Source organism: Gopherus evgoodei, chromosome 20 (assembly GCF_007399415.2).
Source record: "Gopherus evgoodei ecotype Sinaloan lineage chromosome 20, rGopEvg1_v1.p, whole genome shotgun sequence".
NCBI lineage: Eukaryota > Metazoa > Chordata > Testudines > Testudinidae > Gopherus > Gopherus evgoodei.
In genome coordinates this window covers 10,124,426-10,246,321 of record NC_044341.1, presented here as the reverse complement: position 1 = coordinate 10,246,321, position 121,896 = coordinate 10,124,426, and the positions used below count along the sequence as shown (strand labels likewise).

The window sequence follows — 121,896 nt, the reverse complement described above, 5'->3', positions numbered from 1 at the left end:
CTTTCCCTAGGGACCTCTCTAGCCAACTCCTTTGTGACTCCACCTGTTCTCTATGATGCAGAAAGGGCTATGATGCCCAGGTGCTCCTACAGAAAGAGGAGCACACTAGGAAGGCTTCTCACTGCGAGCTAGAGGATGCTTCCTTGAGTTTCTCCACCACCTCAGAACCCCAATTTGTATTCTGCAGATAGACATGTCAACTATAATGTAACCTATAACCTTAAACAGGCCTATAACTCATTTCACTGGACAATTATTAATTATGGTAAAGACAGAAGACATAAGAATAAAAAGACAACCGCCACCCCAAAGAGTTTACAGATTAGATTTCAGCCATCATACGACCAGTAATGGTGAAAAATTGTAGGGGGGAGAATGGAATGAGGAAGGATGAGGCTTACAGCAATAAGAGCACAGAGTCATGTGCACATATTGGGGGCTCTGTATGTCATTGGAAATAAAAACAAAGATAGTAGCATCAATTCACTTCTGTCAAGTTTAAAAAAGAGTTTCTAGTCTGAGCAGTGATTCTGTTCCCATTAGCAGGTCCATCACAAACACATGTTCTCAAACTCTAACTATGTCCAAGGCAGGAAGTTGCAGTGTAGGATCAGCCCCAACAGCCAGTAAGACAGGAAGTATCCCAGAATGCATTTGGTGAGAGGGGAACTTATTCTCCAGTTCAGCAGTAATTTCACGATGGGGTTTTCAGAAATCCCTTTTCTGAACGCTCCAGGAAAAGAGCTGCCTACGTTGGGCTTCTCGGAGAGGGATGCTGCAGTCTGGATAGCAGCTCCTTCTTTCCACAGCAAAGGTTCATAGTCCTGGAGCAGATGAGCAGAGAACCAGTACAAGACTGGTGTAGATGAGCCTAGGAACCTGGTTACAACCTGAAAACAATAAGGGGGTGGGGAGAAAGCATATTAATTATGTGCCAGTGACTAAGTGACCCTGATTCTGAGGAATGAAAGGTGCAATCTATCTGCCTCAGACAAATTGGAGTGAAATACAGATCCACTTTATGGTGCTAGAAATTATTATAATAAAATAATATGAAATAAAAGCCTCTCAGCTCAGGGTTATGTTTATAACGATGTTGTGAAAGCAGGCAACTAACCTCCAGGTTACAGAAAAACACAGAAACAGTTTACTTGCCACAGCTCTGCAGAAATCTCTCTTAAAATCCCTAGAGGGCCCTATTCCTCAGCAGAGCTACGGCGAAGACTTGAATCTTGCTATCTTCCACAAGGAAAATGACAGCACCAAATCCTAAATAAGAAGACGACTATTTTACATTTATGAAGAGCCTTACACCTCAAAGGATCCCAAAGCACTTTACAAATGCTATGCATGCAGCATCACTAAAATGCAACCATCTCTGCGGATGACAGCAACAGCTAGCTGGTACACAGCACTCTGCAGAACAGTGTGGAGAGGGGAAACAATGGCCTAAAACAACTCCCTTTGCTCTTCTAGAAATAAGTTAGTGCAATATAAGATATTACCTCACCCACTCTCTAATATCCTGGGACCAACACGGCTACAACTACACACCAAACAACTTCTTGAAAGTGACAAGAACCCCGCCCCCACTCATATACTAAATTGAATGGCAGCAGTTTGTCTCCTGTGAAGAATAAAGGACTCAGTTAATCCTGTGGTTCCATGGCATCCTCTCTAGCATGTATGTCAGGGGTAGGCAAACTACAGCCCAGGGGCCACATCCAACCCTTCAGACGTTTTAATCCAGCCCTCGAGTTCCCACCAGGTAGCAGAGTCCAGAGCTTGCCCTGCTCCAGGGCTCCAGACAGGGAGCAGGGTCGGGCACTTACCCCGCTCTGCCCATGCCATGGCTTCACGCAGCTCCTGGAAGCATGTTCCTCCTCCAGCTCCTACACATAGGGGCAACCAGGGGGCTCCGCACACTGACCCTGCCCCAAGCGCCGCCTCCACGGCTCCCGTTAGCTGGGAACTGAGGCCAATGGGGCTGCGGACAGGGCAGCACGGGGAACTGCCTGGCCATGCCTCTGCATAGGAGACGGAGAAGAGACATGCTGCTGCTTCCAGGAGCTGCTTGAGGTAAGCACCACCTGGAGCCTGCACCTCTGACCCCTTCCCGCACCCTGACCTACTCCAACCATCTGAACCCCTAGGTCCCAGCCTGGAGCACCCTCCTGCACCCCCAACCCCTCATACCCAGCCCCACTCCAGAGCCCCCACTCCAGAGCCCTCACACACACACCCCTGCACCCCAATCCCGTCTCAGCCTGGACCCCCCTCCTGCACTCTGAACTCCTCATTTCTGGCCCCATGCCAGAGCCCACACCCCCAACCAGAGCCCTCACCCCATCCTGCACCCCAACCCCAAATTGTGTGTGCATTCATGGCTTGTCAAACAATTTCCATATCCAGATGCAGCCCTCAGGCCAAAAAGTTTGCCCAACACTAATGTATGTCCTGTAACCCTCCAGAACCCTGAAGGCTCTAGAGTAATTAGAGGGACAGACTACCAGCACATAGGAGGAATCCAGAGACATTCTCCACTAATCCCTGCCTGCTGAACACATGCAAACATTGACACCCATAGATCTGCTGGGGACCTGGCAGAACAATGTCAGAGACTGGAGAGGTTACTTAACAGGATTTCAAGTGAGAGGGGACAGGCTCCAGAAGGAGTCGTCCTGCTCATACATTGGGAGGCAGGGGAAAAGAGAGAGAGAGAGAGAGAACCTCCTCTACCTGAGTTTTTGTTTAATGCTTCATGACCTGCATCTGGGGGTTCTGGAATCCCCAACTTTCTACTGCCACTAGCCACGTTTTAAGTAGTCTTGAAACACTTCAAAGCGACTGGTACAAGGTTACAGAGCTTTTCACCTCCAGGTCACCAGTACAAGTCCAGCCCAACGCGGTAGTGACCCAAAGTCTTTACCCCCTGACAGCTGACTAGCAGCACTTTGCTGTCCAGGTGATAAGCATGTTAAAAATACCATCTATTAGATAAGTGGCCAAAGTGAAACACGCCGGTAGTTCCTACTGGACAAGTCTCCCCATCACACTTGACACCTAATGGGCCTCCTTTTGGGCAGTCTTAATGAAAGAAAAGGAACTAAATGGCCAGGGAAACTGAAGAATCATCCCTGACCTGGAAGTGGTTCCTACAGAGCAGGATGAGATGTGCTAAGAGAAGACTCTTGCACCGCCCCTATCCTTGTGCTGTGGCTAGACAACTTCCATCTCCATGGCTGTCAATCTACCACCTCACCCCCAGCATTAAATTCCTTTAAAGACACCACTGCCATATGCTGCTTCAAATGTCTCACCTGCACATGCATGCAGAGGATTCCGAAGGCCAGAAGAGCCATGGCATGGACCATGTAAACGAAGACACTGGAGCAGCAAAATCCATCCATTGGCTTATCAGAGTCCTCTCCTTTCCTTGCTTCCTTCTTTCTTCTCACTAGGCCAAGCATTAAGCAGTATTGGGGATTTGCAGTGAGGTAGAACCAGGTGGCCCAAGAGCCCAGCGCAGTAACCGGCACAGCTAGCAGGAAGTTGGGTACCTGTTTAAGCTCAAAGTACCTTAGAAAGCCCACATTCCAGTAAACATCTTGAATGTAAGAATAGACCACAGGGAGCCCCTGGGAGCACCACGCAGGTTTCATCTCATTCATGGCTGCTAGACGATACCCCTTATCCGCAGCCAGCTGCAATAGAGGCCTGGGAACTGCATGTTCAGAGCTGGCATCAGGATTGCAGAATCTCAAGTAGGCATAGGACTGAAACAAAGCAAAAGGGAAAAAGACCCCAGCAGATATCAGAACCACTGAAGCTGCAAAGCGGAGGAGTCGTCTCCAGACCTGAGGCAGCTTCATTACAGTCCAGGCACCTGCCTGGAGTTGGAGGGCAAGATCTTTACTCTGGGAATAGATGAGGAAGCCAGTGTTGATCACCCCGTTGGAGCGCACACCAGCAGCAAGGGAGAAGAGCAGTCCGCTGGTCCAGCTCTGCCCCTTCTCCAGCTGCAGCATGGCACTGAACACCAGGAAAGCAAACATGCTTTCTGAGTAAGCGGCTGTCATGAACACATTGGCGGGGGTGAGGCAGAAGAGGACAGCAGAGAGGAAGGCCATCCTGCGACACCGTAGCACCGCACACCCCAGCTCATAGAGGACAGCAGCTGCCAGGACTGAGAGGAGAGAATTTAAAAGCACTGCTGACAAGAGCAGGCGGCTCCGTAAACACAGCAGCCCTTGCAGGGGCCAAAGTGTGACCTCTGCCACGGCTCGCACACTGAGGGGGTACACTGGGAAGAAGGCAAAGTTGTGCTCATACAGGTAGCCATGCTCAGCTATGAACAGGAAGTGCTCTGCATCCCAGTGTGACAAGCCCCCCAACAGCCATTCTGACAACCAGTCACAGAGGCTGGGTTCTGACAGGCGGGGAGGAGAGAAGGCATCTGCTGCATGATCCGGGATCAAGAAGTTAAACAGGGCCTGGAAGAGAGAGGGAGAGAACTAAAATTAATCAAGCATCCTATGCGACTTCCCACACTGAAGACAGTCAAATGGAGTCCCAAGTAGGAGGAAGACTCCAGGGATTCCAAGTGTTAACTCCAAGAAGAAAGCATAAGTAGAAGCCAAGAAATGCAGGCTAAGGGTATGTTTACACTGCAAAGAAATCTGTTAGCAGCTCAAGTTCAATGCCAGGCTCCTCATGGGTTTCAGCTCGAGATTGTAATCTGAGCTGACATGTCTTCGCTGCTCTTTTAGCCCAAGTTAGTGAATGTTGGTTAGCTATCCTGATTTAAAATACACTTTTTTTTAGCAGCGTAGCATACCTTGAGTATCGGGAAAAGGTTCGAGATGGTAAGACCTATTAGACTACAACATATTTGGGTTTTCACGAGAGACTCACTTGTAACATTCAAATCTAGACCAGACAATGCTCTGGAAAATATGCAGGGAAAAATCCAAATCCTGCATTAACCTCTGTGGTGCAGGAGGTGGGAAATGGAGATGAATCAGCAGGTCTTTTCTTACTGTAATGGCTGTGATTCTGTAGCTAGCTGTGAAGCACAGTTTACTAATTTCTACTCCAGAACAGCTCTAACGCTGTATGTACTAGTGAATGTACTATGATAGCACCTTCCATCTAAACCTCTCAAACTGCTTTACAATGACGTGCATCTGACGAAGTTTGTATTCGCTCATGCTACAATACATCTGTTAGTCTATAAGGTGCCACAGGACTCTCTGTTGCTTTTACAGATCCAGACTAACACGGCTACCCCTCTGATATTTTACAACGATTGTTTCACAACCTCCCCCCCCACTGGTGAGATAGACATTTTGACCCCCACTTTATATATGGGGAAACTGAGGCACAGGGGGACGTCATACTTATGTCACACAGCAGGTTAATGCAGTGCCCAGGCCCCTTTTCCAGCCACTAGATCACATTCCCATTGTCTCTGCTGCTTAGCATGCTGCTGTTGGAACTGACACAAAGGAGTCCCCTGACCTTCATATTAGAAAGGTGAATGCGACTCCCAACAAACTCCCTTTGTGAGTCTGCGGCATGGACCATGTTTTAATAGATGAGAGAAAAACAGAAAGCTCAAGAGGCTATGGTCTAAATTTTAAAGCACTGTAATACCCAGCCAGATGAAAGTCATGCATCTGACTGAGAAGTCCTGAAGCTTCAAATGAGGAATTAGGGGTGTCCCTTGTACAATTATGTCAGTGTTGGCGCTGACAGGGGAAGGAGAACAGAAAAAAAAAAGAGGGGGAGCTGCATTTAAACTGTAATTAAAAAAAATAAATGTTGATGCTTTACAGAGAAACCTACATTACTAGGAAACTGGCTGGCTTGAGAGACCTTTTCATCTCACGTGGAGCCTTTCATCTCTCAGATGATTGTTCAAATCCAAACCAACCCAGTAGAGACCAAAAGTTGTTACTATCTGTTGGCTGTTTGGTGGTGCTAAATCTCTTTCGCAGTTAGACTGGTTTCACTTCACAAAAGCCAAAACTGCTGGGTTCCTTGTTGACAGTCTCAGCAGACACACTAAGGAATGAATGGGCCATGAGTAGGGCCCTACCAAATTCACGGTCATGAAAAATGCATCATGGACCATGAAATCTGGTCTCCCCCCAGAAAATCTGGTCTTTTGTGTACTTTTATCCTATACTACACAAATTTCACAGGGGAAACCAGCGTTTCTCAAACTGGGGGGACCCAACCCAAAAGAGGATCTTTTTTTTTTGCAAGGTTATTGTAGTGGAGTCACAGTATTGCCACCCTTCTGCACTGCCTTCAGAGCTGGGTGGCCGGTGAGCAGCAGCTGCTGGCCAGGTGCCCAGCTCTGAAGACAGTGCCCTGCAAGCAGCAGAAATGCAGAAATAAGGGTGGCAATACCATACCATGCCATCCTTACTTCTGCACTGCTGCCTTCACAGTTAGGTCAGGACCCCATCAGTTACAACCCCATGAAATTTCAAATTTAAATATCTGAAATCATGAAATTTATAATTTTTTAAATCCTATCACTATGAAATTGACCAAAATGGACCATAAATTTGATAGGGCCCTAGCCATGAGCACGGAGATGTCCTCATGTCTAGAGATAGTGCCTCTAGGCTTGAGACTTGGGAATTGTTTGCGTGGGAAGATTGATGTACCCGTTTTGTGGATAAACAGGAGACTTCAGTCTACAGAAGTGTCAATACAGCCCCTTGCAACAGCAGTGAATTCACACAACATTTTTAATTTAAAAATAAATTAACCCTGTCAAACTTCTATTTGACAGCAAGATGACTTCCCAGATGCCGCTTGTGGGCCTCTGCAGGAGAAGTCCAATTACAATCAGGAAGATCGTGATAGCTCACAACACATCCTGCAGTGCTGAAAAGGGAACTCTGAAGTAGTATATTACATTTAGGACAATGTCTTGTGTTCATTAGGAGACTTGCCTGGAGCACAAGTGTCAGGGCTCTGCAACACACTGCGAACCGGATGACCTCTCGAACATACGGGTCTCTTCTATTCATCAGCTTCATCGTGACTTTGGAAGTTGCCTCAGTGGGTCACTGCTGCTTTCGGCAGGGAAAATTCTCTCCCTGGCTTTTGAAACCTGAATTAAACACAGAGCTCAGGGACACAAAGAGGTATTGCAGGATTCAGCTATGTTTGTAAGTTACAGATCTTTACTTGCTGGCCAACAGTACTTCCTTCCTAAACCTCAGGCTGTAAACTTGAAGAATGTTCCTTCTGGAAGAGACCATGGTTCAGGGGACACCGTAGAAGGGGAGTGGGTAAACTATGGCCCATGGGCCACATCCAGCTCACCCGCTGATTTAATCTAGCTCTCAAGCTCCTACTGGGGAGCAGGGTCTGGGGCTTGCCCTGCTCCCACGCTCTAGCCGGGGAGTAGGATACGCTCTGCGGGCACGTGCTATGACTCCCGGAAACAGTGGCATGCCCCGCCTCCGGCTCCTACATTTAGGGGCAGCCAGGGCACTCCGCACACTGTCACCCCAAGCGCCGCCCCCGCAGCTCCCATTGGTCATCCTGTATTTGTTCTGGAGAAGCAGAAAACTTCAGCCTTCAGGTCTATGAAACCAACCCTTCCAACATCATTGAATTCACTGACCATTGCAAGGCGATGGCTAGCATCCCCTCTCAGTGTCTCACACCTGCCACTTAAGCCCTCCACAGAACAAAGAAATCATTGTCCTGACCTATTTACAGAGCTCTGTTCTCTCACTGCTCTTCTAATGCTCTGGACGGGGTTCCTGCTCACTAGAGTGAGGGCATCTGCTTGACTCAGGCAAATGACATATGCTAAGGGGACTCTTATCTCCCCGTACCTTAACTAGGGGATTTAAGCCAGTTTAACACACATCTTAGTATTCCGGGCTGACATTTCCGGAGCAGATATGACAGAGGTGGGCAAACTATGGCCTGGGGGACGCATCCGGCCCTTCAGACGTTTTAATCTGGCCCTCAACCTCCCGTCGGGGAGCAGGGTCCAGGGTTTGTCCCACTCCGGTGCTCCAGCCACAGAACGGGGTCAGGGGTTGGCCCCGCTCCACAAAGCTCCTGCAAACAGCGGCATGTCCCTCCTCCGGCTCCTACATGTAGGGGCAGCCAGGGGGCTCTGCATGTTGCCCCCACAGCTCCCATTGGCCAGGAACCATGGCCAATGGGAGCTGCAGGGGCGGCGCCTGCGGACAGGGCAATGCGCAGAGCTGCTTGGCCATGCCTCTGTGTAGGAGCCAGAAGGGGGACATGCCACTGCATCTGGGAGCTGCTCCAACCCTGTGCCCCAGCCCTGATCCCTCACCTGTCCTCCAAACTCCCCTCGGTCCCAGCCTGGAGCCCCCTCCTGTACCCCAAATCCCCTGCCCAGAGCCCCCTCCTGCACCCTAAACTCCTCATTTCTGGGCCCACTCGAGCCCGCACCCCCTCCCAAGCCCCAACCCAATTTCATGAGCATTCATGGCCCATCATACAATTTCCATACCCAGATGTGGCCCTTGGGCCACAAAGTCTGCCCACTCCTGAGATATGATCAAAACAGACTCATGGCCATGGAAGGCAGCTAAGCAATCCAGATCTGCTACGCTGTTCTCTAGGGAGCTTTAGGATAACATGCGTCTTTCCTCAGCCCTCATAGCCCTTAATGCATTCTTGCTTTGAGAAATGGTAGGTGCTAGGTTGCCTGTAGGTTCACACTCTGCTCTCCACTCTGTAATTTTACTGATTCAGCTTTCTATAATACACACAAAGAGTTCAAAGCACTTCACATACTTTCAGAAATTAGGTCTCAAAACACCTTGTGAGATAAAGTGGCATTATCTTCATTTCACAGATGGGCAGAATGGAGAAAGAGAGGTAAAGTGACTCGCTCAAGGACACAGAGCAGGCCAGTGGCCAAACCAAGAATAAGAACCTAAATATGCTGAGTCTGAGTTCTAGGCTTTAACCATTAGCCCATGCTTCCTGTTTTCTCACGCACAAAACTTTTGGTTTTGCTCATATGCCTTTGTCCCTGCCAAATATTTACAGCAGCAGACAAAGTAATAAACATGGGGAATATAATACCAAATCATGAAGTTATAATTTATTATGGAGGGGGATTTCAGCCTAGCTATACATTCTATTAAAGCACATTCTCAGCTGTAAATCCTATTAAAGAACATAAGATATTTTTTGCCCCTAATGTTTATCACCACTTTGGATATTTAAAAAATCCTAAAATGAATTTGCCAAGAAGGTTCAAATAAATCCATAAGAAAAGGCTGTTTCTGGCAGCACACAGCACACCCTCTATAAAAAGGCAGCAAAGCCTAGAAAAAGCTGCAATCCACAACCACCATATTGACAGAGAACACAGTGTTGCATGGGTTTGGATGTCTTTACACAAAAAGCACCATCAAGTGTTGCTCACAGGACCATAAGAACACCAGGGTGGACAGAAAAGGGACACAAGGGGCAAAGGTGAGTTAAAAAAAAAAATCTTCATAGAAGAAAAGTCAAATCTTATGCAAAATTAAAGGTGAATTTTGATCAGTGTTCAGTATTTCTAACCAGTTTCTTGGTTTTGTACAGGAAGCCCCTTTGCCTCACCCCATTATGCTATCAGTAAGGGTATGAACCTCAAACAGATGTTAGATAAATCATCAGGTAAATTAAAACAAATTATGAAAGGTCTATAAAATATGTAGTGATGACTGTCCACCACCAAGGGGCAGTACACTCTTACAACATTGGCACTTCCTCCCTCCACATACTATGGCAATCAGATTCTGGTTAGGTTATAAGATTCCTAATAGGAAATCCATTTCAGTGTACATATTGGAAACACTTTTAACACAATGATTTAGGCATCTCTCAGTATTTTTGCAATCTTCCTTCAGATTAAAGGGGCTCTTGAATTAAAAATGTATTTACAAGAAAGTGCTTCTCACCAACATCATAGATGAGTAAAACAATAGTAGAAATCCAATTTACTTTTCACCATTTATACTGCTTACTGTTTGCATTTATAATAGCTTGGATAATAGAGAGCCTAGTCATTTTCACATTTGCTTCTAGTCAGCTTCAGTTTCTGGTCCTCAGGCACAAGACTAAAATGTTTAGTTTTAGCCACTGTACAATTTATTTATTCAAAAAATATTTTCCATTCAAACACTTTTTTAAAAAAGGGAACATTTCTATTGATCATAGTTTTCCTAAAAGCTTATTTGTGCAAAATTTATGCACTGGGTCAAAAATTAACATGATGCTGTCCCTGTATAATTAATTTGAAAGAACTGGACCACACCCAGAGTTGATTTAAAGGGTACAAATTCACTGAAGTCAAGAGAGTTGCACCGGCTTACAGGAGGTCTGAAAATGGTCCAATTAATCTTGCACACGATGGTATACTCCAATTATTTTACCCTTTTCTAAAGGCACATTTTGAAGTTTGTCTGGAAATACCACAGTGCCTAACCACAATAAGAATTTAGACTCAAAAAAATCACTTCACAAGACTCACTTGTATCAAACCAAGTAACTTTTTTTTTTTGTTCGTGGACTCAAACTCATTGCTTTGCTGCTTCTTTCAGATGGCTAAAACTGACAAAGCCTGCAGCTGGCATTTAAATTAAAATGATAAAAATGAAACAAAATTATTCCTCCTTACTTTGGAGATAAGTAAGTCCTGCAATTTGCAAAAACTCCAGCAGAGGTTAGATCACTGTGGAAGCCTTAATAGGAACATTTTTCAAGGTTGGAAGAGAATTACTTAAATAGCTTGTGTGTTTATTAATGGATTAATATTAAACACCATAGACTCAAAAGGGCCTCAACCCCAAAACAGGACACTTCAAGTGTTTCCATTAAATATATTCACTTCTGTTGTTACAAGATTTCCTAGTAGGGCTGTAGACTAGAGACTGCTTCAGTATCTCATGATTTACTCCTAGGTCTCAGATGATGTGTTTGGGCAGGGAGAGCGCATCTTTTCACTCAACTTTTTTTTTTTTTTTTTGTAATTAACTGACCCCTTTTAAAAAAGAATCAATTCGAATGCTGCCAACCCCAAGAATAAAAAAAAAAATACCATGACACGCAACCCCAGCCCTTCCAAAATTAGTTTTGTTTAAATGTCAGAAGATTTTTTGTTAAAAGTTAATCTCAGGGTCTGAGTCTAACTTCTGAACTCCTACTGGAAAGCCCCTAGCACTCATGTGTGCGAGTTTCCAGATGACCTTCAACCTGGGATGAACTCCTATTGCACATGTTTCACTTTCATTGTCAGATCTCCCTGCAGCTACAGAACACTCTGGGCATCCTCTCCTTCTAGGACTGAGAAGGTGGGGGAATCAAGGAACTGGTTTCCATTTAATTCACTCTATATAATTCACAGGTTGTCAAAGAACTGAAAAGGGACAAAAAACAGCAAAGCATTTTTGCGCTTGAATTTTTAGCACATTGAGAAGATAGTTGTACAAATATTTGTACAAATATTTGTTGCGAGTTGTATTTAGGCTGCAGCCTAGGGTTAAAAACAAACATTTTTGTGCTGTGCCCACTAGAATTTACAGTCATGTTAGTTAAGATAACTAAAAATCCATGTGTGGCCATATTCTCAGAGGTGGCTACAGAACATGAAGTACTTCATATCCTGGAGGAAAAGGGTAGGACATTCCAAAGAGTGGAGCTGTAGTTGCTTTCAGGCCTCAGAGCTGGCCTTATCCCTTTTCTCCCCTCCCCCACAGACCCCACACTAAGTTTTATGGGAGCTGCTTTCCCACGTGTCCAGGCCCACTCATTTGGAAGAATAATTTTAAAACAGATGGTGAAGTGTCCCACCTTGCAGACACATTCCTATTACCAAGGGATAGGGCAATGTGTCTGCTCGCAGAGTTGGGGGGCACAAAGTTCCCTCATTCAAAATGTCCCTGGGTAGGAAAGTCCCTACAGGGCTCTCTCCTCCCCACACAAACCCAGTGCTGGAAATGCGGGGGGAAAACAAGGTCTGGAGACAAGGAGGGATTAAGAGGTCTCTAATGAAGGGGAAGGAGTTGGTATAGGGAGACACAGGGAAAGCAGCAAACTGTGGGGCTAGAGGCAATGGGGTTCTGGGAAGGGAGGGGCCACGGGGCGAGTCTCTCTGAGGCAGGGGTTGGGGGCTCTGGGTGGATAGGGGTCATGGGGTGAGTCTCTCTGGGGCAGGGGTTGGGAGCTCTGGATGGGGAGAGGCCATGGGGCGGGGGTTGGAGGCTCTGGGTGGGGAGGGGCCACGGGGCGAGTCTCTCTGGGGCAGGGGTTAGGAGCTCTGGATGGGGAGAGGCCATGGGGCGGGGGTTGGGGGCTCTGGGTGGATAGGGGCCATGGGGTGAGTCTCTCTGGGGCGGGGGTTGGAGGTGCTGGGTGGGGAGGGGCCACGGGGCGAGTCTCTCTGGGGCAGGGGTTGAGAGCTCTGGATGGGAAGGGGCCATGGGGCGGGGGTTGGAGGCTCTGGGTGGGGAGGGGCCACGGGGCGAGTCTCTCTGGGGCAGGGGTGAGAGGGGCCATGGGACAGGTCTCTCTGGGGCAGGGGCTATGGGGCGAGTCTCTCTGGGGCAGGGGTTGGGGGCTCTGGGTGGATAGGGGCCATGGGGTGAGTCTCTCTGGGGCAGGGGTGGGAGGGGCCATGGGGCAGGTCTCTCTGGGGCAGGGGTTGGGGGCTCTGGGTGGATAGGGGCCATGGGGTGAGTCTCTCTGGGGCAGGGGTTGGAGGCTCTGGGTGGGGAGGGGCCATGGGACAGGTCTCTCTGGGGCAGGGGCTATGGGGCGAGTCTCTCTGGGGCGGGGGTTGAAAGCTCTAGGTGGGGAGGGGACCGGGAGGCCCTAGGGGGGCGGGGGGCGGGAGGAGAGTCTGTGAGGCCCCCCCCGCAGTGAAAGGTCTGCGGGGCAGGGAGGGTCTCGGCGGGACAGGCCCCGCCCGGGGCTCCTGGCGCGAGGGGGTCGAGTCTAGGAGCTGCCCCCGCCCCCAGGGGCTGCCGAGCCCCGGCCCCTCCCCCACCTGAGCACTCAGCGCGGGGCTCCCACTCCGACTCCATCCCGCCGCCCCCTCGCTTCCGCCTCGCAGCGAGCACTTCCGGGGGCACGCGGCTTTTGCGCCTGCGCCGTAGGATTCCGTGAAGCCGCCCAGCCGGATCACGCACGCGGCGTCCGCGGGGAGGGCAGCCTCTCCTCAGAGCGCGTGCGCGGGGCTGCGCCACCTCCCCCACCCGCGGGGCCCCAGCGACCCCTCCACTGCCGCGCGCTGGGCGGGAGCGTCCGTGACTCAGCGCCAGCTCCGGGCCCGCCGCGAGCCGCCTCAGCTGCCCCCCCTCCCCCGGGAAAAGGAGCCTGCCCTGGATCCCGGCCGCCACAGGGACCGGGAGGGGCCGAGACAGGGCAGCAGAGGCCGTTTACACCCGTCTCACTGCCCCAAGCTGTTCCCCGCGTGGCAGAGCAACGGCTCGGCCGCCGCTGCGCGCGATGCGCTTAGAAGAGAACCAGATTCCCCTGCCAGCACCACTAGGACCGCGGCTCGATTCGTGACACACCTGTTGCGCGAGAGCTTCTGTCCAAACCGGCTGCTCTGGAGTGAAGCTTCACCCAGGTGGTGAGGAGAGAAAAAATAAAGTCACCCAACATCCCATTCTGATACTACAACTCTGGTACCTGCCCTTTATAGACTCTTAACTACCTAGCAGTTTTCTCCTGTAATAGGCAAACAAGAGGATTAGGGAACACTGCAAACAGCGGAGATAATCTAGGAAGAGTCGCTAAAGGATATGTTTTCACATGAGGAAAATATATTTTCTAGTTTCATGCCCTTGAGAGAAATAAAGCCAATAAACCCATAGACAGTGCTGATGCTCAAACACGCTCTCTACCAAAAAGGTGCAAGATGGAGGAATGAGAGAAGCACTTGCAAGAATTTTCTTCAACCTTTAGCTGAATGGCATCGATAGCAATCGTTCACCATTTGGTCTGTTCCTGTATGGCTGCCAGGGCTTGACAGGTCAAAAGTGCATGGTCAGTACAGCTTTGACTGCAAGAATACTCATGACAAAAAGTCATGAACAGCCTCTCAGCCTTTAAGAAAGTAATGAACCTGACTTGAGCAAGTAACCAGACACACTGTGGAAGTGACAGCTAGAATGCTGATTAAAAGGGGTCTAAAATTTAAGTACGCCCTCTGTTTGAAAAGTAACATGGAAAATTAAAATCTCCCATTAAGGAAATTCACTCCACAAAGCCAGCAGGAAGAGCCTGGTCGTGTGTGTGAATCACTCAGGTTAAACCTTTTAATGTACACCCACCTAGACAAATATTTCCTCCTTTCTCTTACTCCATACCTAATGCTTCCCCTTCCCACCCCCTAAATGGATAAACAGATTGAGGACAGAAGGTAACTGCAAATTATCCCCAGATAACAAAACTACAAGAGTGCTCCAGTTCTTAAGGTTAGTGGTACTCAGGTATCCTGCTCTCATTTAACAGATATAGCTACATAACAGATGCACCATAAAGTAGCATCTATAAAACCAAAATGCTTAAAGTCTTGGAAGTGGCCTCCATGGCTAGCTCAGTGTTTAAGACTTTGAGAAGCCGATACTGTGATACAAGTTGGCAGCCATCAGTGAAAACTGTGAACTACCTTCCTCTCAACAAAAAGCAACCTACAGAGCAGGCAGTGACAGTCGTTGATAAGTACCAGCTTGAGTCCACTATGATGTTCTTCCCCAGAGGGACATAAGGAACTAATACCTGAATATCACCATTGCAGTAAGTTCCACTGAAGCAATGCTGTTTGTTCTATCTGCTTTATGCCATTAGCTGTGCCACAGTCCGTACCTGAGGACAGATCTCCAACCCTCTAGTTATAAAGCCTCAGAACTCAGCCAAGGCAATTCTGTACAGGCCACAACTTTCCCCATCAATGATCATTACTGTCTGTCTTCTGCACTTAAACCCTGTCTACATTAAGGAATTTTGCATGATGTGATTATACCAGTACAGCTCCCCTAATGCAGATAGTAGATAATGTTTTCAACCCTCTTAGCCAGAAGTTAAGTCAGCAATTCAATTTAGGCCAGTAACATGCCAAAGTACATTATACAGTGTTACACGCTACAGTGCATTGGGTAACATACCATATGTTTACATTCAGTTATTAACATTACTAATAGTCAAAAAGGCTCCACTCAAAATCCTGCCCAGAGAGTGAATAGTGACTTCTCAGATTTTGCTTTTGCCAAGACCTCACGAAGTATTTCTTAATGATGTACACCTCTACCCCGATATAATACAAATTCGGATATAACGCAGTAAAGCAGTGCTCTGGAGGGGCGGGGCTGCACACTCCGGCAGATCAAAGCAAGTTCGATAGAATGCAGTTATCTATAACATGGTAAGATTTTTTGGCTCCTGAGGAGAGCATTGTATTGGGGTAGAGGTGTAGTTAAACTTAAATAAGGGCACCACAGTCCATCAAGGACATGTTAGTTTCTGTTTGTAATCTGGTTTAAAATATCTAGCAAACTATTGCAAAGGTATTATGGCATTTTCTTCTGTTAAATGATGTTCTAGGAATACATGAAACTGACAGTCATCTTCACTCATATCTTCAAAGGAAGTTCATGAAGATGCTTCAGTCCAGGCTCTGACCAGAAGATGAGAGAATCAGCTTTCTGTTTTCTCATGCTATTGGGAATGGTAAAAGGCTGCCTAAGCTCCCTGGGTCAAGAAAAGGAGTTAGGCTTCAAATTTTCACAGGCATTCCTTGCAACAGTAGAAGTCAGGTCAAAGCTTAAGACTTGCATTCTGCTGGGCTTAAAGTCAAGGACTTGTGTCCACAATTTGTAATTAGGTTTGACTCTGCTTGTTCTCACTGTACTTATTTTCCATATATGCTAATGTGTACTTTTTTTGTGTGTGTAAGACGACCACTGGAACATACATAAATTAATCTGCCTTGTGGGGAACATGCTAGGAGTTTCCCCTTGGCTCAGTTAGCAGATATCAGTGGAACTGGTAATTATTGGCAGCTTCATTCTTCTGTGCCTCTCCACATAGCATTAGCTGTGAAATACCTAAGTCCCCTTACAATGAAAGGCTGCAAGCCTGCAGACAAGCCCTTGGACACAAACTGTTGGCAGTACCTTGTGGACACTGCTGCTGAGGTTCTTTTAGTTTAAAATCTCTCACTGTCAATTCAGATTTCCTAGTTCACTAATGCCTACAACAGGGGTTGGCAACCTCTGGCACACAGCTCGCCAGGGTAAGCACTCCCACTGGCCACGGTTCGCCGTCCCAGGCCAACGGGGGTGGCAGAAAGTGACGCGGGTGAGGGATGTGCTGGCTGCAGCTTCCCGCCACCCGCATTGGCCTGTGACAGCAAACCATGGCCAGTGGGAGCCACGATCGGCCGAACCTGCCGATGCGGCAGGTAAACAAACTGGCCCGGCCCGCCAGAGTGCTTACCCTGGCAAGCCATGTGCCAGAGGTTGCTGACCCCTGGCCCACAAGAACCAGACATGAGATTCTCCATTTAAACAAAGCAGCTAGGAGGCAAGACAATCTACATACAAGAAATGAAGGGTTAAAGACACAGATCGTCTTTATACATACAGAAAACACAACTTTTTCCTGATGCAGTAATAGGCACTTGATACTTTAGTGGTCATCCCAGTAATTAGCACATTGCTAAAATTAAATTTAAATGGGCTGAAGTTCTGCACACACCTTTTTTAAGAACACAAAAATAAGACCAGAGATACTACTTTATTATGAGCTCACTTCCCCATTAACTCAATTTTCCAAGGAACTGGGGGTTTAAAGATTCCCCAGTTCCCACTAGCCAAGCAAGAAAAGTTATAAATGTAGTGTTTGGTTTTGAAGCCCCTGCCTATCACCAATAAACACCACCACGTTGAGGTGGAATAACTTCAGACTTCTAGAAGTAAAAGACTAATCACTGAAGGGCAGTGGGTTTCAAAGTTAGGAACTGGGACATGTCAGAGAGGAAGGCTGAATTAAAAAAGCAAAAACCACTACCAAAACATGAGAGGTGTTTCTGGTTTCTTGAACAGAAAAAGACGGTTACTCACCTTTGTAACTGTTGTTCTTCGAGATGTGTTGCTCACATCCATTCCAGTTAGGTGTGCGCGCCGCGCGTGCACGTTCGTCGGAAACTTTTTTACCCTAGCAACTCCAGTGGGCCGGCAGGTCGCCCCCTGGAGTGGCGCCGCCATGGCGCCCAATATATATCCCTGCCGGCCCGCCCGCTCCTCAGTTCCTTCTTGCCGGCTACTCCGACAGTGGGGAAGGAGGGCGGGTGCGGAATGGATGTGAGCAACACATCTCGAAGAACAACAGTTACAAAGGTGAGTAACCGTCTTTTCTTCTTCGAGTGATTGCTCACATCCATTCCAGTTAGGTGACTCCCAAGCCATACCTAGGCGGTGGGGTCGGAGTGAGAAGTCGCGGCATGGAGCACTGCAGTTCCGAAGGCCGCATCCTCTCTCGACTGCTGTACCAGGGCGTAGTGGGAAGCAAAGGTGTGGACCGATGACCAGGTCGCTGCCCGACAGATTTCCTGGATGGGCACACGGGCAAGGAAAGCCAGCGACGACGCCTGCGCCCTGGTAGAATGCGCAGTCACACGGCCCGTAGGGACATGGGCCAAGTCATAACAGGTCCTGATACAGGACGTAACCCACGAGGATAACCTCTGGGAGGAGATAGGAAGCCCTTTCATATGGTCCGCTACCGCCACGAAAAGCTGGGGGGATTTGCGGAAGGGTTTGGTCCTCTCTATGTAGAACGTGAGAGCTCTACGGACATCCAGCGAGTGGAGCTGCTGCTCCCTGCCTGAGGAGTGAGGTTTTGGGAAAAAAACCGGGAGGAAAATCTCTTGGTTGACGTGGAAGGCTGAGACCACCTTGGGTAGAAAGGCAGGGTGCGGTCTAAGCTGCACCTTGTCTTTGTGGAAGACCGTGTATGGGGGGTCTACCACAAGGGCTCGGAGTTCCGACACCCGTCTAGCTGAGGTGATAGCTACTAGAAAGGCAGCCTTCCAAGAGAGGTAAAGCAGGGAGCAAGTAGCTAACGGCTCAAAGGGGGGCCCCATGAGCCGGGACAACACCAGGTTAAGATCCCAGGTTGGAGCAGGGGGACAGACGTTAGGGAATAACCGTTCCAGCCCTTTAAGGAATCTCGACACCGTCGGGTGAGAAAAAACGGAGCGACCGTCCGCACCCGGGTGAAAGGTGGAGATAGCTGCTAGATGGACTCGCAACGACGATAAGGCCAGACCTTGCTCTTTGAGGGACCAAACATAGTCTAAGATTTCGGTTACCGAAACTTCCATAGGGCGGAGATTTCTCTCTACGCACCAACAGGAGAAGCGTTTCCATTTCGCCGAATATGTGGCTCTTGTGGACGGTTTCCTGCTGCTCAAGAGCACCTCTCTCACGGGCGTGGAGCAGCGCAGCTCGGAACCAGTTAGCCACGCAGGAGCCACGCCGCTAGGTGCAGCGACTGCAGGTCTGGGTGACAGAGAGACCCGTGGTCCTGGGTAATCAGGTCCGGATGAAGGGGCAGGGGAACTGGGTCGGCTACGGCCAAGTCCAGCAGCATGGTGTACCAGTGCTGTCTGGGCCATGCCGGGGCCACCATGATCACACGAGCCCTGTCTCTGCGCACCTTCAGGAGGACCTTGTGAACCAGAGGGAACGGAGGAAACGCATAGTACAGGTGGGTCGACCACTGGATGAGGAAGGCATCCGCTATCGACCCCGGCTCCCTGCCCTGAAAGGAGCAGAACGCTTGGCACTTCCTGTTCCCCTTGGACGCAAAGAGGTCCACCCGGGGATAACCCCACCTCCGGAAAATGGAAAGAGCGACGTCCGGGCGAAGGGACCACTCGTGTGACAGGAAGGATCTGCTCAATCGATCCGCCAGCGTGTTCCGTACTCCGGGAAGGAAGGAAGCCCTGAGGTGAATGGAGTGGGCTACGCAAAAGTCCCAGAGTCGTATCGCCTCGAGGCACAGGGAGGAGGACCTGGTGCCGCCCTGTTTGTTGATATAATACATGGTCGTCGTGTTGTCCGTGAACACGGCTACACAACGACCCTGAAGCTGATGACAAAACGTTTGGCAAGCAAGGCGGACCGCTCTCAACTCCCTCATGTTGATGTGTAGCCCCACCTCCTCCTGGGACCACAGGCCCTGCGTCCGCAGGGTCCCTAGGTGGGCCCCCCAGCCTAGATCTGAGGCATCCGTTGTCAGGGATACCGAGGGCTGAGACGGGTGAAAGGGAAGACCCGCACACAATACGGACTGGTCCAACCACCAGCCGAGGGAATCTAAGACCTTCTGGGGGATTGTGAGTAACATGTCTAACGGTTGCCTTGCCGGCCTGTAATGACTGATAAGCCACAGCTGGAGAGGCCTCATGCGGAGCCGAGCGTAGTCGGTCACAAAGGTGCACGCCGCCATGTGGCCTAACAGGGTTAGACATGTCCTCACTGACGTCAACGGGGCTGACCGCAAACGTTGAACGATCGCCGCCATGGTCTGGAACCGCTGCAGAGGCAGCGAGGCCCTGCCCACAGTGGCGTCCAGGACGGCCCCGATAAATTCCACCTTCTGAGTGGGCCTCAGGGTGGACTTGTCTGTGTTTATCAAGAGGCCCAGACTCGCAAACATGCCGGTGATCACGCGGACATGGCTGGTCACCTGCTGTTCCGACGTGCCCCGAATCAACCAATCGTCCAGATAAGGGAACACGTGGACACGGTTGCGCCGAAGATGCGCCACGACAACTGCCATGCATTTTGTAAACACCCTCGGGGCCGTGGACAGGCCGAACGGGAGGACTGCAAATTGATAATGAAGAGCCCCCACAACGAAGCGGAGAAAGCGTCTGTGGCGCGGCCAAATGGCAATGTGGAAATACGCGTCCTGCATGTCGAGGGCGGCGTACCAGTCTCCCGGATCCAGGGATGGAATAATGGTCCCCAGGGATACCATACGGAACTTCAACTTCACGAGGTATTTGTTGAGCTCTCGCAGGTCGAGGATAGGCCTGAGGCCCCCCTTGGCCTTGGGGATCAGAAAGTAGCGGGAATAAAACCCCTTGCCTTTCTCGTTTTCCGGAACCGCCTCTATAGCTCCTTTGCTGAGGAGCGTCTGCACCTCCTGCCGAAGGAATTGCTCGTGAGAGGGGTCCCTGAAGAGGGACGAGGAAGGAGGGCGGGAAGGAGGAAACGAAACAAACTGCAGGCGGTATCCCGTCTGCACCACGCTTAAGACCCAGCGGTCCGATGTTATTTGGGACCACGCCGGGAGGAAAAACGAAAGGCGGTTGGAAAACGGGGGGGAAGGATCCATAGGGGAAACTGTTACTGCGCCCTCGAGCGCACCTTCAAAATGAAGGCTTAGGACCAGGCGGGGGTTTTGAGGAGCCTTGGTTCTGCCCCCCTTGGTTCCCCGACTGCCTGCGCCTCCCGTTCCTGCCGCGGCGCCTGTAAAGGTCCTGCCGCTGGCGGAACTGGGAAAACGGCCTGCGTTGTTGTTGTTGTTGTTGCGGCCGGAAGGGTCTACGCTGCGTCACGGGAGTGTGCATCCCGAGGGACCGCATAACGACTCGGTTATCTTTCAGACTCTTGAGTCTGGGGTCTGTTTTGTCAGAAAATAGGCCCTGGCCTTCGAAAGGAAGGTCCTGTATGGTATGCTGGAGCTCCGGCGGAAGGCCGGAAACCTGCAGCCAGGAGATGCGACGCATCGTAACCCCTGACGCAAGGGTACGGGCAGCCGAGTCCGCAGCGTCCAAGGAGGCTTGCAAGGCCGTGCGTGCTACCTTCTTGCCTTCGTCCAAGATGGCCGTAAACTCTTGGCGAGCATCCTGTGGCAGCAGCTCCTTAAATTTGTCCACTGCCACCCAGGAATCAAAGGCATATATGCTCAGCAGGGCCTGCTGGTTGGAGACCCTGAGCTGCAGCGCCCCAGCCGAATACACCTTACGGCCAAGGAGGTCCATCCGCCTGGCCTCTCTTGATTTGGGGGCCGGAGCCTCCTGGCCATGACGCTCCCTATCGTTCACCGATTGAACCACCAGTGAACACGGGGTCGGGTGTACATGGAGATATTCATATCCCCTAGAAGGGGCCATGTACTTCCTCTCGACGCCTTTTGCTGTCGGAGGGATGGAGGCCGGAGACTGCCAGATGGTGTTGGCGTTGGCCTGGATGGTTCGTATAAAGGGCAGGGCGACCCTGGTGGGAGCATCAGAAGAGATGATGGTTACAATTGGATCCTCTATCTCCGAGACCTCCTCCGCCTGCAGACTCAGATTTTGAGCCAATCGCCTGAGGAGGTCCTGGTGCGCCCTGAGATCCAGCGGGGGGGGACTGTTGGAGGAGGTACCCGCCACCGCCTCATCCGGGGAGGAGGATGATGAGACCCCTGGCACGAGAGTGTCTAACTGAGGGTCTTCCTCAGCCCTCGCCTCTGCCTCCGGAGCCACAGCGGAGTCCTGCTGCTTGGACCCTTCCTCCCCTTCCGGGGAGGGAGGGGGGCGAGACAACGAGGCTTCCGGGGCCCTACGCTCCGCAGTCGCCGGCCTAGGAGGGAGCTGCTGGGGGCCCTGGGCCTGATGGTACGCCCAGGGTGTCCAGAATCCCCACTGTTGTGGGCCTTGGTCCTGCAGCGGCGGATCACCAAACAGCGCCGCCTGCCGGTCGGTGCCCAGCGCATAGCCGCTGTCCGTCTGGGAGGATACGGACGGCTGTCTCGAGGGCCACGGTGGGGCCGACCCCGGATGGTACGGGTCTGCGCGGGTCGGCACGGAGGATCGTCTCGGTGCCGGGGACCGGTACCGGGAGTCATATCGGTGCCGGGATCGGGACCGGGACCGGGATCTGTCACGGTGCCGTGATCCTGATCGGTGCCGGGCGCCGCTTCGGTGCCGGGCGCCGCTTCGGTGCCGGGACCTGCTACCAGCTCGGTGCCGGGAGGTCGACCGGGACCTGCCACCAGCTCGGTGCCGGGAGGTCGAGCGAGACCGGGACCGGGACCTGCCACCAGCTCGGTGCCGGGAGGTTGACCGGTGCGGCGAGTAGCGTCGGGACCTGCTCCTGGAGTCGCGGTGCCGGTGTCGACTGGAGCCTGACCGCGACCTTCTCGATGCCGACCGGTGCCGCGAGTGCGACCGGTACCGCTGAGGGGAGCGGTGCCGGGACTGCGAGCGGCGTCGGGATCTGGAGCGCCCAAGACGTCGGGACCTGGATCGGGAACGACTGTCTCTGGGCGGTGCCGACATCATGGGCTTGCCTCTGGACACGACCCGCACCGGAGGTACCGGGGGTGGCAGCCGAGTAGGCTCAGTCAGGGCAATAAGGTCCCGAGCCGAGGCGAAGGTCTCCGGTGTGGACGGGACCACTATCTCAACCCCAGATCTCATGGGGGAGCTCGGCGGCACCGGACTCAACGGACCCGCCGGGCCCGGAGTCAACGGTGCTGACGGTGCCGGCGGCGCCGCGGCCGATGTCGAGGCCGGGCGCTCTAGCCGGGTCTGCCTGGCCGGAGTATTAGACTTCGACGGCCTTGGCTCTGGCTCCAGTGCCGGAGAGGGTCGGTGCCGAGGAGTCTTCTCGGTGCCGGAGCAATCCGGTGCCGGTGCCGATACCACGGCCTGCGAAGCCGTCGGGTCAAGTGCCGCCTCCATTAGGAGAGTTCGGAGCCTTTGATCCCTCTCCTTCTTTGTCCTCGGCTTAAAGGCCTTACAGATGCGGCACTTGTCGGATCTGTGCGATTCCCCGAGGCACTTCAGGCACGCTTCGTGGGGATCGCTGGTAGGCATGGGCTTCTTGCAGGCCGCACACTGCTTGAAGCCCGGCGAACCAGGCATGAGCCCGGTGCCGGGTGCCGGGAAGGGCTAAGCCCCCGGCGAAGAAGTACTTTACAACTAATTAACTTAACTATCAACTTAACAAACTAATTAACAACTATAATGAAACTAGAGATAACGATAGATAACGATAGATAACTAGGAGAGCTAGGGACGTGGAGGACAGCTATGCCGCGCTCCACAGTTCCAACGACCGACACGGCGGTAAGAAGGAACTGAGGAGCGGGCGGGCCGGCAGGGATATATATTGGGCGCCATGGCGGCGCCACTCCAGGGGGCGACCTGCCGGCCCACTGGAGTTGCTAGGGTAAAAAAGTTTCCGACGAACGTGCGCGCACACCTAACTGGAATGGATGTGAGCAATCACTCGAAGAAGAAGATTATTTACATTAAAATAATTCACTTGTTTTCCTTGGCTGGGCTTTCTACTTACATGGCATTTCATTATTGACCCCAGCAATGTTTTATGAAATGTTTAAGTAAAATTTATACATTTACTAACTAACCAGAACCTATTAACTTCCAGATTGTCACATCCAGAACAAGGATTACTGGGCCACAGACTGAAATTTGGTTGCTGGCTGAAGGTTGTTAAAACCCTGCTTACTGGAAACCCCCCTTTTCTTTCAGGAAATCAGAGTCCGCATAACAAAGTTCCAAGAAAGCTCTCTCCATCTTTCTAAATAAAATTTTCTTCTTTCAAATACCCAAAGGCAACTGTTTCTCTGCCTCTAAATTGTACTTTTTTAACCTTACAATGAATGGATCCGCAAGTTTCCACTACAAAATTCAGATTTTCCCTGGAAGCAGGATTTCTATTTATGAAGCCAAACTACCATCATTATGACTAGTCTATGCCAACAGACAAGAACATGGCATTAGGGTCAGTGGATACACAGACAGTATCCATCTTTCTAATAAAAAATAAAAACCCTTACAAACATCTTACCAAGATTTAATGTACATTTATTCTTAACACGTGGAACATATAGTATAAAGATTTCATACTGAATAAATGATATTCATTAAGCCAAAAAAGGAAAAAAGGGAGGAATTTACATCAAGTTTTTAGCTACATCGTCTGAAATACAAATATGCAGAATTCATCACTGAAAAATCTCAATTGTGTTTCTTCATCAGGAACTTCAACTGAACCTAGAACTTTTTCACACCTCGATTAGAAAGAAAACAAAAACAGGAAAAATAAACTATAAGTTGATTGGCTGCTGAGACAGCAATGACTTTATACACAAAGACCTGTACAGCATCCTCCAGAGAGAGATGTCTGGCAAGAGATTAAATAATTGCGTCTCGCTTTTGCAGGTCATCAACTCGTTAACTCGTCATACTATAAAGGGGGGGGGAGGAGGGGGACAAAACTGCAAGGAATCTGAGGGTATGTGCAATGTACAACATCATATATATATACACACGTGGCAGCGTTCAGGCTGCAGCTAAAGGTTAAAACCAGTTCTAAGAGGTGATCTCAGGGTTATTCATACAATCAAGGAGGAAGAGAGAAAGAGGTCAGGGTGTTGTAGGTTCACACATGATACTTTGGGGGAAAAGCCTTTTTTTTCTCCTCAACATTAACTAAAAACATTTTTAAAAACTACAGCTTGCTGCTGATCCAGCGTTTTTTTCAATGTGAGACATTATTACAGTATGTTTACAGTTTAAGGTGTACAGTACATGAAGTTCTACACTCTACTGCACAGGCCTCCATTGGACAAGGTCTGTTCACAACTGGTAACTTCTTGGTTCCTGCAAGATTGTGAATGTACAACGATAAACCACACAGAGTTCAGCAGTCACTTTTGTCCTTCCGAGTTTACCATTAAAAACAGTTATGAAAGTGGCGCCTGTCGATGCGATAACACGGCAAGTCGTTTTCCCCAAATTCACTGTAAACGACAGTAACTTTGGTTAAAATAAAAAAAGTCTTCTACGTAGGCAGAACTTTTGTCTCCTGGAACTGGGGGTTCAGGACAGAGTTGAGGGTGGGGTAAGGGGAAAAGGGAAAGGGGACATTTTTCCCCAGGGAGAAGCAGGGCAGCGCAGGGCAGACAGTGGATTCTGAGGTGGTTTTGCATAAATAAAGGGCAACAGTCAGTTTCTAAGTTCTCCACTCACGCACACGCACACGGGGGTATAGGCATCCCACGGCTGTCATGACTGGCCAATTAAAAACAGTACATCACAAATAACTTGTGAAACCAACGAGTTCATCAAAGGCGACACGGAGATGTCCAACAGCCGCGACTCGTATAACGTGAACTCAGAGTGGTTCTCGTCCACTTTGGCCAGGGCAAGCAGTGCCCGAGCTGCCCGACGCATCATGTCCACACTTGTTGACTCAAAGGGAGGGTTTTGCATGTGCATCAAGCTGGCCTGACTCTGCTGGAACTGAGTGGTTGCCAGGCTGTCCTCCAAGAAGCCCAACAAGTTGCCAATGCTGCCCTTCTGCACTGCAATTGCTCTAGCTGCCAGGCTGTCGCCCTGTGCCAAGTTGGCCAGTAGTACCACAGCCATCTCTCGACACACTGGGTTCTTTCTGTCACTAAGGAAACGCACCATGGTGCTGTAGACCTTTTCCAAGCGACTAAAGGGGGGAGTTGCAAGAATCAAATCCACGTTGTTGTCCTGGATGCTGAGTTTGCTGAGAGTTTCCAAAACCAGTCTCTGAGGGGAGAGGACAGCATTAGGCCCCAGGGTTGGAAAAGGATCCTGGGCCTCTGCTGATGGACATACTGCCCAGTGAAGGAGTCCATCCAAGACAGGCAAACAGATGCTTTCCGGGTACGGGGAGAGGTCCAACTGACCAGAAATGTTGGCCAGTGTAACCAGAGTGTTTTCACGCAGCATCTCCAAGCAGTCCCACCACCACTCCACCTTGTTGCAGCTCACCCCTTGGTCCTGCTCCTCTTCCTTCTCGTAGGTCAGTGGTGCCTGTTTGCGTTCCGGATGCTTATGGTGCAGGAGAATCAGTTTCCCTAGAATCAGCAGCAGACCGGGGTGCTTAGACATTTCAAAGTCATTGCCCGGCACAAACGATAAACTCCTGATGATGTTAGATACACAGACGCAGCGTTTAGCTAGAGAGTCCTGCCAGTCTAGGAGGGTGCACAGGGGTGTCTCATCTTTACTGTGAGGTTCGTCCTCCAGAATTTTGATATTTCTGTGGCTCTGAGCTGGACTACAGCCAAATGGAAATTTGCTGCTTTCCTTTGTTGCTTCCGAGTTTTTGACCTCCTCTGCCAGCGAGCCTGGCCGTGCTGAAAGCATGTCATCCATAGTAGCGGTTATCCTTTTCTCCGGGGGACCATCAGATGGCAGATTCTCCCCCTCTCTAGTTCCTGGATTGCTCTCAGCTATGGAACGTTTTCTCAAGGCAGAGTTGCAGGAAGCTCGTTTGTGAGTTAACGGTAGCTCCATTTTGCTCTCAAAGTGGGTTTGAATGTGTTCAGTGGTGTCTCCACCACCAATCCGCCAGTGCAGCAATCCACTTTCAAACTCCTGTACTCGCCCCAGCTTGTCTGAGTAATCTACCACAAATGGGTCATTCTTCTGCACTATCTTGACTGGAAGTTTGTCAAATTTACTGACTAGTTTTTCCTCATTGCTCTCTAGGGGTGCTTTGTCTTTACTTGCAAATGCAGCCTCCTCTTCCTCCTCCTCTTCCTCATAGTTAGGGCTTTGTGGCTCCTCCTCTTCATCCTCCTCTTCAGGAGGGGGACTTGAAGACTTGCAGAATCTTTCAGGATCTAATAGTGTTTTTTGCCCCGGATCTCCCACCTCATATTCCTTTAGGATCCCAAAGATTTCAATCAGGCAACGCCGGAAATATTCCACCAGCAGTTCCAGCAACCCTGGCAGCTGCAATAGAAAGAATAAGCAGAGGGGGGGAAGAAAAAATAATCAGCGCTAGCTTGACCAATATAAGTGATTGGGGAGGTTGGTCAGAAGATAGTTAAGGGCTGAAGCATTATTTGCAATTAGTTTATTATGCTGGCTACACATTACAGTATTTGCTACTCCAAATAGACTTCCCATCTTCTGGGAAAGGGGGTGATGGAGGGGGAGGAAAAAAAGTCAGTATCTTTACTATCCATCACTGACTAAACATATGACACGCCCCTATGCCCCCTTCCTGGTCACCACCCCCTTCCTTCAAGCACAGAGTGGCAAAACACAGCAGCAAATGAAACAGTATTTACAATATTGTAGTTCATACTTTTTGCTATGGCTGGGGTGAGGAGGAAGGAAGTATAATGCCATATGCACAAGATACCCAGCCAGAATCAGTTCAGGAAGAAGGTTAGCTTCCTTGAACTAGCACCCAAACTTCAGGAAAAATAGGCCTGACAGACAGCTAGCGAAAACAAAATGGCATTGTAGATCAGAGAAGACAGTCAGCCTTCAGCATTTTGTGGTGCCCTTACTGTGAAGGTACGTTTGAACACCTCATCCCTGTTATTCCCTTCTTGTACCGCAGAGAACACATCCACCTTCCAGGCAAAACCTTGCATTTGCACACAATGCAAGTGGATAACTGTGCATACCGACAAAGCAGTGGGGCTTGCAATTACCCAGACTCGCTGCATGTATGTATTCAGGGTTGGCCTACACAACAGTTATGTTACATTTCTGCAAATGGGATGGCGGGAAGTTTGGCCCTAGATGGAGAAAACCTGTATTCTATCTTGTTCACAGCATTCTGAACATAGGTTAGTGCTTCAAAAGACCTGTATCTCACAGCATCTGCACCCACCTGGCTGAGGTTGAAGGTCATTATGCTGTTGTCATCATAGAGCAGGATGTTTATGGTATCTAAGGCCCATGTACTTTCAGCCAGCAGCCCAGACTTCAGAGACATCATCACTCTCCATGCTTCAGGAGTTCCTGTAACATAAACATAAGATACCTCTAGTTCCTGGTGCTGAGAAACAAAAAAAAAAGGACTGACACTCAGTATGGCTTTCTGATTCCATGGACAGCCCAGCCATTCCACAGGGCTCTACAGACCACAGTGCAGACAAACCAAATATCTGGGTGGGGGTGAGGGTGATTCAGACAAAGCCACTCGAGACCCATTTCCTTTGGTGGCTCCCCTTCCCAACAACCTGTCCCCAAAAGCAGTGATGGTCCTCTGACAGACATCATCCCCAACAGCTGCAGCAGAGTGGGAGCTTCGTCTTACCGATATCTTTTGTTGTCAGCCGTCTCCTTTGCTTCAACACAGGTTGCGTAGCTTCCACTGATCCGGGTGGGAAGGTGATGTCCCGTCGTATCATAGGAGGCTGTACGGCTGCTGAGGCTATATGCGAGGCAGGGACGGGAGGTCCTGCTTTCTGCATTTTCATCCCCGAGTGCAGGAACGGAGATTTGCTGGGTGAGGTGCGGTTCTCCAGAGGTCTGGGCAGAGGTGCTGGGCTGGATACCTGAGGAATGTGATTCTGCATGCTAGGAGGGGTCTGATAATTAGGCTGTGGGGGCCTTGTCATTGGGGGTACCGGGGCAGAAGGACCATAAGGAGGCTGACGGTTCCCGTGGGTGGGCCATGGCCCCTCATGATTTACCCTCTGATCTGAATGTAGAATTTCATCTGTTCGATTCACTCCATGATAAGCAGGCCCCTGGGCTGCAGAGCCTGAACTCTGCCGATTTGGATAGCTGTACCCTATTTCATTGCGCCCTTGCCACAAGGTGCCCTGCTGCAGGCCCTCTGGAGTAGATTGTATGGGACCACCCATCATCTGGGGTGGCATATTCTGCTGGGCAGTCGAGCCTGGGGGAGCTGAGACCCTGTCTCGGCCAAATTGGAATGGGAACTGGTTCTGCGGCCCTCCTGCAGGTCGTCGGTCAGTGGCAGGATATGTACTCCCATACTGGTTCTCCACAGCAGGACATGTATAAGGCTGTGCCGTTTGCTGCTGGCTTGGTTGTTGGGTCTGTGCTGTAGGCAACTGCTGCTGCGCCTGCCCCTGCCCAGTGCTGTACGATACGTTGTACATCTCCCCTTCGTGTCGCTTGGCAGGCGGGCCATAATTGCCATCCATCGGTCGCTTGTAATTCTACAAGGAAGATGTACAAAGCAGTTGGTAATGGAGAATATTTATAAAATGCTAAAGGCAACGTGAATTCTGTGGCAGAGCTACACAGACCAAGTGGGACTGCATCCCCAAATCATACGAATGCTATTATCTAACCTGCACTGGGCTGAGTTTTTCCTAAATGGTCAATAAGACCAGCCTTCCCACGTGAGGCCTGAAGAGACAGCAACCTCCAAATTTTACAAGCCAAGACTGATTCCTTCAGGCATTTTGAGTTCCCCTAGCTGCTTCCATAAGGATGCTTTCAGGGCAGGCTAACCGTCAGTGGAAAAGACTTGCCTATGAAAAGAGCTCAGTCTCAACCTTTAGTACATAGTCACCACACACAGCACAATGTGTGTGTGGATTCTTATCTGGCCAGTCTCAGCAGCTTCAGCAGACCCTGTTCCAGTTCTTCCATACACTGGACAGCAGAATAGAAGTTTCCACTGAAATCTCAGATAGGATGTGAATCAAAAGCTGTAGTTTGTACTTCTATGATGAAAGGAACGATTAGATCTTAAAGCATCTTACAGAAGTGAGCATGACCCCTTTTTTACATAGGGAAGGTCAGTTGGGCCATGACCGAACCAGGATTAAAATCCACATCTCAACTCCCAGTCCTGTGCCCTAACTACTGTGCTGTCTATCTAGGCTTCAGTGTGCAGCTCTAAAGCTCCAGGAAGACACTTGAGAACCAAAGTAACTGAAACCCTTGGCCCAGCACCTTGTGGCTTTGGTTGCAAAGCCAAACTGCAAAGCAGTTGGAATTATTCTTAGCACAACTCTGCAAGTGCCCTCTACTATATGTGCACAAGCCAGACAGGATCTATCCCAAAACTGCAAGAAAAATAAGGGATTGGTGGAGGCATTGCCATGAATAGCAAGTTAAATTTCCTCTCAGTTTTTATGGATGTTACGCTAAACTCTTCTCCGAACAAAGTGCATTGTATATCTATAAACACACTCATAGGATGGATATAACCCCCAAATCTTCAACAATGGGCTCTGGAAATGAAAAACATCCAAGAAAATTCTGGGTTGTGTGGAAGGATCCGAGTCAGAGGCAGTTACCTAGACCTATTAAGGGATGATCGTGAGGCCATACATGAAATACTAGACAAATCAGCTGTTAGACACACTCTGGGGATCAGACAAGTAGATTACAGGGAGAACAGACTCCCAAGTGAAACTTTCTGGGCTCCCAGAATTGGAACAAGTAACTGTATTAGCTGTGTATCGAAGAGCCCCTACTTTACAGAACACGGCTAATAGGACAATGTTGTGAACACTGCACAAAACCACACTGTGTATTACAGCGAAGTCACATTAAAACCTGTTTAACTACTTGGAAACTGGCAGTAACATGGAAAGGTTCTGCATGATGTTTAGACAGGTACATGTTATATAACTCTCCAATTTTAACAGAAATCAGTACAGCAGACAGCTACCCCAGAAAACAAATTTGCTTTTGACAACTTTCCACAGGTAAGTCACCCCACGCTTCTCTTGAGCGAAGCTGAGAGGTTTGGGAGCTCACCTGCTGTTGTTGTTGATAGATGGTGGTTTGCTGACTGGGAAAGGGACTGCCAGAGGATGTGCCTTGAGTGGAGAACTGATTGCCATAGGAATCATGTCTGCAGAGAGAGATTGAACAGGTGCATCACCCTCTGCCCAGGTGCACACTTAGCGACGAGGGTTTCTGAACTCCCTGTTTGTTGTGGGAGGCAACCAGTTCTATTAACTGGCAAATGCTGCTTGCTTGGCACCAGCCTGCACCTACCGTTGCTGCTGCTGTTGCTGCTGTGGATAGCGGCTGGGAGAGTACATCCCTGAGTCAGGGGTGGAAGGCATAATGTTGGCCTGGGGAGTTCCGGTTCCTAAGCTGCCCTCTGGTCCCATTCCTGGCTCCGTCCTACACAAACAGACACTTGTCAAGGCTGTTCCTTTGTTCCTCTAGAGGAAAGAGGCTACCAGGGCAGTCACCGCTGTGAATAAGGGATACGCTATTAAACTTAAGAGTCCAGAAAGCGCTCACCTCACTCTGTCGTAAGGACCTCCATAGGGATAATGTTGCCGTTGTCCCAGGGCCATGTTACCCATCCCTGAACCTGCAGCACGATTATATGGGTCACCCATACCAGTGTTGGGGCCCTGCCCTGAGGACATGAAGGGGTCACTTCCTGGAGCTGGGAGAGGAAAAGAAAGGATCAGCACAGCAAGTTCACCTTGGAATCAGAAAACACATTCTCCCCTTTTGCAGGAGATGGATGAAGATGAGGCCACATGGCTCTGGCCCAGGGACTGCATATATCCCTAAGGCACCTTTCAGGGTTAGACAGTTCAATGGGTTAAGTGCTTCTGTATAAAAGAGTATTAAGAACTCAATCACCTTTCCTCATACTGCTGTAAGGATCCTTATTTGGCTCGTAGGACATGCGACCCATCATGTCAGAGGTATTCATGCTGGGCTGGTACCCGGGATTTGGAGTCATGGAGTTCCGCTTCTGGAACGTGGGGTCACTGCCATCTGCAAAGGCATCCTGAAGACCTACTGAGTTACTCCTGATATAATACAAGAACACACTGTTTAGAGTAAAGTCCTGTGCCACTCTTCGTCCCTCCACCCCCAGATACCCCCACTTCCCCTACAAGATGGGTGATCATATCCCCCTTCCTGACAGACCCACCAAAAGAGGGAAAAAATCCTTGTTTCCCTTCAAAAAGGGAAACCTCTAGGAGAGAAGAAATAATTACACAGATGATGGGACATAGTTGCCAATTCCACAGCTTCACTACCAGCGTGACTTGTGCAACTGACCAAAACGCTCATCTCGGCCCCAACTCACAACTGCTAGTGAACATTAGCAATCCTGCCAGCAACACAGGTTCTCTGCTCGCAGCAGACAGAATGTGGCAGTGCAATACCTGATGCCTGGCAAAGGGGGTATCTGACTGTGTGGTGTAGACGCTGGCGTTGGTGGTTTCAAATCTCCTCCCTCTGCCATAGAGCTGCTGGTGGATTGAGGTGTCTGAGGACCCTGCATGGAGCCTGAACCCGCTGCAAGTAGAGAAAGCCAGCATGAGTAGATCTGCACCAGACAGAAGAGGCTACCCAGAAACACTCCAGAATCTCAGCAACTCAAAAAAATCAAGAGAGACCCCATGAAGGAGTGGTATGGCCATCCTCAAAACACAGACAGGTGAGACCTCTCTCTAATCCCCCAATAAGCCCCCCTCTAAAACAGAACCTGTTTGAAAGAGAAAGGAAAGCAAGTACAAGGACATAGCATCGGCTGTCCAGACTTCCCAACAAATCCACACACAACACGCTGAGCTGTGAGAACGCTTAAGGCCCTTATAATTCTCTGTCAGAAAAAGTGTCTCTTATCTTTTCGATCATCCCACCCTCACTCTTTTAAATCACCTCCCCACCATAATGGACAAACTCCCCAGATTTTCTGGTGTCAGAGGAAGATGCTTAGCAGCATACCAGGCTGCACAGAATTAAAACGTTTCTTCAGCAAGCGTGACAACCCCAACCCCACTATCGCAGTTAACAGCCCTGCACCTTCATGTTCCCACCATACTCCAGGCAAAGGTAGGGAGTTTGATGTCTCATTAGGCTCACAGGCTTTATGAGATGGAAACTCCACCGCCTTCAGTAGAAGTCACTCTGATTTTGTACTGCAAGGCTCCCTTATCTGACATGCCCTTTCTGGTGGGGATTCATTCAGGATAACTCTAGAAGCACTCCTAAGCCACCTTGGGACAGACTTAGGAACAGGGACCAGAGAAACAACAGCACTTTCAACGAATGACAAAGCTCTTGTTTAGCCAAGAAGTGGAGGATCAATTGAGACCAAGCGGCTACGGAAAACCCTCACTTGATAATCCTAGGCCACCACGTGTAACCAAGCACACAGTGAGCTTAGGGAGTTCCACTATTCCAGTGGAACTACCTGCAGCTGGCAAGAGCTGAACTCTTAATTAATGTTTCCATTAGTTACCATTCCCAGCACCCGATATCCCTCAGCTTCAGCCTTGCTGCTTGATGAGTCATTTCAGCTATTCATTAAAATCCTCTAAGGTCACATACAGGTCATGTTTGTTTATGCCCCACCTTCCTGGCACCCTATCCCTTCCCCCCCCCCGCCCTTCCTCCCTCCCAATCTGGGGACGTTTCCACAGAAGGAATGGCAGTCAAGCTCAGCAGGGAGCTTCATTCATAACCCCTCCCCCACACCCTTCTTCACTATTCATTAGCATTTCAGCTCCACTCCCGCCCCCCTGGGAATTCAGTGCTGGGCTCCACTGCATTAGAACACACAGACATCAACAGGAAGAGGCTGTTTGTTCCCACCCCCTGCTGTCCCTCCCATTCACTAATTTACAAACAATTGGAGACAAGCCAATTCCATCCCCTGGGAATTCAACCTAACAGCCCGCTGAAGGCACTTCCCAGGGGACACCCAGCCATCCACACTCAGGAACCCAGGGCGGCTTGGGGGAAGAGGAGGAAGCCCGGAAGGCAATACCCAGCCTCCTGGGCAGACAAGTCAGGCAGTCTTTTTTTTTTTTTTTTTTGGGGGGGGGGGGAAGAAGGGGGCCCATAAACTGCACACTGCATGTTTCACAGAGAGGATTGCCTGAGCAGGGCTTACGTTTCATTAGACTCTCCAGTAGCCCTACCCCACCACACATGCCAAAGAAGTCACTTCTCTGTGGATCCCTACGTATTCCACAGCTTAATGGCAGAATTGTGTATTAGAATCTAAGCCTCCAGTAAGATGAAAATAAGTGGAAAGCGATCTTCACAGCTAGAAGGGTCAGCAATCAAACACGTAGTCTGCAAACAACCTGAAGCAACAGCTCTGAGTGATATGAACCACCTCCATTCATCTTCATGGGGTGTTAACTTGGTATGCCAGTGATGGCAGCTTAAATGCATTCAGTGGTGGATATGCGGGGCACAACTTTGGAAACCAGAACTCAAAATTTTCCACTCCCCCACCAAAAGAGAGAGTCACCTCTTCCTCGTTTGCAAGAAAGGAACAGAAGCATCCCCACAGTGCTAGAAGCCACTACCTACCTTCTGGGTTCTAACTGTCAAACTGCTGTCAGCTGCCAAACCTAACTCAGGCCTCCTGGGTACCAAATGCCCCACTGCCCTCTCCTCAGCTGCCAAAAAACGTTCTTTGAGAGAGCTGCTTATGTGCACTCGCATTTGTGGGATGCTCCCCCAGTCTGGGTTTCAGGAACCTGGTGGGACAGCATGAGCACTCACCTGAGGCACCTGAGGTTTGGAGCCAAGGTTGTTAAAGGCAACTATGTGGGTGGATGAATAGTGTGAATAAGCGGAGACAACTCTGAAAGGACCACGCAGTTACTGACTCTGCTTCAAGGTTGCTTCTGCAGAGCTTCCCACTTCTGGGAGTTGAGCATGCAGGAGACCAGCACGGAAGGTGCGCTGAGGTGGTTTAATTGAACTTGATTGCAGAACAGTCCTCCAAAAGTAAGCATCAGATCTACAGGCCAAGTCTATAGAGCAGTGCTGCATAAACGTACAAAGAATCTGGGGCAGCAGACCTGCAGATTTCCATCACTAAAGCAAGCCATCAATGCCACCATATCCCTAGAAGTCCAAGTCTTGAGAATCATGGTACTATCACGCTAGCTAAAGAAAAAGAGAAAGCTATGCACCATCTAATCCATTGACAGGCACCAAGTGGAAATGCCACCCTTTCCACATTAATCTCCAAATGCCACAAGTAACTTCCTAGAGAAGTGGTTTTCAAAAAAAAATTTTCTGGTGACCCAGCTGAAGAAAATTGTTGATGCCCGCGACCCAATGGAGCTGGGGGTGAGCGGTTTGGGGTGTGAGAGGGGCTCAGGGCTGGGGCAGAGGGCTGGGGTGAAGGAGTGAGGCTGCGGGGTGGGGCTGGGAATGAGAGGTTCAGGGCTGGGACAGGGGGTCAGGGCTCTGGGGTGGGGCCGGGGATGAGGGGCTTGGAGTGAAAGCGGTTGGGGTGTGGGAAGGGATCAGGGCTCTAGGCTAGGGGTGCAGGCCCTGGGGTGGAGTTCTGGGTTTGGGGTGCAGGAAGGGGTTTGGGTTGGGGGGGGCTCTGGGCTGGGGCAGGGATTGGGGCACATACTTACCTCCAGCGGCTCCCGGTCAGCAGCGCAGCCAGGATGCAGAGCCAGGCTTCCCGCCTGTCCTGGCACCACGGACCGCACTGCGCCCCAGAAGCGGCCACCAGCAGGTCTGGCTCCTAGGTGGAGGCATGCAAGCAGCTCCACGTGACTCTTGCCTGCAGGCACCGCGCCTTCCCCTCAGTTCCCATTGGTGCTCAGGGTGGGGGTAGCGTGTGGAGCCCCATGGCCCCCCCACCTAGAAGCAGGACTCGCTGCTGGCCGGTGTCGGAAAAGGTAGGAGAGCACTGTCAACGGGACTTTTAACGTCCCAGTCGGCAGTGCTGACCAGAGCAAGATGACTCAGCTCCTTACCCAGTAGCGGGTCGCAACCCACTGTTTGAAAAACACCATCCTAGATGCCTTAGTCCTAACCAAATAAACTCAGAACCCTCCTAACACCTTGGTTATGTAGCCTCATTTCCCTGCTGGAAAGAATGAGGCTTTGTGAAGAAAGCTGGAAGAGATCAGCAGTCTGGTTTAAGTTTAACTCAGATGCTGCTTTAGGCAAAATTTTTGCCTAATGACAAAATAGTTTGCCTAATGACAAAATAGTGGAATACAGTGAAGTTAATCCCACACTTGGACAGGTTTCCTGAATGGTGGAAAGACATTATCCAGTCCTCTGAGGAATCTTGTGGCTGAATGCTTCACAGTTGCCTATGGGAGAGTGGTATTCTGAGATGGCAAACGAGCATTTTGTTCAAGGACACAGCAAGGCTGATGCTTCAGATACAATAAGAAGTCAATAAAAGATTATATGAACGCAGAGCATGGTGATGAACTGACGGCCACTGGTGGGAGAGGGAAAACCTTTATCCACTTCTGGAAGCAGTATTTCAATATGGAACACTTCCTGGTCTGCAAACAGACGCTTTGCAGCCTTGCAGAATTTGCTAGACAAGAAGAAATCCACGTCCTATGACCCAAGCAGCAAGGTGAAGAGACTGATTTGGGATGCAGGACAAGATTGTTTTCCTTGTTACAAGGCCTGGTGGCATAGGTAGCTGGTATGGACAAGACCTATATAGCACTACTGCCTGTTCCATACAACTGGACTGGTCAAGCTAAATCAGGCCCTGAATCAATTCTCTCTCACCACCAGTGGCAGTAAAGGGATTGGTGGAAACGCACATAGTGGATCCCTGCTCCAATTCAAATCGGAAGAATATTTGTCACTGGATTCTCTCTTCATCCCTGCTCTGGAACAACTACAAAAATGAGGATGCTGCACTGCTGCCTCTACCTGAGGACATATGTTTTTCTACCCAAAAAGTAAATCTTTCTGGTTTTGTCAGAAGGGGAGGAACCACCAAACTTGGAGCTCTTAAGGCTTCCCACTGGCCGCAGAGATGACCAAAAGAGTCAGTCAGGTGTGGGAAAGATGCTGAAATCCCTGCTGTAGAACCAGCTACAAGCGACCTCCCTTTGTGGTGATGAAGGGTGCAGATCCTGGGGTCAGCCAGCTACCTGTAGCAGGTGTCAAACCATAATCAAGAGTACGTTCTTCTCCTCGGTCTCAGGTACAGTATACATCAAAATAGGCAGCATTTTCTTCCTGGACTTGGACAGTCTTCAACTAATGATAAGTATTCAAACCAGCAACTCTCGAAATTATCTGTAGTCATCAGGGGTAATGGGGGCAGACATGGTAGCATTCAGGCAAAGCAGAAGTATTGACATCAAATGTGACTTCATCCCTACCCGGCAGGCATGTTACACTGTGGATAGGAGCCAAAGGTGGAGAGAGTCAATTGCCTCTTTAAATTGTTGAGTCTAAGAAAGTCATGGTGACTGCCCTTGGCCCTTTTGGGAAAGGTCAACAAAGTGGGCTTCTCAACTGGCTACCAATAAACTGAGGGAGGCAGCTGCATCAGCCACAAGTTAAAGCACAGTGAGGATGGGAGAAAGCAGCAGCATCTGCAGAGAAATATGGCAGGGAGCCTGAGAGGCGTTTGAGAGAAAGGTCCGTAGTGGCGCCTGAAGGGGAATACACACAACCCCAGATGCTTCCTTTTGCCAGGACTGACAAGATTTACGAAACTGGAGTACTCTCAAAGCAGGACTCCCTTTCACTGTTCTGGAGCTGGACAAAGATGCCCATGCCAGAACCAAAGGCTTTCTTTCCCACATTAAAGGTGCTTCAAAGCAGACAAAGGTCTACTTTACCTTTGCATGGAAATGGGGCCCTAACCAGAAAATGCATCTGAGGATCTGCTTGTAAGGCTCAATCATTAGGAGGGCCTGGAACCAGCTGAGTACACTCGGTCTTTTGTAACAGAGGCTTAAAGATTTGGCATGTTCAAAACAGCCATCCAGGGAATGGCCTTCTCCAATACAAACATGATAGAAAGTATCACATTCTGGGAAGACAAAGGGGCACAAAATGCACTGCTTAAAGCCAGACTTTTCACCTGTTCTGTACAGTCTGGATCAGACAGGATGCCCAGAAAACAAGGAACAAACTGGAGACTCTCCAGGAAACAAAACTACACAACAGAGACTAATTATCTATTCTAAAGCTCCCCTAAATGGTCTATAACCAAAACCATCCCAACAAGTACCAATTTAAGTTTGTGTTTAAAAACAAAAAAAGTCTTTGAGAACAGAGACCCTATACCTGCAGCTAGCCATAGGAAAAGTAACTGACTGATGCGGTATCTGACAACACAGCCCCACAACACAAGCTTCAAGTATTCAGTGCCATGGAGGGGTGCCTTTGTGGTCACACAGTGCTACTTTCCCAAAAGGTTCCCACATCGCAGCAGCACGTGGTGCTGCTCGAATATGCCAGTCATCTCAAAGAGCCTCCTCCAGGTCACTCCCCCCATCCCCTATAATGTAGTTATGCATCGTCAGTATAAAAGCCTGCAGAATATGGAATATTTGGAGATAGCGTAAAAGTCAATATCAAAGTTATCTCAAACTCCAGTTCCTATAAGGTAAGTTACATGGTCCCTGCAGATACTCACTGCAGGCATGCATGTGCTCGGGGTGACAAGGACAAGAAATTCTTCAGCAGTGACCATTGGTCCATGCCAGCACCCTGCACCTTCTTGGGCTGCAAACCCACGGTATAAAAGGGCAGCACAGACCGACCACCTCTCCAGTTCCCACCTGCCACAAGTCATGTGAGGATGAGGCGGGAGAAGGATAGGTCATGAATACCCACAGAGACCACACATCTTTAGGAACTCTAATTACTGTAAGCTAAGTAACAGTCTTTTCTTCTTTGAGTGCTAGTCCCTAGGTGTTTACTATGGGTGACACGCACGCCATACCTATTCAGGAGACAGGCCTTGGGCGTAAGTGCCACGATAGTTGGAGAAATAATTAACAGCCAAAGAGGACCCCCATTTTGATTTAAAAATTTTCAGGGACCCCTTGCCCCGGCCCTTCACCGAGGACCCTGCCCTCTGCTTGCTCCATCCCCCCTCTCTCTGTCGCTTGCTCTCCCACACCCTCACCCACTTTCACCGGGCTGTGACAGGGGGTTGGGGTCGGAGGGATGCGGAGGGTGAGGTCTCTGACTGGGGGTGCAGGGTCTGGGGATGAGAGGTTTGGGATGCAGAAGTGGGCTCAGGGCTGGGGCAGGGGATTGGGGTGTAGCAGGCTCCGGGAGGGAGTTTGAGTGTGGGAGGGGACTCTGGGTTAGGACAGGGGGTTGGGGTATGGGAGGGGGTTCAGGGTCCCGGAAGCGCTTACCACAGCTCTGAGGAAGCAGCCACTAAGTCCCTGCAGCCCCATGGGAAGCCAGAGAGGCGCTGTGCGCTGTCCTCGTGCCCACAGGTGCTGCCGCCCCTGCAGCTCCTATTGGCTGTGGTTCCCGGCCAATGGGAGCTGCGGTGTCGGCACTCTGGAGGGGGCAGCACACACAGCCTCCCTGGGAGGAAGGGGGAGAAGTTGATCAGCAGGGCCCACGAACCCTCTGGAGTACCCTTGCGGACCCCCCGTTTTTATTAGTTCAGCGTTTCTCAAAGAACTAATACAATTATTTGCAATATTTACAGAGAAAGGGCAGATGACACTAGAAGACTACGGACACATGAGGGTTGCCTCCCAGTCAGCAGAAAAGTAACTGGAGAGGCCATCAGCCTGCCACACCCATACGTCCCTCATCCTCAGCATGAGGCAGATGCAGACCAATGGACACTCCTACTGAAGGAATTCTGGTCCTGGGCACACGGACAACATTTGCACCCCACAGGGATGAGTACTCGAAGAAGATACATATACACTACAAGGAATACGCCACTCACTGTTCTATTCACTTACATGTGGAGCTCATTAAAAGCCTTAATTTGAATGCCTCTGATATTGTCATGAGAATTTCCATTTTACAGTAGGAATGTGGGTGACCTTGGAGAGAAATTTAAATCCAACTTGCTGCAGAATAGATGGGATCTTGTCTGTAGTCTTTATACTCACCTGGAGATGGGGGCTGTATCTTGGGCTGGGACTTCTTTGAATCAGCAGCTGCAAAGATGTCTGGGGGCGGGTCTTCGCCTCGTTCAATCTTGCACTCAAAGGCATAGAGACATTGGATGTACTGCTTCTTCAAAGAACTAGCTGCGCTGCTAGAGGTGCCCACGTTAAGATTGGTAGCTAGCTCACGCCATTTCTTGTTTTTGTTGACCTAGACAACCAAAAAAGGGTCCAGAACATAAAATTCAAGTCATTTCCCCTTTCCAGGAGACCCCCGCCCCAGGGTGAGACAGAGCCACATTTCCCAGCTAGATACTAGCTAAATATGTAGCAATCATAACAGCTACATAGTTGGGCTGAAACTGTGGCTCAAAACCAAAACAGTAAGCCTCCCCTTCACCCACGTGGAGTGAGGGGAAAAAGGAGTCTCAGAGATGGATAATACCAAGCAGCAAACTGAAGTAAACATGAGGCCAGCAGGCAGCCCACATGCACCAACACTAATAAGTGATGCATCATTGCTGCTGTTCTTGGGCTGGGTAAGGAAAAGCACGAGCTGGAGCTCTGTGCTGTCAGAATACTAGGAACAGGAGCAACTCCCTTGAGCACAGCGATTAGATCCACTTAATTAAAGTATACTGGATTTTATAAATAAGCTATTTTACAAGTTCCAGACTCAATTTAAATCAGAAGAGCTCAACTGGCAAATCAAGTTAAGCTTGAATCCTGTTGCCTATACAACACCTGAGATGGAGACAGATGCGATTATGCATACAAACGTATAGCTCTCTCACTTGAGTCAGTCATGATGGCTCTCACCGCTTCTGGTCACCCACCTGAGTCAGTCCTCCAATCTCCTTTACGGAGATATAGAGCCGGTAAAGGTCTAGGGGTTTTCTGCCCACTGCTGGGAGGTTGGTCATGCCCATTGCCTTCTCTTCAGAGAAGGCTAGGTAGCGATCTACCCAAATCTTCCTCTCTGGCTCGCCACCCAGCTCATATAATTTGGTAATCTTCTCATTGGTGGTGGTAGAGGAACTGGACTTCTAGAATAAGGAGAAAGCAGATCTCAAAATGGAGGAGCAAGTGAGCCGAGAAATTTAAACAGATCAAGTTCAGGCCAGGTTCATCATCTTATAAAGTAGAAAAAAACTGGAAGGGATAAAATTTTGCAGTTGTATTAGGAGCAGCCATACATCAGTCCAAAGGTGAAATGCACACGTCTCAGTACGAGGTTGGTGTAGACTGACAGTTGACACAGAGCTTTTGTGCACAACACCGCTGAGAATCACAATGACCACACTTCAAAAGATGAAGTTAGTCCACCCGTAGGAAGGCTGCAGAAGCTAGGTAGGTTTCCTCCAGACACCAGAATAGTTTTTGTGGTGAGCAGAAGAGGGACGGACAAGGGGATACAATCTTTCTTCTAAACAAGAGACTGACTTACCCGTAATTTTGCTTCTCTGAAGAGACCTTGTAGGATATTCTTATTACTGGGAAGGGGAGGGGAGAGCCTTTGTTCCTTAGCGCAAGAAATGGGGATCTCCCTTAGCTCTTAAGGTTTTCTGCTCCCCAAGGACAGTACAAACAGGATAAAAGAAAGCCAGACTCCCTGCCAACAATAAACACTGCCCTCCAAACTTTTCAGTCAATCCATTTTCTAATTACTCTAGTGGAAGATCCTAGGATACATTACTACAAATGTACCAAGGATCAAAAATATGCCCCAAAGAAAAGAAAGACTAGGTGTAAGGTTTTAAATTAAACCTCCGAATTCTGATAGGAAGTGGACGGGTGAGGAATCCTACAAGAGATTCTCTTCCCTTCATAATTTTCCCTCCCTAATGATTCAATCTGCAGAATTTGACACAAGTTGCAACAATGCCACTAATGCCAAAATTGGTGGAAATTTCTCTCTTCCCCTGCCAGCATTTGCTGCTTTTTACTCACCAATATAAAAGGAAGATGCCTCTTAAAAAATACTACACCAAACAACCTTCAAGTTTGCAGAAGGAGACCACAATTAAAACTTCCTGATGTAAAATAATTAGTTAACTGAAAATAAAGGGTATCCTGAATTAAAGACTGTATTGAATGAAGGTAAGTGGAAGGAAGGGAGTTTGGCCTCTCCTATCTTGGAAACAGAGTCTGGGGTAGAATCTCCCTGACGAGAGCTCTATTCTGGAGGCTGAATCCAAGCAATAACGTGCAGGACTGTGTAGCTACTCTACAGTGGTCAACAATTAAATATTTGAGGCAGACTGTGGTGACAACCTTGTCCTGGATCAAAGGAGCTTTTACAAAAAGTCGTCTAGTTCCAGGCCAGCCGGGTCATAAGAGCAATCAGGTATCCATGTAGATGTGGCCCCAGTGGTCACAATGTTGCCTAGAAAACTGATGTCAAAAGAAACAGAATTGGGTGGATTTTTTTTTTTAGGGGCACTAGTCTGCTCCAGATAGAGTCTGAGACATCCTACGCTGGACCATTTGAGGTGGCATATATGGAAATGCCCTGGGATGGGCATGCCGATGTGAGGGAAATGGTGATAGGACAATAAATTCATTAAGATGGAACTCAAAACACCACTTAGGAGCAATCTGGGATGAGTCTGCAGCACCACTTTGATCCCCCTTATACCAGGTTTTACAGGGATAATCTCTAGAAGTCACTGCCACCAATAAATGACCTTTCATGAAGGAAATTTAAGCTCCCATGGTTCATAAGGAGTGTTCATCAGCTTTCACACCACAGTAAAGTCCCACAACACAAGGGCTTTTTAATGGTTTTTTTCTAGTATCATTCCTTATGGGAGTCCGACAAAGAGCTGCAAAGACACTGGTTTACCTTTGATTAAGTCTGGATAAGCTAGACAAACCTGGGTGGAGTCAGATTGAGACAGGTAACAAAGGTAGCCAAGCATTTTTTTCACAGGGCAAGTAAGAGGACTTGCATCAGCCCATTTCCATCATCCCATCAAACCTTTTGCCCATGGAATTGTAGGGCTTTCGCGCATAAGGCTAATCAGAGATGCCAGGAGAACACAAGCCACCTGCAGGAGACGCCATGACTATGTATTGCTATCTTGTCAAGTGTTCAGTGACTAACAAACAGTTAGCTGTCTGTTTGGAGGTGGGTAGTAGCAGTCCTACCTAAACAATGATTGCAGGACCAAAGCAGCTATCCCATCTGGAAGCTTCTGCCAAAGAGTAGTGACTTGTAAATCCATGGACCAAGCTCCCTGTAGCTGTCTTAAAGATTTCAAAAATTGGGACAGTCTTCAAACAGGCAGCAGAGGCTCTGTGGGCTCTAACGTGGCTGGTGGACCTCACCTGGCTAACTCTTAATGTGTCTTTATACACTTGGAGACTCTCTCAGATAAACTCTTGGAGGATATTGTCTAACCCTCTCTGCCAGGGCCAAAAAAAACAAACAGTCCAGGGGCATTCCTGAATGATTTTCTCCTGTCAATGCAGGAAGACAGTCCTTTACTATAATGTCAAGCGTGCAAAACTTAGCTTCCCTTGACAACGAGTGAGGTTTGGGGAAGAACACTTGGAAATAAATCAATTGGTTCACATGAAATTTTGAAAGAACTTGGGTTGAGGTTTGAGTGTGATCCTGTACTTATGAAACACTGTATACAGTGGTCCTTGCCACGAGGGCCTGAATCTCCTCTATCAGAGGGTAGCCGTGTTAGTCTGGATCTGTAAAAGCAGCAAAGAATCCTGTGGCACCTTATAGACTAACAGACGTTTTGGAGCATGAGCTTTCGTGGGTGAATACCCACTTCCTCAGATGCATGTCCTCTGCCTGTTGAGTTGATGTAACAGCCACTAAAAAAGGCAGTCTTCCTAGACAAGTGGTGAAGAGAACAAGTTGCTAAGGGCTCAAAGTGGGATTAATCAACTATGCTAATAAATGAGATCCCCAATCTGGGGACAAACAAAAAGAAGGCCCTCAAGGAACCTTACTGCTGCAGCATGGAAAAAATACAGTATGGCCCTGGATAAGAAGGCAAGGAGTTAAGAGTCTAAAAATAAGACACCAACCTCCTTTCCTCTTAGGGATGGCAAAATAGTTGGAATAAAAAAAACTCTGCTCCTGAATTCTGAACTCTTGCATTGCTCTAAGAGACAGAAGGAAGTCCACTTCTTGTTTTAATAGTATCACATGAGAAAGAGCCCTGCAAAAGGATGGGGAAAGGGGGTAGGGCCAGAAAGTGACTGGACAGAATACTCCTTGTTAATTTCTAGGATCCAGTAATCCAAGCTGATCGGAGTCCAGGCTTCCCCAAAAAAGGCAGCTGCCAAAGGTAGGGATGGGTAGAAGTGCAGAGATCCTTTGGAGGTTCTGCCAGCTCTTGACCCACCAACAGGTTGGCAACAGACTGCAGCAGCACAGGAAAAGGCAGAGGATCATCACTGGAAAAGACGGTTACTCACCTTTGTAACTGTTGTTCTTCGAGATGTGTTGCTCATATCCATTCCAGTTAGGTGTACGCGCCGCGCGTGCACATTCGTCGGAAAACTTTTACCCTAGCAACTCAGTGGGCCGGCAGGTCGCCCCCTAGAGTGGCGCCACCATGGCGCTCCATATATACTCCTGCCGGCCCACCCGCTCCTCAGTTCCTTCTTGCCGGCTACTCCGACAGTGGGGAAGGAGGGCGGGTGCGGAATGGATATGAGCAACACATCTCGAAGAACAACAGTTACAAAGGTGAGTAACCGTCTTTTCTTCTTCGAGTGATTGCTCATATCCATTCCAGTTAGGTGAATCCCAAGCCTTACAAAGGCGGTGGGGTCGGAGTGAAATGTGGCAGAATAAAACTGCCGAGCCAGAGGCTACAGCCTCTCTTGACTGCTGAACCAGGGCATACTGCGAAGCAAAGGTAAGGACCGAGGACCAATGGAGCTTCGCGACAGGTCTCGTGGGTAGAAACACGAGCCAGCAAGGCGGCAGATGAAGCCTGAGCCCTGGTAGAATGCACGGTGATGTGGCTTGGGGAAATATGAGCCAAATCATAACAAGTGGGGATGTCCGCCATCACCCAAGATGAGATCCTCTGAGAGGAAAACAAGCAAGCCCTCCCTTTGGCCCGCTACCGGGGCAGAGCTGGGGCACCTTAGGAAATGATTCTGTCAGCACAATATAATGCGAGCACTCCACAGATGTCCAAGGAGTGCAACGGTTATGCCCATTGCGTTGAGCTGTGGGTAACATGAAAGGCCAAAACACCTTAGGGAGGAAAGCCGGGTGCGGTCATAACTGCACCTTGTCTTTGTGGAACCTTCGTAAGAGCTCTGATCTCAGAGACCCGTCTGGCCAAGACTAGGTTGAGGCCCCAGGGCGGGGCTGGGCGGCGCACCCGAGGGTGCAAGCGCTCCAAGCCCTTGAGGGACCTCGAACCCATAGAGCGTGGGACACTGAACGTCCATCTTAGCCTGCTGGAAGGTAGGGATGGCTGCTGAGAGTATCCTCAGCGATGATACCGCCAGATCCTGCCGCTGAAGGCCAGAGGCAGGCCAAATAGAGGGGATCGAGACCTCAGCAGGAGCAAGATCGAGCGTACTGCAGCTGTAAAGGAAACGCTTCCACCTGGCTCGGTACGTTGACCAGGTGGAAGGCTGCCTGTCACCCCGACTCAGGTACGCAGGAGCCACCGTGAGGCGAAAAGGCTGCAGGTCCGAGTGACGAAGCCTGTCATTGCCCTGAGTGATGAGGTCTGGGCTGACAGGCCGAGCAACGTGGTATGTCAGTGCTGCCTGGACCACTCTGGAGTGATCATGATGATGCACGCTCCGCCCCTGCGGAATTTGAGCAGGACGTAACGAACCAGTGGGAACAGCGGGAAGGCATAATGCAGTTGGCCGTTCCACGGCATCAGGAATGCGTCCAAGATCGATTCCGAGGAGAGACCTTGGAAGGAGCAGAACACCTGGCATTTCCTGCTCTCGCGGTGAGCGAACGGGTCTGTGTGAGGAACCATTTCCACTTCCGGAAAGCGGGACGCCTCACATGGGGCAGAGTGATGACTCGTAAGACAGGAAAGACCTGCTGAGTCAAAGAGATAAGACGTTCCGAACGCCTGGGAGAAAGGACGTCGCCAGCTCCATCGAGTGGGCCATGCAAAAGACCCGGAAATGGATGGCCTCCTGACAAAAAAGGGGGGGAGGACTATGTCCCCCCTGAATGCTTATGAAGCACCTGGCCATTGTGTTGGCTGTAAACACCGAGATACAACGGCCTCGCAGCTGCCGCTGGAACCCCTGGCATGCCAGGCGGACTACTCTCATTTTTGGGGCATTAATGAGGAATGCCAGCTCCCTAGAAGACCGAAGGCCTTAAGCTCGGAGGTGACCATGAGCACTCGAGCAGAGAGATGATGCGTCCGCCGTCAGGGGCAGCGAGGGCTGGGGCGGATGAAACCGCATCCTGTCCACACCAAGGAGGGAGTTAGCCACCACTCTAGGGAGCCTAAGGCGTTCGAGGGAACGGTGACTACCATGACCATTGGCTCCCTGTCCAAGCGGTACGCCGAGGTGGGCCGGACTTGGAGAGGACGGAGGCGGAGCTTGGCGTGTTTGGTTACAAACTTGCGGGCAACCATGGACCCAGGAGACTGAGACAAGAACGAGCTGAGGTCGTTGGGAAAGCCTTCAGACCTCAGATGATTGATGCCATCGCCTAAAACCGCAGTTGTGATAAGCAGGCTCCGGCTAGGTAGGAGACCAAGATAGCCCCTAGGAAGCCCAACCTCTGCGTGGGAACCAGAGTGGATTGCTCTATAGTAATCATCAGGCCTTGATCTGTGAATAAGACCGTGACGATGCCCACGGGCTGAGTGGTTTGTGTGTCAGAGTCTCCTCGGATAAGCGAATCGTCCCAATACGGAAAAACGCATATCCGACATAGCTACGGTAGGCGGCGACTATGGCTGTAAACCGGGAGTATTCACCGCTGGCTATAAAGCGGAGGCATCTCCCGTGCGGAGGGAAGATGGCATTGCGAAAGTACGCGTCCTTCCTATCCAGGGCGGCATAGTAGCCCCCAGGAGGCAAGGATGGAATAATGGTTCCCAGGGATACCATGCAGAACTTCAACCTTATCCCAAACCGGTTGAGTCCATGCAGGACCAGGGAGGTCTGAGACCTGTGTTCGAGTGGGGGACTAGGGCATAACGGGAGTAAAACCCCTAGCCCCTTTCGTCCGCTGAAGGGGGACAGGGCTGGAGCAATTTAAAGGTGTTACCTATGCTCCATCGTGCGCAGGACCCAGCGATCTAAAAGTAACTGGGGCCATGCCAGGAGAAAGCGGGATCAGGATCCCGTCCTGCGACTGGTACACCGCCCTCCGGTGAACCTTGGAAGGTCCGTCTTTGGTCCCAGTGGTAATTGCGAGGGACCTTGACTTTGGCTTTTTAGGGGGCCTGACGTTTGCCTGCGACCACCTTGGCCTTGCCGTTTTCCAGAGTTCTGCCTCTGGCTAGGCACAGAGTATGGCGGCTGGGGCCATAAAGGCCTGCGTTTGGTCGCAGGCGTATACATGCTGAGACGCATTAGGACCCTATTGTCCAGCAGGCTTCACAGTCTGGGGCTGTCTCTGCCGCGAAGATGCCTTTACCAACAAAGGGTAAATTCTTTCCCCCGTCCTCCAAGACGGCAGCGAACTCTAGGTGGGAGGTTCGAGGGAGAAACTCCTCCACCCAGGCGCTATAATTATCGCAGCTAAGCAAGGCTTGTTGCTTTGCTACCCAGAGGCGCAGGGCCCCTGCAGAGTACACCTTGCATTCGCCAAGGCTCTTTCTGCTTCGGGGCTGGCGCCCGCTGGCCATCATATCAGGATCGTGGTCCTGAGCATAAAATCTGCGCATATGGGATGACACGGATGCGTGTCCGGATGGCCATGGAGGTACTAAAAGAAGGCACGGGCCGAGTCTCTGACTCACTCGGACCTTGCCCAACTCGGCACCGGGGACCGGCATCGGGAGGCGTATCGGTACCTGGAACGAAATCCAGACCCGCAACCAGAACGGTGTCGGGAGGTCGACCGAGATCTCGAGGCTCGGAGAAGAGCTACAGGAGTCAAGGTACCTGCCCCGGTGCCAGATGTCGGAACGGTGCCGATAGCGGGTCGGCGAACGGGATACCGACCGGTGCAGCGAGTGTGACCAGTACCGAGGAAAACAGTACCGGGACTGCCAGTGGTGTCCGGCGTGCCGACAGGACTTGGAGTGTCTGCGGGACCGTGATCATGGACGGTGCCGCTCTGCTGTACTGACAGGGGACAGTCCCTTGAAGAGACTGTATTACCCGTACCGGCGGTGCCCGGGTCAGGCAGCACTGACTCTGTCATGGCACTGAGAGCCCTCGCCGTTGGTAACATCTCCGGCGTGCAGGGAACAGCAGGCTCAACCACAGTGCGTACTGGGGAGCTGTCAGGCACCGGATTCGACGGCCCTCATGGGGCCGGGATCCATGGTACCGAGGTCATCAGAGCTTCGGTAGGTGCCGGTGCCGGGAGAACCGAGTTAGATAAGCCGTCTGGCTGGGGTGCCGTCAGCACTGAAGCAGCGGGAGTAATACGCTCAACCACGGCGCGTGCCGGGGAGCCGTCGGGCACCGGATTCGATAGCCCTTGTGGGACTGGAATCGACGGTGCCGATGTTGTCGGTGCCTCAGAGGCTTCGGTTGGCATGGAAGCAGCCGGAACAGGAGCTCAACCACGGCGCGTGCCGGGGAGCCGTCAGGCACCGGATTCTACGGCCCTTGCGGGACCGGGATCGACGGTGCCGACGTCATCGGTGCCGCAGCAGGTGTCGGTGCCGGGCGATCCGACTTAGACTAGCCCTCTGGCCGCGGTGCCGTTGGCACGGAAGCAGCCGGAGCATTAGCTCGACCACGGCGCGTGCCGGGGAGCCGTCAGGCACCGGATACTACGGCCCTTGCGGGACCGGGATCGACGGTGCCGACGTCATCGGTGCCGCAGCAGGTGTCGGTGCCGGGCGATCCGACGTAGACGAGCTCTCTGGCTGCGGTGCCGTTGGCACGTAAGCAGCAGGAGCAATACGCTCAACCACGGCGCGTGCCGGGGAGCCGTCAGGCACCGGATTCTACGGCCCGTGTGGGACCGGGATCGACGGTGCCGACGCCATCGGTGCCGCAGCAGGTGTCGGTGCCGGGCGATCCGACGTAGACGAGCCCTCTGGCTGCGGTGCCGCTGGCACGGAAGCAGCAGGAGCAATACGCTCAACCACGGCGCGTGCCGGGGAGCCGTCAGGCACCGGATTCTACGGCCCTTGTGGGACCGGGATCGACGGTGATGACGTCATCGGTGCCGTAGCAGGCGTCAGCGCCGGGCGATCCGACTAGACGAGCTCTCTGGCTGCGGTGCCGCTGGCACGGAAGCAGCAGGAGCAATACGCTCAACCACGGCGCATGCCGGGGAGCCATCAGGCACCGGATTCTACGGCCCTTATGGGACCGGGATCGACGGTGACGACGTCATCGGTGCCGTAGCAGGTGTCAGCGCCGGGCGATCCGACTAGACGAGCTCTCTAGCTGCGGTGCCGCTGGCACGGAAGCAGCAGGAGCAATACGCTCAACCACGGCGCGTGCCGGGGAGCCGTCAGGCACCGGATTCTACGGCCCTCGTGGGACCGGGATCGACGGTGCCGACGTCGTCGGTGCCGGGCGAGCCATCTTAGACGAGCTGTCTAGCTGTGGTGCAGCTGGCACAGAAGCAGCAGGAGCAGTAAGCTCTACCACGGCGCGAGCCGGGGAGCTGCCAGGCACCGGATTCCCTGGTCCTGGGGGACTGGAATCGACGGAGCCGAAGTCATCGGTGCCTCTGCAGGTGACGGTGCCGGATAACGCAACTGAGGCGAGCTCTCTGGCTGCGATGCAGGTGGCACGGAAGTAGCGGGAGCAGGGGGCTCAACCACGGCGCGTGCCGGGGAGCCGCCAGGCACCAGCAGGAATCGTAGACTCTCTCGACCTCGGAAGAAGGGAGCGGTGCCGAGTCGACATCGGTGCCGGCGACGGTCGGTGCCGAAAGGCCTTGGTGGTACCGGCGGGGTCCGGTGCCGAGGAGGCGCTTCTGCCCGCCGCTTGAACATCGCTCCGCGCCCAAGGTGGAAGGGCAAGTGAAAGTCCCGCACCTTTTTGTTCTCGGCTTAAAAGCCTTGCAAATGGGGCACTTATCTGTCAAGTGTGATTCCCTGAGGCACTTCAAACAGGAGTCATGTAGATCTCTCGTCGGCCGCGGCTTCTGGCAAGCCGGGCCCCTTTTTAAAACCCGGTGAGCCATGCATGGCTCCGGCACTGGGCTCATGGAAGGGGCTACTTCCTGAACCCCGCTAACTAAAACTAACCATGTTAGCAAAGAAAACACGTATAACCATACAAATATATATATAAAAGTGTTATAACTGCATAATTATATACGAGAAAACGAGTAGCTAGGGAAGTGGAGGTCAGCTAAGCCGCGCTCCACTGTTCCAACGACCGACACGGGCGGTAAGAAGGAACTGAGGAGCGGGTGGGCCGGCAGGAGTATATATGGAGCGCCATGGTGGCGCCACTCTAGGGGGCGACCTGCCGGCCCACTGAGTTGCTAGGGTAAAAGTTTTCCGACGAATGTGCACGCGCGGCGCGTACACCTAACTGGAATGGATATGAGCAATCACTCGAAGAAGAACCTCTGTTTCTTTATCAGCAGCTCTGATGTCCTTTGAAGGCTGGTAATAGGAGGGGCCAGAAGAATGCTGCCTGAAAGAAATCTGTGGTTTCACTGCTTCCTTCTTGTGGATGGAACACAGAGGACCAGGGAGGGTAACGTCACCCTGGAGTCCTTTAAGGAATAGGATCTGTCTTTGAACTAAAGCACTTATTGCCCTTAAGGGAGGCTCTTCAGTTGCTGTTTGGACCGCCTAGGATGATCGTCTCACACCCACCAATGTACTCGCAGAACGTGCTGCTGCACAGGATACATCCAGTGCAGTCTATAAGGATATGCGGGCTATCAGCTGTCCTTCAGACATGCTCTTTAGCTCTTCTCTGTGTTCCTGGAAGTAGCATGTCCACAAACTGAGACAGCCGGTTTCAACTGAAATAACAGTATTAGACAGAAGTATCTGGAGCATGTGGCGGCTGGTAGATGAAAATTTTGCATCTGAATAGACTCAGACTGGACCTTTCTCCCTGGGTATGGATTTGGGAGGTCCCTATTGCTTCAATATCTCTTGGACTGCAGCTACTACAAGAAAATCTGGTACTGGATGGGAACAAAGAGATTCAAAATCCCCTGGAAGTGACAAAGTGTGGATGTAGCCATAACGGATGCTGGTGTGCGCCACAGGTTTTTCACAGGTTCCAACAAGTCCCTCCTTTATAGATATGGAGAGCCTACCAGGCACGGATGGGTGCAAGATGTCCAGCAGTCTGGGAACCTGCACCATTTCCAGAGGTATATCTAAAGCAGGGGTCGGCAACCTTTCAGAAGTGCTGTGCCAAGTCTTCATTTATTCACTCTAATTTAAGGTTTCACGTGCCAGTAATACATTTTAACGTTTTTAGACGGTCTCTTTCTATAAGTCTATAATACATAACTAAACTATTGTTGTATGTAAAGTAAATAAAGGGTTTTTAAATGTTTCAGAAACGTCATTTAAAATTAAAATGCAGAGCCTCCTAGACCGGTGACTAGGATCCTGGGCAGTGTGAGTGCCACTGAAAATCAGCTTGTGTGCCATAGGTTGCCTATCCCTGATCTAAAGTCTCTGCCATGCGCTTGAAGCGGTCCTGGAATGCCTTGAAGTCATCAGCTGAAGACGACGCTGAGAAGAGAATTAGGAGACTGTGGCAGGAACAAGTTATTGTGCTCTTTGTGAAACACTTTCCTCCTCCTCCTGCCTTTCCAGGATCTGAGGCTAGCTGACATGGCTATGTTGGTTTAGATTGTCTCTAACCCTATTAGCAAGAAAACAGACTCTCTCCCATTTCTTAAGTAACTGCTCTACAGAACCACGGGGAGAGAGTGGCATCCGTACAACAGATAATTTTGAGGGAAAGGGTAAAGTAAAGTAATCTTCTTGGGGCAGGGACCATGTCATCTATGTGTTTGTACAATGCCCATGCAATGGGACCCTGATTCCGACTTTCCATGTCTCTAAGCACAACTACAATATTAATACACAATAACAAGGGAGAGTATGTTACACACAATCAGAGCCTTTCCCAGAGCATTCTACATCAAAATCTCATATGTAATTGTTTAAATTATGATCTAACGTACTGCACACAAAAAGGACATTCACCTCACTAGCCGCATTTGACCCAGCGGTGCAACGTTTCAGAAGCAGCACGTAACAGATTACAAGGATAAGTTTACTGATGGAGGAGAAAGGTGTACTAGCAAGCCTTCAGGGACCATTTAAATACAGTCTGAAAATACTCAGGCAGTAAATAGAGTCACATTATTAAATGGAAGTTTTGAACAGACGATCAGTTAAAACTAGTGCATGAAGGTCATATTCTCACATTTCCTATCACCTGGGAAGGTAACAGGAATACACAGGCTTTACCTTTGATTTGGATTCTGTTTTTGGCGTCCCATCTGCCTTGTTGTTCATTTTAGTTGCAGGCGTTAATTTGACATCCCCAAGGCCCATCATCTCAGGACTTGCTGCCATCCCTAGAAGATTAAACAGAATCTTCCAACACTGCACTTCAATTCAGTATCATGAAATCCAATGCCCTCCTTGGGGTTAGTGCTGGCTTACCTGCCGAGTTGTTGGCCATATTCCCACTCATAGGATATGGAGGACCCTGGGGGTTTATCATGCCAGCCATACTGTTAATTCCTTGTCCATAAGGAGCTCCAGTTCCCATCATCCCCCCTTGGTTCATGTTGGGATAGCCAGGAGCCCTGGAAACAGGATAGGGAGAGAGCAGAAGTACATTTTCAATATCAAGCATTAAGTTTTTTATTCTGCTAGAGTGGGCTCTGCTAATGGAGGCTTTCCTGCAGTTGAACTATGAAATGGAAGTGCTTGTCTACAATGCGCCACAATAGGGACAGTACAGGGGTGTGAACTGCAGAGTACACTGAAGTGCTGCACTCTAACTGCTCCGTGTGGACACTGCTGGGATGAACTAGTAGTCCCCTTTCAAATGGACTATGTTAACGCAAAGTAAATTCCTTTTAGTTGGCACCAGAAGCGTCCACATGGGGCAGTTCGGGTACATCTACACAGTAGTGAAAGACACACGGCACGGCTGCAGCTGGGCTGGGCAGGTCGGGCTAAAACTTGCTGTCTATATGTTTGGTCTCAGGCTGGAGCCCAAGCTCTAAGATCCTTCCCCCCTCGCAGAGTCCCAGAGCTCAGGCTCCAATTCAAGCCCAAACAATTTTTCAGCCCCAGAACCTGAGCCCTGTGGACCTAAGTCAACAGACCTGGGTCAGCCACAGAAATATTATCCCTGTGTACTCAGAGCACAAAACACATCCCCAGAGCCTTAACTGCGGCAGTGTAGACATAGTCTGTGTCTCACTGAAAGTGAATGAGACTTAAGCTCCAAAATACGCCAAACAATTCTGAAAATGGAATTTCTACGCTTTTGAAAGTTTCCCCCCAATCTTGCTCTGTTGCACTCCGTCGCAGGTGTTAGGTGACCTGCCAAAGGAGATCAACTCTCAGATCTGGAATGTCACTGTAAGTGCCGTTGCTCCTAATGTCCAAGCAGAAAGTACACTGCTCTCCAGTCTACTGCAACCACTGCTCTTTCTCCTTTTTGCTATATCAGATATACCCAAAAGCACCACACCTAAATACCAGCTCAAAGTCACATTGCAATAGAAGAGGCATCTCTATCTTTATATCTGTGGTTGGGGACTATTAATCCAACAGCCGTACAGTCAGGGGATAGACCTTGTCATTAACAGAAATGGGAGACTGGAATGTTTGTTCAGATCTCATTGATATGCAAGACAAACCAGCAAACTTCTACTCTGCAGAGGCAACTCAACTTGTGTGTGAATTCATTGCTCTCATGACTACCCTGGTTGACCTCTGTATGCAACCTCCACCTGATTTTACAGCCATCCTACTCTTTCCTGCAGACTCCAATAATGAATTCCAGATCTCCGGCCTCAGGTCTGCTGCTCATCAAGACCCCAAAGGAAAAGGTGAACTGCACTGGACAACTTGGGTCTAAACGCCTCGACTCAAAAAACAGACAGTTGGAATCATGGGCTGCTAGGTTTACTGGCTCTTCCAGGCACACAATATATTGTTCTCACCTGTGCAACAGCTCCAGAAACCAAAACTGCATGGATGTCAAAGAACAGAGACTTTCTTTGTACACATAAAGAAGCCACATAAACATTGCTAATTGCGTAGCGGTTCAAATACACTTCTCCGCTTCTAACTTCTCCAGGATAATTGAAGAACTGCTCTTCTGCAGGCATTGGAAGGAAACCTGTGTTCAGGGTTCCTCAACTTTGATTTGTTTCAAAACACATCTCAGTTTGAAGTTATAGGACATACTATGTGAAAGGGCTCAAAGCAAGAACAGAGCCATAGGGCAGCCTCATTTCTTACCTGTTCTGGATGGAGTTGGCAGCGGCATGCATGGCGGCAGCAGCTGCTTCTTGTGCTTTCCGGTTCATGCCACTTGGTGGTGGGCACATCCCTGTCCCCACCTGGGGAGGCATATTTGCCATGTTGGGTCCATAGGGCCTGTTCCCTATGGCTGCATGGCTCATCCTTCCTGGGGGAAGCCCAGTATAGGGTTGCACACCAGTCTGACCATGCATCTGGCTCCCTGCTCCCATTGGGTTTATACTTCCCCCCATTCCTGGGCTGGGGTAGTTGGCATTAGGCATAGCATTATAGTTCGGCTGTCTGGGATAACCTCCTGCAGAGAGAAGAGCAGGGAGAAGGAGCACATTCAACTACCTAATTTGTGACTCACTGGAAGTCTTCAAATCTGCAGCTGTTTTAAAATCACTAATAAAAAGAGCACAAGGGACATGGGTGAATTTTAGCACCTCAACTCAGTTAATTTACCTGGTTATAATACACATAAAATAGGTCTAAAAACACAATCCAGCGACAACATCAATTCAAAAGCAGTACGAACCTCCCCTGAGCACATCACAGAACACAATGAGCCAAACGGCCCAGGACAAGACGGCGAGGTCACAAATAAAAGTGCCATAAGACATACAATTCCTGTCAAGTTTCCCCCCTCTGAAGTTAACTGAATTAGCAGCAGTTTGGAGGCACAATCATCCAATGTTTTTACAAACCAGGAGGGGAATTCAGTAGCAGAAGTACTTTAATCCTTAAAGCCATCTGTCTTACCCTTGTTCCCAAGCGACACACACAAAGCATGCTCCCTTTCATGGCAGGAAAGGGTTTCAGATGCTGCTGCAGCATGATCCACACATTTTAAACCAGTCCAAACAAATGCAAAAAAGACTACAGGGGATATAGGCCATTTTTCCTGCCCACATGTTTACTAAATAGAGCTCTATCAGTTTCCCATTCTATCCGATTGGTTCACGTCCTTACCTTGAGGACCATACTGACCCCCCTGGGGTCCATAGCTTCCCAGTGAATTCTGCTGATAAGCTCCCATCCCAGCATGCATCTGTCCTCCAGAAGACTGACGTGGAGATAAGGCGGAGCCAGGCTGAGGTGAGCTGTACTGGGGCATCTGAGGATTTCTCTGCATGTAACCTGATCAATGAGACATTCAAATGAGATCGTTATTCATTCAAATCATTGGTACTACTGCACACACAAACATCTCTGGGCTTCAGGAACATACACACATTCAAATGACACAACCCATACAGAATTTTTTTTTTAAAGCAACTGCCATTAAAAAAAAAAAGTCAATTGTATGTGCCAAAAGATTCCACACCTACTGCCTACTCTAACTCAGGAAAAACGGCAGCATGTCATGGCACTTGCCAATGTTGCTTTTTTAGTGAGGACCATCGCACTACATATGCCTGCAGCCATAAAAAGAGACGTTCCTACTCACGTATCCACCTTCCAGTGAACCTGTTCCCTTTTATGGAGCACAAAGGGACAACTGTTGTCAACATCCTGCATTTTGAAGTTTAAGGTTATGGTTCTTGGAAATGCAGCATTCACAGAAATTTGTTTTAAAAGCTGCAGGGAATATCTTAATCGAAGTAAAATCTCTCGGGTAAGCAACAGACAACCTTATTGCAATGTGCTCTGAACCCTTATTGGGTTGAAAGAGCTGCTCCAGCTTTACAAATGGTATCTTAGCCCACAATCTCTGCCTCACGTGGAAGAGGCTGGTTTCAAAGCTTGCACAGTCCAGACAATCTTTATTATTTATATATCCTGCTTTACATTTAGAAGTCTACTGTTAAAACTTAGAAACCTTAACACCACACACACACACACACGCTCATTCCCCTACCTCGATCTTGTACTATGCTTGACTGATTCATGGAAGGATGCATGATACTGTCCGAATGGCCACTAGGTGGTCGGGGTGGCATCTGGTTGCCTGCACCATGGATAGAAAAGCATTAGCCACAAGAAGCACATACACAAGAAAATGCAGAATACCTAGAAATGGCTGGTAGAGACTTAGACTCATAGCATTAAACAATAGGGCAGCAACAAAATCCAAGGGGAGGTGGCGGGAGGGGTTAAGCCAACCAAAGGAAGTGTGGGAGGAGGAGAAAACACAGTTAAATTAGTCTTTTCCATATAAAACAATTAACATTATGTTACTAGTTTGCAAGCAAACAGACCACAGCTACTCCGCTAGATACCTTATTTCATACATTTAAAAATCTCCTCCTCCAAGTTGTAGCCTTATTTTTAAGGCAATTAAATGATCATGAGACCCCCAGAGTCAGAAAGCAGGACTGCTCTTGGTAAACCTCTCTTTAAAACTGCCCATTTTAATTCACTGAGTCCAGGCGCTTCAACTGCACAGAGCTGTCAAAAGTGGATTCACAGATACACTGAATACTTTTACCTGGTACTGCAGCAGGCGAGAGTGGACCAGAACGCGACTGAGCAACACTAGCAGGAGAGCCAACGGGGGAAGGGGAGGGTCCTCTGATTCCTGGGAGGTGAGGCGAGGTATGCGGAGAGAAAGGAGACTGAGCTGGGTTACTCTGTTCTCCTTGACTGCTTGAAATCCCCGACGTGCTTACTCCAGGACTCAGGGCTCCTTCTGTACCCATGGGTAGATCATCTATTGAACCAGACAGATCCTGTAGTGCACAGAAAAGTGGATCAGACAAAAAAAATTAAGAGGCAGAGAAACTGTTCTCCTGCACACCACCAGCAAAGAGAAGTGTCTGTTACAGAATTCACTGCATTCTGCTCCTAGGCAAACTACAAACAAATAGAAAAAAAAAAAATCAATCAAACCAGCTCATGTTACTGTGTCAATTATGAAGGCTGTAGCTCAAACCTAGTTAACTGACAACTGCATTTTACTCTGTCCTCCTGCCCCCAAATCCAGAAGTTCCCCAGCTGTGGTCTGTGGAGTGCTAACTGGCGGTCCAGAAAGCTAGTTGGTCACATGGGTGCCAATTCTCCAATGTGTTTCAGCTGCTAAGTTGCATTCAAAGAGAATAAAAATAAAAATAAGTTCCTATATAAGCAAGTGACGTAGTTGCCACAGGCACGTATATGACTGCAAACGGGAGAAGAGGTTGTCTATGTGATGACTAGGTGAAGGGAAGTGGTCCATGACAGAAGAATGGCTCACCCTTTGAAAGAGTCTGAGAACTCCTGCCTAACCTCAGTCCACTCTGAGACCTCAGATGGGCTGGGGAGCTTCTTACTTGAGAAAAAACACAAACTGAAATACAGATTTAAAAGAAAACCATGAAAAGAAAACCATGAAAAATTTCCCACTTCCCTTTCTTTACAGAAACTGGAAATTAGCCATTTCTTTCTACAGCATTAAGTTTCAAGGCATTATGGAAGGCAAGAACAGAGAAGGCTCTCCCCTACTGCACACTTCCACCTTGAACCAGGAGACAGTAGTCCTGTCTGAACTCACTTCAATGCCCTAAATTGGCACAACAGTTGCCGGAAAATTGCAGCCCGTGAACAATGGGTAAATTGTCTGAATACTGCATGTGCGAGTGGGTAGGGGAACCTTGCATTTTCTACACATGGCTATTATTCAAGTACCTTGGTACTTGCAAAAACTCATGTGCGAAGATAGTCCCTGCCATTAAGAGATTAAGCTCTATGATTAAAAAAAACTACCACCACCACCACCCACGACCTATCATATTGGGAAGAGCTGGAGGAGACAATATATGGCAATGTGCTCCCCATCTCTCTCTCTCTCACACACATTCGTTCTCCGCCCACCTGTCCACCATTAGTAACTCCTTCTCTGCAGAAACCCAAAGAAGAGTATAATAAGGATTCTGACCCTGCCAGAAATCTTATTTTCCTTACTTCTAAAATATAAACCTTAGGTTAAAATTAAAGGTTTCAGATTTTTTTATTCTTTATGTAGGAACTGTTGTTTCCTGAATTTGTTAATATAAAGTGCAGCACCGTAACAGTTTAATGAACAAAAATGGGGCAGGTTTTTCCTCGATCTGATTCTTATTTCTTATCCAGCATGAGACTAATTTTCTCCATAGTTGCCAGCGTCTTCCAGGAAAGACAAGATGATAAGATCCAAATTCCTAATATGAAACATACATGGAAGTTATATAAAGAATCAAAATTAAAATACAACCACAAATACAAAAAAGAGGCATGCTCTCTTTTCGACCTCCTCTCCCAGCCCCTTTAAGTGACTTAAATAACATTATACTGGAAAACTGTGGAACAGCCAGGAAAAGAATGCCGCCTTCTTTACAGATACTTTGAGGGAAAAACCCCCAATACCTCTGATTTTTGTCCTTATTTCCAGACCAAAAAATGGAAGACATTGTTAATGAGACTGCAGAGGTGTATCAATTAGTTCTGCTAAAAGACTTATTTGAATGTAGTTATAACAAGCCTGAAAGCAAGGAAATCCAGAGTTAAGTACACGAACATCCTTAACTCTGATCTAACACATCACTACAATGGGGGTGAATACATATGATGAAGGCTTGCATTTCTCTTAAGTACTTTAAAATACTTTTAGGCTGAAATTGTCCAAGTTGTTGGGGGGGATTTGGATGCTTGATTCCCGTAACAATTAAAGGGGAATTGAGAGTCCAGATCGCCACACGCAACGGAAAACCCTCACTTGTAAACTTTGTCAGCGTTGTTTTAGAGAATGAAGTACAGTACTCTACAGATGTTATCTGTACAAGAGAGGCCAGGTCATACTAGATACCTACTCAGACTTCCACTGGAAAAGTACATCTCTAAATATGGGGGAGAGAGAGAGAGAGAGAGAGAATGAATGAATGCAGAGAATGACTGTAAATGATGGGTGTTTGGGGACTGTACACTAAGGCAGAAATGTGAACACTCTTGACAACAGCAGGAATGTGGCGGGGACACACCTCTGATCTTTGGCAGGTAAAAGGCAGGGTGCTATATCTGGCTTCTTCCAGAAAGAAAGAAAGAGTTTGAGGAAACCGGTGGTTGCTATGTGACAAGACTGATGTTTGTACATTATCAATGGGCAGAGTAAAGGCTACAACAGTAGGTCATGTGGCTTATACTGGAAATATATAGATAAGTACACTGTGTGAGGGAGTGAAGCATCGAGATACTGAGAGGAGGAAACATTAAAGCTGTTTGAAACTCAACTTTAAATATTTAACCTTTTAAATTAACTAAAAAGTCTATGACAGACTCGTCTATATACAAAAGTTTGGCTAACCTGGTGCATGTCATTTTTAAAAATGGATTTAGTTAAATGATATAGACTTCCTGTGTGGATACATTTAAACTGGTCTACAAACATTTAGCTTAATTTGGGAATTTACTGACTTAAATATGCTTACCTATGTTACATCCAATTTAAGGTCCCTTTACACTACATTAAAAGGGCCTAACAGAAAAATCAGGTCCTGGACCTTCATCTTATACAAAAGTCAGGTGAAGCAGCCGTGTCCTTACATAAGAACGGCCAGACTGGGTCAGACCAAAGGTCCATCTAGCCCAAGTATCCTGTCTTCAGACAGTGGCCAATGCCAGGTGCCCCAGAGGGAATGAACTTAACAGGTAAACATCAAAGTGATCCATCCCGTCACCCATTCCCAGCTTCTGACAAACAGAGACTAGGGACACCATCCCTGCCCAGCCTGGCTGATAGCCATTGATGGACTTATCTTCCATGAACTTACCCAGTTCTTTTTTGAACCCTGTTATAGTCTTGACCTTCACAACGTCTCCTGGCAAAGAATTCCACAGGTTGTCTGTGTGTTGTGTGAAGAAATACATCCTTTTGTTTGTTTAAAATCTGCTGCCTATTAATTTCATTTGGTGATCCCTAGTTCTTGTGTTATGAGAAGAAGTAAACAACACTTCCTTATTCACTTTCTCCACCCCAGTCATGATTTTATAGCTCTCTATCATGTGCATAATTTAAGGAAATTAAGGAACATGGACATGTAAGCCCACTGTACTTTTCTGACAGACTATTTAATTGGCGTGTAAAGCTTATATGTTAAAACAACACCACGTTTATTATATGCAACAGGACAACAGCATTCTAATGAAAATACTGTGTCAGCTGCATCTAACCTCCCTTAGGCTGAATGATTTAGCCATTGAAGTTTATAAACTCCAACAATGCAGCCTTCTCTCAATGGAGCGAAACTATCAGACACGCTGTCTTTTTTTAAGGTTAGGATTTCAAAGCTATCATGTAGTATTTATAAAATTTCACAGGAATTTGACTTCTTCAGGGAGAAGGAACGAAATGGTAAACCTGGGACTATTAAGCTTAACTATGGCAAAGATGCATCCAGTTTCCATCTGAGCAGATGAGTTTCTCAGACAGGCTATCGTTCAAATAACTAGAGTGTCTTTTAATCAGGCCCGAACACCCAGAAAACTTTAATATGTAATTTACTGAAGTGCACCACAAAGAAAAATACAATAAAACTTCCCCTCCACAATTTGCTTCTGGGACAGGTTTTAGCACAAAGACCCTGATCCAAAGCTCACTGCAGGTAACAGAGACCCATTAACTTCAATGGGCTTTAGATCAGAGACAAACTTTATTCGCCCTCTGCAAGGCTTTCACAGACAGACTTCGAACTACGTAACAGTACCACTAACAGGGCTCTCCCTCTTCTGAGCACAGCCAGTCACACAGAGACAGGAGGTGAGGATCAACAGCAGTAGCTCTGCCAACTTGAAGGAAACGTCAGGGTCTGGAGAATTTCCTCACGTGTTTCCAATGTGTTTTTTATGCATTTTATTGCTCATCTGCCATGCAGATCAAAAACACTGGAGGGATTCCAACTATTTCACACAGAATCTCACACTCCAGGCTGGCTGCAGCCCCAAAGCCTTCGTTTCTTCACTTGAAATACTGCCCAGTGTTATTTTGGGATGTGACCTGATAGCGGAAGCCCACAGGGACTCTGAAATGATAACTGTTCCAGCTGCAATTGGTTGCCCAATCCCAGCTCATGCCAGCGTGGGTTTGTCAGCACTGCTGACAAACAGGGACTCAGCAGCTAAAACCTTTTCATACCACAACAAAACGATGCCTGAAAATCACATAATTCAACGTGGAGGAGCAGGGGGACTGGTCTTCTCAGGGTGGGAGCTGCAAGTCCTAGCATGACCAATAAGAGGGAGCTGCTTAGTTTGTGCCCAAATAAAGGGTTTTGTTTTATATGAAAAAGGAACCACCATCTCACTATCAGACACTAGCTCATTTGTTAAGAAAACATGAGGATGGATCAACTAGAAATACTTAAGATTAGGATAACAATTCTCCTGAGTCTGGGCTACAGTCTGTGAGAGCAGTATAAAAAGGTCCAAAGTAAAAGGGACCGACCAAAGTCAACAAATCGCACCACATGGGAATTACATCTGTCCGATACCGCCTCCCACAGTCCCCAGGGTAAGGGCATAGAAAGAGTTGGTTGAAAAGGGAAGGGGCATAGCCAGGATGCACCATGCTCTAGCTACTATGGATTCTTGCATCACAAGCTTTAGTGAGAGCACCAGTCGCTGCTCTACCTTATAATGGGAGATGGACAGACCCAAGCCTGTCCCCGATTCCCGAAGGTGCAAAAGTTGACAAAGTCACTCTTACCCATCCATCCATGGTGGAGCCTCTACAGCTTCCCACAGTTTATTCTAGATATGCTTTAGATTTGAATATCGTGTTACAAAACCCAACCAATAGTGAAAGTTGTAAAGCTTTTTATGCAATTATTTTGGGGCAAGCTTTACATTAATGAAATAAAGTATTTAAGATACAAGACTCAGATACAAAACAAAACCATACACAAAAACCACCCCAAATACACACACTTCCAAAAGTCTTCTTTTGTATGGTCAGTTCAAAAACAAAGCCTGTTGTAGAAATTCCACTTGATCCTCAATTTTTTTTGGTTCAATTATATAAGTTATACAATGTTATGCACAGAGCATTTAAGGTCTGTAAGCAATGCCCGCAGAGCCACAAGGTTTATAAGTTCCAGACTTGGAGAATAACGGTTCCACACAGCAGTTTATATAATACTTACAAACTGTTTGATGTCCTCTACGTTCAGCACTACAGACACTTCACCTTCTAAGATCTGTGCACTGCCCGTAATCCTTGTTGGCACCATTAAGTCAAATGAGGGTTCAAGAAAATTACAAACTGGAGAAACATGGTAGAGCTTACCGCTTCCACACAGACACTAGTAAACTCCACAGGCACAACCAAAAGGGGCTTCTAAAATCCGAGAAAGGACTAACGAGGGAATTATTAGAACACATTGTTCTTATTCTCTGATTTTCTGAAACTGGACAAGCATCCTTACCGCTTCTCGTCAATGGAAACACCTGCTTTATGTTATGGTTTCTTCATTTTTCGGCAACTTCCTTTCCAAGCACTCAAGAACTACAAACGTCTTCAATACCAGTGTCTCCTGTTCTCACACCCCCACAACTTATTTCATATTCAAATATGCTTCACGGACCCAACCTCCTCTGGTCCACTATACCACAGAAAACTAAAGGGCTGCCCAGCAAACGATGATCTCCCCGCTACTTACGGGCTTTAGACCCATTCCTTCCTTGCTATATCTTCCATTTTACACTTCACTTGCCACCCCATGTAACACCCCACTAAGGTCTGAAGACCTCATTGTACCCCATTAACACTACATTCAAGGGTGAACCCCGTATATCACGCAACACCACACCATAACTTACTATTGTAATTCATGTACAGAAACGGTCCACTTTTGGGGGTGGGTCTAACCACTTGGAAGATAGGTTGAGTTGAGGGGCAGAATTAAGGATGGGGTACAAGTTTTAATTTTGATTTCCTTACCTGAATACTTTATACACAAGTTAGAGTTCTATTAAACTTTTTTTACAAGTTATGAATCAATTAAATCCAAGTGTTTATTGGCAAACTATAGTGGAGAGAATTCTCATCTTTTTGATTTTTCATTCACAGCAAATGCACTGGCTGAATTGTTGTGTCTGTAGCCAGACAAAATCCAGTTAGAGAGAGGAACGTTCCCTGTTCATCTTAGCGTTGTGTGAACTTCACTTTCTACAGTAGCTGCAATCACTTACATGCTCTCATTTAAGCACTGCAGGCCAGATGCTCAGCTCCCAGCGAGATACATTTGCTCTGCCAGAATAGCATAAAAGGACTGTAAACCACCCTAAATAGATAGCTGAAGATTCTCTTCTCTCCCCCAGAACAAACCTAGCATACAACAGTGACCAGAAATACTTACAGAATTGCGGTTTATTAAACAAGGTAAAAGGAACTGGTAGGTCTCAGTCTACTTCCTAGGGGGGACACATCCACCAACAAAACTTTGCTCTTTGCAGGCTGAGAAGACTAGACGAGAACTGGAGAGACCATGAGACTTAACACCTCTTTGGGAGTGAAAGGCAGGAATGTTAGTTTAGAGTTCAGGCAAACTGGCACGGACGCGCACAGACCTGTACTGTCTCTGCCCAGACTCTACCCGTTGTGTGTACCAAAGTTCTAACCGTGCTGTTAACAACTGTCTCAAGCACTCAGTGCACTGCAAACAGACTCAGGACATTTTTGTTCTAAAAAAGCAGGCCAGTTCTAAGACATGGGCTGCACAGGAAAGCACCATGCAGACCTGAAAGTGCTGTGAGGGGGGCAAAAAAAGAAAAAGAAATGATTCAAATACCAAAACCCACAAAACACAGATTTCCAACAACCTGAATTCTAATCTAAAAGCATACAAACTTGCCACAGAGTGGACCAGGCCATTGAAGTACCTCCAGTCTCCCACAACAGGCTATTGTGTGGAGAATAATGGGCCATTCTTCATGGCACCAGAAGCACCTTCTAGGTGCTCATCATTCCTGGGACATACATGGGGAAGGGGAAAAGGGGTGTAGAATCTTCTATTCATAGGGTATGTCTTCAGTACCCGCCGTATCGGCGGGTAGCAATTGATTGCTCGGGGATCGATATATCGAGTCTCATCTAGACGCGATATATCGATCCCTGAACGCGCTTATATCGATTCCGGAACTCCACCAACCCGAACGGAGTTGCGGAATCGACAGGGGGAGCCGAGGACATCGATCCCGCGCCGTGAGGACGGTGAGTAATTCGATCTTAGATACTTCGACTTCAGCTATGTTATTCATGTAGCTGAAGTTGCGTATCTAAGATCGATTTTCCCCCGTAGCGTAGACCACCATAGGCTTATCATTAAGTCTAGAATGTTTATGGAGGCCAAGGAGACATCGACACTGCAATAAAAAGCTACCAGCAGAGCTGCAGCTGGCCCAGGTCAGATGACTTGGGCTCACAGGGTTAAACAATTGCAGTACAGGTGTTTGGTCTCAGGTTGGAGCCTAGGTTCTGACACCCACCCCCCTTACCCAGCTTCAGAGCCTAGGCTCCTGCCCAAAACGTCTACGCTGCCATTTTTAGCCCCGCGAGTCCAAGTCAATTGACCTGGGCTCGGAGACTCAATGCTGTGTATTTTTTACTGCAGTGCAGACGTACCTCAAGACTAAACTCAGAACTCTTGCTGACAAAGATGGTTTCTGTCCATCCCACAACCATCCTTCTTGGGTGGGGGCAGAGGGAGGAATCTTAAAGAAGTGAAATTTATATTTAGCTAACAGCTCTGGGAAGCGGGACTAGACGAGAGTTATTTATGTGTATACACGTGCTAGGAAGGAGTGCTTATCAATATTTTCCAGCCACCTTTAAACAGATATTTCTAACAAAACTAATACCCAAAAAAAACTGAAGTGCAGTTGCACACTTCAATACAGGGTTTTGTCCCCTCCGCCCCAAACAGCTTTCTTCCACTATATTAGTTATGCTCCCAAAGTGGAGAGAAGATGGCTTTATTTCTGTGTTTTTTCCATTCATTAAACTAGGAAAAAAAACAAAACAAACACTTAACTTTTCCAGAACTGTAACAACCTTGGAGAGGAAGGTGACTTTCCAGGCATTCCCTGTTTCTCATACCGGGAGGAAAAAGAAAGCACCACCGTAGCGCGGTTCTACGCAGTGCGCCATGAGCAGATATCAGCGCACCTGGTTCACAGCCTCCCCCTTTCCCCTGCATCCCTTTTCAAAAGCTTTAACCATTAGCAGCCAGAAGAGAGGGATTTAAATATAACTGTCAATCAGGTTTCCGCCCTTCCTAATGTGTCACTATGAGCTCAACTGGGAGTGAGATTTATTGATTTGAACAAGGACCATGAGAGAGCAGCTACAAACTAGACAGTTTCCAGGTTCCTCCCTGGAGGGCACACAGCATTTTTTGGGAAGAAAGAGCGCTAGGATTGTGGTTGCAGACTAAAGGATGCATAAAATACTCGGAGTCCCACTATGTGGGAGTTACTCCATCCAACCAGTCTTTAAAATTGCGCCCGTCATTGCCCGGTCCAAAAGAGAACAAAAAGTAAATGCTAAAAAGGTAACTAAACTAAACATTCCTCAGTATTCAGTCTCCTCTTTTGTTCTATGGACAAACCATTTTTCCTCCCCTTCCTCCATGAGGAGGTTTGAGCTTCTCCAGAGTATCAGCGCCATCGAGCGACTGTTCCAGGATGGGGACTAGAATATGACAGAGAGATCTTTGTGCAGTTTCCTTCTCTGAAAAGCAAGCTGAAAAACTCCCTCTTCCAGGATGGCTTCAGACAAACTGGTAGAAGCTGCTGGCTCTAGCTGCAGTGCAGGGAAGGAGCGTTTGGAAAGGAGGCTGCCAGGAGGAGGGGCTCAGTGTCACACAAGAAATTTTACTCAATTGCAAAAATAAGCTGCTGTTCTAATCCACCTCAGCAAATCTAGGTGGGTCTGGCTGCTTTGGTGGAGACTGGGTATAGAATTAAGGGGGAGGGAGAGAGAAAAGTGGTGCTGGCTTTACTACATTCCTACAACGGGAGATCTTGCAAAACACCAAGCACGGCTACTGCAGCAGCCATTGATTTTTCAGAGGTCGATACTCCACTCCCACAGATCTGCTCAGCAGGAGCTTCAAATCACATCTACTGCTTCTGCTCCACACCACCCCTTCTCCTCTACCCCCCCTCCAAATAAAATTAAACGCACGCACACACACACCCAAACACTGAGCAGACTAGCAACCCCATGTTCTCCCTCCTCTCCGAAAGAGAAATTCAAAGCTATGGTGGCAGCAGAAAGTAAGAGGAAGGAATAACGTGATTCATTCACAGAACAAGATGTCGCTGACGGAAAAACCCACCATCTAGGAGGCCAGCATTCTCTCCCTCCTCGGGGAATGCTGGGTGCTGATCTCTTCTGCAAGTTCCTGGGAAATACAACAGCAAAACTAGTTTACATTTAACCCTTTGAGGAACCCTCTCCTAGTTTCTACAAAGCATTCTAGCATTTAATTAACATGAATGTAAGACAGGAAATGTTCAAAACAGTGGTGGAAAATGCTCCTATTATGGCTTTTCCTGGCTTGCCAAGGTAATTAGATTTATATTCTGATTAATATTTGTTATTTAACTGTCTCATCATAAAGGTTGGCCCAGCAAACGGATGGCAGCACAAAAGAAGGGACCAGGACTCAAGTCCCAAGCCAAACTTTTTGATCCCTAAACAGGTCGGAGCAGAAGAGGCTGCGGAAAGAGCACAGGACACTGCTGGCTGTGGTTAGTGGCAACACTGACTATTCAAGCAATCTTTCTGCTAGAAGACACATTATCTAGACCACTTTAAGTCAAGAATGTTGGTCCAACTCATGGGAAGGAAAAATGTCAAAAAGAGAGTGGTACAACTCTCAAATGATTGACCACAACCTTGTGTTTTAGGTTTGTTTGTTTTCAAATGCACCTCATCTTCTATCTACAAAAGATGCAGTGTCTTATCCGAGGTCACCACTCTGCCCATATATAGAAAGCTAACCCCTTCGCTCTGTCCCCAAGGATATGAGTTCCCAGTCCTGCTTCCTCATGATCTGCAAGGCATTCTTCATCTGTGATGTGTTCAATTCAGACCCCAGAAGCATTCAGTCATCTCCGCATGTGATTACACCACCATGCCAACCACACATGAGTTTGGTGGGCAAAGAAATGCAGCAAACTCGGGAATTCAAAAAACTGTAGGAGATGTACAAGGCTCTTGGCCCACACATTGAATTTTGAGAAGGACTGTACCAACTGAGCGAGGAAAGCACAATACCCCGGAAAGTAAGATTTGAGTCAGAAAGTTCATGGAGAATGGGAAGCGGATTTGGAATTTAAAACAAAACCAGCATCAAATGTTTGTAAGCCAGACATATCTTGTATTTCCCTCCTCTGAACTAGGCCACTGAAAAACACCCATCCCCTTTTCCTCGCTGGCTGTCACTTCCATGCAACTAACTCTGTAGCAGCCCTTCCGGGGCTATCTGAAGGCACAGAGTCGTGTGTTCACAGTGAAGGCACTTTCACTCTGAGAAGTCAGCCCAGCAGCACATCCCTATATTATGCTGTTGATCGGGATGAGCTAGGCCAGCTGGGAAACTGAGGTATTTAATCTAGGAAATTCTCCTTCCCCACCAGTTTACAGGAGTGAGCATGGGCGGGGGAGTGAGCATAACCATGGCAACCCAGCCCATTCCATGTGTTGATGATTGCCCATTACTAGCCCTGGAGGTCAGAGGTTGGCAAAACAGTCAATTATCAGCGAAGTCTTTCTTGTCATTTCAGAAAACTCAACAGCCTTTAAGAGGTTTCTTCCTTCCTGGATAAAGACCCGATTAAAAATAATAAAATCAATCATACAACTCCTCCTCTGCTCTTCACTGAGGGCTTGTCTGAAGTCACACTGCAAATCCTCCATCAGTAAGGACGTGGACAGACCTAGGAAAGCAGCCAGTGCCTGCAGAATGGGGCAGAGCAGAGAGTACGCTAAGGAAGCCGAGCCTTGATCCCACCCTACAACACACACACACCCTCCCAGGACAGCCACATGGGGGCCATTTTCCCCCAGAAGTCAGTCCTGAATGCCAAGGGTGTATTTACACAATGATGTTTCCTGTCAATTGAGAGATGAGATGAGATGGTGCTAAAGTCTGTACAATTATCAGCCAAAAAGTTACCCACCTCCATTCATCCCTTAACCACCCTGTGCCGAGAGCAGAAGAAAGAGCACATGTTCTCCTTGCCCCTCCCACCTTTCTTCAATGCTCCAGTGAGATTAATGTCTTTTGCTGAGACTAGTGCTCCTACCACATCAGACTGCGAGAGGGAGACTGAGCAGGTGGCAAAAGGGAATAGGTCTCCTCACTTCGCAACAGACCTCCCTGGAGAAGCTTTCAAACTATAAGGCCATCTTCCAAAGACTATACTCTCTAGAGCTCTCCTAGGGTGCAAAATGACAGCCCTACGTTTTCATTGGCTGTATCTGACTGAGGGAAAAGACTATTGTTAGGAATCCAAGATCAGAATGGGTCATCCTACAGCAATTTCCTGATTAAACACTGACCTGCCTATTTACTGTAGCCAGGCTTAAAAGCAAATTGTGAAGAGTAAGAAACAAGACTGTCTTTCAGACAACCTCTGTCATTCCTCAAAGGAGGTGGAAAGCTAACAAATATAAAACAAGCTACTTGAAATTGTTCCTATGAAAACAAAAGGCTCCAGCAGTTAGGGGAATCTGTGTAACATATACAGGCAGGAAGCAGAGCTGAGCCACCAACGACCAGAATAGAAACAGGAAATGGGCCCTGGATCGAGCATAGCGAAATCTGTTGCAAGCACAAGCTCCAGCACGAAGCACAGGGAAAGCAAACTGCATCAGTGGCTCAGAGCAGCACGATTTATAAGGTGGAAGCGGATTGGCTACCCCGGCCGAGAGAAAACGAACGCACAGGGTTCAGCACTGTTCAGAACAGCCACAGCTGTTACAGCAGTGGGGGTGGGGAATTTCCTTCTAAACATCAGGTTAGACTAGCTTAGTCCAAAACTGGAGAGAGGGGTGGGAGGAGAGAAATTGCCACATGGACAAATAGCAAAGCAACCTGGAGAAGCAGGTCACACACACAAAACATGTCACAAGAGTGAACTAGAAGATCGTGCAGCGCTGCTGTAACAATGTCAGTCCCAGGATATTAGAGACACAAGGTGGGTGAGGTAATATATTTTATTGGACCAACTCCGGTTGGTGAGAGAGACCAGCTTTTGAGCTACAAAGGGAGCTTCTTTAGGTCTTGGAAAGATGCCTTTCCTGGATCGGAGTACCTTTCCCAGTCATGAGGAAGAGGTCCACGTAGCTTGGTGTCTCACACCAACAGAAGTTGGTCCAGTAAAAGATATTACCTCATCCCCCTTGTCTTTAGATTATGTACTAGTGGCCTTCAACACCTCTCTCAAGCCCATAAAGAGCTATTAAACAAAAACAAACAACACTCAAAGCTCAGAGAAGCTCAGGGCTCCAGAGAAATAGCAGGAAAGTGTTACCAGCCCCAAGATCATAGAGGAAAAAAAAATCCTAGAAGAATTAATGAGGAGACTATGACAGAAGAAGATACAAGGGGATTCATTTGACTCCCGTTGTCAAAACAGGCTTTGTAGTAACCTTTGTGAAGCACGAGTCATAGGATTTCAGGAATCGAACACTTTGGAACAAGTTACAGGAGTGTTTTCCATCTAAACATTTATGTGGTGCCCAGTCACGATAGCATAAAAGTGCCAAATGGCTCAGACATTTATACATCGCTGGTCCTCTTCTGTCTTGTAGTCAGAAATAGGAGCCAAAAAGTCCAGAAACAAAAAATGTTCAACAGAAAGCAGACTGAGTTCATCATTAGATTGAACTATGAATGTGTATTTCTCCCTCCAAGTCACCAGCCTGGCTCTGAACTTGGTCTTCAGCACCTAATATTCAAATAAAGACACTTGTTGCTTTTTCCCACCAGCAGCAACTTCCTCAAGTCAGCTTTTAGCCATAATTTAGTTTGCTGTTCTGATTATTTCCAGTCAGGGGGACTGTGCAGAAGATGACATTTTACTCACAGACACAGCTGACTGAACTCACAAATTATTCTACCTTTCAGTTCTTATAAATATAAAAGAGGGAGGGAGGAGAGAAACAGACAGAAAAGTGGAAATAATGGTAAATTTAGCTAATCCCACCGGCACTTCCTGACAAGGCCCAGATGCCAAGAAATAAATTGATGTTAAGTATTTGGGGTGGCAAGGAGATCGAGAACAGCCAAATAATTCCCAGACTGCCACACCACACACAACAGGAGAGCAGTGCCACTTTTCATTCCTTCCCCAAAACTATTGTAGAGTTTGAACAAAAATGATCTAGACAGCAAAACTATGAAGCCATAGTGAAGGTGAAAAGTGAGATTTGGTTTCTGAATTCCCTTTTGTCCTCAAGAGGTGAAAGACCCTATTACCCCAAACATCCAGTGGCAAGCGAGTGATCAGTACATGCGACTACCAAACTGCAGTATCAAAGCAGATCAGCTTTAAAATACCCAGAAAGCTAAGCCAGAGAGTCCCAATATCATAACTAAGGCTCTGAACTTGGGAAAAAAAAGTTACAAAATTACCAGGTATGTCAACAATAATTGTCCCTTGATGTTCTCCAAATTATATCTCAGAGCTTTCAAGAGTCTCACTACGGTCCTCAGGACAGCCAGTAAGCCAGGGACTGCTACAGCGCACAGTCACAGTTAGTTTTCACAAAACTCTTGCAAACCAGTCTTGAACCAGGACTCCAGTAAGTTATTTAAATCTATTGTATACTTGCAGCTCCCCTCCTCCTGCAGTCAGAACCAGGCAGTGGAAGAGATTCATAACTCACAACCCTGGTGACTCGATATCCTATTTATTCCTCTTAGGTTAGAGCTGCCAGTACCAGAAGTCACCTTTTACAGTAAAGTCAAATAGCTCATCAGATGCTGAAACTGCAGACTGGCACTGGCACTTTTGGTTGCTCTGAAGTTTTCCTCCTGCCCCTCAATTTTATGTACACGTTTCTATTTGGGTGAAGATTATCTCACCTTCATAAACTGAAGAAGTGATCAAAATTTGTTCCCACCTGAAGATTAGTTTTCCGCCATTTTCATTTTGACAGGGAAGCCACCCTATACCTGTTTATGGGGCGCAATACTTTATGCCCAACCCAAAATATTACCACCGTTCCTCATAAAAGGAAGAAGTTGGAGTCCCTTCAGCAAACTAACCACCAAACTTGTTTGGCTTCACCAGGTTAGCCACAACATTAAGCTCTCCCGTCCTCACAGACAAGCACAGGGCTGGTTTGCAGAAACAGAAAGCGAAGTTTAAATAGGAGCAAGTTTCTACTGGCACAGAAAACCTAGCAGCAAGTTTGGGCTACAAGGATTAGAGTGCAGTGTGCAGTTATCGGAACTAGGTGAGAGACAAAACACGTGGTCTAGCAAACACACCCTCCACTGACGAATAAATGCACAAGTTCGTCATTACTGGTGGACTATACAGGCTAGATTTTCAACTGGAGTAAAAAAAAAAAAAAAAAACAGCATAGCTTCATCAGTGGAGCAAAACCCACTGAGGATTTGGCCCTACATCCTAATTCCATACTCTGATGCCTCCTACAAAACCACAGGTAAAACGTCTCTGAGTTCCCTACCAGGCCACCAACATATCCATTCTTCTCACATAGGAATGCCTTAAAAAGAACAGGACGACTTGTGGCACCTTAGAGACTAACAAACTTATTTGAGCATAAGCTTTCATGGGCTACAGCCCACTTCATCGGATGCACAGAATGGAACATATAGTAAGGAGATACACCTCTACCTTGATACACCACCAGCCAATAAAACACAAATTTGGATATAATGCAGTAAAAGCAGTGCTCGCGGCGGGGGGGGCAGGGCGCAGCCTGCACACTCCGGTGGATCAAAGCAAGTTCAATATAACACGGTTTTACCTATAACGCAGTAAGATTTTTTGGCTCCCAAGGACAGCGTTCCACCAAGATAGAGGTGTATATATATACACATATAGAGAACATGAAAAGGTTGGGGTTGCCCTAGTAACTCTAAGAAGCTAATTAATTAAGATGAGCTATTATCAGCAGGAGAGAAAAAACTTTTGTAGTGATCATCAAGATAGGAGCTTGAAGAAAGATGTAGGATAACAATTCCATCTTCTAACCACATAATTCTCTAAGGTTCCAAGAGAACTGCCTAAAATCAAGTGTCTGTAAGCAAGAAAACTAACTTGAGACAAAGAGGGGGAAACAGACTATCAAGATCCCTAACCACGGGGGAGGGGGAGGGCGGTGGGGAGAGAAAACCCTGTGATTTAAGAATTCAGGGCCTTTTGCAAAAAAAATTCCTAGCCTAGACTTTAACACACAGCCCTTTAGATAATGATGGGATGTTCAGCTCAGTCATATTTCAGATGAAGCAGAAACATTAAACCTACCACTATACTACATAAACATTGAGAAAACCAATCAAGGAAGATGCTAATTAAGAGAAAGGGGTAGGGAGGAGGGATAGCTCAGTGGTTTGAGCATTGGCCTGCTAAACCAGGGTTGAGAGTTCAATCTTTGAGGGGGCCATTTAGGGATCTGGGGCAAAAATATGTCTGGGGATTGGTCCTGCTTTGAGCAGATGACCTCCGGAGGTCACATCCAACCCTGATATTCTGTGATTCTATGAAATCAAGGGAAGGCAAAGGAGAAGAGATGGATGAAGCAGCTGTTAGACATTTCACATCCCTGCACTTCCAGCCCTGTTTCTAACCCTTAGAGTAAGCTGCAACTCTTATTTGTGAAGTATGCTTTAGGAGAATGCACTCTCACTAGGCTTGTGAAGGTTGGGCAATAAACTGCATGGGATTAAGGTCTCTCACGTAAGGGAAAATTAGTATTTTTTGAGACACTGACCTGCCATTTCCCCCTCCAGTCCTGAGCATGTCTACAGCTCAAGAGGAGACAAGAGGAAAGGAACAGAAGAAAGGATCTGAGCTTGGCACAGAAGAGAGCTCTCCGAGTTCACCTAAACACTGCTGAAAGCCAACTCCTCCCAAACCAGAGAGAAGCTATTGTAATTTATAGCTGGAGATATGGTCCTCAGATTCAGAAAAAGTCAAGGTCTCAAGAAGCTGAACACCAAATAAACTGGATGCTATTTGCCAGAGAGTGTCTCTTCCTGATGAGCAGAAATTTAGGATCCCTTGGGAGAAAGATTTATACTAATGATTACGCCATCTATTACATCCAGGCACTAAGACGACACACTGTCCCTCCCATAAACAAGAGTTATCTAAGTTTAGTTTAATGAATTGCTGAGAGAGACTCCCTAGGAATCAAAGAATTCTTCAGAAAAATTCTTCCCTCAGACTACTGTAGGGAAAATTGCCTTTGCTAGGCACCTATCTGGATCTGCCACTGCTTTAAAGAGATTTGTGTCACTGGGTAGCCGCAGTATATTTACTCACATGCTTTTCAAGTCTATTCTTCAGAAAGGGGGGAAGAGACCAGGGAGAAGGACTTACGCTATAAAAGCCCAATAACTTGAGAACCAAAGTGGAAGGCCAGATATTTTTTGCAATCTACAGATGAGCAAACAAAGCATTATATAAGTCTGCGAAACGATTTTCAACCTCTTGCAACATTCCTATATTTCAGATTCTCACAGCAGTGAAAGAAACATCAGAGAATGACACAAAGATTAGCTCTCTAAAGTTACTGAACAGATTCATAGCACACCACCACCAGAGACCAGCTACACATTCCTCAGAGAGATCTTGCCTAGACTGGCACGAAGTGCCATGTAGCCTGGACGTTCCTAGTAGACTTATGGTTAAGTATCACAGAGACGGACCTTCATTTATTTATTTAAGTGCTTCCCCCTTCATTGCCTAAAGTTTCAACACAGGCATTAAGTCTGATGGAGACATATGCAATTAAGGGGAAAAAAAAAGGTCTTTAAATATATTTAATACCTCCTAAGCAGAGAGACCTAGAAAACAGCAGCATTCACTTTAGCCAGGGCTGCACTACACGTCAGTAATTAAGAAGCTGCATTTCACAGGTTGCCAGTTACCAAGGCGCACAATAGTGGCTACTCTGCAGGTCTTATTGATCTTAGGGAAGCACCTAAGGCTTTCAACTGTGAAAGGCCATAGTACTACCTATGGTTCTAGAAGGCATTTATATGGCTGCCTGGGAAAGTTACTCTACAACGAGGGAATCCAAAATCCCTGATCAACCATCCAACTTTGAGGGACACAGGGAGAAGAATGAAAAACAGAGAAAAAAAATCCCTATCAAGCTATTCTGCTGCCAAACCTCCCAGTACGGAAACCAAGGAAAAGGTTGCCTATTGGAACAAATGGGTAGATAACACCTGCAAACATTCCCTTTTTACAGATACAGAAGTTCTTTGACATAAAATTGGATGTGCAGACAGTAAGCAGATAAAAGTGTTCACCTCAACCCTAGCTTTAAGGATTCCCTTCACATTAGCAGGAGAAGGAATTCTGGGAAACAAAAATTGAGATTTTATTTTTTTTTTAAATCCTGCACATCTACAAATATTTTTTTTAAAATGGGAGGGGGGGGGAAACAGGCTCTAGGAAACCATAGACAGATTGACGGATGGCCTTTGATTTCACTATCTATTCCTTGAAAAAGTCTGAGAGATGAAAGGCTGTAAAGATGTTTGGTTAAACAGAACACTGGGTCTTACACAGAGCAAACTCCTAACACAACACTAACAGCAACACTGGATTGAATTCCATATGCTACTGAGTTCTAGAAGAGATCTCTCACACGGGAAGCTTAAGTACACAAAACACTGATGGATGTGTTAAAATTCAAGCATCTAAAAACAACAGAACTCCCACATTTCCAATAGTGCTATTCCACAACAGAGCCACTTTGAAGGTAAATTTGAAGAGGGCTCAAGGAGAGACCACATTTATCCATAACACCACAAAAACAACCTCCCACTTGGCTCTGAGCAGGAGCCACTTCTGCTAAAGAGAACAATTCACCCCTATAATCTGAATCAGATGGAGCCGATTGGAAGGATTCATGGAGACAGCATCAACAGTGCTACTAATCATGACACTCCACCGCTCAGATTCAGAGCGATTTCTTCAATGGCTACACCTTCCCTACACTGCAAGGCAGAAGATGAGTCATAAACAAGGACTTGCAGAGAGAGAGAGAGTGTGGAAGGAAACATGCTATTTAAAGATTCTCCACACCTCAGAATGAAATTTATCTTCAAAATTAGGGTCCAAAAGGAGCCAAACACCAAAATAAATTTAACCTATTTTGTTATGAAAGTTAGAGTCTGATCTGCATTTTGAGGACATAACTTGCCCCTATGATCCATGGAACTGTTTAGAAGGGTTCACCACAGACCAAAACACTGGATCCCACCGATGAGAGCAAGAATAACTTCTACAATGCATACAACTCCTTCTCCTTTGACCAATTCAACGGCAATTTAGGAAGGACCTTTATCCTAGATGCTAAAGGAAAAGAACTCCCACCTGGTTATAAGTGGAAATAATTCTTCCGTAAAATCAAACTGAGTTCAACAACTCAAACTCAGCCCATTCCAGACCTTTACAGGAGAAATTTATCAACCCTCCCCACTAAATTGCTACATTCTAGGAAGTTTAAAACCAAGATAAAAAGATGTCTCGCTCAACAAGCAGCCAGAATGCCGTACCCAAAAATCTGGTAAGTTTACAAAAACTATAATAATAGTTCAAATGTTTAAAAAAATAAAAAAATCACATAGCAAACAGATTTGGAATTATGAGGAAACGACTGTCCCGGCTCCAGTGACAGGCGCTATCTACAGCTCATCTTCCTAACTCCAGGTACTGAGTAATCTGTTTTATTCAAAATCTGTTCAGTCATATGGGACCAAGGTGCACAAATCAGCAACATAATAATCCTCTGACATACAGGTAGTGGCTACAAGTCTACTAGACTATTAAGATACATGTAATATTGGGCTAAATCGGAATGCAAACACCCCCCTCCCGCCAAAGACAAGCCACTGCACCCCTATATTTTAAAAAGGACAAAACCCCAGAGGCTGCCCTAGTGATCAGTTCTCTTTGGCAACTGGAGACCTAACATAAAAACAGAGGCATTCCAGAGTGCCAGTCAAACGAATATTTAGGCCAGCGCTTTCACGGTTAAAAAGAAGTTCACCTTCAGCTCCATTACCTTTGTAAGTTATATCTAATCTCCAGGGGAAAATCAGAAGCTACTGACTAAAAGCAAAAAGCATAGGCAGCCTCTATACCTGCTTCCATCTGGAATACTACCAGTACTAGCGATGCTGGTGAGCTTCTGGTTACCCTCACCCCAGTCACTTACAGACAGGCTCCCCACTCACCGGCAGGCTGGAGGGCCTTGACTGAAGATTCAAGTTCATATCTTCTTGTCCTTTACTGGAAGTCATTGAGGGGGCAGACGATGCCTGGGACCCAAATGAGTCTTGAGACAACTCCTGAAACACAAAGAAGACATGGAAGTGAAATATGGACTCCATAGCAATCGGTCTGGGAGTATTCCAACAATATGAAGAAAACAGTTTAAGTACCACTTGAGGGCATTTATCCAAAACAAAGAGGGAGACAGAATAGAAGAACTAAGTCAGCATCCCCTGCCTCCACACAGGATCAAGGCTGCTGCTGGACAGCTAGGCCAAGTGTCTGTACTAGAAGGAATTTTAGCACTAGGAGTCTAAAAAGACAGTGATTTTCCAGTTATTGCTCTATTTTTCCCAATACAGACCACTCAAGAACCAAGGTCTCTTGTAGGCACTTTCTCCTCCGACCTTCTATACCTTTCCTCTGGAAACTATGGTAATTACATATATTAATAGAGCTGATCCAAAAACAGGACAGTTTTCTTAGAAGTTCGGTCAAGATTTTTGATCTTTTTCACAAAGATTGTGAATTTCAAAAGGTTTTCAGACAACCCCATGCTTAATTAAAACAAAATTATCTTCAGCTACCTTTAAAGTAAGGGGCCCTGCTCATTGATTAAAAACTCCATTTCACATTTGTGCTGGGTATTTCACTTCCCCACAAGTGTAGGGCCGTCTACATTCCCCGTTACTCGGACCTCTCTAGGTCACTTTGGGTCTGTTCTTCATTTGCTTCCTCCCTCAAATTTGAGGCCATCTGTACACGGAGTAAGTTTACATGGAAAAGCCTCACCCAGGCAACAAAATAGCCACTCAGGATGCAGAGACAGGCTTGTTACTTTCAGTGATAAAATAAGGCTCCCAATATCTTGGAGTCTTGCACTGGGCTTCTGAAGCAGCAAGAAGCATGATCTCTTAAAGACCTAGAAGCGCATCATCACTATTAAATACTAGAGCTCTGTGGACCACCTTCAGCGGTCTCATTTCGACATCTTAGCCAGAGGAGATACAGATCTATGCAGAGCTAAGAGGGCGATATTAGTTTTATCATAGGTAAGCAGGGGTTCATTGGTTTTAAAATGAACCGAGAACTGAATTCTGTAAACTCTTGTCGTTACCTACAGAAGGAGGTAGCGAGCAGCGGAGGTCCTACCTGTGGAGGTGGGAAGCGTTGCTGGGAGTACGCAGACTGCTGCTGTTGCTGTGGTTGTGACTGAGGGTATGAAGACGACTGCTGCGAAAGAGCAGAGGGGGCGGTCTGCTGAGTTTGCTGCTGCTGCTGGTAGGGCGACACTGACTGCTGCTGGGAGTATGGAGGCTGACTCTGTTGATGTTGCTGGGCCGTGGGCTGCTGCTGGGGATACGGTGATGGGGACTGCTGATGAGGTGGCTGGGACTGCTGCTGGGAGTACGGAGGCTGGGATGACGGAAGCTGTGGAGGTTGAGACTGGGTCTGCTGCTGTTGATAAGAAGTTTGGGAGTGAGAGGTCTGGGATGGTGGTTGCTGAGAGTATGGAGGCTGCTGTTGCTGGGGATGAGGACTTTGCTGGTTGTAATATGGAGTCTGGCTCTGCTGTCCATACGCACTTGGGCCCTGCTGTCCGTAAGGAGGAATCTACAAAAGGAGAGTAGAATTATGCAAGTTAGAAACAGATTCCACAAACGAGAACGTGTCTGAATCGGAGTTTCTGCAGACATGACTCCCAGGCAGCTGGGCTGGGCAATTAACTGGAAAGGTAATAGAAACGGACTGCTGTCTAGATGAGTACGCCACCGAAGAAATAGCGAAGCCAGTGGTGTGCCAGATTCCGTCTGACAACAACAGATCTTTAATATGGATCCATAAGGACTCTGTTGTGATGTTTATTAGTCCACCCACAAATCACCACAAAGAGTGAAGTCTCACTGCAAAGGCAGCCTTTTGAATTCTGCAGGAGATCAGGAGGAGATGATTGTATGAAGCAGTAAGCCACCCCGACCTGAAGTTTACATTACTCTGAGTAGTAATGTAAAGTCTCTCTGTGCTGGTAAAGATTTGTGTAGATGCTGTTTTAATCCATTAACTGTTTCCCCTCCCATCCTCCCCTTACACTTGTGATACTAAAGATCTATTGTCACCTCTCTGGAAAGCAAGATCACCACAGATCCTTGTCCTTCACATAAGGATTCTTCTGTTTAAGTCCAACCACATCACAACACACAGCCTAAACAACAAATAATATTTTCACCTCAATAACTGAGAACAGTACATAGCTGAATTTGTTGAAGACCAGTCCCATTAGTACACACATTCACAAGCCAGATTTAAAGAGTTCATTCATCTGCTTGTCAGAGAAGAAGAGGTTCTGGTGAGGCATGAGAGGTTTTATTTTTTGCTCTACCTGCTGCGCATATGAGATGCTGCCCATTGCACTCTGTGTCCTGCCTTGAATTCCCATGGGATATCTCTGGGGAGTCTGTGGCCCATATGGCTGCCCTGGATATCCATGTCCTTGCTGTGGCCCCGACTGAGGTCCCTGTTGTTGTGTGTACGGGTTACTTCCTCCATATGGCTGAGGTCTCATCTTCCCCATCTGATCCATTGGGCTTGAAGGCTGTGAAGAAAGTTATGACGTGTATACAAACTGAATATACACCATATTTGCCTATACAATCCTTATCCCATAGAACAATAAAAGCAACTGGTCAGCAAGAAGGGGTACAATAAAACCCAAGCTCCCCTGCATCTCCTCAACTAACGAGCTATCAGCTGACAAAACTGCAGTCATGCTGTAAAATACAGCATCACTCTCTGGAGGAGAAGCAAGCACACGGGGCCTACAGATACTCCCCACAGCACTAATCCAGTTGTGAGGCATCTTTATACACTCTGCCATCTCCTCTGAGGCCTGGAGAAAGGAAGGAGAGAGAAGGGTCATTAGGGGAAAGGGAAGTCAGTTGATATATCCAACTGGGGGACTAAAGAGCAGTCAGTTCACAGGAGAAGAGGAAGACAGATGAGCATCCGCCAAAATTCCGCCGACAAGCGGCAATGTCAATAGGCAATGCCGCAGCTTATCACTGGCATTTCAACAGATGCTCGTCCGCCGGCCAGTAAGTGGGCACACTTAGACGCCCCGGCAGGCACCATGGCATCCATGGGCACCGCATTGGGGACCCCAGCATAGAGCATCTTCACTAGATGGACTACAGTGGCACAGCTGCGTCGGCGCAGCTGCATCGCTTCTAGCGTAGACTAGCCCCTATGCACCAATCTCCCTTCCTTTGATCAACTGCAAGGCTAATGCCACTTTTCAAATCCCTTTTTAAGAGCCACTTCTGCCGTGACGCACACAGGAAACCAGCTGACTGCTACCGATGAACTTGAAGAGTCATAGGGAATAGTTCATATATAGCCCTTAGAAAGCAGGACTTTGTATTTCCAGACTGTGGTCACATCACCTACTCTGCTTGGCCAAGGCGGAGCACAGCACATAGCATGTATCTTTAGATGGAGATTCTCTAGGTCTGTCTCTCTATATTGAAAGCAACTAGCATACTATGGGCACTACCAGAAACAAAAAGCAAGTTCGACAATTAAGTGGTTTCTTTCTACAACACACCATTCTAAACTGAGGCCTTTTATGTCAAAGTCTGTACATGACAGAAGTGTAAACTTCATTCCTAAGGAAAGGGGAAAAAAAACAAACTTAATACACATCTCTGATGCTTGTAATCCAAGCAGGCCAGCTTGTCTCCTCCAGGGCTGCAGCATGCATCAGCAGCAATACAGCATGTGGCCCCTTTCTTCCAAATCTCTCATTATATACACAATCACCCCCTTCACGGATAGGACTTTAACTGGCCTAGCGTTAACAGACTTGCTCTGGTTTAAGAGTGTAAAAAAAAGTACCATCAAGGATTCTACTTTAAACCCTTTATTCAGCTGAACTCATGTGCTTCAAGAAAGGAACGGCCACGATTGAAATGCAGTGATGGGCCTATCAATCCAGAAGCTGGAGAGAGGAGTTGGAGGGTGGTGGGCTACAGATCCCTTGCACGCTGATGTTATACGAGATGGAAAAGCCAACAGGAAGTAATGACTGTTCACTTGCAAGAACACTTCAGGATAAATAAGGAAATACCAAACCCTGACTGCAAAAGGCTGGAGATCCTTCTCTGGACTGACACATGGGAAATCCTTTCGACAGGAAACCACAGGAGTAGATTGCTTTTGACATGCAATCACAGTAAAGGCCACCGAGACATAACAGAGAAAAGTTTTGCTGCTTCTTGATCAGTGAAGTCTAGACCCTTCTCTTACACCCTCCTGCATCCACAGAAAGACACAATTACTTACTGTAACTGGAGGTTCTGAAGATGTGTGGTCCCTATCTAGATTCCACACATGGGTGCACATGCACACTACGCGCTGGAACTGGAACAGTTATAACATAACATAAGAACGGCAGTACCGGGTCAGACCAAAAGGTCCATCTAGCCCAGTATCTGTCTACCGACAGTGGCCAATGCCAGGTGCCCCAGAGGGAGTGAAGCTAACAGGCAATGATCAAGTGATCTCTCTCCTGCCATCCATCTCCATCCTCTGATGAACAGAGGCTAGGGACACCATTCCTTACCCTTCCTGGCTAATAGCCATTTATGGACTTAGCCACCATGAATTCATAGTAATGTCAATTGACACAGAGGGACCATCACTCGAAGAAGAGCCAAAGGAGAAACTAGAAGCAATCTCAGAATGCGTGTCACGTTGTGGTACAGAGCGAGAGAGCGCAAGCGAGTGAGTTATAACACCAAATTTTTTAGTTCAGTCATTAAGCAAATTTTCAAAAACCAGACCTGCTCTACTCTAGTGTATGCAAAAATAAGCACATGATTGAAAGAGGATGGACCTAGGCTGTTCTCAGTGGTGGCAGGGTGGGAAGTTAAGGTTGGATATTAGGAAAAACTATTTCAGCAGGAGGGTGGTGAAGCACTGGGATGGGTTCCCTAGGGAGGTGGTAGACTCTCCTTCCTTAGAGGTTTTTAAGGTCAGGCTCGACAAAGAGGTGGCTGGGATGATTTAGTTGGGGACTGGTCCTGCTTTGAGCCAGGGGTTGGACTAGATACCTCATGATGTCTCTTCCAACCCTGATATTCTAGGATAAACTTGTATTTTAAAGATCAAAACTGCTCTTTCAAAAAAATTAAAACAAACAAACAAAAAAACACCACAAAAAAAACTCACTCCTAGGCCAAAGGCACCAAGTTTCAGTCCAGAGCACGCTTACTGCCAAGCTCTACAAAACCCCCAAGTCAGGCTGTATAATGGAAAGTGCAAGAGACCTTTACCTGAAGAAAGGCCACAGAAGGTACAGTTACCCTACACACACTATTCTGGCTTTACTGCCATGGTGAGACAACAACTTTACAAATGTAAAAATTATCCTAAGCGGGGTAACAGAACAGCAAGCGCTGGTCAAGAGCAATGCTTTAATACACACAAGCAGAAGTGAACAGGGAAGAATCTTCTACAGCTTCAAAGCAGGTGCAAGTGTTAGAAAAAAAACCACATAATTCTGCCAGAAAACAAGACATCATAAAGAAAGATCTTTCTAAAGGGTTACGTGGAGTTAACTCATGTATGAGACCAACACGAAAAATATGTAAAGAGTCCTACTGTGAAAGTGGAGGCTACAGAGCAAAGAACAGACAGAGTCTCCACAACCAGGCAAACATACACTCCTTTCACTTTTATGACAGCCTATTACCTATCTAATTGTTTTGGTAGGGGAGGGTGGGGCACAGAGAAGGGGGAAGGGTTTCTCACTCAAGTCTAAATTTTGCAGCACTTGAATTGGCTTCACTCAGATATTGGCCAGTGCTGGGATAAACCAGAAACAATTTTCTGGAATTACAAACCTCTCACCTTGGATCTCAATTTATTTCCGACCAGATTTGCTGCCCATGTTGAGGGGAAAGGGTGGGAGGGGAGAGGGAGAATATGGAGGAGGCAGGGGAATCAAAAAATAATAATAAAAAGCAACCCTGGCTGTTTAACCCAGAGAAGCTCTAATTGATTCCCACAGTAATTAACCTGCATTTTACCTCCAAGAGTGGTAGTTAAGGAAGTCGGCACTGCTATTTATAACTCATCTCAAATTGAGGGCAGACTGCCTAAAATCTAACACATCCCAGCTGTACTCCTGTTTGAACTGGGGCCAAGGGAATTTTTTAAAGCAATCTTGGCACTGAATGAATGACACCAACAGTATGAGAGAGCGTGTGGTTGTGTTGTGGTGACGTAGTAGCAGAGGTGGAATGGGAAAGGGGGGGCAGTGTACTGTAATCCCTCTTCCATGCACGCTTTCACTTCACAGGCCCCAACCCTACGGTCCCTGTACAGCGAGCCGGGAACCGCCCATTAAGAACCAAGCACAGGAAATGTCTTTTCCTGTGGAACCTTGAAGTGAGAAGCACATGGCTAATCTGCATAAAAGCAAAGCCACACCACCCCTGCCAGGAAGGTTAGTGCTCATAATCTCTGGCCATGAGGCTGGCTGCCTGTGAGGACTTGGATCTGTGCCTGATAACCCAGAAAGAGCTGAGAGAACAGATGGGTAAGGACCCCGGCAGAAAACAGCACAAGGTCACGTGACTCACCACATGGCCCTGCAAGCACAAACTATTGTTTGGCTGCTGTGCTCCTGTACAAAGACAGTAAATCCATTTCCTGCAAATTCAGGGAGAAGCAGCAGCTGGCTACTGCTGCTTCTCCTATTGGATTCTACCATGCTCAAGCTAGTCAGAGGACAGGGACCACGGAGCTCTGGGACCTGCAAGCCACCAAACACAGAAAAGCTCTCACCAACACAACACCGATTAACACTGTTTTTGCAAGCTCACAGATGTAGCATCCATCAACTTCCCACAGCTGAACCCAGATGGGATCTTACAGAACTGGAGAAGATAAATTTGATTTCCACTCAGAAGAGATTGTCCTCTTTTCCCCTGTGTTGCACGCATTACACTACCCAGGCACAAAGGCATAACCAGCCTCAGTTACTGGACAAACTAGAAAGCAGGCGGTCTGATGTTCACTCCATCAGTGCTGAATTAATATTGGAGAGTAACAAGGAGACTACACCTCTCCACTAGCAAGCCGGTCACTAGCTTCTTCATTTCTACAGAGGGGTTTTTATCTAGAGAGAGATCAGGTTTAACTACTTAAACAAGACAAGAGTGTAAGTTGCTCAAATAAAGTAGAGAACCAGTGACACAAACATCAGCTATCTGAAAGTGAAAACAGCTACCCTAGTTTGCTGAAGTGAACAGGATACAGACTGAGCAGCTTTGCTCATTCATTTTCCAGCACTTCCCACCCCATGTAGGGACACTGTAGCCCCATTACCGCAAGTAAGAGAAACAGACTCAAAAATGTGTCTTTGATAGCTGGCAATTCTGAAATCACTGAGAATGTAAAGAGAACTTTGCTCTTGAATTCAAGCAGTCTATAATGAGTCTGGACTCAGCTCAATATCTACAAGAGGGTATGTCAACTGAGCATTAAAGTTGTCTCAAAATACAAACAAGCCCTAATTTAAGTGACGAGGCCATAGTGAATAAGAACTTTGAGTGCTGGCTCCAGTTTCATGATCTATACTACCAAGAGCCATCAGTACCAATGATCCCTTGGAATCTCGGAAACCTGCCCAGACACGTAAAGGCCAGCACGTCTAACCAGAGCACCAAAATCCCATATGAACCATAAGGATGATGCATCAAGCCTTTATTTAAAAGTACTGTAAAGAAACTTACTGAGATCAATAATATTACAGGAGTCAGTGACCCACAACAAGACAGACACTGGAAGCTCTCAAACACTCCCTGTCCTATTACATACTGGGTGGGGGTTATCATAGCTACATATGTGCTCATTAACAGGGCTTGAAACACAAGGGGCAGTTCCTCAGCTGACAAAATGTCATAGCTCCACTGAAGCCAATGGAGCTATAACAAACAGTTTACGCCAGGGATTGGTAACCTTTGGCATGCAGCCTGCCAGGGAGAGCCCCTGGCGGGCCAGGATGGGTTGTTTACCTGCAGCGTCCATAGGTTCGGACAATCATGGCTCCCACTGGCCGCGGTTCGCCATCCCAATGGGGGCTTCAGGCTTTCCCTGACAGGCCACATGCCAAAGGTTGCCAACCCCTGGTTTATGCCATCTGAGGACCTGCCCCAAGGAAGCAGAGAGTATTTCCTACCTTGCCTTATATAACTAAGGTAAGGCCACAGAAGTGGCTGGAAACAAAGCACATCTCAGGAGATGAGAGGCGGCGCAAGTTAGGATTCTGGTACAGAAAACAATGAAAGTTAACACTCAGCAGGATCAAAGACATTATGGTTTAGAGAACCAAACTTTCAGTTTCATTCCATTTCCACTCTTTATTTTATTTTTTTTAAAGTACTTATTTGGCATCCTCTGTACAACCATTTTCATGGCTCCATCAAATGGTGTTTCTGAAACTTGCCCCACACTGTGTAAACCAACTTTAGCTCTTTCACAATGAGTCTGTGACAAGTGCAGGCTAAAAAGCCAGAGCACAGAACTTATTAATATTCTCATTCAATAGTAAACAGAGCTCAACTTCTAGTCAAAAGCACTTTCATCTAATCTATTTAAGGTGGAGCTGTCTGTATTAAGGTCAATATCCCAGTCTGAACTCGCTACCTTTTATAACCTGACGGCCCACTTTCCTATGTCATAACTCATCAGTTTTTACTTTTCTCTTTACAAGTTTGTCCTTTCAAAGACGAAGTTTGAGGTAATTGAAGTCCAGTAAAAACCCACTCCTCCGCCAATGTATGTTTCAAAAGAATATCAGAATTACAGAATCCCTTCAGAAGGAATCACATGAATAAAAAGACACTTCCTAAGGTATTCTCCTCTCCTGCTTCCACCAAAAGTCATTCATCCAGAGCTCCCCCACATTTAGAAGAAGGACTTTTACAATGGAGGGAAAAGGAGGGAGAGGAGACATTTCCAGTATATCAACACTGAGAAAGATACTAGTCCACTCTGGTCAGGAAAGCCACACCAGCAAGTTCCCTTTCTGATCAGAATGAACATCTCCTCCCGATTCCACAGGGCTGGAAGGGACCTCCTGAGGCAGGACCAAGTACTCCTAGACCATCCCTGGCAGGTGTTTGTTTAATCTGTTCTTAAAAACCTCCAATGACAGGAATTCTACACCTCCCTTGGAAGCCTATTCCAGTGCTTCCCATACCCGTATATTTAACCTAGGTCTCCCCTGCTGCAGATTATTCCTTGTCCTACCTTCAATGGACATGGGGAACAATTGATCACCATTCTCTTCATTGCAACCCTTAACATATTTGAAGTAGTATCAGTTCCCTCTCCCCTACCTACGGTCTTTTCTCCAGACTAAACATGTCTAGTGTTTTTTTAAACCGTTCCTCATAGGTCAAGTTTTCTAAATCTTTTATCATTTTTGATGCTCTCCTCTGGATTCTCCAATTTATCTATGTCTTGTCTAAAGCGTGGTGCCCAGGACTGGACACAGTACTCCAGATGAAGCCTCATCAGTGCTGAGTAGAGCAGGACAATTACCTTCCATGTTTTACATACAAACACTCCTGTTAACACAAGATATTACAGTACAACACTATTCTCAGCAAGAGGACTGTTCACACACCCCAGAAGAGCCATACTAAACACTGCTGCTCCTACTATGCCACAGTTTCAACTAGTCTGGGCAGGATTTTTGTTTGCAGAACAGACCATTATAGAACAACCTCATGGGAAGAGGTAAGCAGAAGCTGGACTTACAAAGGAAGAGCCCTAATTCAAACATGTATCAATAACCACTGCAGGCACATACACACAATGAATGGCCAAGGACAGTTTTTGCAGAGATGTCTCATACAAGAGAGAACTCAACAACAACAAAAACCCTGTTTAAAATGGAGCCAAGACCAAATATATTTCCACTGAACAGACCTTCAAGTCCTCTCCTGAAGCTACTCTGTTCAGAGCACACAAAAGAACCAGCTTTCACAAAATGTGCCAGATATATAAATATTAGAAGGTAGCACAAGAGTCTTTTTGATGCTCTGCAGGTACCAAAGATGGACACTGAAAAGTTAATTCACAATAGTAGTTAAGGCAAGATGTATTACAGCCGCAAAGAGGGATGCCATACCACATGCAGGCTTACCAAGAGGACCCTGGTCTCATCAAAAACTGGAGCAGCTAACCTCAGACACCACAGATACCAGGAAATTCCCAGCAACAGAAGATGCACTTTGTCAGAAGCCAGAATTTTTCTAATCACCTCTCCTCTCTCTGGCCTGTGCCTTTTAAATTCTCTCTACCAGAGTAACCAAATCCTACTTACCAAGGTTTCCCTGTTCAGCAAGTCATTCTTCATGACAGATGACCGCTGTCTTTATCACTCCAGGTTAATAGGTATTTATATAGTTTCCCTCCCCCTCCCAAATCACCATACTATCTGAACGACTGTCATAATTAGACACGCTGTATGTTTTAGTTTTCTATAACCTACAGCAATTACATGTAGATGGATGCAGAGACTGGTCTACCAGGAAACAGTCACGTTATTAAAATAAGCTGCATTGCAAGGGATATAGCAAAAAAGATTTACTGTGCATATACTGGTTCAGGACAGGAGTGAGAAGGGCACTTCCTTATTTGAAAGCTAAGTTAGTGCTTGTAAAGATGCCAGACAACCCCAGCCTTGCTAATTCTAGTTGTGTGAATCTAGGCATCTACTATACAGGCAGCATGAGGTACAACTAGTGGAGGTAAAAGCTTCTCTCTCTAACCCAACTGAGCACTTTGTTACAGAGACAAATACCCCTGTCTGAAGGTGCTGAACAAGCAAAACCATGGTGCCCCCATCCAGGTAACAAAAGTAACTACATTTCTTTTTATTTTTGCACATTCATTAAGTTTTGCTACTGTGCCAGTATAGATTTAAATCCAAAACGTTTCAAAACACTCAGAAGGTGATCCGATAATCCTGCCCAACAGAACCGTGGTTTGTGGACTAGGGAGAAAAAAAATATCAGAAACTAAGTCTAGTCATAGTGCTCTCAACAACGCTTGCTACACAGGATAAAGGGCCATGTGTTGTGCATGTCTGACCTATACCATGCCCAATCACATGAACTGGCTGACCAACAGATAGGTTCCTTCTTCCACCACCCACTCTCTTATCTAGAAATGGATATAGGATGGTTCACAGTACAAAACACTAGAAATTTAGAAGTAGTTATATGATGTTGACATGCCATGGGTAGATGCCAACTTCTGTACATAAATGTAGATGTCAGTCATTGCAGGAGCCCAACAAAAAGCTTTATGGAACAGCAACTACCACCAATCAACCCGTTTTCACATTCTCCTTATAAGTCTTGGTGTAAAGTCAGTCAGACCATTGGTATTTAGATAGTAACTCCCACTTCACTATACAATCACCTCAGCCAACATCTGTCTGCACTGGAGTGGCTTGTGCAAGTTATTTCTTGTCAAACCCATCATATACCCATATAAAATGACTAGCTAGCCCCCCTCTTTCCTCCTCTCCCCCCCCCCCCCCGCCACTAACTACAGTCACCCTACACACAGGCTGCCCTCCAAAAACCTCCTGTGGACTTTTTCAGAAACCTCAGCCAAGCAACACTATTCAGATCCACTAAAAAGTCTGCATCCATTAACTTCTCCAGCTGAGTGGGAGACACTCCCAAGAAACACGTAATAGAAAGTCTGGTATTTAGTGGGAGTTACTATCTAAATACCAAGATGGGAAGAAAAAAAGGAAAAATAAAAATAAACAAACTTCCTTTGCAGATGGTAAAGCAGGCTCCACATTTCACCAACACTCTATTCGCTCCACAGAAATGAACGTGAGGCTGATAGCATCCTCAGCATGATTATTACTTAATAGCATTTTGGTAGCAGACCCACTTACATACTCAAAGAGGTAGAAGTGCACACGTTGATCACGTCCAGTAGCAAGTCATCAAAATAACTCCCTGAAACAAGTTATTCCCTGAAATAACAAATAACTCCCTGAAACCCTGCTCTTCATCCCAAATGAGCAATACAGACTCCAGACACAGCAGGACATCCTCAGCTACCAAACAGTGCTGGCATCCAATCTGTGCTCTAAAACATTAGGCTTGAGGGAAGTCCCTGCAACAGAGGACTCTTCAGGATTCACTTTCCAAAGCAAAGTTTGATTCATTAATTCAAGGAGCCTTTACACATGAAAAGATAGCAGGGTCCAATTTCTGTCAGATTCTCAGATACGTCACCTTTTCTTTCTGTAGAGATCTTTTTCTGCGGTAGGCCTGGTTGCAACGCAAGGTACACATAAGACAGATCCAAAATCAAGGAGAGAATGAAATTAATGGTAAAGGTGTTTATTAAGGCAAAGCAGGTGGGTTCCACATCTATGTACAAACCAGAAAGAATATCTAGTGGTGGGGGTCAGAGGAGATTATGAAAGAAAACACCACCCCTGAATTTCATCCACTTCCACTCCACAGTAATGAAACAAAACACTCCAACTTTATTCAGGAGTGCTTCATTGTCAGTTTGCTAGGCTACTGAGGGCCACAACCAGTTTGCAAGGGAGGAAATAATGGTCTGTGGCAGTGGTCCCCAACCTTTTTCGACTGGCAGATGTCAGACAAAGGACTGTGGCGGCGGATGCATTTAGACGCCTCCGTGCCCGTGGGCACTGCGTTGGGGACCCCTGGTCTACGGCTAAAGCCGAGAACTAAGTCAGGAGATCCAGTTCTTGGTTCTTCCAGACTTCTTGTATTACCCTTGCAAATTTCTACCCACCTGGTAAATGTTTTCTTAATTTACAAGTGAGATCTTTAGGTTTGGGGAGACATTTTTGTTGTGTTTTGTCTTTATTTTAAATTAAGATCAAGGGTGGATGAATAGACAGTGTCTGGGTTGGTGAACTGTCATTAAAATTTACAAGGCTGGCACAATATTGACCCGCTAGGGTGTTGTGAGGTTTAATTTATAATTTATAAGTTACAAGATCCCAGGGATTCTTACAGAAGTGCCAAGTACTGCAAAAACAGAGAAGAATGCAATGCATTAATCTGTTCCCAAAGTACAGCTGTTAGAGGCTACCTCATCCCAGCATCCAGCACTCCACTGTGTCTAGAGTAGCTGCCTGACTTAATAATGATGGAGCGCTGGATGCTGGGTGGGACCGGTAGTTTCTACTGGACCACATTTTGGAATTGCCTTGGAAGCAGAACTTTTGCCACAGCAGAAGACCCAAGTAAATACCAGATAAGTTTCATTTTCAGCTATGCATAACCAAACAGGGAAGAAGGTTAACACAATATATGAAAGCTGGGCCCTGGAAGTAAACTGAACCTGTGTGTTTTTCCTCCCTCATCGACTTAAATTAATCCAATGAACAGTACAAAACAAAAAAACCCTAAGCGTTCATACTGCTGGTGCTAGATTTATTCCTAAAGTCCTTGAATTCAAATTCTGCTGGTCACTCTCAAAATCCAGTGGTGGACGAAGTAAAGTCAAGGCAGCGGACACTGCTCCTGCTAGTTTGCAATGGAGTATCAGTGTGATGCAGACAGATCCAAAGGAGATTACCTGCCACAAACTCAAGTCCGCCTGCCTGCTAGTGTACAAAGTGGTTCTGACAAGGTTCAGGACAATGTGAATTCTGCTGTCTTAACATAAAAGGGAAGAGAAAACCAACAGCCTCACAATCAAGAGGTGAGCAATAGCTTTGTACTCAGGAAAGCCCACGCCAAAAGCCTTCTGCCACTCTAGTTGGAAACATCACTAATTTCACCTCCTTAGAATAAAAAAAAAAATAAATTACCAACTGCTGTGGGCAAGAGAGGAAGGTACCTGTATTTACCAGTGATGCAGTTTGAGGTCTTTGTAACAAATAACTACTTTCCAGCATTTATAACCAGGTAACCTGTTTGCATCCAAAAGCTACGCTCACGTCTACACTAGCGAGAAAAGAGGCGGCTGGGGAAGGAAAGACACTGTGTGGACAAGAGCTGCACCCAAGCCTTTGCTGTCAGAGAGTTGCAAGGACACTCCAGTACAGCCTTAAAGCCAACACCATACTGATTCCAATGTTACTCTTGGCAAGCCCTATGTGAATCCCAATCCTAGAGAGAGAGAGATCCTAGGGTAGGTCCTAAATACAAACTAGATATGTACTTTTCATAAGCTTTAAATGCCAGGTTACAGCAATCCTGAAACCTAAATTGTGATGAGCCTCCTTTAGTCTTCCCTTTTGTCTGTGAGCTTCTATCTTCACATCAGCCCAGGCATTAAATGAACTGCTTTTAAAGCAAAGTTAGCAATCAACCTGCAAGTTGTTTAACAAGTTAAAAAGGAGAGCAAGCGTGAGCTGGCTGCTGGCGAGCAGATGCCAAAATTAATTACTGTGCCAATGCCAGGGGGAGAGGAGGAACAGCCAACGCGGCAAACTCTTCACTGGTTTCAGGAACAGGTATAACAAGAAACCATAAGGCAACAAATGAAAAAGGAAAGACAGACATGATTATTACACCTTTTCAGAAGTAGTAACTCAACAGTGAAGTGCTAAGTGCAGCATAATCAGCAGATTCAAAGCTAACACTGATATTTGTGCACCATTCAGAATACTACAGCTGAAAACCACACTGCACTTTAGAAGATGCTACCCCAGTCCCCTCCATCAATAAGCCACGAAGGTAACATTTTGTGTATCAGATTTCCTGGTACCCTATCTGATGGGTCTTACTAGAATCAAGTTTTCTTCCCCTTTCCTTCCCTGAAAGTTGCATTAGGACAACGTTTTGTGCTCTACTTCAGAGTCAGGGAATTGGGAGAAGATGAGTGTTAAGGGCTGATGTGGGTAGCTGGAGGGCTGAATAGAAGCACCCATCTGCTCTAGTATATTTCATAAGGCAGTAATATTACTTCCCTTGATTTTAAGAACTGCCACACTAAATGTGCATACAGTTTTTCAGCAGAAGTTTTTCCTTTAGCGAGGAGCAGTCAAGTCACCTCTGAGTGGAAAGCACAAGTTTCTTCATCTCCAACACATCACAAGAACTAAGAGGCAGGGTTTGCAGAGATATTTTGGGAATATCTTTAGAGTACAGACAAGTGAGTAATCCAGAATGGATCTACTGCAACCATTTCCATTCGCTTATCCCTGACTACTGGAAGACCATCTTAGGTCAAGTGTTTTACTAGTTTTTCCTTCCTCCAGCGCATTAATTGCAGGAGTGCCTTTTAAATAAATGATTATTCTTATTACATTGCTACTGCTCAGCAACATGCACCAACAATACACTCAGGTTTAGCATGTTGCAGCCATCAGCTGGAGATGTTTAATGTTTTTATGTATTGCAAACACATCCTATTCCAGGAAAATTAAGGCCTTCCATCAGAAGTGCCAAACACAATTAGAATAGGAGCATGAAGAGAAAAAAACTAGCATGTTCCATAAAACGGTAACTTCCTAAAATCCAGACTGGCATACTAGCAAGGCGTAATCCCATTCTTAGAGAGGACAGATGGCTACTGGTTAGGGCACTAGCATGGATTTGGGAGATCTGGCCTCAAATCCCTGCTCTGCCACAGACTTTCTGTGCGATCCTAATCACGTCCCTTACACTCTCTGTGCTTCAGTTCCCTATCTGTAAAGTGGGGGCCATAGGATTTCCGTACCTCACAGGAGTAAGGAGGATAAATATGCGACAGATTGTGTAGTGTTCAGATACTACCGTAAGGGAGAACGGGGGGACAACGACATACAAGTACCCAAGATAGGTTGCCATCCCATACAGTCACAAGTTACAATAGCTGGCCGTATCTATTACACATGCATAATTAATAGGCCTGGGCCTTTTTCCAAGCGTTATGAATGGGTACAAGAATCACCAATCCTATATGGAACAACAGTTGAATAGACAAAAAAAAAAATTTACATATATATAAAGCCACCAATCCAGAGTGTATAGTCTGTCACATGTGCAGTCAAGCACAGTTAAAGCACTATAAAAAGGCCATTTCTGCACGTCCTTGGGCATCTACAGATGTGCAGGCCTAGCTAACATACCAGCCTCAAATGCAGGGCTTTACGCATGTTTGATAACAGTACCCAAGTAATCAAAAATGTTACAAGTTAAATAAATAAATAAATACAAAAATCAACTACTTTCAGCAATTCAGCCATTTAAATGTTTCTTCTGAAGAAGGGAAGTGGTCTTCAAACTATTCCATGGCTAGCACTTTTGAGGAAGACCTAGCTAGCTCGCTATTAGAGTTTAATTATTTACACCAAGTTAATAAATACCAGATACTCCTTCTAAATCTGCACAGGGTGCATAGTCCTATAGTTGTTGGACTTTAAATCCACTGCTTGATAGTCATGGAGAGCAAGACATGAAACCTGAGAGCAGGAAGGATCCCACGCAAGAAGAGAACACTGCGTATGCAGCATAGGCCTGTTCAGTCCTGGGATCCTGGAACAAGTTCAGATGTTACAACAAGAATAGTCAAGTTCCTTCAGCACAACCCCAAGTGAGCATTAAGAGAAAAAAAAAACAAAAAAAACACTGTTCACAATTTGTTAACTGGCAGGTTCTCCTCAACGGACCAAAAGAGAGCTATGAAGCCAGCTACAGAGCTATGCAACCACCTACAGGGGGCATCATACCAAGAAGTCACTTCCTCATTTGGGAAAGACTACAGGATTCATTTCCTCCTCTCACTAGATGTGACAGAAGCAAGCAGCCCTTGCTCCATTTTAGTATTCTCAGGGCAGGTCTACACTACAGGGCTTAGTCGACCTAGGTTACGGAACTCCAGCGACGTGACTAACGTAGCTGCAGTCAACATACCTTAGGTTGACTTATTGCGGTGCCTACACCACGCTAGGTCGACAGGAGAAACTCTCCCGTCGACTTTCCTTATACTTCTCATTCCAATGGAGTACCGGAGTCGACAGGAAAGTGATCAGCGGTCGATCTAGCAGGTCTTCACTAGACCCGCTAAATCAGCCCCCGGTGGATCGAACACCAAGCATCAATCTCCCGGGAAGCAGAGACAAGCCCTCAGTATTAGCCTGAAGAGAGAAACTTAAGTCCAGTGTCAGATTTTAGAGAGTGTTTCAATAATATTCAGAAGGAAATATGGACAGACAGTTCTTTTCTCCCAGATGGGGAGCTCCATCCTCCCTTATAATCACATGAACTTGGCTCCCCCAAGCTCCGCAGCAGAATTTGGAGCCCACAAACAAGGAGAAACAGGCTACCTTAGTCTATGTACAAACTGAGGCAATTTCTATATTTTATGGTAACTGAAGAGATGGTTCTAAACATTCCCATCACCACAGAGGCCAGAAACATTCCTCCAATCCCATAACAACAACAACAACAACAAAAAAACATGTTCCCAAGGAATCCTCGACATCCTGGTAGGAAACCCAATAATTCAGGCTGTTAAAAAAATAAAAACAAAAAACAAAAAAACCAAACAACTTGTTGGCCCTGATTTTGTTGCAGAAATTGCATGTGCGTGCGCATGCACGCACACACACTCCCCAATTTAGTTGTTGCAAATGTGAGAGGCATTGCGACTCGGTGCACAGGGTCACACCACCACACTCAAATTTGGCCCAGCCGTCCCTCCGTCATGCTTGCCTTTGAGAACCAAGTGGGATACACAACTTCTTTTCTGTGCTGCTGCCCTTCTTTGGGAGACAGGCTACTCGCCTTGGAAGAAGGTGCTAGAGCTTTCCTGTGGATATGCACACAGAGCTGGTGCTCCTTGTGTGGATACCCAGAGGAGTCTTCATTCCTCATCAGCAAAGCGGTTGAGGGGAAGCCTAGGACTAGACCTCTCGTGCAGCGTCAGCTTATTGCCACGCTGATGTCTGACTGCGCTAAAACCACAACTTTAACAAAAGCATGGTCACAACTTTTCAGCCAACTTTTCCCCAACCTCAAATTCAAGATTTTCTTACCACCCTTACCAATTATCTCATCCTACCTCATGGGGCCCTGAATCTCTCTAAGGGCTTGTCTACATATGGATAGTTATAGCAGTACAAAAACCTATCTAGAAGCCGATCAAAGTTAAAGCAGTGCAACCCCTTAACGTGGACAGATGAATTGACTGTATACATATATACACCAGGCTTGTACCACTAATTAAATCTGTATAAAAATAATACCCCTAACCTAAACATTGTATCAGTACATACAACAGTTTAGACCACACCTAAGCAGGAAGGATTAGATAGAACTCCCTTTCAAAACAGAGGGGATGCTACTGAATTCTCCCATTGGCTCTAGAAGCTGGAACTCAAACCTGCACCTAGGACCATTGTTCCAGGGCAGGACAGAGAACTGTCCCAGGGACTGAATTTCAGCTCCATTGCTATCTACCCACTCAAGTACTGTTGAGGTGATCCTAAACTCTCCACAATGTATTTAACACATTAAAAACCTATGTGAAAGTTATGCACTCAAGTTAGGCTGCACATGCAAGCTAAGTTTTGCCCCCACATGTGTACCTATTCTTATTTCTTCCCGCAGGACTCTTGCCTCATTCCGTGCCTGCGATGAGTCAAGATTGTGATATAGACGAGGCTGCGTGTAGGCACCCTACCTTATTTGTTGCAAGAGACAGAAGGTGTATAACAAATGAGGCAGAAGACTACAAGAAGAAAAAGGTATGGTCTTATGGTTAAGACAGGTGGAATGCCACACCCCAGAGGAATTCTCTTCTGTATTTGCCTTTGCAACATTTTTCCTATGAGATGCCAAATAAGTCACTAAACCAAAATGTTGCCAGGGGGCATTAGCTGTATGGGACCCCCAGAAATGAGGCCCAATATCAGACACCCAGGGCCTAACATGCAGAAGTTTTAAGCACTTAACTGCAACTTAAGTCAACAGGAGTCGTGGACACTCAGCACCGAGGCCCAGAGGAATGAGTTGACGGTTAGGAGTTAGGTGATCCCAATTCTCCTCCTCCGTGGGGAGGAGGGCGAGAGGAAAAAAAATGGCCTACTATGAGCTCAGGGAGTTCCCCTCTCCTCCCGGCTCTCCCACTGCATATGTGAAGGAGGGATAAGAGCTGTGGACACGGCTCTATCTTTTTAGAAATTTGTGTGCAATTCTTTTGGCAGACTACTGAAGTTGTGCTGACACCATATGGGAAGTGGAGATTTTCAGGTTTTCCCTCAGACAAACCCATATGAAATTTCACAGAACAAAGAAAAGGCATTTCTCTGGCCCCAGGTCTCTTGTCAAATTCCAACAGCCTGCTATGAAGTCACAAGATTATTTTATAATGAAAGTGTTAGGAAAGCCAACAGGGAACATTTTAAGATCTGCATGATATACTGCCTTAGTACTAACTTGCAATTCAGAGGCTTGGTCTAACACTACAAACTTATGTTGGTATAACCAGGTCTCTTAGGGATGTGGATTTTCCATGCCCCTGAGCAATGCAGTTACACCAACCTAACTGCCAGTGTAGACAGCGCTATGTTGATGGGAGGGTTTATTCCATCAACAAAAGTTACTGCCTCTTGGGGAGGTGGAGTATTTATGCTTAACGGGAAACAGTCTAGACGTAGAAGGTATAGACAAACTCACAGTTAGTACCAGCTCAGAACAGTCAGAGTTGTCAATAGTTTTATAGTTGGCAACTTTTGGAGACCCTGACTGGCAACTTCATTTCTGGTCTTTGAGAATATTCCAATCACAATAGTTATGTTATGGGAAGATCAACATATTGGTTACTGCACATGAAACTGGAAAAACCCTGTTACTCCATCATAACCACTATGTTTTACTTCTACACACAGGTTTCTTATGACAGTTTAACAAAAAAAGCCACCCTCCCACCAGGAATGAGGGGGTGGGGGGGAAAGAAAGGGTACAAACCACCTTGTTATTCACCTCCCCCCCAGCCTCCATAAAGGAGATGGCACTGGAACCCCAGCTTCCATCTGAAATATCATTTTACTCTGGAGTACCTAAAACAAGGAATTATTTGTACAAGAACTATGACATAGCTTTTATTATTGTTTACCTACCATTACACAGCATCTTATACATTTCACTACAGAAAGTTCACATGTACATATTGACAGCTCAGCAAGTGTTTATACAATGCACAGAGACACTCCAGAAAGGGGGACACACACTCAATGCCAAACTTGCAAATGTCTCTTCCTCACTGCTGAGCTATGACAGGAACTAGGATGCAGGTGTATAGAGAAGAGGAAGAAATATGAACTCCTCTCCGATTCCTTATTGCATATTTACACCACATGGTTAGATCACTACAGGAACAAGGAAAGTATGCACAGGAGATCAACCCTGAAAGAAGCGACTGTTCCTGTTCCAGCCCTTACCAAAGCTACTCTGTCATTCTGCAAACCACCTACAGCTGGTTTGGGCACTGTGTTTCTTTAGTCACAGAGCATCATAAAAAGCTGTGGGTGTTTTTTTAAAAATGTATTATATTAAAAAAAATAATCCTATATTAAATGGACCAAAGGCCTTGTGATTAAGGTATAGGTCTGGGAGTCAAAAGACCTAGCTTCTATTCTCAGCTCTGTTACAGACTTGCTGCATCACCTTGGGAAGTCACTTAACCTCTGTGCCACAGCTTCCCCTTTTTGTAAAATGATTACCACCACCGGAGTGCAAGACTGGAACGGAAAGATGTGTGCTCCAGTGGCAAGCTTTCCCTAGGAAGTAGTGGACTGCCCCAGACTACCAACTTCAACAGAATTTCAGCTTTTAAAAATAAGTTTAAGTTTATACCCATAATACTTTAAAGATTACATTCAGTTCACGTGTGGAAGTCTTCCTGAGCCTGCAGAAAACAGCTCCAATCTCTTTGCAGCTGCTCAGTTTGCCCAAGTCAATAAGGGCACGAAACTAAAAAGGACAGTCAATTTCTCTATTGTCATCCAGGCAGGTGGACAGTAGAAAAACTGACAAGACCTGTGTCAGTTCCACTCACCTTCCCAAATAGCAACAGGGAACAATAACTTCCACCCTCCCATCTTTCACCTCTAGCTGGTAGGTTTAAGACTTTGGCTAGCAAATGACTGGTACATTTTCCCCAGTTCATGTGCATTTCCCCTTTATACATAAGGGGCTGCCCCAAGAAGTTTACAATTAACTTTTTTTTTTTAATTGACTAAATTTCAAAAAAATTAAAGTTTGACATAGCACCTTTTAGAGAGCATGCACTGATTCTTAAGTTCCTGGTTTAAAAAAAAAAGAAAAAATGGGGAGGGGGGGAGAGAAGAAGCTATTGTACTCCCCTGCTGATGTTTATAAGGGTCTTTGCAGGAGGGGCTGTAGGTGGGTCTAGCAGCAATATCAAAACACTGTCAGGCTCACCCCTCTTCTCCTCCTTCACTTTGCACATGCCTGCCCCTTCTGTTTTAGCTTTACTACTGTGACTACTGTCATGCAGGCGAACTTCTCCCCAGAGCAGTGCATGAGACAGCAAATGCAAGTGAGCACACCAATAAACTGCCCATATACAAGCGCCATCAAATATACCAAGTAAACAAACCAGGGAGGAAAGAGTACCTTTTCTCCTGTAATGTTCCAATTATAGTGGGTTGTAGATATTACCTGTAAGATCAGCAGGTACAGATTTTTCAGGCAGAAAGGGAATTTCCAAGTTGGTGACCCTTTAAGCACAATAGCAAGGACACTGGTGGAGAAGCAGTAGGTGTTGTAACACCAAGACAGCATGGAGGCCTGTGTTTTTTCATTTGTTTTTAGGAAAAGCAGCTGGGTTGTTTGTTGCAAGGCATGCATGTTAATGCCCATGGAAGGTTGGTAGATATTTACTAATGATCAGATGAAAGCTGCTATATCAGCCCAAAGTATCCTTGGAAGCTTAGTATCTTCATGATTTAAAAAGGCAGCGATATTCGAAAATACTCATTAAACAAAAGGAACATTCTTCTCATATCCCTGCAACCTCCTACCATGATGGGAGAGAGATCTGGTACATAGTTTTCTAGAGTATTATTGAAAAAACATTCACCGTACTAGCATTACGGCCTAGTGTTTTAACAAGTCAAGTGGAATGACAATGGAACTAGACTGACAGTGATAGGAAACTCTCTGCTGGAGGTTTTGTTTAAAAAAAAAAAGTTAAAGTGACACCTGCCCCTGTCCCCACTCTACTCCCACCCCAAACTCCAGAGGGCACAGTCTATTAGTACCTTAGCAATAGCAGCAGCACCACAGGAGTTACCATACACAAAAAGGTGATCTCACTACCCCCATGCAGAGTAATAAATAAGCACTTATGTAATGCCCTTCACTTGTAGACCTCAGCATATTTTATTAAGGTGGGCAAGCATTATTAAACCCACATCAGCTAAGTAACGAAGGCACAGAGTGATTACGCGAATTGTCCAAGGTTATACAGCGTGAGTCAGTGAAAGAGCAGGGAACAAAACCAGACCTCAATTCTGACTCCCATTTGGGTGTCCTATCCACCAGATTATGCTTAAAATATTTGGAGATACACCTATCTCATAGAACTGGAAGGGACCCTGAAAGGTCATCAAGTCCAGCCCTCTGCCTTCACTAGCAGGACCAAGTACTAATTTTGCCCCAGATCCCGAAGTGGCCCCGTCAAGGACTGAACTCACAACCCTGGGTTTAGCAGGCCAATGCTCAAACCACTGAGTTATCCCTCCCCTAGTAGATGCCATTAGTTCACTGGGGCCTCTCAAAGCATATCCTGAAACACCAGCCTCCTAAAAACACTTGCACAAAATATTTAAACAGAATGGAGAGGCTAAGGCCTTGTCCACACTAGACCAGTTTAACTAAAATCCATTTAAAAGTTAATCTAGCTAAACTGGTTGAACGTTAAGTGTCTACCTTAGGGGCCTGCACCATTTTAAGAAGTTTCACATTAGGGGCTTACACTAATTTAACTAAGTCAATTTTAAAAATCAATTGAATGAAACCAGTGTACTTTTCTAGTAGGGACAAGGTCTGAAAGTCATTCACAGCCAAGGCTCACTTCACGAAAGAATGCCACCTCTCTTTTGTTGTAGAGAACTAATGTTTACTAGACCTTACGGGCAATACAAGACCTGCCAACAGTGCAATACTAAGCAAGGAAAAACCCTAAGATAAAAAGTGAACAGGAGCCAGGGCTCAGTTTCAGATTCCAAGATATCACAGCTCACTGGCACTAAATGGCTCTGTGCTGCCAACTGAGCTTGAAAACCATGTTTTTAACAACATGTTCATGCTTCAGTTGCTACTAACGTTAAGATTTAAAGTTAAGAACTCGGCCCTGAGATTTTTTTTTTTATTTATTTATTAGCATGTAATTGTTTTTAAACCAAGTTCCCTGAACATGTAATAAATGTCTCTGGATGCCAATACACCTATAAGGAGGTTAGTCAACATGTGAAGATTTAATACAGTCCAAAGACATCTCCCATTACAGGAGATGCCTTTTACTGTAGTTAGTGCTGTACCAAAACAAATACCCACCTATCTACTCATCAGAGGAGTTTCTTCTTGCAGGCAGTTTTCTTGAGAATCATTCCACTCCTCCACCCCACCCAAAGTCCTCATCCATTACCAAAACCAGCCATACACTACAGAAAAAAAAAGGTTAGTGTTTATCTTTTCATTTTACTAAGAGTTCTAGAAGTCCTGCATGTGAGATGGCCCAGATTTCCCGCCAGTCATTGCCATAGACCTCCAGGATCTTCTAGATTCACTTGCTCTGTAAAACAAGTCTTCTAATCTCAATCCAACTCCACATTTCCAGACTAAAATGGTCATAAGAATGAACAAGAGTCCCCATCTGCCCCATCCATACAGATACAGAATGTCCTGGCATTCAAAACTCCGCCCTGGATCAGCTGTGCATTCTTATAAGTGACCTATCTGCAAAAGTTTTTAGTGTTGAGAGGAATTACATGTTGCTGTCAAAACTGTGCACAAGTGAGCAGCTACTCTTAATCTGTTATAGGAAAGGGTCTTTCAAATCAAGGTTTTACATTAAAAAAGTGAAGAAACTCCTAAAGCAAGAGATGGGTAAAAGGGTCTGTACCTCCACGTCATTCATAGGTCATCCTGATCTTAGAGAATGACATTTATGCTCTTTCCTCCTTATTGTGTGCCTCCCACACACCACCAAGAAATCTAAACATTTTTCCGTTCTGGATGACTATATGAAGGGAGACAACTATACACATTCACCCAAACTCCCTTCCCTTAATCTGGAAGTAGAGGTGGGGAGGGAGGAGGCACACTGTTCTCTCTCCCCGCCCCCTCTCCAATCTCATCCCACTGAAATTTCTCAGGTAAAAAGTTACTTGATAAGCACCAATTGGCTCACCACCGTTCAAGACAATAATGAGATTGAAAGCATTTAGTTTAATCCGATCTAAGAAACAAAACAGGATACACTGTGAGGAGGTTATAACATAGTTTGGGGGTATTATTATTAAACTTACTTCTTGTGGGCAACAGAGAAGACATGTGGAAACCTGTTCCACAATGCCAGGCAACAGGTTTTTCACAACGTGAAAAGAGACTGTGTGCGTTTATGTCTGATAATCCTTGGCCTCTTTTAAAAAGTTCTATGTGCCATTTGCGCTGTCTAAAAGTCACTGTCACTCCCAAAACACCAAACATACACTCACTAATAATTAGAGTTGATGGGACTAGAAGGCTCACACATATTAAACCAGGATTTCTCAAACAGGGGTCACCACTTAGGTAGGGAAAGCCCCTGGCGGGCCGGGCCAGTGTGTTTACCTGCCCGCTTGCTGCTCCCACTGGCCGTGGATCGCTGCTTCAGGCCAATGGGAGCTGCTGGAAGCCCCTTCCAGCAGCTCCCACTGGCCCAAAGCAGCGATCCACGGCCAGTGGGAGCTGCAGTCAGCCGGACCTGCGGACGGGGCAGGTAAACACTGGCCCGGCCCGCCAGGGGCTTTCCCTATACAAGCGGTGACCCCTGTTTGAGAATCCCTGTATTAAACTGAATGCCTGGAGTATTAATTATAACCAGACCAGACTTTCACCCTCCAGGGGACATAAGGGCTGGGGGGGGGGGGACGAGGAGTGGGTTGTTTTTTAAACTAAGTTTTTGAAAGTTTCTATCACAGAATCACAACCATGCTATTCCTAATCCAAATAGGTCTATAAAAAACAGATTTTTACTCCAGTGCAAACAAACAGTTTAATCTTGGGCTGTGGTTTACTGCCCATCAAATCCAGGTTGAATTTTGTGTTTTGTAAAAAAAAAAATTACTTCAGTAGGGCACCAGTTTACATGACACAGTTATGCAACTTTCTTGCAAATACATAGGGGTGTATTGCCCAGGAACTCAAATGTTTATCCAGAATAGTTACTACAAAGTTGCATATGGACAATGTGGTGACCACAGAAGTGATATGAGCCACTCTCCTAGAACACACGCTATTTCAATCTAACAGAGAACACACAGTTAAGCTGAAGCGGACATCACGATCAGTTATAAACGAACAAAACTTACACTAAGTTTTCAGAGCCACAGAAGAGAACGATTGAGCAAGAAGGGAAGACTCTGGAGCTGCATGTCACACTCCAGAGTATCGAATGTCTCTGACCCAGGGCTAGCAATGAGAACAGGCAGGATATGGGCAGAGAAGTCTGTCAGTCCTGCACAAGGCCATTACACATTCAGATCTAAGACATGTAAACACAGCGCAAGAGATTATCTGCAAACTCTGATTAAGAACAGATATGAACAGAATGTTAGCATCACTGTCCCAATACCCAAAATGTCTGACTTACATGTATCTGAAAGTGCTATAGCACATTTGTATTGCTGGCATTAATTATATTTCCAGCAAATTAACAACAAAAATATTCATTTATAAACTCTTTTACTTTGCTCCCACTTCTCTCCAAAAAGTAGGAATTTACAATATAGTCAGGCCCAACGGTTCCAGGCATTTGATGTTTAATGTCACTATAATAAAAAATTGTTCCTTCTGAACTTAAGTAAAATTAATACAGTGATTTAAAAAAAAAAAACTCTTGAAACATAGGTAAGGAGTGAGGCCAGGCCTGTACTTTAAGAGAAAACTCAATATGAAAAAGTGTTAATTGGTAATTCACCATTTATAGTGCTGCAGCTACAAATGCTTTTTAAAAGGTTTCTAACATACCCCATAAAAGCCCCACATTCACTATCTGATAACGAACCCAGCCAAGCCATTTCATTTTTAAATGGGTCATAATTAGTCAGGAATAAATGCATCCTTAGATTCCATCAAAGAAATCCTTTATACCAATGGGAAAGTCACATAACCAAAACAAACAGCACGCTCATTGTACAGAGAGCCCCCGCTACTGTTCTGACAACACAGAATCTATTCCAGGCTGTATAAAACATAACAAACAAAATAAATCCAAGGTACAAACAAAATGCCATTGGCCTCCTCTTTTGTTTCAGGCACAATACAACAAGGGCAGCCTGTCTGGAACTCTGCTCCTGCTGATACAGTATTGCTACTGAACTTCCTCAAGGTCACAGCCAATTTCAGCTGTGGAATAAAGAGGCAGACAGTGGCACTGATGGTTTGGGTTATGGCTGGCAGAAAAGCAGAGTGTAAAAGTTTATGAGCTCATCAGGATTGTTGTACCATTACATCAGAGGCAATTATAAATGGCCAAGAGGAGGAGATGGGGAGCCAATCAGATCACAGATAGGATGTCAACCTAAGACCAACTGTCTCCTGGCTTTGACAGAAGGATTTTACCTCCATAATTCAAATCCCAAACCAAAGCAATCTGCACTTACTACTCCAATCACTGAACTGTTTACCAGCACTTCCAGGGAGAGGCCCAGGCCACTGGGCTAACCAAGAGACTGCTCAGGAAAATGGCCACAGCCAACCCGGGCAAGCTGCAGCTGCCCAAAACAGGTCACTTCCCACCTTCCTACCCCCAGGAAGTGCAAAGGCCCCTCACCTGCAGCAAGAAGAGGGAGGAAGGAAGAGTGTAATGGGGGCAAATGTCTAAGTGCTGCTCTGCAGAGCTCCCACGACCTCTACTGATGGCACCCCTTCCCTAGCCCAACAACGTGGGGCTCAGCTACCCACCTCCACCCCATGCACACACGCACCACAGTGCCAGGCCCTTCCTGCACCCGGGGGCTCCCTCCATCTCCCCCCCAGAGCCCCCAAGGCAGGCAGGGGAAGTGGGAAGGAGAAGGCACCTCTCTGGAAGCCTCGCACAAAGGCTGGAAGGGAAGGCAGAGAGGCAGCCATTTTAGAGAGAGAAAGACACAGACAATGGCAGCTCCCCAGCAGTGTGGGTCCAAGTGGGGGAGGGAACCCGTAGGAAATTCGCCCACCTCGTCGCCCCCCCTCCATCTCCCCACATGCTCTCATGCCTGCCCCTTATGTGTGCCCCTCTTCCCTTCCCCCCCATTGTCCCCGGCCCCCTCAGCCACCCCACGTGCGCCCAGCCCCTGCTCCTGCCCCCACACGCACCCCCCCTGCCAAGCTCTCACCTGCTGGGTCCTAGCGAGCGGCTGTCCCCCTCCAGCGCTGCTGCTCCCGGGGCTCATGGGCGCATGGTGGCTCCTTTGTTGGCCCCCTCCTGTGGCCGTGGCCCAGGCCTGGCTGTTGCCCCCGCCGTACTGGGAGGCCATGTCCGCGGCCGGGCCCTTGGCGGCGGCTCCCCCGTCCTGGGGCCCGCTGTTGTAGTCGCCCCCGGGGTAGCCCTGGTAGCCACGGGCTGAGCTGGGGGAGGTAAGCAGCTGGTTGAGGGTGGGGGTAGCGGTGGGCTGCGGGGTGGCGCCCCCTCCTCCTGCCGCCCCGCCGGCGGCCGAGGGCCCCATGGCCCCGAAGCGCTGCTGCTGGAAGGCGACGGCGGCGGGGGATTTGGCCCCGGCGGCCGCTTGCGCGGGGCTCTGCGTGCTGCCCCGGGGGGAGCTCAGGGCGTAGGCCTGGGGGGGAGGCGGGTAGGCGCCGGCGCTGCGCCCGGCTGCCGCCGGGTAGTAAGAGTTGTACTGGTGGTTGGGGAAGCCGTGCTCGGCGCCGCCATGCGAGTTCTGGGGAGGGGGCGGCCCCGGAGGGGCCCCCGCCGGTCCCGGGTAGGGCTGCTCCAGGCCCCCGCTCTGCAGCGCTGCCATGCCAGTGCTTTGTTGTCCGCCATGTTGGTGGAAGGCAGCCGCGGCGGCGGCAGCGACGGCAGCAGCCTGGGCTCCCCGGCCGTAGGGCTGCCCGAAGCCGTAGGCAGGCGGGGGCAAGGCGGCCGGGTGGGAAGGGGGAGGCTGCTGCTGCGGCGGCGGCGGCTGCTGCTGCTGCGGCGCCCCCACCCCGTCGCTGCTGCCGCCGCCACCGGGCGGCTCCGGGAGGTTATTGTTCAGGGTGGCGGCGGCAGCGGCGGGCCTGGGGCCCGCGTTCCCGTTCGAGCTCTTCAGGTCGGGCTCGGCCCCGGCGTCCCCTCCGTTGCTCTCGGCCCCGTCCTGCAGCTCCTTCCCTGGGGGGCCCTCGCTCTCCGCCTGCTTCTCGCTGCCGCGCTCCGCCACCGCCTCGCCCCCCGCCTCCTCGGGGGGACAATCCCGCTGCTGCGCCTCCGCTTTCTTCAGCTCGGCTGGAGCCGGGGCGCCCAGGCTGCTGGCGGCGGCGGCGGCGGCGGCGGGGGCGACCTGAGCAGCCATGATCCCCCCCTCCCCACCTAGCCACCCCCCCGGACCCCTGCCCCCGAGCTGCTCCCCTGCCTGGCCGGCCGGCGGGAGGCCTCGCTGCTCTGCTGCTCCCCGCTCAGGCGGCGGCGGGCTCTTCAGGGCAGCGGGGGCTCATTCCCCCCCGGCCTGGCTGGCGAGGCGGGGAGGGCTCCGCTGGGCTGGGCTCCCCGGGGCCTGGCCCCGCTGTGCTCCTCGGTTGCAGCCGGCGGAGAAAGGGGAGGAGGGATCAGGGGAGAGGAGGAGGGGAGGGACCCGGGACGGGGCTCCCGGCGTGGGAGAGGCAGGAGGGAGGGGGATACGGCGGGCGAGCGGACCCCGTCCCTGGAGCCGGGCGGTGCGACGGCGGGGCCGGACTAGGCGAGCCGAGCAGCAGCTCCCGACTCTCGTCCGCCGAGTCCTGCTCACTCCGACACGAGGCTCAGCACTGCCATTTTACCCAGCGCCGCGGCGGCCTGCCAAACCCGGAGCGGAGCCCGGCCCGGACTGGAGCCTCCCCCCTTCACAAAGGAGGAGCAGGCAGGCCCCGGACGCTTGCAACTCAGCAAGGCTGAGGCCGCTGCCGCACGCAAAACCCGCAGCGGATCCCGCGGAGCCGAGCCCAACCTTCCGCCACAAAAGGAAGCTCCCCTGCTGCGAAACACGGAGCAGATTTCAGCCTTGGCGAAGCGGACTGCTACAGGCTCGCTCTTAAGAAGACCCGCAACAGCGTGTTCCTCTCCCTCTCTGCACTACTGCCCGGTGCATAAAAAGATACCTGCAACCACCAGAAGCTGGTGTCCATCCCTGCTAAAGGAGAACAAGTAGAAGTTTACTAAGCACAGGTCTGCGAGTCAGGACTCCTGGGGTCTATTCTAACTGTGGAAGGCAGGAGTGCTGGGTTTGCTCCCAGAACTGGGATGTTATGCTGGCCACAGGACCAGACATGTCTGGAGTACAGGAACATGCAGCCTGGTTCCGTCTAGGTGCCCATTTCATCCAGCATCTTGTCTGCAACACTGGCTAGTTCCAGATGCTTTAGTGGAAGGTACAAGCATTCTAAATTGGATAATTAGGGAATAAGATGTTCTGAGGGAAGTGTCTGTCTTATCCTCTGGGAGTGGAGGCTAAAGAAAAGTTTCAAAAATGACTCTAGCTACCAAACAGTATAATGCACTGCAATTTTTATAGGGGGACATGGAAGAGACCCTTATTACTTAGGATGCCTAATACTATCTGGTTTAAGTGTCTTTCAACTTTTGCGGGAAATTTTTACATTGCATTGTTTGCAGCAAGCCTGCAAAGTTCCGCTAGGTGAAAGTCCCTTGGGCTATTTAAGTGCCTTTTGTTTGTCCCAGGATTTTCCATTCAGATTTACCTGTTGTAAACTGTTAAAAATTGCCATTTTCTGTCATCTGCTTGTGTTCCTCTGGACAACATTGGCTGTATGCCAGAATAATAACTGGATATAAACACGCTAAAGCCAGGGGCTTACACTATTGCCAAAGCAGCAGGCAGTGCACTAGGAGCTACTAGGGGATGGGGTGGGGGGAGAGACAGACAAGCCAAGCTCACCACCTGACTACATACCCTTCAGCCAAGCACATGGTTCTAGTGTCCTACCTCCTTCCTATCACCTTCTCTGGGGGCATCACTCAGAGCAGGACTCCCCCAACTCCCTGGTCAGGCTCCCCTCATAACTACACTAGAGCCTGTACAAGGCTGAGCAGCATGTCCCCTGCTCCAGAGGACCACAGGGGGCAAGGGTCCTTCTCCTGGTGATGAGGTAAGAAGAGAGAGAGCTGAGTCAGGCCAGGCTAGGCTCCCTGTAGATGCAGCATATTGTGCCAGCAGGCCATCAGCATAGTTAGTCCTGTAACTCAAGTGATATAAATTTGTACTATGATACAAAAGTTCTCTCCTGTCCCCCTTAGAAAACCCTTAAGAGTCATGCAAAATTATATTAAAAGAAAATTATTTACATTGCAAAGTCAAGCAGTTGGAAGTTAGAAAATGTCACATTTGGAGTTGCTCATTCATGGAGCTGCTGTTCTGCCCCTTGGTATGTATGCATTGATACACTCCAATTAAATGATCACAATATTTTTTCCACAGGACCCCTACCTCATTCAGAAAACAGGCTGAATGGACAAGGAGCTCAATTAAAATTGCATGGATTACTGTAAATCTGACACTTTATCTTTCAAGTACTTGACTTTGCAAACTAAATAAAAGACGGTTACTCACCTTTGTAACTGTTGTTCTTCGAGATGTGTTGCTCACATCCATTCCAGTTAGGTGTGCGCGCCGCGCGTGCACGTTCGTCGGAAACTTTTTTTACCCTAGCAACTCGTGGGCCGGCAGGTCGCCCCCTAGAGTGGCGCCGCCATGGCGCTCTATATATACCCCTGCCGGCCCGCCCGCTCCTCAGTTCCTTCTTGCCGGCTACTCCGACAGTGGGGAAGGAGGGCGGGTGTGGAATGGATGTGAGCAACACATCTCGAAGAACAACAGTTACAAAGGTGAGTAACCGTCTTTTCTTCTTCGAGTGATTGCTCACATCCATTCCAGTTAGGTGACTCCCAAGCCATACCTAGGCGGTGGGGTCGGAGTGAGAAGTCGCGGCCCGGAGCACCGCAGTTCCGAAGGCCGCATCCTCCCTCGACTGCTGGACCAGGGCGTAGTGGGAAGCAAAAGTGTGGACCGATGACCAGGTCGCTGCCCGACAGATTTCCTGGATGGGCACACGGGCTAGGAAAGCCAGCGATGACGCCTGCGCCCTGGTAGAATGCGCAGTCACACGGCCCGCAGGGACATGGGCCAAGTCATAACAAGTCCTGATACAGGACGTAACCCAAGAGGATATCCTCTGGGAGGAGATAGGAAAACCTTTCATACGATCTGCTACCGCCACGAAAAGCTGGGGGGATTTTCGGAAGGGCTTAGTCCTGTCTATGTAGAACGCGAGAGCCCTACGGACATCCAGCGAGTGGAGCTGCTGCTCCCTGCCTGAGGAGTGAGGTTTTGGGAAAAAAACCGGAAGGAAAATCTCTTGGTTGACATGGAAGGCTGAGACCACCTTGGGCAGAAAAGCAGGGTGTGGTCTCAGCTGCACCTTGTCCTTGTGGAAGACCGTATATGGGGGGTCTACCACAAGAGCTCGGAGCTCCGACACCCGTCTAGCTGAGGTGACAGCCACTAGAAAGGCAGTTTTCCAAGAGAGGTAGAGCAGGGAGCAAGTAGCTAACGGCTCAAAGGGGGGCCCCATGAGTCGGGACAACACCAGGTTAAGATCCCAGGTGGGAGCAGGGGGACGGACGTTAGGGAATAAACGTTCCAGCCCTTTAAGGAATCTCGACACCGTCGGGTGAGAAAAAACGGAGCGACCGTCCGCACCCGGGTGAAAGGTGGAGATAGCAGCTAGGTGGACTCGCAACGACGATAAGGCCAGACCTTGCCCTTTGAGGGACAAAACGTAGTCTAATATTTCGGAAACCGAAACTTCCATAGGGCGGAGATTTCTCTCTACGCACCAACAGGAGAAGCGCTTCCATTTCGCTGAATACGTGGCTCTTGTGGACGGTTTCCTGCTGCTCAAGAGCACCTCTCTCACAGGCGTGGAGCATCGCAGCTCTGGGCCAGTCAGCCACGCAGGAGCCACGCCGCTAGGTGCAGCGACTGCAGGTCTGGGTGACACAGGGTCCCGTGGTCCTGGGTAATCAGGTCCGGATGAAGGGGCAGGGGAACTGGGTCGGCTATGGCCAAGTCCAGCAGCATGGTGTACCAGTGCTGCCTGGGCCACGCCGGGGCTACCATGATCACGAGCGCCTTGTCCCTGCGCACCTTCAGGAGGACCTTGTGGACTAGAGGGAACGGGGGAAATACATAGTACAGGTGGGTCGACCACCGGATGAGGAAGGCGTCCCCTATCGACCCCGGTTCCCTGCCCTGAAAGGAGCAGAATGCTGGGCACTTCCTGTTCCCCCTGGACGCAAAGAGGTCCACCCGGGGATAACCCCACCTCCGGAAAATGGAGAGAGCGACATCCGGGCGAAGGGACCACTCGTGCGACAGGAAGGATCTGCTCAGTCGATCTGCCAGAGTGTTCCGTACTCCAGGGAGGAAGGAAGCCCTGAGGTGAACGGAGTGGGCTACGCAAAAGTCCCAGAGACGTATCGCCTCGTGGCACAGGGAGGAGGACCTGGTGCCGCCCTGCTTGTTGATATAGTACATCGTCGTCGTGTTGTCCGTAAACACGGCGACACAACGACCCTGAAGCTGATGACAAAACGCTTGACAAGCAAGGCGGACCGCTCTCAACTCCCGTATGTTGATGTGGAGCCCCACCTCCTCCTGGGACCACAGGCCCTGTGTCCGCAGGGTCCCCAGGTGGGCCCCCCAGCCCAGATCTGAGGCATCCGTTGTCAGGGATACCGATGGCTGAGAGGGGTGAAAGGGAAGACCCGCACATAACACGGACTGGTCCAACCACCAGCCGAGAGAGTCCAAGACCTCCTGGGGGATTGTGACTAACATGTCTAAAGGTTGCCTTTGCGGCCTGTAACGGCTGATAAGCCACAGCTGGAGAGGCCTCATGTGGAGCCGAGCGTAGCCGGTCACAAAAGTGCACGCTGCCATGTGGCCTAACAGGGTTAGACATGTCCTTACTGACGTCAACGGGGCTGACCGCAAACGCTGAACGATCGCCGCCATGGTCTGGAACCGTTGCAGAGGCAGCGAGGCCCTGCCCATCGTGGCGTCCAAGACCGCCCCGATAAATTCCACCTTTTGCGTGGGCCTCAGAGTGGATTTGTCTGTGTTTATCAGGAGGCCCAGACTTGCAAATACGGCGGTGATCAGGCGGACATGGCTGCTGACCTGCTGCTCCGACGTGCCCCGAATCAACCAGTCGTCCAGATAAGGGAACACGTGGACACGGTTGCGTCGAAGATGCGCCACGACAACTGCCATGCATTTTGTAAACACCCTTGGGGCCGTGGACAGGCCGAAAGGGAGGACTGCAAACTGATAATGAAGAGCCCCCACAACGAAGCGGAGAAAGCGTCTGTGGCGCGGCCAAATGGCAATATGAAAATACGCGTCCTGCATGTCGAGGGCGGCGTACCAGTCTCCCGGATCCAGGGATGGAATAATGGTCCCCAGGGATACCATGCGGAACTTCAACTTCACGAGGTATTTGTTGAGTTCTCGCAGGTCGAGGATAGGCCTGAGGCCCCCCTTGGCCTTGGGGATCAGAAAGTAGCGGGAATAAAACCCCTTGCCTTTCTCGTTTTCCGGAACCGCCTCTATGGCTCCTTTGCTGAGGAGCGTCTGCACCTCCTGTCGAAGGAATTGCTCGTGAGAGGGGTCCCTGAAGAGGGACGAGGAAGGAGGGCGGGAAGGAGGAAACGAAACAAACTGCAGGCGGTATCCCGTCTGCACCAGGTTTAAGACCCAGCGGTCCGATGTTATTTGGGACCACGCCGGGAGGAAAAACGAAAGGCGGTTTGAAAACGGGGGGAAAGGATCCATAGGGGAAACTGCTACAGCGCCCTCGGGCGCACCTTCAAAATGAAGGCTTAGGACCAGGCGGGGGTTTCGAGGAGCCTTGGTTCTGCCCCCCTTGGTTCCCAGACTGCCTGCGCCTGCCGTTCCTGCCGCGGCGCCTGTAAGGGTCCTGCCGCTGGCGGAACTGGGAAAACGGCCTACGGTACGGCTGCTGCTGTGGCCTAAAGGGTCTACGCTGCGTCACGGGGGTGTGCATCCCGAGGGACCGCGCAATGACCCGGTTGTCCTTCAGACTCTTGAGTCTGGGGTCTGTCTTTTCCGAAAACAGGCCCTGGCCTTCGAAAGGAAGGTCCTGTATCGTGTGCTGGAGCTCTGGCGGAAGGCCGGAAACCTGCAGCCAGGAGATGCGACGCATCGTAACTCCCGACGCGAGGGTACGGGCAGCCGAGTCCGCAGCGTCCAAGGATGCTTGTAAGGCCGTGCGCGCGACCTTTTTGCCCTCGTCCAGGATGGCCGTAAACTCCTGGCGAGCATCCTGTGGCAGCAGCTCTTTAAATTTGTCCACTGCCACCCAGGAGTTAAAAGCGTACCTGCTCAGCAGGGCCTGCTGATTAGAGACCCTGAGCTGCAGGGCCCCAGCCGAATATACCTTACGGCCAAGGAGGTCCATCCGCCTGGCCTCTCTGGATTTGGGGGCCGGAGCCTCCTGGCCGTGACGCTCCCTATCGTTCACCGACTGCACCACCAGTGAACCGGGAGTCGGGTGAACGTGCAAGTATTCATACCCCTTGGAAGGGGCCATGTACTTTCTCTCGACTCCTTTCGCTGTCGGAGGGATGGAGGCCGGGGACTGCCAGATAGTATTGGCATTGGCCTGAATGGTCCGTACAAAGGGCAGGGCGACCCTGGTGGGAGCATCCGAAGAGAGGATGGTAACAATCGGGTCCTCTATCTCCGAGACCTCCTCTGCCTGCAGACTCAGGTTTTGGGCCAACCGCCTGAGGAGGTCCTGGTGCGCCCTGAGATCCAGCGGGGGGGGACTGTTGGAGGAGGTACCCGCCACCGCCTCATCCGGGGAGGAGGATGAGGAGACCCCAGGCACGATAGTGTCCAACTGAGGGTCTTCCTCAGCCCTCGCCTCTACCTCCGGAGCCACAGCGGAGTCCTGCTGTTTGGACCCTTCCTCCGCCTCCGGGGAGGGAGGGGGGCGAGACAAGGAGGCTTCAGGGGCCCTACGCTCCGCATTCGCCGGTGTGGGAGGGAGCTGCTGGGGGCCCTGGGCCTGATGGTATGCCCAGGGTGTCCAGAATCCCCACTGTGGTGGGCCTTGGTCTTCCAGCGGCGGATCCCCGAAGAGCGCCGCCTGCCGGTCGGTGCCGAGCGCATACGCACTGTCCGCCTGCGAAGATACGGACGGCTGTCTCGAGGGCCACGGCGGGGCCGACCCCGGATGGTACGGGCCGGCGCGGGTCGGCACGGAGGATCGTCTCGGTGCCTGGGACCGGTGCCGGGAGTCGTATCGGTGCCGGGATCGGGACCGGGACCTGGATCTGTCACGGTGCCGGGATCCTGATCGGTACCGGGTGTCGCTTCGGTAGCGGGACCTGCCACCGGCTCGGTGCCGGGAGGTCGACCGGGACCTACCACCGGCTCGGCGCCGGGAGGTCGACCGAGACCGGGACCTGCCACCATCTCGGTGCCGGGAGGTCGACCGGGACCTACCACCGGCTCGGCGCCGGGAGGTCGACCGAGACCGGGACCTGCCACCAGCTCGGTGCCGGGAGGTCGACCGGTGCGGCGAGTAGCGATGGGACCTGCTCCTGGAGTCGCGGTGCCGGTGACGCCGACTGGAGCTTGACCGCGACCGTCCGGAGGTCGACCGTTGCCGCGAGTGCGACCGGTGCCGCTGAGGGGAGCGGTGCCGGGACTGCGAGCGGCGTCGGGATCTGGAGCGCCCAAGACGTCGGGACCTAGATGGCGAAGGACTGTCTCTGGGCGGCGCCGACATCATGGGCTTGCCCCTGGACACGACCCGCACCGGAGGTACCGGGGGTGGCAGCCGAGTGGGCTCCGTCAGGGCAATAAGGTCCCGAGCCGAGGCGAAGGTCTCCGGTGTTGACGGGACCACTATCTCAACCCCAGATCTCATGGGGGAGCTCGGCGGCACCGGACTCAACGGACCCGCCAGGCCCGGAGTCAACGGTGCTGACGGTGCCGGCGGTGCCGCGGCCGATGTCGAGGCCGGGCGCTCAAGCCGGGTCTGCCTGGCCGGAGTAGCAGACTTCGACGGCCTAGGCTGTGATTCCGGTGCCGGAGAAGGTCGGTGCCGAGGAGTCTTCTCGGTGCCGGAGCGATCCGGTGCCGGTGCCGAGACCACGGTCCGCGAAGTCGACGGGTCAAGTGCCGCCTCCATGAGGAGAGTTCGGAGCCTCTGATCTCTCTCCTTTTTTGTCCTCGGCTTGAAAGCCTTACAGATGCGGCACTTGTCAGACCTGTGCGATTCCCCGAGGCACTTCAGGCACGCTTCGTGGGGATCGCTGGTGGGCATGGGCTTCTTGCAGGCCGCACACTGCTTGAAGCCCGGCGAAACAGGCATGAGCCTGGCGCCGGGTGCCGGGAAGGGCTAAGCCCCCGGCCAAGAACTATTTAACAACTATTGACTAAACTATTTACTTAACAACACTAATTAACACTATATAGAACTAGAGATAAGCGATTGAAAACTAGGAGAGCTAGGGACGTGGAGGACAGCTAAGCCGCGCTCCACAGTTCCAACGACCGACACGGCGGTAAGAAGGAACTGAGGAGCGGGCGGGCCGGCAGGGGTATATATAGAGCGCCATGGCGGCGCCACTCTAGGGGGCGACCTGCCGGCCCACTGGAGTTGCTAGGGTAAAAAAAGTTTCCGACGAACGTGCACGCGCGGCGCGCACACCTAACTGGAATGGATGTGAGCAATCACTCGAAGAAGAACTTTCTTTTAATATAGGTTTTGTGTGTGTGTGTAATACATATACAATTATGCACATTTCTTGGCTTTAAGATTTTTAAGTAGTGCAAGTTACACTATTTTGTATCACAGTCCTTCCCATCAGCACCCTTTGTCTTTATGTGATCTACTTTATAACCTACTCCCATTGATGATTAACTGGAGTAAAACAGGCCCTTGTATTGGAAACCCTTTAGGACAGGGCCCATCTCTTTGAAGCACCATGTACACCTACAAATGCAGAAATAGGTAACAGACCATCATGTGACACTGGGCACATTATAACTTGTTTCCCCTATCTTCTGAAATGGGAATACTACTAAATCTGCCCAACATCTGTGTGAGAAAAATTATGTTTGCAAAGCCCTTTGAAGCCTCTTCAATGTGAGGATCTCAACAGTGCAAAGTATTATTGCTAACTAATTAGTCTCACATTATATTAGTGTTCGCTACACTATTTTTCAGTTCGGATCTTGATTCCACATTTTGTTCCAGGAGAGGGCAAGAAGTATAGAGGGCTACCCATTGTCCTAATGGTGTAGTTAGCTAAGAAGCCCAGAGGCAGAGAAGGACTTTTTACCTCTGCTGTAACTTATCTTTCATTATGTGAACGTTGAATCTACTATTTTCTGATATCATCAAGTTCTATAATCCAGTCACCATCCTGACAGTATATTAGGCAGAAGTTTCCTCCTTCTTCCCCCACTGATACAGCGTTTCTTAATTTTTTTTTTTTTTGGTGAAGGGGAAGTTTTACGAAAGATATAGAACTTATATATAAACACTACCATGAGAAAACCATGTCTATAGGATGCTTGAAGAAGCAGGGGAAAGGTGATGATACACAGTCTTTCAATGCTAGAACATCAGTTCAAAACAAGTACAGGGCAGTAATGACCCGTAGAGATTATCAGCTGTTATGCTTTGAGGGTGTCTATGAAATGGATTGGTGGTCTCAACCATTTCTTAAGGGTCCACTTCACAAAAAATGCTATCACAGTTAGCATCCCTGATAGCAGTCAGATAGAGAGGCCAAGTCTAGGATCGTCTAGTCTGGGCAGCACCTGAAAAACTAGTCATTGCTAATAATGTGCATGTTTTACAATCAATAGAAAAATTCAGTGCGCAAGACCATCGATCCAGCAATAAAATACAAAAATTATAATCTATATATTTATATTCTAAATAACATAATATAAATATACATGGTACAGCAGGTGCTAAAAAACAGAAGAGACTCCAAAGTAATAAACTGGGGTAGAAGTTAGCCCAAGTCAATGTGTAGCTAAATTCAGAATGCATTCCAGAGCAACAAAGGGCATTAGAAGCTCCCTAACCAAGGCAGCGTTGCCATTTTACAGTAGAATGTATAACACAGAGTAGAGTCTACCTCAGCATTGGCACAGAAAGAGAGTCTCTCTCTCTCTCTCTCTTTCTCGTATTTCACTGAGAGTTGCAATGGGATAATACATAATGATAGCTACATTTAGCATTTGTTTTGTAGTAGCCACGCAAAAGTCCGTCTCAGGATTGTGGCCCCAACATGCTAGGTGCTACACAAACATATAGGAAGACACAATCCTTGCTAAAAGTTTATAATCCAGCCTGAAACAAAAATCATCCTATTCTAGAGCCAGAAACTGGATTGGAGTCTCCTTCACAACATGCACTTTACCAACTGCCACACAATTCTGAAGCAATTTCTGAGGCCTTAATTTGGGATGGATTCCAAAAATCCCCAATATTTCCCCCCTGCCCACTCATTGGGCTATCACAAAATGTCTCCTCCAGCAGAAAGGGGTTGGGCATGTCTTTATATGCTTTCCCTATGAACATCACTTTTAAAGTGTACAAAAAGGAGTAAAGGAAACCAACAGAAACTCAATTATCAGTTAAAAGGTTTTTTTTCTCCTGATAACGACAGCTCATCTTAATTGATTGGATTCTTCCAGTTGGTATGCATACTTCCACCTTTTCGTGTTCTCTGTCTGTATAAATATCTCCTGTCTGTGTGTTCCGTTCTGTGCATCCGAAGAAGTGAGCTGTAGCCCATGAAAGCTTATGCTGAAATAAATTAGTCAGTCTCTAAAGTGCCACAAGTACTCCTGTTCCTTTTGCAGATACAGACTAGCACGGCTGCTACTCTGAAACCAGAAACTCCTGAGTTGTTGAGTATACTACCACTGTAGTGCATCAACACAAGAGACCTTTGCAGTGCTCAATAAAATGCAGTGGGTTTTTAAACCTCTGGAATATTCTAGATTAGAAAATTGATCTGAGAGCTCTTCACAAAAAAAACCAAACTGTTATTTGATCAAGCACTGTTGTACAGAGAGTGTTTTGGTTTTGGAGCAGATTCTCCTTCAGCAAACCAAGCTAGAGTCTCACACAAAGGGGACCCTGTGGTTTTACCAAGGTCTATGGTGGGCTGTAAAATCCAAAAAAGATTAAAGAGTGACAAAGCAGACAGGATCTCTCTTTCAAGGATGCTTCCCCCACTTTAATGAGAATCCAACAAATTCTGAATTGTTTGGGCACCTAGAAAAAATAGAATGGAACAGGCGCTACCATTTTATCCAAAACTCTCTTGGGCTACAAAATTCTGAGTGTTATAATCTTCCAGAAACCAGATTAGAGTCTGCCTCATTAAATTAAACCTTGCCATCTCATTGGACTCCTTTAGAGGCTATCATATTCAGTCCAGGAGCCTAAATTTCAGTCTCCTCCATCTAAATTATGAATTTGTATGTGAAGTTATCCTACAATTTCTCACCTTGTTGGAATCTTCTTCAAAGAACACTGTGGGACACTGAAACCTAGAGCTGATTGGAATGTGGAAACTAGAATGGATTCCCTTTACAATAAGGAGATACTAATTTTACCAAGAAGTTTGTGAAACCTGAAGCAATTCCAGAATCTGTCTCACAGAAAGGCGGCTCTGTGGTTTTATTAAATACTGAAGCACTCTATGGAACCCAAAATATTAGATTTGGAAAATAGAGAGCAGCATTCTTCCATCATTTCTATCCAAGACCTAAGAATCCTCTCAACAGCCTTGTGGTTCTGTGTTGCGACTATCAGCCAAAGAGAACTGGACAAGACTTTATTTTAAACATGTCAACTCTCCTCCTTTATGACCTGAGGGATCACTGCTATGTTATGCGAGGCACATTTTCCCCTGCCCACATACCGTCTGTGCTAAGCATATTTCCTCAACTGCAATACCAGCTCCTAGCAGCTCAGATAGTGAGATACCACAGGATGGGAATCCAACTCAAGTCTCCCACATGGTAGTGCAGGCCACCACCACTAGGCCGGCTCTTATTAAGTAAAGTCTCCTTCATGAAGGTGGCCTTGCCATTTAACCTAGTACCAAGGCAGTTTAGGAAACCTGGTATAGATTAGAATACTAGAAACAGGAGTAGTCTCTCTAATAAAAGAGGCTCTGCCAACTGTGTGATGGCAAATATGGACTGAATTGTTGACATGGAAACCGAACTGAAGTCTCACACACACACACACCCCTCTACCTACCTTATTATCCCTGGCCCCTTAAACAAGCTATAAATATGGACTGGATTATTACTTCAGGAACTGGATACAGTTTCTGCAATAAAGTGTTAACTACTGCATCCAAGCTGGAATGAAAGAGCTGAGCAGAAACATACAGATTGGAGAATGAAGATGCTCTTCCATTTTACTGGGATTCACCTGGATTGGACCAAAAATAAAAAACCAATCTATTATAATTCATACAGTACATTGCAAAACATGGAATAGAAATAGAAAAAGTTATCTACGGTACATTAGAATGCCTATGTGGTTGCTGACCACTTTTTCTTAAGAAACGTTAATTTTTCTGGAAACATGTTTACATGTATTAGTTCCACTACAGTGTTGTATAGTCTCTCTCCACTATAGATTCTATTATATCTAGCTTCAGCATACTTACTGCAGCTTCATAGCAGCTTAAGTATTGATATTATTTATGGATTATTATTATTTGATGAGTGTGAACAATCTACTGGGCACTGTACAAGACAAAGACTTTTGCAATCCTTGTTTAGGTTCTTTAAATGCAATATCAAGATATTGTATTATTCCCACTCAAACATTCCCACAATGGCAAAGAGGCACACAGCGAGAGATCACTACAGAAAAAAACTGAAGTGGAGTTTGAGCATAAGGTAACTCTGTCAATTTACTGAGCACGCCAGCAAAGTTCAAAGGCTGGAGTGGATTTTTAAATTGGATTTTGCTATTTCTTAAAAAGTTAGCAAGAAGAAGGAAAGAAAGAAAGAGGAAAGGTAGTGAGTTAAGGTTTCAGACACACTGCTGAAGTCTGGCATTAATATTTGATTACATTTGACAGAGCTGAAGAAAAACTTTGGGATGCCCTTTAAAAGAGGAAAGTGGACTGGAGTCTGAGTCAAGGAAATCTATTATTTTACCAGCCCTAGCCAGGAGGTATAAAACATGAACTGGAGCTTCATAAAGGAAGGTGGAATGGAGCCTGCACTATAGTCAAGATATCTTTTCTCTGTTAAACCTCTCAAGTTGCTGGGGCTCAAAATGGGAGGAAAATATGAAGTGGAGTAGAAAAATAAGAGCTTTAAACAATGTAGAATTTGTTTAAGCTAAATAAACAACATAGTCTTTGCTCTCTATTTAACACATTTGTGATTTTAGAGTAGTAAGATAATACCAAGTTTGTGTGTGCATGTGACACAGAGATATTTAGGCCTAAAATGAGGACAAAGTGGAAAAAGCACCTCTGTCTTCTTATAGAACATATGAGGAACATTAAAAAGACTAGGGGATTGGAACTATGAATACGTAGATTGGTAGATGATCAGATGCTAGACAGAATTCTGATCAGCATCTGACAGTTAAGTGCAATAAAAGAACAAATGCATCTATTTTATATACACTTATGTATATACAAACACACAGAGTCTACAGCCTCTTCAGCATACCAGTTTCTGGTGCTGAATATTCTTTTAGAGAAGGAAGTGTAAAGCTTTTAATAAAAAAACATGGACTGGAGTTTCATAAAACCACTGTACTGGATCAGGAACATAACTGTATCATTTCTGCTGAGTCCACTAGAAATTTGTATCCAACTCTAGTTGACAGAAGCAAAAAACATATTACAATAAAAACCCACTTACAAATAGTTTAGAAATCCTTCTAAAACTCCAACAGAGAGAAGAACTTTGGGCCTGCATTCTCCTATTTAAGCAAAACTGTTTTTGGATTTCAAGCACTTGGAACTGCAAAATTACACACAAACACAAATGAGATCACAGATTAATTAGCCTTCATAAGAAAAGCTTCTGGCTGTGAACAAGTCTCTTCATCTGTGTTTCTTTTACTTATGTTCTCCTTTTTCAGTGGGGTGTACAAAATATTTTTACACTTTTGATCAGCAAAGTGTATTTTTGGGGAAGTCTGAGTGGTGGAGTCACAACTGCAGTAAAAGATTTTGCAAAAAGAAAGCAAGATACTCAGAAAGAGAGTTTTACACCCTATCATGAAGCTCTTGCACTGCCATTTTACTGAGATAGGGAGGGAGAGAGGACAGACAGCTCTCGCTATGAAGTTTCTCACAGCAATTCTGGAATGGATCTGGAATGGAGTCTTTTGTTCAAACGCAAGTTCAGTATGAGAGAGTTGGAGTGGGGTGAAAAACAGAGAGAGAGAAAGAGAGAGAGAGATGAGAAATAAAATGGAGGGAAACAAGCAGATAGGAGACACAGGTCATGTAGAAATGAGGTTACTAAAAAAAGACCAGTAAGTTTGATCACTTCCCTGTACTCCACAGCATAGCATTTATAGGAAAAGTTAAAAGTTATCCTCAGGCACAAAACCCACAAATGGGAATAAGTGAGAGACCCAAGGAAAAATATTAGTACACAGGAAGTGGAATTTTTCAAGGGGTTCATGCCCTTTAGTGTTCTGATTGTGAAGATTGTAGTCACTTGCTCAGAAAAGAGTGCCTCCTACAGTCACCAGGAAAAGTGGCCTAAAAAGTAAAGTAAGAATAGCTGCTACAGAAGATCTGTCACATTCCACTAAGCAAACTAATGACAAGACGGAAAATCTTCCATGAAGAGTTATAGCAGGTTCCCAGATTATCACTTTCTCTCCTGAAGTTTAATATGAACTGAAGACCAGATTAAAATGTATGGAGTTGGGCTCCTCTGGTTCCCATCCCCCAAACAACCGTTGAAGCATACTGTATTAAATAGCTATGACCCCAGGTTGAATGGGGAGATCAGGAGACAATGAGAGTATAAACATCACACACACACACACGCTTAATACTTAGACTCTCACAACACATACTGTACTAACATAAGCAAATCCTTTGCATTCCAATATACATTCTTCACTCACACAACACACATGCTGTTTGCATGTGTACTCACTCAGAATGCCAAACACCACTATAGTGAAACTTGCCTTAATTAACCCTCAAAAGACTAACAAAAATGGATCATTTCAGGGAGGTGGTCTAATAAAGTTAGAGCAGAACTGTACTCAGCTTATTATGGGATACTTTGGAGCTGATTCTTAAGACAGAAGATTGTCTGACGTATGTGGCCTCTTGCACAGGTTTCAAAGTATATAATATGCTCTAAAAATATCAATACTGTGCTACATGAATAATGGTACAAGGATAGAAGACATCCATCCTTTACCCTCTCTCAGCAAAAACTGTGGAGGGGGGGAAATGAACATACTACATACATATTTATAATATGGACTGGACTGCCACACTGACAGTTCAACAAGATACAATGTGGGGGGTCCAAGTTAAGTATTTGAACTTGCTCTTCCACTCAGGCCATCAGAAACTAAAAGCCCTAGTTGGGAAAGAATGTTTCATACTGCTTGGACTTTCAAAACAACCTCTATGGCTGCTTCGGTAGTGAAGTCCAATGTTCCTCAGCTGAAGGGACAAGTCAGTTGCTGCCCTACAAGGGCTTGTGAGTTGGGAAATAAAAAGCAAAATGGAAGAAGAAAAATCATCAGGGAAATGGGAGTGGCTGGTGAGAATTATTCTGAATTGTGTAGTTAGGAATCATACCCACAGTGTTTGGATCCTATTATAAAATGGCTATTTTATGGTTTGGATAGACATAATACTCTGTAGGATGTGCAATTATAGTATCACACACACCATTTTCAGGTGCTGGAGACATCTAAGTCTGGATTTTCAAAAGACCTCGGCACACAACATATTGAATGTTTCTGAAAATCTATTTAGGTGTCTAAGTGGGAGCTGAGTTCTTTAGAACATCTGTCCCCTAGTTTTCAACCTCATACTTCTCACCTGAGGCATTTATGATATGTCTGCTAACAAGTTTATAATCTTTATCAGCTATTTAGATTTGTCTTCATACTTAATACATAACAATTAAATAATAAAATTACTTGCATTGAGGGAACATTCAACAATCAATATTTAGGTTCCCACCATTTCATCTTCACTGCTTTGTCTTCTGGGATATTTAATACAACTGTGTTGCCACTGGGGGCCTCTAAAAATGCCTGTTACATTTGATAGGAAAATGGCATGAGGCATCAAATAGTCATTTTTATTCTCTGTCAGTTTTCTATTAGCATTACTTCTAACATGCTTGTGGATAATTAATAGCTTAAGGGGGTGCTAAATGAAGATTAAAACTAAAATCTCTTCTTCATATTCAGTTTCTCTATTCTAAAACAGTGTTCATCTCTGACATCATAACAGTTTTCAAGTAAATAAAATGTTGTTACAAGGAGGAGGGAGAAAAATTGTTCTTATTAACCTCTGAGGATAGGACAAGAAGCAATGGGCTTAAAATTGCAGCAAGGGCAGTTTAGGTTGAACATTAGGAAAAACTTCCTAACTGTCAGAGTGG

The 121,896-nt window shown here is 47.6% G+C and overlaps 2 protein-coding genes and 1 long non-coding RNA gene across 4 annotated transcripts; 1 reads left to right on the top strand and 2 right to left on the bottom strand.

The window, feature by feature from the left end:
* Window positions 1-309: 309 nt before the first annotated feature.
* PIGV (phosphatidylinositol glycan anchor biosynthesis class V) lies at window positions 310-13,137 on the bottom strand. Of its 2 annotated transcripts, none has more exons than XM_030539048.1 (4): window positions 13,058-13,137; window positions 6,972-7,132; window positions 3,321-4,493; window positions 310-890 (listed from the first exon to the last, which is right to left on the bottom strand). In XM_030539048.1, exons 2-4 carry the CDS (start codon window positions 7,056-7,058, stop codon window positions 579-581), a joined length of 1,572 nt encoding a protein of 523 aa, XP_030394908.1. In that variant the 5' UTR covers window positions 7,059-7,132; window positions 13,058-13,137; the 3' UTR covers window positions 310-578. The 2 variants fall into 2 exon arrangements, with proteins under 2 accessions (XP_030394908.1, XP_030394909.1); XM_030539049.1 differs by having other exon boundaries at window positions 6,972-7,269; window positions 13,058-13,074.
* Window positions 13,138-13,281: 144 nt separating this feature from the next.
* On the top strand, window positions 13,282-23,648 carry LOC115637455. Its single transcript, XR_003997264.1, has 2 exons — window positions 13,282-14,814; window positions 23,469-23,648. It is a non-coding gene; the product is annotated as an uncharacterized LOC115637455 (long non-coding RNA).
* A 243-nt stretch (window positions 23,649-23,891) lies between these two features.
* ARID1A (AT-rich interaction domain 1A) lies at window positions 23,892-105,487 on the bottom strand. Its single transcript, XM_030538694.1, has 20 exons — window positions 104,332-105,487; window positions 79,084-79,296; window positions 77,856-78,317; window positions 76,667-76,780; window positions 56,686-56,926; window positions 56,116-56,205; window positions 55,227-55,394; window positions 54,252-54,567; window positions 52,431-52,576; window positions 52,233-52,342; window positions 40,488-40,697; window positions 39,655-39,862; window positions 31,963-32,095; window positions 31,427-31,599; window positions 31,073-31,223; window positions 30,818-30,949; window positions 30,575-30,671; window positions 28,143-29,016; window positions 27,714-27,844; window positions 23,892-26,818 (listed from the first exon to the last, which is right to left on the bottom strand). Exons 1-20 carry the CDS (start codon window positions 105,484-105,486, stop codon window positions 25,112-25,114), a joined length of 6,831 nt encoding a protein of 2,276 aa, XP_030394554.1. The 5' UTR covers window position 105,487; the 3' UTR covers window positions 23,892-25,111.
* Window positions 105,488-121,896: the final 16,409 nt, after the last annotated feature.

Excerpts from the sequence above, each read along its gene's own strand:
- ARID1A (XM_030538694.1), bottom strand. The coding sequence starts at position 105,486 with ATGGCTGCTCAGGTCGCCCCCGCCGCCGCCGCCGCCGCCGCCAGCAGC. Across the intron at positions 56,206-56,685 it reads CTCGCCTGCTGCAGTACCAG|GCAACCAGATGCCACCCCGA; the intron begins GTAAAAGTATTC and ends TCCATGGTGCAG. Across the intron at positions 39,863-40,487 it reads AGATTGGAGGACTGACTCAG|GTCAACAAAAACAAGAAATG; the intron begins GTGGGTGACCAG and ends TTGGTTGTCTAG.
- PIGV (XM_030539048.1), bottom strand. The coding sequence starts at position 7,058 with ATGAAGCTGATGAATAGAAGAGACCCGTATGTTCGAGAGGTCATCCGG. Across the intron at positions 4,494-6,971 it reads CCCTGACACTTGTGCTCCAG|GCCCTGTTTAACTTCTTGAT; the intron begins GCAAGTCTCCTA and ends TCTCTCTTCCAG. Across the intron at positions 891-3,320 it reads TCCTCTGCATGCATGTGCAG|GTTGTAACCAGGTTCCTAGG; the intron begins GTGAGACATTTG and ends TATTGTTTTCAG.